At 31.7% G+C, this 144,179-nt stretch overlaps 10 protein-coding genes across 17 annotated transcripts; 3 read left to right on the forward strand and 7 right to left on the reverse strand.

Moving 5' to 3' along the window:
* Window positions 1–6,115: 6,115 nt before the first annotated feature.
* Window positions 6,116–23,442, reverse strand: LOC126665764 (uncharacterized). Of its 2 annotated transcripts, none has more exons than XM_050358662.2 (3): window positions 23,333–23,442; window positions 8,268–8,378; window positions 6,116–6,683 (listed from the first exon to the last, which is right to left on the reverse strand). In XM_050358662.2, the coding sequence occupies exon 3, from the start codon at window positions 6,669–6,671 to the stop codon at window positions 6,282–6,284; it is 390 nt and encodes a 129-aa protein (XP_050214619.1). In that variant the 5' UTR covers window positions 6,672–6,683; window positions 8,268–8,378; window positions 23,333–23,442; the 3' UTR covers window positions 6,116–6,281. The 2 variants fall into 2 exon arrangements, with proteins under 2 accessions (XP_050214619.1, XP_050214621.1); XM_050358664.2 differs by having other exon boundaries at window positions 8,268–8,374; window positions 23,333–23,410.
* Window positions 23,443–23,560: 118 nt separating this feature from the next.
* On the forward strand, window positions 23,561–27,234 carry LOC126665763 (ABC transporter F family member 1). Its single transcript, XM_050358661.2, has 6 exons — window positions 23,561–23,698; window positions 23,790–24,005; window positions 24,655–24,728; window positions 24,824–25,034; window positions 25,126–25,360; window positions 25,725–27,234. The coding sequence occupies exons 2-6, from the start codon at window positions 23,790–23,792 to the stop codon at window positions 26,780–26,782; spliced, it is 1,794 nt and encodes a 597-aa protein (XP_050214618.1). The 5' UTR covers window positions 23,561–23,698; the 3' UTR covers window positions 26,783–27,234.
* Window positions 27,235–42,358: 15,124 nt separating this feature from the next.
* LOC126664860 (SNARE-interacting protein KEULE-like) lies at window positions 42,359–53,130 on the reverse strand. Of its 4 annotated transcripts, XM_050357448.2 has the most exons (22): window positions 52,980–53,125; window positions 52,463–52,565; window positions 52,152–52,210; window positions 50,965–51,046; window positions 50,234–50,312; window positions 49,525–49,575; window positions 49,322–49,418; window positions 49,165–49,197; window positions 48,445–48,570; window positions 48,179–48,370; window positions 48,020–48,103; window positions 47,845–47,943; window positions 47,687–47,763; window positions 46,440–46,533; window positions 45,813–45,938; window positions 45,639–45,734; window positions 45,383–45,499; window positions 45,226–45,303; window positions 43,297–43,451; window positions 43,057–43,147; window positions 42,807–42,896; window positions 42,359–42,574 (listed from the first exon to the last, which is right to left on the reverse strand). In XM_050357448.2, the coding sequence occupies exons 2-22, from the start codon at window positions 52,524–52,526 to the stop codon at window positions 42,536–42,538; spliced, it is 1,929 nt and encodes a 642-aa protein (XP_050213405.1). In that variant the 5' UTR covers window positions 52,527–52,565; window positions 52,980–53,125; the 3' UTR covers window positions 42,359–42,535. The 4 variants fall into 4 exon arrangements, with proteins under 4 accessions (XP_050213405.1, XP_050213406.1, XP_050213408.1 ...); XM_050357449.2 differs by lacking the exon at window positions 52,980–53,125 and having other exon boundaries at window positions 52,463–52,603; XM_050357451.2 differs by lacking the exons at window positions 52,463–52,565; window positions 52,980–53,125 and having other exon boundaries at window positions 50,965–51,033.
* A 3,139-nt stretch (window positions 53,131–56,269) lies between these two features.
* On the reverse strand, window positions 56,270–56,617 carry LOC126674793 (auxin-induced protein X10A). Its single transcript, XM_050369306.1, has one exon. The coding sequence runs from the start codon at window positions 56,615–56,617 to the stop codon at window positions 56,270–56,272; it is 348 nt and encodes a 115-aa protein (XP_050225263.1).
* Window positions 56,618–67,645: 11,028 nt separating this feature from the next.
* On the reverse strand, window positions 67,646–75,171 carry LOC126665306 (dolichol kinase EVAN). 3 transcript variants are annotated; one of them, XM_050358066.2, is made up of 15 exons: window positions 74,768–75,171; window positions 74,458–74,570; window positions 74,069–74,257; window positions 73,866–73,967; window positions 72,708–72,778; window positions 72,539–72,619; window positions 72,219–72,433; window positions 71,618–71,807; window positions 71,442–71,507; window positions 70,982–71,070; window positions 70,771–70,885; window positions 69,757–69,808; window positions 69,549–69,649; window positions 68,278–68,411; window positions 67,646–67,952 (listed from the first exon to the last, which is right to left on the reverse strand). In XM_050358066.2, the coding sequence occupies exons 1-14, from the start codon at window positions 74,968–74,970 to the stop codon at window positions 68,298–68,300; spliced, it is 1,701 nt and encodes a 566-aa protein (XP_050214023.1). In that variant the 5' UTR covers window positions 74,971–75,171; the 3' UTR covers window positions 67,646–67,952; window positions 68,278–68,297. The 3 variants fall into 3 exon arrangements, with proteins under 3 accessions (XP_050214023.1, XP_050214022.1, XP_050214021.1); XM_050358065.2 differs by lacking the exon at window positions 67,646–67,952 and adding an exon at window positions 68,017–68,120; XM_050358064.2 differs by lacking the exon at window positions 67,646–67,952 and having other exon boundaries at window positions 68,184–68,411; window positions 74,768–75,170.
* A 1,805-nt stretch (window positions 75,172–76,976) lies between these two features.
* LOC126680862 (UDP-glycosyltransferase 86A2) lies at window positions 76,977–79,335 on the forward strand. The gene is made up of 2 exons (XM_050376122.2): window positions 76,977–77,553; window positions 78,335–79,335. Exons 1-2 carry the CDS (start codon window positions 77,022–77,024, stop codon window positions 79,273–79,275), a joined length of 1,473 nt encoding a protein of 490 aa, XP_050232079.1. The 5' UTR covers window positions 76,977–77,021; the 3' UTR covers window positions 79,276–79,335.
* Window positions 79,336–81,114: 1,779 nt separating this feature from the next.
* LOC126664256 (ABC transporter G family member 3) lies at window positions 81,115–87,767 on the reverse strand. Of its 2 annotated transcripts, none has more exons than XM_050356558.2 (12): window positions 87,652–87,767; window positions 86,218–86,840; window positions 86,023–86,102; window positions 85,064–85,350; window positions 84,341–84,512; window positions 84,014–84,127; window positions 83,722–83,847; window positions 83,257–83,448; window positions 82,763–82,849; window positions 82,192–82,464; window positions 81,827–81,934; window positions 81,115–81,391 (listed from the first exon to the last, which is right to left on the reverse strand). In XM_050356558.2, the coding sequence occupies exons 2-12, from the start codon at window positions 86,687–86,689 to the stop codon at window positions 81,137–81,139; spliced, it is 2,166 nt and encodes a 721-aa protein (XP_050212515.1). In that variant the 5' UTR covers window positions 86,690–86,840; window positions 87,652–87,767; the 3' UTR covers window positions 81,115–81,136. The 2 variants fall into 2 exon arrangements, with proteins under 2 accessions (XP_050212515.1, XP_050212517.1); XM_050356560.2 differs by lacking the exon at window positions 87,652–87,767 and adding an exon at window positions 87,410–87,591.
* Window positions 87,768–103,291: 15,524 nt separating this feature from the next.
* Window positions 103,292–106,949, forward strand: LOC126678304 (uncharacterized). The gene is made up of 4 exons (XM_050373224.2): window positions 103,292–103,415; window positions 105,311–105,522; window positions 106,136–106,284; window positions 106,641–106,949. The coding sequence occupies exons 1-4, from the start codon at window positions 103,370–103,372 to the stop codon at window positions 106,726–106,728; spliced, it is 495 nt and encodes a 164-aa protein (XP_050229181.1). The 5' UTR covers window positions 103,292–103,369; the 3' UTR covers window positions 106,729–106,949.
* Window positions 106,950–110,885: 3,936 nt separating this feature from the next.
* LOC126665060 (high affinity nitrate transporter 2.6) lies at window positions 110,886–113,752 on the reverse strand. Its single transcript, XM_050357743.2, has 3 exons — window positions 112,871–113,752; window positions 112,048–112,163; window positions 110,886–111,711 (listed from the first exon to the last, which is right to left on the reverse strand). The coding sequence occupies exons 1-3, from the start codon at window positions 113,669–113,671 to the stop codon at window positions 111,036–111,038; spliced, it is 1,593 nt and encodes a 530-aa protein (XP_050213700.1). The 5' UTR covers window positions 113,672–113,752; the 3' UTR covers window positions 110,886–111,035.
* Window positions 113,753–116,925: 3,173 nt separating this feature from the next.
* Window positions 116,926–118,552, reverse strand: LOC126674799 (uncharacterized). The gene is made up of 4 exons (XM_056104934.1): window positions 118,544–118,552; window positions 118,077–118,472; window positions 117,627–117,992; window positions 116,926–117,519 (listed from the first exon to the last, which is right to left on the reverse strand). Exons 1-4 carry the CDS (start codon window positions 118,550–118,552, stop codon window positions 116,926–116,928), a joined length of 1,365 nt encoding a protein of 454 aa, XP_055960909.1.
* Between the last annotated feature and the right edge of the window lie 25,627 nt (window positions 118,553–144,179).

The following is a 144,179-nucleotide window of genomic DNA, read 5'->3' on the forward strand; positions in this document are numbered from 1 at the left end:
GACGACCTACATAGTACAAAACTAGTAATTTGAGTGCTATGAATTCTCCTACACTTCCCATTTAATCCAGTCATGCACACAGTCTAGTGATTCAGTTTTTTTGGCTCTTGGTGCTACCAAACAGTGATGGCCGGAACGGAAACCAGCCAGCCATCCGATTTAATTGATTGTAATATTGGAAATTCATTTCAACCGAATGGAATTATTGGAACCGGTTGAACCGGCTTCTGGATATAAATCATTAAAATTTATTTTTTATATTTTCTAGATTTTTTTTTGATTTAGCATTCTAAATTTAATTATAAGCCTCTAAATTTCGTAAACAACTTTAAAATTGAAAATTTTATACATTCTTGATATATACATAAAGTTGTTCTCAAATGAATTGATGACTTCATATTTCAATATAAGATTCTCCGGGTTCGTCCCGTTCATCTTCTCTGGTGATTTTTTTTTATTTTTTTTATTTTTAGGTTTAATTAGGTTTAAATTTTAATTTAATTAGGTTTACATTTAATTTTAATTGGTTTAATTAAATTTTGATTTATTTAATTGGATTTTAAAGCGTTTAATTAGGATTCAAAGTATTTAATTGTGTTTTAATTATTTTAACAAATATTTTAACTTTAAGTATTTTTTTAATTATTGATATTTAAATGAAGAAGAGGGTGAAAATGGTTAAAAAATTAATAAATATAAAATTGGTAAGTATTTTAAATATTAAGGATGTTTTTGAAATTTTTTCTTACGTGTCACGCCATCATTGGACTGAAGAATCTAACGGCGGTGTAATGTGAGCCATTTTGGACAACTACAGGTGTGAAGCGAGCCAATCTCAACTTTAAGGGTTTATTTAGTTTTTTGATCCGACCCCAAAGGCTAAAGTGAGCCTTTTGCTGACTATAAATATTTAACTTTACTGGTTTGGTTATTAGATCGGTTTTTAAAACATTGTTAAAGAGTAAGAGCAGATATCACAAAGAGCATGAGGTAGGTTTTAGTCCGGATTACTATCAATTCACTTTAGAAAATTTTAAGAGAAGTTGATAAAATTTAGGCCAAATGATCGAAAAAAGTCAAATTTTTCATGAAAGTTTTACAAAAATACAGACCTTTCAATTTTATTCATTTTTATCCTGAAATGCATAATTTCGTTCCAATTATGTCCAGTTATATAATTTTACTCATATGGCACCTACGTGGTGCTGATGTGGCATACCACACATCAGCGCCACATAAGAAAAATTGTGTAATTGGAGAAAATTGAAACGAAATTATATATTTCATGATAAATTGGATAAAATTGAAAAGTTGGATTTTTGTGAAATTTTGATGAAAGGTTTGACCTTTTTTAATTATTTGGTCTAAAATTTATTATAAAGTCAAAGTTAGTGAGAAATTGGACCTAGACTAATGAGAGGTAGAAAATAAACTTAATTATTAGATGAAATCTGGTTCGAATTGAAAAAGAAATTATGATTCTACCATTCTTAAAAAGGACTCATCTTCCTCTTAAAAATTAAAATTTGAGAACCACTAATCTAACTTAATTAAGGTGTAGTTACCTCTTAAATATTTTAATAAAAATGTTAATGGAACGTGTATGACGTTTAATATTACTGTGGATGATTATAATGAGTGACATTAAAATTGATCATGGAGTCAAAATGGTCATTAAAAAATGGTATTGATTGGATTTGAATAAATTTGAGATTGGAAAAAGATACTACATATTGGCTTCATTATTTGAAAGTTTAGAGAATTTTTTAGATACTTGAGATCTTTTTGGACCACTCTCGGAATTTTTTCATCGTTATTAGTATATAATAAAGCATTAGTATGGTAGTGGTTAACCATTAACTCCGTAAAGGCTGCGCAAAAATTAGATTAACTCGAATTTATCAATCTATTCCGATTAATTCTTTTGGTATATATGATTAATTTAACCAATTCAGTAAATAAATTTTTGTGATTCAGTTTATATTAAAAGTTTTTAAAATATAATGAATTGGATATGTTTTAACTCCTTATTTTAATCGGTTTTGTTGAATTAACTGAACTAACCGACTAATTTAATTGATTTTGTTTTATATTTTTAACTAATCTAATCAGTTCAATCAAAAATAATATAATTTAAATAATTTTATTCTAATAAAATAGATTGGTTTTTAACCAAATTAACACTCGTTTTTACCTCTGAATTCAATTACTAGTTTTTTTGGTACACGTGCATGTAGCCCAATTAGCAATACTAGAACTAGGATGTAAGAAATTAAGATAAGACCATATGAGTGGTATGCATATATTATTATTTGGCCTAATTACTTAAAAAAATCCATCTTATAATGTTTTTGTATTTATATTTTAAACTAAAAAAAAAATTTATTCTATTTTAAATTTTCATGTTTCACCTCTACCCAAAAATACTAAATTTTCATGTTCATGTATATAGCCATTTCAATTTCAATCGACATTCTTTATAACCAACCACATAATGATTAAATTTAAGTTTATAGTTGAGTTTATTTGTTATTTTAAGTTAATAATTATATATCATTCTTGTATGCAATATAAGTGACATGCAAGATATTATTTAAATTTTAAACATATAAACACAAGTGGTTTATGAATAAGGAAAGAACATGTGTGGGTAATAATAATATAATAGAAAACTCAAAGAAAATAAAAGAATATTCCTATCAACCTACTTAAAAATGACCCAACAGAGAAGATGTCAACTTTCAATTGAATGAATAATTTGAGGATTTCATTTAGTTTTATTGTAACAGAATTTGGTATGTCTTTTTATAGGTATTAATATTCATTAAAACTAAACTAAAATAAATTGATTAAGTGATTAGATTCCTAATACATGTGATGAAAAGTTATTTTGGATCCTTTTCTTCTTTAAATGTGATGATTGCATGAGCTCAATCCCATGTGAGCGTAGATAAGGTCATAGCCAAAGAAACACTAAAAAGTGGATTTCTAAAGATGAAAAAAGAAGTTAATTTTGTTTGAAAAGTCATTTTCAAAATATCTAAATTCACTTAAGAATGCCCTTTCAATGATCTGCATTTGGTTTAAAAAAATTGAACTAAATTGAGTTTATTAAAATGTCAAAAAAAATAAAATAAACCAAATAACAGTCGCTTCGTTTAGTTTTTCAGTTTGATCTGTTACTGAAACCTAGCTGAAAATATTTTACTTCCAATAATAAACCAAATCAAATTAAAATTAGTAGTTCGATTCGATTATTTCGTTTGGTTCAATTTTTCACAACCGGTAGCCCTTCCCGTTGATTTCTTCGTCATATGAAATTGAATATAAACTTCAGCTCCAATCATTTTCTGACTCCTCATTTGAGGGGTAAAATGAACCAAATTAAACCAATATGTAGGTGTTTTTGTCCAAAATTATGAACTTATCCTCAATTGATATCTTGTACTAAATTAAGGGACTGAAATGAACTATTATTGATTTTTGTGGTACGAGGAAAGAAGTGGAACGTAGTTTAGTGCATTATTGGTGTGAATGATGAATGTTTGAAGGGAAAGGCACAAACTTGTTGGTCATGTAAAGTAAAAATAAAACATTGAGCAAAAGAGAGAAATAATTTTGTTCTGATATGAATGAAGAATCTACTCATTCCATGGTGTATCAATTTTTTGTTATTATTTGGCACAATTTTCAGTCTCTATATCATAACATTCTTTGACCGGACTAACCGATTTTTTATTATTATAATGAGAATAAATTATTATTTATGACGGAAAATTTCATTTTCATATTTATTTTTTAATTATATATGAATAAGGAAAATTTTATTTGTTTTTATTGTCATTTTCATTTTCAGTCGTTATAAAATTGAGTAGACTATACGATTCCCAAGTTCTTTAAAATAATATAAATAAAAAATAGATTATGGGGTTCGTTCGTTCCTATATATATGTATATATGTATGTAGATATATATGTCTTTTCTCATTTGCATAATTTATGTTAAAATCATCTACTATCATTTATCTAGCTCATAATTATAGGAAGCATTATGTGGAAAATATTGTACACGAGAATGTTTAGTAATTTGGAATGGAGCTAGAGGTGTGCTTATGCACCGTATCAAACCATCCAAAACAATAAATCAGTTTGAAAATGACCAATTCAGTTTACTTACAAAAAGATTCAAAATTTTCGGGTTGATATAATTTTTCGATTTTGAAAAACCAAAATTGAAAACATGAACGATGTCAAGAATGTTATCAAGCCAGGAAAATTTGTGTTGATAACTTGGTGAGAATCCAAATGTCATGAGTGATTTATCAAATGATTAGAGAAATAAGAAGGTAGAGGCGCACATCGCTTGGTTTGGTGACTCAGGTCGGTTTTGGTTTAACCGAAATACAAGAATATTTTTTTCAAAGAAACTTAAATATCAAAGTAAAACACTAAATGAAAAATCAACAGATGTTAAATTTAGAAATCAAATGTAAACTACATTATAATATATCATACGTTATGATCATTTGAACACGTAAAGGATAATATTACTAAATTATTTAGATGTAGTTCGATTTTTTTTTAATTTTTTGGTTATTCAAAAGTAAAAACCAAAATAAATCAAATCAAACTAATTATTTCTTTAAAATGTACAATAAAGAAATCAAACCTAATATTTTCGGTTTTCGTTGCGGTTTGATTTTCGCACACCCCTAAAAGAAGGTAGATGAGTCAATAAGCAACTTGGTATTAAAAAGTGTTGGTGTGATGTTAAGTGAAAGAAAAGGCATGTAACAGACAATTTCTTTTTTTTTTTTTTTCCAAAGTTGATTGTCACTTTAATACTACTTTCTATTACAGCAAGGCATAGAAAGAATTTTCCAAAGAGGACATTTATTTTGATTAAGACTAGAGTGATGAGTTTCTTCGTCAATTATAGATAGAAGGCAGTCACAATAATTCAGAAAAGAGGAAAAAATAGTGATCAAATAAGGGTGTGAAGAAACTGAACAAACTCGAATAGTTGAATCGAACCGATAAATTCAGTTTGACTCGGTTTAGTAATAATAAAAAATCTAACTTTTTTTTGGTTCAATTTTTGGCATAAAAAATTCAGCTAAATTTAAGCATAAATTGAACCGCAATAATCTAAACCAAACTGAACAAAGTTAACCGAATTAAAAAGTCTTTAATTCTTTAAAATTTATTTTGTTTGATTTAACAAAAGTAAAACTTCGATTCGGTTCAAACTAAATGCATACACTTTAATAGGTTATGATCTCAAAGATTCTAGTTTACTAAGAATGTGGGAACTCCTTTTAATTTTACTTTGATTGTTAAACAAAAGTAAAATATAAAAATTAAAGTGAATCTCCTTTTATTTTCCAAGCATTTTAATTTATGAGAGCAATAAAAGAAGGAAAAAAAAGATCAAAATAGATAAAAGTCAACTTTATTAGTTGACTCCAAAAAAAAAAGTGAAGGAACATCCTTCCCCACCCTAACTTTCAAAAGAGCTTCATGAGAAAGTATGAAAGCAAAGTCTTGGCTAAAAGAAATTACACATAACAAGTTTTTTTTTTTTCATATGGGTAAACACTTAGAAGCTTCCTTTATTGTTTTGTACCCATTTATGTTTACTATTTCAAAATTGGACCCACCCCTTAATTTCTTCTTTTTATTTGTTGCTCAACACATTCTAATTATAGGAGACAAGTTTGTTTTACATTTTCCTAACAAATTCTCACACATGATCACAAATAGTATTCTAAGAACCGAATTGAACCGGTCAATTCAATTGGTTCGACTGAAATCGGAGGTCAATGTTGTCTGATTCTTCTTTAAAAACCAAAAATATGATTCAACTTCTTTGAGCAAAAAAAAAAAAATCACAAAAATCAAATTTTCTTAACTTGTAAGTATTGAATGATTCTTTACTTACTAGTTACAATGAGATCTATGTAATAGTTTTCAAACCATTTGCTAGGTATTTAAATTTTAAACATGTAGACTTGTTTTAATTTATATACATATACATATATTTTTTTTAAGTAATTGAACCGATTGAATCATAAACTGGGTATCAATTCGGCTTTTATAATGCCGACCACAAGAGAAGAGCATCTAACTGGATCGTGGCAAGAGTATATTCAAGCCTGCAACCCAAAATTTAGTTGGCTTGGCCCTGGGCCTAGTTGCCTAACTATTTCTTAAACATTTGTTCTTGCAAAAACACAAGACATATAGCTTCTTTAATAAACAAAAAAAAAAACAGATAAAAATTTATGGGAATTTTATTCTAGATGTGTTATTATCATCATTATCATCCAAAATAACTTTAACTCCATTGTTTTTAAGAGCATTCACAATAGCCCATACCTTGGTGCGGTTCGTAAAACCTTTTTTCTCAATCTCTTTGTTAGCATCAACATGAATTCCTCTTCCTTGTCCTTGTTCGAGACCCTCCACCTTTAGTCGCATAGCCAACACCTCTCCGACGATTGATGCTGCTTTAGCATTACATGACCGACCACACTCTAAGGAGTTCTTGATAGAATGTTCAACTGTTGATGCTGTTGCGACGATCCTTCCATTGTTTCTGTCTACCACATTTGCTGTAATGTACTTCAGCGATATAAACAATCTCAGTACGTACCTTTTCAAAATCGTCATCTTTTTATTTACCTGCCATTTCATTTAACAGAATTCTTTTATCAGTTAACTCGGTATCATTAGCAGTTGGTAGAGGTGCCGTAACATGCAAGACTTTCATAGATGCTAATCCAACAGATAATGCTAAAGCAGTACTTTGCCAATCAAAGGTAGCTTCAATGCTATCACGGAATGTCCAATCCATATCAACTAATGTTTAGCTTAGTTAATATGCATGATTAATGTGGAGAAATCTACACAACTAAAGTTCGTATGAGGATGATATTGCTCTTATAACATTCAGTCATGGCCACCGAAATCAACAAAGCTATTAACCCCATAACTCTGGATGCTTATCAAACACTTTGAACTATGCAATTTCGTCAACATATTATGTGGAATGCATTAATTAAAAACGACCTACTACAAACAATGCCCCTTCAGTTCCCACCTATGCCAAAATAATTTAAACTTCTTCAGCATCGCTATTTGTGAAACCCACGTTTCACTCTTCACCTTCTATTATTAAATGTTCTAGATGTCCCTCCCCCCTTAACAAACTTGACAAATCCCTTGTATACGATCCCCCAATTCTTTTTCCATTTAACCCTTGTAAGAAAATAGAATCACAACTCATTAGTTCTCTTCAAGTTGGGCTCAAAGCCTTGGAAAAGTTTCAGAAACTCTCATTTCAGAGTGATTGCCCATTACACTCCCATGTAGGAGTGTGCAAACTGTTTTTAAGAGCATTAACAATAAATATAGTTGATCCTTCTAGCAATTACACGTCCCAATAAGAACATCAAAGACCAAAAAGTTTCACTATATGTCAATTTAAAATAACTAGTGAAGTAAAGCGTTCTACAACTGAAATATACTGTATATGCACAAGGACTTAATATATAATTATTTACATATATATAATTAGGAACTTGCACTACATATATAGTGATTGATAGCTTATAAAACCCAAACACAGAAGGATCAAGTGAATTCTAAATTTTAAGAGAGCTACAATTTAATGAATTAACTCAACAAGAAGAAAACAAAATTTGAGTTTTACACCACTCACAAAATCATCATCAAAACCACAATCCTCTAATTTAAGCTCTTTCTTCTTCATTTTTCAATTTTTTTTGATGCCCTTATCATTATTACCTTTTCATTTCAAATCTCTGCCTTCAAAATATTAACCAAAACCCATACCAGCAGTCTATTTATTTCAATCAAAATTTCAATATTTATGGCTACAAAGAATCAAAACAACCAAAATCAAGCTCTTCTTTTAGGCCGTTATGAGATTGGTAAGCTTCTCGGGCAAGGATGCTCGCAATTTTAGAACAAATTAAAGTAGCGATTGAAGTGGTTTAGGCAACTGTCTATTTTGTTATGGAATACGTTCGTGGTGGCAAATTGTTTAATAGAGTTACTAAAGGTAGATTAAAAGAAGAAGTTGCTAGAAAATATTTTCAAAGTCTAAAATAATCATGATCCACCATGGAGAGACTACAAACATGTGAGCCTATGACAAAAAATACCAATTAACATGCTAAGACAATCCGGTCCACTAAAGTAAGTATTAGGCACAAAAGAGTATTTTCTTGAGTAAAAACTTACATTAGAGTTGGTATCAAATTAAAGATCGGTAGTGATATTCTTGTTCTTGAACTGACTGCTTATATCGGCCAAAAACAGCTCACCCTTCTTGGTCCCAGTTGAAGTGACTGCCTGAAACAAAATTGGAACATAATAAAAAACAATCAAAGGCTAAGTTTATTACATAAACAAAATGCAACACCTTAGTTGGCCAATAACATAAAATATTTACAAGAAAAAAGATCAAAAGAAAGAACACACCAGACAGTTAACTACAGTGGCTAACATCATGGAGATACATCATAAAAAGCTAAAATAAAGCAAATGCATTGCCATTTCAATCAAATCGGATCACAAGTAAAAAAATCATGTATAGAAAATAATTTCATAAGGCCTCTTTTTACTGGGGGAATGGATAATGAGTTCATGTATATTTGAACCTCTAAAATATTGAGATGCCCGCAGAAACGCTAGTTGTGATACAAAAATTGCATCTTACATCATTGTTAGAATAATAACTAGTTGTTCAAATTGAAAGTACACAGCTACTAATTAAGCAGTACTTAAGGATGTAAAGAAAGAAAATTCTACATCTAACCTTTTGGTAGCGTGATAGGAGTGAAATACTCCTATCTTTAGGATGTCTTTTCGTATGCTTTTATGTGTTTTCACCCCGTTTTTATATGGAATTGATTAACTTATAGAGGGTGTTTATGTTCAGGGAATCAAGAGCATTACGAAGAGTTTTGAGGCCGAAATAGTGGAAAATGAGCGGAAGCGGAAGTCGAGCGCAAAAGAAGTTAAAGCCGGAAGCGAAAGAAGTCGACTCCCCCTTCTGAGGAGGTGTCTCGAATCGAGACATCCCACTTAAATGGGTGTCTCGAATCGAGACACAAAGATTTGAGAAGCAGAATTATCTGCTTAGTGTGTCTCGAATCGAGACACACTCATAAGTTGAGTGTCTCGATTCGAGACAAGAGAAAAGTAGGATTTCGGTTTTTGCTTGCTTTCTTTCTCTATTGGGCCCAAACATTCTAGATGGGTTGTACTTTTATTCCCTATTATGGGTAGTACTATATAAGGATACATTACTTTCCCTTTTTAGGGTTATGCACTAGATTTTAGACTTGTAGCCCCCATTTCCTATTACTATTCTCAGATTTTTAGATACAATTGTTCTTAGTTTTAATTCCAGATTCTTGTTCTTAACTTTGGTGATTAATGCAAGATTATTATTATTCAAGCTTCATTATTATAGTTATTGTTGAATGTTTTTCTTCTACTTATTAAAGGTAATCTTTCTACATCTTAATAGTATGTTTAATTCTTGTTTAATCATTGCTTTAGTTTTGATAATGGCTAGCTAAACTCCTTGTTTGGGGGTTGTTGATGATTGCCATGATTAGTTGAATAGTTGATTAGGGTAGATTTGTGTTGGGAGTTTGTTGTGATTATTGGGGCTTAATGCTTAGATTAACTTGATCTATTAATCTATGTTTAGAGACTAGTTAATTAGGCGAGAGTCAATTAATTAGACGGACTTAGTTGATCACAAACCTAAAATCTAATCACGCTAGGGCGGTTTAGGGATTAGGTGGTTAGAAGTTAGCTTCGCGATTGGATTAGATTGACATTGTTGACTTCTAATTACGCGAGAGCGATTTAGACGTCAACTTGATAATCTAATCTCAATTAGACCTAATTGCGGACTCGAGAGAGCGGATTAGGCAATCTAGGAAAACTTGACCCGAGCCGATAACACTATTATACCCAATTTTCTAGGATTCGTTAGTGGCATGATTTAACAACCTCTAGACGCTTTTTCCTATTGTTTATTCCCGTTTATTAATTAATTGCTTTAGTTTTTAATTGCTTAAAGTGTGATTTCACTAGTTTTAAATTCCGTAGTCATTACTATAATTCCAATTGATCGTTGCTTTCCGAATTGAATTTCCATTTACATATTCGCTCACTTTAAACCTCTTGTCTTCGTGGGATCGATTCCGTATTTCCGGATTACTACAAGTTAGTATTTTTGCTAACAAGTTTTTGGCGCCGTTGCCGGGGACAAGGTTGCGTTTAATTGATTGAAAGTATTGTGAAATTCGGTCGAGTTAGCGTTATTTTCTGTTTTTTTGGTTTATTGTTATTAATTATCTTTCGTGGTTTACACTCGGTTTTCTTGTTGTTGTTTGTGTAGGGAATTTGATTTTTGTGTATGCACAATACGCGACGAGCAAATCTACCACTAGAACCGTTCCAAGATAACCTCGGTAACTACGAAAGAGGTGTAAGAAGAAGAGCCCGTATACCCGAAGTTATGAACAACGAGGGAAACAATTATGACGAAGAGGGGAGGTTCAATCCTCTAATGGATGGAGGGGAACAACAATATCCACCCGCTCCTCCATTAGGGAATGTGAACCGACCAAGGCAACAAGACCACCCAAGGGATGATCGACCCCAAGCGCACGCACACGTGCCAAACCAACAAAGACAAACTTTGGGTGAGTTTTTCTTGCCGGATGTGGACAATGCAACCTTTGGATGCTTCGCAATGCCGGTTCAAGCGGCAACTTTTGAGATCAAGCCGAGTACCATTCAACTTTTGGAAAATCGTTGTGCCTTCTTTGGGTTGAGTCATGAGGATCCTAATGAGCATATCGCCAAGTTTTTGGGTGTTCTAAACACATTCAAGCTTCATGGGATAACGGCGGACCAAATTAAACTTCGGATGTTTCCTTTTTCCTTGAGGGACAAGGCTAGCATTTGGTTGCATTCTCTACCTAATGAGTCCATTCATAATTGGAGGGAGTTGGCTCAAGCCTTCCTTAACAAATATTTCCCTCATGGCAAGACTACAAAGTTGACTAAAGACATACTTGAGTTTGTCCAATTTGAAGGAGAATCACTTCATGAAGCATGGGAGCGGTTCAAAGATTTACAACGAAGTGTACCCCATCATCGGCTCAATAGAGAGCATGTTATACAAATCTTCTATGATGGGACGAATGTCACTACCCGAGCTACTATCGATGCGGCTTCGGGGGGGTCACTCATGCAAAAGACCTATGAGGAAGCCCTTGAATTGGTGGAGAAATTGGCCGTGGTTAGTAGTACTTGGGGTCCTATGGAAAGAAGAGCGCCACCTACTCAAAAGTCACTCATGACTCTTGATCAAGTGAGGGAGATGGAGTCCATCAAAGCCGCAAATGCTTCGCTTCAAGCTCAAGTGGATGCTCTCAAGAAACAAGTCGCTCCGATGCAAAGAAACGCTCCGGTGGCTTATGTGCAAGTAGGTTGTGAATTTTGTGGTGATTTTGGCCATTCGGGAGGAGAATGCCTAGTTACGGGTCAAGCCTTGAGTGAGCAAGTCAACTACATAGGGGGACAAAGGCAAGCTAATGACCCCTATTCGAACACCTACAACCCCGGATGGAGGAATCATCCAAACTTCGGGTGGAGAAATCAAGAAGGGCAAGGCAATGCTCAAGGGCCTAATCAAGCGGGTCCAAGCTTCCAAGGTGGAAATAGACCTCCCCAACAACAAGGGAATTACCATCACAATCAAGGTCATGGCAACAATGCGGGTGCTAGACCTCAACATCCTCCCGGGTTTCAACCTCAAAGAAACATGGATGAAGGGAATATGCTTGCTAAGTTGATGGATGAGCTTAGAGAGATGAAGCAACTTCAAAAGAATCAAGCCGCCACTAATCAAATGCTTGAGACTCAAATCTCTCAACTTGCTATCAATCTTCAAGGTAGACCACAAGGGGGATTGCCATCTACTACGGAGAACAACCCTAGAGAACATGTTAAGGCGGTAGAGCTCCGAAGCGGGAGAACTCTTGAGAAAGCCAACGGAAAGAGGCAAGTTGTTGAGGAGGATGAGCCTCAAGTGGTAATTGACATAGCAAGTTCAAGTCAAGAGTTGCCAAAGGATTGTGAGGAAGTGGTTGTCGAGGTTGAAGAGCCCTATGTGAGGCCACCACCACCTCCACCGTTTGTACCACCGGTTCCATTCCCAAGCCGGTTGAGGAAAGCTCAAGGGAACGAAAAATTTCACAAGTTTCTTGAGATTTTCAAGAAATTACAAATCAATCTAAGTTTGGCGGATGCACTTCGGGAGATGCCCCAATATGCAAAATTCTTGAAAGACATAATTATGAACAAGCGTAGTTGGGAGCAAGGTGGGACAATACCGCTCACGGAGCATTGTAGTTCAATAATCCAAAGCAATTTACCGACAAAGCTTAAAGATCCAGGGAGTTTTTCTATACCTTGCACCATAGGAAATATGAATGCTATAAATTGTTTGTGTGATCTTGGGGCAAGTATTAACTTGATGCCATTATTTCTTTTTAGGTCTTTATTTGGTGATCAACCGGTAAAGCGCACCTCGATGGTATTGCAACTTGCCGATCACTCTCTCAAAAAGCCGTATGGGATAGTGGAAGACGTACTCGTTAAAGTGGATAAATTCATCTTTCCGGTGGATTTTGTGATCTTAGACTATGCGGTGGATAAAGAATGTCCTATGATTCTCGGTCGCCCTTTTATGAACACCGGGCGTGCTCTCATCGATGTTCACGCCGGCAAGCTCACCTTGAGAATTGATGAGGAAAGTGTGGAGTTTGATATGAAGAGAGTGATGCGGAATGCCATCGAGGAGGAAGATTGCATGAGAATCGATTTGGTTGATGAACTTGTGAGGGATACTCTTGAAGCGAGTATGGAAGAGTTTAATCAAGACGGAGTGACGAAAAATCAACTTCTGGGTTCCCTACATGAGTGTCTCGATTCGAGACACCCAACTAAAGAGAGTGTCTCGATTCGAGACACCAAGAAAAAGGGAGCAGAAGCTCCCTATGATTTTGTCTCGAATCGAGACAGTCCCATAAGTAGACTGTCTCGAATCGAGACAAGAGCAAAAGGAGGGGACCCAAATTTTTCTGAAATTTCGAAAGTCACCTTCCATTCCGATAATCCGAGTGATGAGTATTCCGAGGAGGATGAACCTAAGCCGGAGAATTTGAACAAGAGTAGTGGTGTGACTCCACCATCTTCCGAGGTGCCACCACAAGTTGAGTTGAAGCCACTCCCATCTCATCTCCGGTATACCTTTGTTGGGGAGAATGAGACTTTACCAATAATCATCTCGAACAAGCTTTCTAAGGAACAAGAGAGGAGGGTGGTACAAGTGGTGAAGGAGCATGTATTAGCAATAGGGTGGCAAATCTCCGACATTCGTGGAATAAGTCCTCAAATTGTGATGCATAAGATCAATCTCGAAGATGAGTCAAAGAAGTCGGCTCAAAGGCAACGAAGATTGAATCCGAATATGAAGGAGGTAGTGCACAAAGAAATTGTTAAGCTCCTCGACGCCGGAATAATCTACCCTATTTCGGATAGTGAGTGGGTAAGCCCAATCCAATGTGTCCCTAAGAAGGGCGGTATGACAATGGTGGAGAATGAAAAAGGAGAACAAATATCCACAAGGACGGTAACCGGTTGGCGAGTATGCATCGATTATCGGAAGCTCAACGAGGTGACCCGAAAGGATCACTTTCCGCTACCATTTATCGATCAAATGTTAGAAAGGGTAGCGGGACACAAATTTTACTGCTTCCTTGATGGGTACTCCGGTTACAATCAAATATTAATCCTCCCGGAAGATCAAGAGAAGACGACCTTCACATGCCCCTACGGTACCTTTGCATATCGGCGAATGCCCTTCGGACTATGCAACGCACCCGCCACATTTCAAAGATGTATGACCTCAATCTTTAACGACATGATTGAGGATATTATGGAGGTGTTCATGGACGATTTCTCCGTGTTTGGCGACTCATTCGATGGTTGTTTGGCGAACTTAAGGCGGGTTTTAGCAAGATGTGTTGAGACAAACTTGGTGCTTAATTGGGAAAAGTGCCACTTTATGGTGGATGAAGGCATTGTACTCGGGCATAGGATATCGGAAGCGGGAATCGAAGTGGATAGGGCAAAGACAGAGGTTATTGAAAAATTAGTCGCTCCGACTACGGTCAAAGGAGTTCGGGCATTTTTAGGCCATGCGGGCTTCTACCGGCGATTCATTAAGGACTTTTCATCTATTGCACGGCCCTTGACGAGATTGCTAGTTAAAGATGCGCCGTTTGAATTCACAGAGGAATGTCAAGGTGCTTTTGAGAGACTTAAGGAAGCACTTGTGACCGCGCCAATTATATCGTCTCCGGATTGGAGCTTGCCCTTTGAGCTCATGTGTGATGCGAGTGACCAAGCTTTAGGGTGTGTTTTGGGTCAAAGGAAGGATAAGAAGGTCCACGTGATTTACTACGCGAGCCGGACCATGGCGGGAGCTCAGCTCAATTATACCACAACCGAAAAAGAGATGTTGGCGGTGGTATTTGCGTTAGACAAGTTTCGGCAATATTTGCTCGGATCAAAGGCCATCATTTATACCGATCATGCCGCCTTGAGATATCTTTTTGCTAAGCAAGATGCAAAACCAAGGCTTATTCGATGGATTCTTTTAATGCAAGAGTTTGATGTAGAAATCCGAGACAAAAGAGGAACAGAGAATGTCGTGGCGGATCACCTATCACGGTTAGAAACTCCGGAACCTATTCCAATTGGTGTTGATATTAATGAACGGTTCCCGGATGAAATGTTGATGGTGATCTCGGAAGTGGAGACACCTTGGTATGCGGATATAGCTAATTACTTGTCTTCCAATGTCATGCCTTCGGATCTATCGCACCATCAAAAGAAGAAATTTCTGAGTGATGTGAAACGTTTTTTGTGGGATGAGCCGTATCTTTTCAAGATATGTGGTGATGGGATGATCCGGAGGTGTGTATCTTTGAAGGAAGTGATGCCAATTTTGAGCCATTGTCATGAGGCGGATTACGCCGGGCATTATGGGGCGTCAAGGACCGCGGCTAGAGTGCTAGAAAGTGGGTTCTTTTGGCCTACCCTATTTCGCGATGCCAAGGAGTTTGTGGGGCATTGTGATCGTTGTCAACGAGTAGGGAACATTTCCAAACGAGATGAGATGCCATTGACCTCAATCCAAGAGGTGGAGATCTTTGATGTGTGGGGCATAGATTTCATGGGGCCATTTCCGATGTCTCATGGAAATCTTTTTATCTTGGTTTGTGTGGATTACGTATCGAAATGGGTAGAAGCGGAGGCTTTACCTACAAACGATGCCAAGGTAGTGGTGAAGTTTCTCAAGCGTCTAATTAACCGATTTGGGACTCCAAGGGTTATCATTAGTGATGGGGGGTCACATTTTTGCAACCGGCAATTTGAGGTTTTGATGAAAAAGTACAATGTGTACCACCGAGTTGCTACCCCCTATCACCCCCAAACGAGTGGCCAAGTGGAAGTTTCGAATCGTGAATTGAAGAGAATCTTAGAGAAGACAGTAAATGGGACAAGAAAGGATTGGTCCCTCAAGTTGGATGACGCCTTATGGGCCTACCGCACGGCATTTAAGACACCTCTCGGTATGTCGCCTTATCGAATTGTGTATGGGAAAGGGTGTCACTTGCCGGTTGAATTAGAACACAAAGCCTATTGGGCAATTAAGAAGTTGAACTATGACTTCAAGGCGGCCGGTGAGAAGCGATTGTTGCAACTTAATGAGTTAGATGAATTCCGACTTGATGCTTATGAGAATGCCAAACTTTATAAGGAAAGAACGAAGAAATGGCATGATGCTCACATCTCACCCAAGTCATTTGAAGTTGGAGCTTTTGTGTTGCTTTATAATTCAAGGTTGCGGTTGTTTCCGGGAAAATTAAAATCTCGGTGGAGTGGTCCGTATAAGATCCGGCACGTGGCGGTTCATGGAGCAATAGAATTAGAAAATCAAAAGGGAGAGACGTTCAAGGTCAACGGAAACCGTTGCAAGCCCTACTTGGGACCTTTGACGGGTCAAATAGATGACAAGATCTATCTTGCTCCCCCTTCAACTTAAGTGCCACGGATTGACGGTCGAGCTTTCGACCTTAAACAAGCGCACTTGGGAGGCAATCCCAAGAGGTTTGAATTTTAATGCTTTTAGTTGTTTTCATTTTGCAATTGCCTTAAGTTTTTCATTTTTTTGTTATTGTTTATGATTTGGCGTATTTCATATGTTGTTATGTTCGAGATAATGCGTGGTATGTTCGGTTTTTGGATGTGTAGGAGTTCGGTGGAGCGATTCTTCAAAAAAAAATCAAGGTTCCCTAAGAAAGGAAAAACAGAATAATCTGTTTTCCCTTGTCTCGAATCGAGACAAGCTTCTTAGGAAGTTGTCTCGATTCGAGACAAAAGAAGCAGATTATTCTGCTTCTCTTTTCTTGGTGTCTCGAATCGAGACACCTATTTAACAAGGGTGTCTCGATTCGAGACACTTGACTTAAAGGGGGGACTTTGAAATTTTCTCATTGGCTCTTATTTGCTTCACATGGATTGATGATGTGGCACGATCCTAACCCTTCAAGATTCAAATTTTTGACATGGATCACCAACTTACAACACATCTTGGCCCTTCAATCCATAGCTATGAATTTAGCCATAAAAAGGACTCCATCACTTCATCTTCTCCACAATTCCATACCTAAATTAGAAAACCTCCATATCCAAAAGCTTCTTTCTCTTTCATCAAGCCAAACCTTCAAGAAGCCTTAGCCACCATTCAATCTACCCAAATTCAATTCCAAACACATTTCCGAACACCCTTTACGCCACTCTAGCCATGTCACGAATTACACGATCAAAGAAGACCGTCGCGCAAACTTCGAACCCACCACCACCGGAGGTTGAACCAACGCTAGGAACCTTCCGTTCCAACCGTAAGAAAAGTGCTTCCGGGTCCAACGTTTTCGGAGTTAACACTCCGGGGGCTCTTCGACACCGTTTTGATACGCCTTTTGATATCCGTACCGAGGCGGAAGGGAATAGGTTCAAGAGCCTTAAGAAGAAAGGTATTTCCGTTCCATACAAGATTTGTTGGGAGAGCATGACGAAGTTGAAAATCCATGGGATTGTGAAGCCCTATTTCGATTGGTTGGATTTTACAAAAATGGAGGCTTCTCCACATGAGTATTGTGAGGAACTTACTTATGAGTTCTTCACCACACTCAAACCATCACCAACAAGCGAGACAACTCTCACTTTCCGGCTAGAAGGGAAAGAGCGGGAATACACATTGGCCAACTTGATTGAAGATTTTTCGTTGTGGGATATGGGATTGAAGTTTATACCGGAAGAATTTGATGACAATTTGGTTTGGAATGGGGCATCGGGTAAGGCGGTTTTTGATAGCCACAATGCGAAGCTCAATGAGGTGAGGGATATCGCGGCCATAATCTTGCTCAAATGGTATGCTCACTCTTATGTCGGGCGCCATGAGTCCAACAAGGTAACACGATCGGATTTGCTAATTCTCCGGGTACTCAAGGATGAAACCAACCCGGATGTGCAAGTTAATGTGGGCTATCGATTCATGAAGATTTTGTTAGAAGCTCCGGAGAAAAATAAGAAACTCGGCCATGGTTGGTTTGTGATGCACTTAGCAAGAAAAGACCCCGAGTTTGATGAAAGCAAATACAAGTTGTTACCTCCAAAGATGATCGATGTGGATCATCTCTCGCATGGGGGTTATGCAAGGAAACAACGGGTTGTTGGAAAATACGTACAAGAACATTGGGAAGACACCCATCCCGGCCAACCTTACCCTAGAGCGGGTTGGAGTGAGCCAAGAGAAGAACCCATACCGAGGCGGCCAAAGGAGCAACCTCGAAGAAAAGATAACCATATGGCCGGCACTAGTGCCGAAGGTGGGGAACAATTTGCTAGTGTTCCGGAGGGAGTCCAATGGGAGCAACCGCCCCCATACGATTTCCAAGCGGACCAACGTGCTTTTATGGAGGAGCAAAGAAGGATGTGGAAGAAGATGGAGTATAGGCAAGAAAGGATGCAACATCGCATGAGGAGGCATGAACAAAAGATGCAAGAGTTTTACAACGCTCAAGGCGGTCCGCGTTTCCCGTCTCCTACACCTTCGCCGGAGCCACCCGAGTTCGATTGAACTCGAAGATTTGCTTTCTTCAACTCTAACTCATGCAATTTTCCGTTTTATTTCATTGCCATGGGGACATAGCATAGAAATAGTGTGAGGAGGGGTTGTTGAAAATATGAATGCGTTAGAGTCTCGGTTTTATTGTTTTGTTTTTAATGTTTGCGTGTAGGAGTCTAGGTTGTTTGTTTTATTATGTTGTTTATTTTGAGTCACCTCGCACTAAATCGTTGGCTTGTGTATGTTGAAGCATGATTAGTAACCTTGGTGTATTTGTAAAATGAAAAGTTTGATTCCCGATCAATGAAGTTAGTGAGTGCATTTTTCTAGTTTAAATCAATCAAATGTGAATGTGTTTAATAAGATGCAAGTTGTATGACATGGTTCAATGAAATTCGAGTTAATTCCATGTAAATGGCGTTGTGTTTTGACAAGTTGTAGTGCTTAATACGGATGCATGATGTGTGCTTTTAAATTGACAATTTGTGCCATTTTTGAAAATTTGAGTATGATTGGCATGTTTTCATAGGAATTAAGTTTTTTTTGCATGATACCCTTTTATTGAGTGATTATTGAGCCTAATTGTTGTTGTGAGTGTCAATTGCATGCTAGATTCCTAGAACTTGCTTGGTGTCCGTTCAAAACTATAAAGGTTGAGTGTTAATGACTAGATGAGTATGGCATTTAGGAATACCCCAAATTTTTGAACAAAATCACTTAAAAGCCTACCCTCTACCTTTAGAATCACCATTTTGAGCCTAAGCCCTTCTTTGTCAAAACACAAATTACACAACTCCCTTCAACAACTTACCTCTTAAAACACCCAATTTGATTTGAATGACTTAATGATGAGAAAAAGGCGACACTAGCTTGATGACTAGAAAGAAATGTGAAAGGGTGTAAAGAATAGAATTTGCCTCGAGAAAAAGAAAATCAAAAGAAAGAAAGAATAAAAACAATTTCAAGAAAAAAAAAAAAAAAAAAAAAAAAGAGAAAACAAAAAAATAAAAAGAGGAAAATGAAGAAAAGAAAAGAAAGAAAGGATAAACAAGGGCAATAAATAATAATAATTCAAAAGTTCACAAGTGTTGAAAATCCGAGCTAGGTCGAAAGTATATTAGAAAAGAGTCGTTCAAATCAAGTTTTAGCCAAGTACCCAAATCTACCTACCCCTAACCCATAGCCAAGTTACAACCCTCACAAGTCCATATGATAGTTGTTGATTACCGAACCAAATAGTGGAGTTCGGGACTAAAGGCAAGCCTATGGTGAATAAGCACGATGTGAGTTTAATTGTTTACCCTAAACACTTGTGTGTTGGAGTGATATCTTGTGAGTTTCATTGTGCTTTGCTTGGCTCCTATGAGAATAATGCCATGATTTACCATTTCATTTTGGCCAATGTGTGCATGTCCCGTAGATGATTGTAACTCCGAATTTGCTTAACACAAATGCCTTACCAATAGTATTCTCAATGTCATTGGACTATGTCATTATACTTGCATTCATCGTTGGTTGCATCGCTTACAATTGATAACACTAGAAATTTGTCTTGTGCCTTCATTGGTTGGGAGTTCATGTGTAGTCATGTGTTTACAATCTCCAAGGTTGCTAACTGTTGTGGTTGATAGTGAGATTCATTTCTTGCTTGGGGACAAGCAAGGTTTTAGTGTGAGGAGGTTTGATAGGAGTGAAATACTCCTATCTTTAGGATGTCTTTTCGTATGCTTTTATGTGTTTTCACCCCGTTTTTATATGGAATTGATTAACTTATAGAGGGTGTTTATGTTCAGGGAATCAAGAGCATTACGAAGAGTTTTGAGGCCGAAATAGTGGAAAATGAGCGGAAGCGGAAGTCGAGCGCAAAAGAAGTTAAAGCCGGAAGCGAAAGAAGTCGACTCCCCCTTCTGAGGAGGTGTCTCGAATCGAGACATCCCACTTAAATGGGTGTCTCGAATCGAGACACAAAGATTTGAGAAGCAGAATTATCTGCTTAGTGTGTCTCGAATCGAGACACACTCATAAGTTGAGTGTCTCGATTCGAGACAAGAGAAAAGTAGGATTTCGGTTTTTGCTTGCTTTCTTTCTCTATTGGGCCCAAACATTCTAGATGGGTTGTACTTTTATTCCCTATTATGGGTAGTACTATATAAGGATACATTACTTTCCCTTTTTAGGGTTATGCACTAGATTTTAGACTTGTAGCCCCCATTTCCTATTACTATTCTCAGATTTTTAGATACAATTGTTCTTAGTTTTAATTCCAGATTCTTGTTCTTAACTTTGGTGATTAATGCAAGATTATTATTATTCAAGCTTCATTATTATAGTTATTGTTGAATGTTTTTCTTCTACTTATTAAAGGTAATCTTTCTACATCTTAATAGTATGTTTAATTCTTGTTTAATCATTGCTTTAGTTTTGATAATGGCTAGCTAAACTCCTTGTTTGGGGGTTGTTGATGATTGCCATGATTAGTTGAATAGTTGATTAGGGTAGATTTGTGTTGGGAGTTTGTTGTGATTATTGGGGCTTAATGCTTAGATTAACTTGATCTATTAATCTATGTTTAGAGACTAGTTAATTAGGCGAGAGTCAATTAATTAGACGGACTTAGTTGATCACAAACCTAAAATCTAATCACGCTAGGGCGGTTTAGGGATTAGGTGGTTAGAAGTTAGCTTCGCGATTGGATTAGATTGACATTGTTGACTTCTAATTACGCGAGAGCGATTTAGACGTCAACTTGATAATCTAATCTCAATTAGACCTAATTGCGGACTCGAGAGAGCGGATTAGGCAATCTAGGAAAACTTGACCCGAGCCGATAACACTATTATACCCAATTTTCTAGGATTCGTTAGTGGCATGATTTAACAACCTCTAGACGCTTTTTCCTATTGTTTATTCCCGTTTATTAATTAATTGCTTTAGTTTTTAATTGCTTAAAGTGTGATTTCACTAGTTTTAAATTCCGTAGTCATTACTATAATTCCAATTGATCGTTGCTTTCCGAATTGAATTTCCATTTACATATTCGCTCACTTTAAACCTCTTGTCTTCGTGGGATCGATTCCGTATTTCCGGATTACTACAAGTTAGTATTTTTGCTAACATAGCGGACATCAGTAAGAAATCTAAACAGCTAGAAAAGAAAATAAAAACACATTCGGATATGTCCGATTAGTGATAGCTAATGTAGATCATGAAAAATAACAAACGGAACTCAAACAGTTGGAGTATCGCCTATCTTCATCAAGCTCATGAGATTAGTTTACATGTTTAGATATTTAATGTTGCTATTTTAAGAGATTCCAGAAGACTTAAGAGAGAGAAATATAAAATTACTGGCACCCTATCTAGAATTTATGTCTAGGTGAGTAATTTGCACTACTTCACATTCGACCTTCACAGTATGTGTTAAGAGAGAAACAAATCATGTCAAAGCTCAGTCAATAATCAACTATCAACCACATTAAGCATTTCATTGGTTTGAGAACGCTGGAACTATTAAGACTCCGACAACAACCATGGATGCTAAGCAAAATCTATTGAAATGCATATCATATAATCATAAGGCTTCCTATTCCTCAAAATAGATATAGCTGATCCTTCTAGCAATTACACCTCCTAATAAGAACATTTAAAGACTTAAAAATTTCACTAAATGTCAAATTTGATATAATTAGTGAAGTAAAGCATTCTACAACTGATACATATTGTATATGCATATGGAATGGACATATAATTATTTCCAAATATCTCATTAGGAGCTTGCACTACATACATAGTGAATGAAAGCTTATAAATGCAAAAGGATCAAGTGAATTCTAAATTTTAAGAGAACTACAGTTTAACGAACTAACTCAAACAACAAGAAATCAAAGTTTTAGTTTTATGCCACTCACAAAATTATCATCAAAACCACAGTCCTCTTATTTAAGCTCTTTCTTCTTCTCATTTTTCAAAGAAACAAAATTTTGACGCCCTTACCATTTCAAATCTCCGCCTTCAAAAAATTAACCGAAAGGTCCGAAACCCATACCAGCAATCTATTTATTTCAGTCAAAATTTCGATATCTATGGCTACAAAGAATCGAAACAAACAAAATCAAGCTCTTCTTTTAGGCCATTATGAGATCGGTAAGCTTCTCGGGCATGGAAGCTCGCAATATTAGAACAAATGAAAGTGTAGCGATGAAGTGGTTGAGGCAACGATTTATTTTGTTATGGACTATGTCCGCAATGGCAAATTGTTTAATAAAGTTGCTAAATGTAGATTAAAAGAAGAAGTTGGTAGAAAATATTTTCAGCAATTGATTTCTGCTCTTTCTTTTTGTCATGGTAGAGGTGTTCTCCATCTAAATTTAAAGCATGGAAATTCGCGTCTTGATGAGAATGGTGATCGAAAAGTTTCTGATCAGAAAAAGGGTATGATGCTGGTAAAGTTGATATTTGGTCTTGTGGAAGATTTATAAGGGTGACTATGCCATATACAAAATTCTCTAGTTTTAGAACCTGGATTCCTTTAGATTATCAATTGAAGTAGTTGAGCAGGCAACGTTTAACTATGTCTTGTAAGAAGGTTGTCATTTGGATAAACATTGAATAAAAGAGTCAGGACTAGCTAACCTGAAACTGAACAAAAACAGTCAAGGCTTTCATGTCAGCAAACTCAGATTCTAGATGAATTGAGTCTATGTGTGCTAATCTAGAATTCTATAAATGAGCCTGCCAATTTATGTACTTGTTCTAGCCATTTCTATCCTTCACATTATATAGCTAAATCTCTCTAGCCTTACGCTTCGATTTTACGCCTAGTTCCACCTCTAACCGTAACCATGGACTCCAGTGCCTTCATTTAGCACTCTACTAACGGGAGACTGTCAATAAAACTGGATACATCATAGCGAATGGTACTGCAGGAGCTCACATAGTATAAGACTCTGAAATGGCAGGAAATTTTATCATATTTTATCGTAAAATTGCAACTAAATTAACACTATAAACTTACCAGGAAATCTTTGAGGTAGAGCGAGACTGAGAAAGGCTGTTTCTTTCAGTTTGTAAGTTCGGAAATTTGTATTTGAAAAAAGGGCAAGAAATTAGAATTGATAAATATCACAATTCTGAAAACGACGTCGTTTTCAAGTCTTTGAAGCCAAATTGTGTTAGGATACGCTACTTGTTGTGCAGTGAACACGTGTTGTTATATCTGCCTATAAATACTCAAATCCCACCTGCAAACCAAACCCTCTTCAAAATAACATAACCCTAATCTGTAACCCTTCGATTAAGGTTTTTGTTATTTTTTTTTGTTTAACTGAAAATCCCTAAATATCGTTACAAACCCTAGATCCTCCTTCAGATCGATCTAAAGGTAATTATCAATTTTCGTTTAATTTTTTTTACGGTTAGACGTTGTTCCTTATATGCGCGTGAATTTTGTGATTTTTTTGGAAATATTTTAGATGGTTTCCGACGCTAGCAAGAAGAAGGCAGCCCAGAAGAAGGCGGCTGCAGCTGCGAAAAGAGGCGGCAAATCAGCTGCTGCTTCATCTAAGGCGGCTGGGGTAGATAATAATGGAAGTGTGGACAAGTTATCGAATGGAATTGGAGCTATGCAGATATCAGATCGGAATTGTACGGGTGTTTTATGCTCTCATCCTCTTTCTAGAGACATTCGAGTAAGTTTTATGAATTCTGATTGAAACTTTTTGTTTGTTTTTGGAGAAATTTATTTGATGAATTGAGTACAGATTTGTTTTTTTGTCTAATTTGATAGGCTGAGTTGGTAACTGTGCTAGATTTATTTAATGCAGGAAAGTTCATGTATTTTCTTAATGTTTTTATGCGTTGCGGTACTGTCTTGAATTTGAGAAATAAAATGCTTTGCAGTGTCATTCATGTTTTTATGAACTTCAATTTCCTTTTGCCTAAATAAATAGGACAACTAAGTTGAACCATAAAGCAAGAAGTTCATTATAGGGTGTAGTATTCTTATATTTATAAATATTCTAAAGAAAGGATGTAAATGGGTTTTAGCAGTAGTGTGGATAATTTTGGCATAATGAGTCTCACTATGAGCTTATTGTTGTTAGCACGGTGTACCTACGCGAGCAGCTGGGTTTTCACCAGAACATTCTGACTACTCTTGATGCTGCTCGTATAATTAGTAGAAATTTTGCATTCTGATTATTAGCAATTGGGCACTTCTTGGAGTGAGGTAAATATTTGAGTGATAAGAATTTGTCTACTTGTATCCATATGCAGTTGATAGGTTTTTTTTTTATTGAAATAGTATTGATGAGCAATTAAATCATTTTCTCAATGCAGATTGAGTCTTTATCAGTAACTTTCCATGGACATGATCTCATTGTTGATTCTTTGCTTGAGCTCAACTATGGCAGGTCAGATAATTTTACCTTTTCGACTCTTGATTTTTTTTTTAATTTCATTTTGATGGATTTCCTTTGTTTGTTTGCTAATAAATGTTGTTTTTCAGACGTTATGGATTACTCGGTTTAAATGGATGTGGTAAATCAACACTCTTAACTGCTATTGGTTGCCGTGAACTTCCCATTCCAGACCACATGGATATTTATCATCTTACCAGAGAAATTGAAGCTTCCGACATGTCTTCGCTCGAGGCTGTTATTTGCTGTGATGAGGAGAGGTTGCATTTGGAAAAGGAAGCTGAGATCTTAGCAGCACAGGTATGTAAGCTCAAAACTTCTGTGTTTCAAAGCATGTTGAATGAGAGAGATTATGATGAGCCTAATTTACTTCATTTGGTTTGGGTCACAGGATGATGGAGGTGGAGAGGCTCTTGAACGTATTTATGAACGCTTGGAAGCTTTAGATGCATCCACTGCCGAAAAACGTGCTGCTGAGATCTTGTTTGGTCTTGGTTTTACTAAGCAGATGCAGGAGAAGAAAACTCGTGACTTTTCAGGTGGCTGGAGGATGAGGATTGCCTTAGCTAGGGCGCTATTCATGAAACCCACTATCCTCTTGCTTGATGAACCTACCAATCATCTTGGTGAGTTATGTTGGACCTAAATATTGCATACTGTAAACATTTTTAAGTATGACTGGCATGTTTTTGCTTTATTTTTCAAAATTTACTATTTTTCACTAGCATTAGATTTTATGGTTCATCTAATGTAGGGACATTTTTTATGATTGAATTATTTCCTTTGTCATTATATTTTTCTTTGAAAATTGCATAATGTAAGTACTTTTTCGGTATGGGTAGTCTTGTTAAGACTCAAGAATGGTAATCGCATTTGTATATCCACTTTGAGTCGATATCCAAATTTTTAGGATACTATGAATTGAGTTTCAGTGTGCTTTTGGTTTCTTAAAAGTATGAATTTAATGAAAATTCTTCTTTGTGGCTACAGATCTGGAAGCCTGTGTCTGGCTGGAGGAAACTCTGAAGAATTTTGACCGCATTCTAGTTGTGGTCTCCCACTCTCAAGATTTTTTGAACGGTGTCTGCACAAACATTATACACATGCAAAGCAAGAAAATTAAGATCTATTCTGGGAATTATGATCAATATGTCCAGACCCGTTCTGAGCTGGAAGAGAATCAAATGAAACAGTACAAGTGGGAGCAGGAGCAGATTTCTTCAATGAAGGAGTATATTGCCAGATTTGGTCATGGTTCAGCAAAATTAGCACGTCAAGCTCAGAGCAAAGAGAAAACACTTGCGAAAATGGAGCGGGGTGGGCTTACAGAAAAGGTGTCCAGGGACAAAGTTCTGGTCTTCCGCTTTGTTGATGTTGGGAAACTGCCACCACCAGTGCTTCAGTTTGTTGAAGTTTCATTTGGCTATACTCCTGACCATATTCTCTTCAAAAACCTCGACTTTGGGGTAGATCTGGATTCTAGGGTTGCTCTGGTGGGGCCCAATGGTGCTGGGAAGAGTACTCTGCTGAAGCTCATGACAGGGGAGTTGGTACCTGCTGATGGCATGGTTAGGCGGCACAATCACTTAAGAATTGCTCAATATCATCAGCATTTGGCTGAAAAGCTTGATTTGGAGATGCCGGCCCTGCAGTACATGATGAAAGAGTATCAAGGAAATGAGGAAGAAAAAATGAGAGCAGCAATAGGGAGGTTTGGGTTGACCGGAAAAGCCCAGGTGATGCCCATGAAGAATTTGTCTGATGGGCAGAGGAGCCGGGTAATTTTTGCTTGGTTGGCTTTCAGGCAGCCTCAGATGCTGCTATTGGATGAACCAACAAACCATTTAGATATCGAGACCATTGACTCGCTGGCTGAGGCATTGAATGAATGGGATGGGGGTATGGTTCTTGTGAGCCACGATTTCAGGCTTATAAACCAGGTAGCTCAGGAGATTTGGGTTTGTGAGAATCAATCCGTTACCCGATGGGAGGGTGGTATCATGGACTTCAAGGCACACCTTAAGAGGAAGGCTGGCTTATCTGATTAAGTCAGACTACGGGGTGGATATGAAGATTTTTTATCATCCACTCCCATTAATTCTGGTTGCGTCTCACAGCCCTGAGCTTACAGTACCAAACCAAAGCATAGGGCCGGCGATTACATCATTTTTATGATGCTCGCCTGAGACGACAACAAGGAAGGAAGGATGCTAGGGAAGCAGAGATGGGATAAGAAAGGCTTTGTTATTTCTTTTGCGTTATAGTATCGTGCCCTCTGCTCAGGTACTAGCTGTTATTTTTGCTCTATTTATTTATGTTTGCATTCCTATTATATACTTAGTTACGCAACATAGTAGATGATTTGACGATATTTCTTGAGCTTGACAATATTTCTCGAGGGTAGACGTGTCGTACTGATACGAAACCTCTTGACCGTACTTTTGTTATATTGCAAGTATATGCTGTATCTGAGAATTTTAAGTGATAACCTAAATTTTTATGTAGCGTGTCTGGTTCTTTAATCGCTTCTTCTTTGGTATACTTGCTTCTGTGTTTGTGTGGTCACCGCATGCGTCGACTTGCTAGGTTGGTTGTGCATAAACATCTAATTGATTGAATTACAGAATTTGTTTTTCCACGATTAATCTATCAGGTTTTACTTGAATTTTGGCAAGGTTATGCGATTTGTTTTCAGAAGCATAAAAATTTTATTTGTCGTATTAGAATCAGCCTTATATTTCTCCTTTTAAACAAGTTGGGTTAAACCGCTAGAAATTCCGGACTTTTAGTATCAACACCATTGAAACTGTTACTATGAGCTTCCATCTACTACTACCAGGATTTGGAAGAGACCTTATTATTAATTGGATCTATTAGATCATGAAAAATAAATGAGAACCGCTAATTATTTATATTACCATAAAAACAACCGTTTCTTAACAGACTCCTTAACAAAGGTCGACTCCCAGTATACATGAAATGGATGTGTGGGTAGCTGCAATAGATGCTTGCGTGGCTAGTTTTAATACTGCAGTAGCATGAGGTGTAGTTTGAATGACTTCAACTTGTCAATGGACTTCTAAGTGTTCTAAAAACTGAACTGATAGTATAACGGGCTAGACAGTTGTTTTTTGGTTTTAACTGCTGTTGGAACTGATCGAGTAAAACTTTAAAAGAAAGTAAATGTTGGATACGGTTGATGATCCCGTTTCCAGTTGGATTGGAATTTCGGTCTTTAGGGTCGGTGGAGGGGACACATTTACGCTATTGCTCTTTTTACTTATTTCTAAAATACTAGTTGAAATAAACTAATATATAATTAATTATATTAAAGAAAAAAGTTGTTAAGATAATAACAATTAACATTACTACTACGATGTTCTCTTAAGGAAATTGTTAGTGTTTCATTCTTGTATTTTGGTCCATTCGTAGCAAATAATTATTAAAATATTTCTGTGTAATTTTTATTCCAACTATAAGATAATAGTTAATATTAGATGTTGTTTAAACTTTAAACTACAATTCGGTACTACTATTACTACATAATGCGAATCTCTAGCATGGAAAACAACTGTTAATGATTTATTCTTCGATTTCTGTCAATTCGTATTACAAAATGCAACACGAAAATAAATCCTTCTCATGTCTTTTAAGAATACATACATTCTGCATCTCTCGATACTACTATAAATTAATTTAATAAAGGCATGTTACACTTAACATAAAAAAAACACATACATATTACAAATTTCTATAAAAAAATTATTAATTCTTATTTAATATAATCATAGAAATAGGTACTAGATCATTGGTGAACTTTTAATTTGGACAATATAAAAAATAAATCGCAACGATTGTTATTTATTAAAATAAATGAGTATTAATCGTAAGGAATTTATTTATTATATAAATTGACAAGTCACATTACGAGCCACACGGAATGCGACACTGTATGGTTTTGAAAGTCAATGGTCAACAAATATTTTTTGGTTCTTGATATTTTCAGTTTGGTTTTTTGTTCGGATTTAGAAATTTTTAAGATCCGTGCATAGCCCTAACACTACTCATGTTCCCCCTAATACTACTCATGTTCTATAGTTAGCCGTTTTAACATTTTGTATATTTTTATATTGACCCTTGAAGCATTAGCTAAATTTGAGTAGTTGCTTGACCTTTTTTTATGTTGGGATAATTTGTTCATAAACGCTGATTTAAATTTAATTTTAACAAGTATATTTCAATAATAATTTTTTTTATTTTTAAGAAATCAAGCCTTTTTATTTTTTCTTTTTGTTTACGACTATTTTTTTAAATTTGTCAGTTATTTTATTATTTAAATAAGCAAGGTTATATTTAATCATAAATGAAAAAAATTAAAAAAATTGCCGTTTTTTTACTATAAATATATCTAGTTGGCCATAATAAAACGCTCTAACCGAAAAATAAAATTATTGTTAGTCTTAAAATTTCTTACAATTTCTTATATGTGTGGCATGCCACGTAGGCACCACATAAGTAAAATCGTGTGCTTTTTAGGGTTGGACATTTTTAAAACAAAAATCTGTGTTTTAGGACGAAACAGAGACTTTTCAAAAGTTTGAAATTTTGTGAAATTTTCTTCAAATATTTTGTCTTCTTTTATTATTTGGCCTCAAGAAAGGTCAAATATCTCAAAAATTACCGGACTTTAAACTTTTTTTAGCATTTTGGCGATAAAAAATTGCCAATATTATTTTATATCGCATTTTCAACTTTCAATTGCACCTTAAAACATTAAATTGGTCTCTTTTCATTTGAATAAGATTCAAAATAAATCTTTCTTATTTTTCATATATTCTATACAAACATTAATCTATATCTATCTATCTATACTATATATAAAAGCACGGATGGGGGGGGGGGGGGGGGGGGGTGACAGGCAAATTTACTGAAATATTTTCAATTTACTACAAAATAAAGATTTTATAGTCATTAACTAATTAGTTATTTAATTAATCACTACTGTAATTAAAGTTCTAATTAGAATAGGTAGCTAAATTATCTCCAATTTAGTTTTAGTATGTAAAAAATAACTAAATTGTCTTCAAATTAGTAGGAATATCTATCTTTTAGTAATTGAACTATAAAATTAAAATACTGTATTTGGTCAATATATTATTATTTAAATTTCTATCTTATTATTTTTAAAGATATTATTAATAAAATTAAGTTAATTATTTAATTATGGTTATTATAAAACCAAAAGAAGAAATTAGTATGTAAAAAAATTTAATAACCGAATATATTATATTTACTTTTATAATTTTTTTTAACTAATTTAATATTAATTATAAATAAAAAATTGATATAATTATAATAAATTTATTAATTTGTTCATTGACAAGTTACGTTACGAGCCACGTGCATAGCACGTAATGCGAAACTAGTATTATAAATAGTATAAAGAAACCTCATTTCTCACAAAATTCAAAAAATAATAATAATGTTTTATTAAATATAAATTAATTATTAATAATATTTTTAAATCAAAAACGTCTCTGAATTCGCCGCTGCTCGTCTTCCATGGAAGACGAGTTTCGGCTCATCATCCGTGGAAGAAGATGAACTAGATCTGATTTGTCGCGAGTTCGAGGGCGGCGGCGGGTCGAAGGAGGGCGGCGGTGGAGTCGTTTTTTTAAAAAAAAAAATTAATTAGTTATATATCTAATTAAATTTTGATTTAAAACTTAGTTGAAATTTTTAAAAAGTAAAGCACTTGTTTGAATTTATTCAAATAGAAAAAATATATGATATTATCTTAGTTGTTTTGAATGTTCTCATCTTTAAAGTAGTAAAATCGTTTAAAATTTTCTATATAGAATATAATTGAAAATCGAAAATGTAAAATATAGTACTATTAAAAAAATTATAACGTCGAGATGCTATTGAAAAAAGTTAGTAAATCAGTGATTTTTGGAATATTATGCCTAAAGAGAAGATCTAATAAATAGAATAAAGAGTAATTTTTTTTGCAAAACTTACATTGTGGAATGACATGTTATAAGTTAGTTAGAGTAAATAATAAGTGGTGAATGATACACAAAATAATTATGATGAAAAAAACAATAATAACAAACAATTCAGAATATTATTTTCATATGAATTACCGATACATAATAAATCTAAATCATATCAATCAATTTTAGTTGTTACATGCAACGGCGGATAAATCAAAAGTTACTAACTCATTGTTCCTATCTATTGCTAGCTTATTGATTATAACCCGTTATCCCAAGTCGTCCATACTGTCACGTCTTATAGAACGAAGAGAAGCGACGATTATAATCAAAACACTAAAAACAAGTTATTCACACACCTCATAGCACAAACAAGGTGGCCTGACTCATATTTTATAATTATGTCTTAGTTACCTCTTCCGATTAAATTGCTTAAATCCCCTCCTCACAATTTCATCTAACTTCATACAATTGTTAGCTACTAAATCACAAAAATTAAACTCAATAACGAAGATTCCATATAACAAAAAAAGATATGTAATTTTAGTTTTCAAAATTTAATTCTAGCATCCGTACTCACAATATTTCAAGTCAAGAAATTTGGTTAGACATGATAAATTTAACTAAACAATAATAAAGGTCATGTTATTTTGAAGGTGGTGCCTTTGTTTAGTTCAATTTACCATGTCCAACCAATAATAAAGGTCACAATATTCCAACTCAAGAAATTTTGGTGTAAATAACCCTAAATAATAAACATAATTGAAATGGAATAAAATAAAAATATTAAAATAAAAACTTGAGATTATTCTGAATACAAAGCCTTCAAATTGCTACTTTGAAGGTTTAGATCTCAAAACTAGATCTAAGGACTAAAACAAAATTAACCAAAAGACAAATTGTTTGTAAACTACAAATAATGAAAACTCGATGATTACATAGTCTCTAGTTGAGTTTATTTGTAGGAGAATCCTAATAGCCTATTACAATCAGAGTTCAAGCCGAAATATGAATACGTTTAAAATTAAAATTTTCGGCAATTTCTTTTCGTTAGTCAATTCTGTTGGTGTAGAGCATCTTGCCGCCCGGCAGGATTTGGTTTGCTCGGCAGGAAGCAATCACAGCTTCTCTTCATGCCGAGCAACAACTTCCTGCCTGCCGGCAGGAACAGCTTCCTCGGCAGGAAGTCTTTTGCATCCGCTATCGTTTCATGAGTGCCACGAATTTTTTGATTTTGAACTTTAAATGTCCTGTTTTATTTCAAATACAATATCCTTCAAATCAAACACCTTTTCAAGCATATCATCTTCACAAATCAAGCAAATAACACAACTTGTACCCAAAAAACGTTATATAAAATAGGCGCATTAGTGAACGAAACATTGTGGATCCCTCATTTAATTTTGAGATTATGAACAATACCTATCACTACAGTCTACAATTAATGAAATTTCAAAGACATTTGTCAGTAGTTGAGGCAGTGATCGACCAATCAAATTCTCATATCATACATGTTCATGTTCATGATAACACCAAACAAAAAGTTCTGTGCACTTTTCACTTTTTTTGGCTTTATAGGACCACAAAGTACATCTTCATGATCCTTATTAGGAGCCACGTAGGCACCACATTGACCTCATTAGTTTGTTGCTAATTATTAGGTCAAGATTTATGTAAATAAATTGATGATAGACGGCCATTATTTAAATGTTATTATTGAAAATTTAAATTTGTACAATAGATTAATAATAGAGCATTAATTAAATGTTCATATAGGACCTAAATCTATCTGCATAGTTGTTGCTAAATTGGGGCAAAATTAATGAGCTGTCACCGAGTTATTATTGTATATACAAGACAGACATACGTAGATATTATAGTATATAATTATCTATTTTATAAATTATTTTTATATTTTATAGTTCTGTTCATCTTGTACTTTAACAAATTCTGAATCCGTCGCAATATATAACCACTGATGTATGAAAAACAAATCGAGGCTAGACTGTTGCTAAAGTGATTATTACATACAAATAAAATTTACAAGACAAATATGTCCATCTATTCACAATTTTGGCAGTGTTTGTCTTTATATATCACAATGTTTAAATCTTATCATATATACCATAATGTTTAAATCTATGTTATTCGTGTACATATACATAACAATCTTACATGTTGTATATAACATCGCGTCATATAAGCTTCAAACGCATTGTGGATATATTTAATAGAAATTGAAAATATGATGATATTTATGGCAAAATTTTAAAAATCTATAACTTATATTCATTATACATTAACGTAGAGGATTCCGACAAATATTTGCATGCTAATCTACATTCAAATATTGATTACGAGCAAAATAATAATAACTCAATAAATAAGAAAATGAACAAATTAATGAGTAAACGGCATGTTGTACTAAAAAAATTGAATTTGAAAGTTGTAAGTGTAAAACTACAAAAATAAAGTAAAAAATCAAAAAAATCAACATGTAAACTGTTATAATTCATCATTAAGAATACTAAATATGTTAGTGTAAATTTAATATAAAATTGCCAGAATTAAATTTTTTTAGTTGAGTTTATAATTAGAAGACAAAAACGTTGAAACAAGATTATTTTCATATGAAACTTCAATTTTCACGGTTGTAGCGATTTCAACATAACATTTAAAATTTCACATAAAAAAGCTCAATGTTTCAATTTTTTTTTTTGACATTTTACAACCCAAATTAAGTCATTTAATCAAGTTATTAAAAACTATCAAAACGACATTGTTTAATCGGTGCTATAAAATGCCACAAAATGAAAGGTTAGCTTTTTTTACTCCAAGTCTTAAACGTTGTGTTTAAATCTCTACAAACTGAAAATGTTGGAATTTTATATGAAAATAACCCAAAAATAAAACTTCTTCCATAGATACAAAATAATGTAAATGAACAAAAATTAATGGTCTAAACATAAAAGAAAAATTAAGCTAAAAATATAGAATATCGTGATTATCAAACACCTTAATTTAATATCATAATTTTCAATTGGGATCAAAACTAAAAATATATTAATTAACTGCTTTCATATTCAGAAAGTAGAGTCTCCAAGTGACTTGGGCTGCAAGGAATTTGAAGTGCCCCTTCAATGTCAAAACCATACTCTTCAGCTGCTAATTCCAATAATCTCAAGAAATTAGGGTTTGCTAAGTAACTTAATGGAATTACAAATCTTTTAGGCTCTTCATTACCTTCAACTGCTTTAACTGCAAAATGCCCTTCTTTTACATCTTTAGGCACATCACCAAAATAATTATTAGATGATGATTTTTTCTTCAATGAAAGACTTTTTTGTAGTTTTTTTGCTACAAATTTGAGCTTTACAATTCCATTCATCTTCTTGTAGTTGTTGTTGCTTCCCCTAAATTTATGCATAAAATAAATATTTTGCTTTTGTTTGATTTTCCCATTTTGGAATGTTAAATTTGCTCTTATATAGAGGTTGAAACTTGTTTAAAGTGGATATTTTGGACCCACAAAAAGTATCAACCGTTAGATCATGTAATTTCAATATTTTACTATTTGGACGGTGGGGATTGATTGTAGTAATAGGTAGACCAATGCATGTGCATGAGTCTCTACCATACCATGTTATGTCAATTTTGCTAGTCATTTCTGACTTGCAATTTGATTTTTCTACATTTTGATCATCTTTTAATCATGTTCTTTTCTTTTATATTTTCCATTTCATCATCCTCATCTAATTACTACTATAAAATTTAGTTTTGCATCATGTTTTAAGTTCACAATCACAATAGAATAGAAAAAAAATATTAATAGAATATAAAAGAATTATTATGTCGTAATAAATCGGGACTCTTGTCATTCCAAATCTAATAATCGTTTTTTTTTTTGGATAAATGATGGTTTATTAAGCTCAACCACAAGCAGTGGAAGGCAAAAGATCCAAAAATGGATCAATCAAAAGGAATCAACAAAAGAGTCCAAACATCTAAACACATCGTTTCCGCTATAAGAGAAATGCGGATGAAAAGAAGAATAATAAAAAACCGCCTTGGAAATACAAGAGTAAGCTAGGGACTCATACGAAATCTCTGAATCATTAAAAACTCTGTTATTCCGAGCTTTCCACAACTCCCAAATACCAAAGAACCAAATAAGATGCCAAATATTCTTGAAGGACGGATGAGAGATAGAAGACCAAACGCTGAAAAAAATCTCTATCGACGGAGGCGTAACCCAAGGAATATCACATCTATTCAAAAAATAACACCAAAATTTCCAAGCAAACCCGCAATGACAAATAATATGAATGCTTGATTCCTCCAAATCACACACCAAGCAACCAATAAGATCCGGGTTTAAAATACCCCTTGCTACCAAAGAAGCATTGGAGAAAATTCTATCATGAACTAGAAGCCACGAAAAAAATTGAATGCGGGGCGGAGCTTTCATCTTCCAAATTAAAGGGAATAAATAGTTGCTGGAATTAAATGAAGTGACCTGTTGAATACTGAAGGAGACGTCCCTTGGTCTGAAGGTGGGCTTCCCTTTCCAAAAGAAATAATCCAACCTGCTGTCCCTTAAAGAAAAAGACGAAGCTTCCAAAAGAAGGACATCCAGCTGCTGCAATTCACCTATCCTGAGACGCCGGTTCCAACTGAATTTGGAAGAAGACCACGACTGACCAGGGCTAACCAGCTGCTCTCTAGCTGAAATAGATTTTGTTCTAGACAAGGCAAATAAACCTGGAAATCTAACAGCAAAAGGAGTAGAACCCGTCCAAGAATCAAGCCAAAAGGCAATAAGCGAACCGTCCCCAATTTTAATAGAGACCCCCGCATTAAAAATCGACCAAATTGCATGATTAGAAACACAAATTTTGTAGATACCTTTCCAAATGTGAGAAAGAGAATTAAAATTACAATTCTCAAAATCATGCCAAGAACGAATCGCACAGCTATTAATCACCACATAAAACCAAAGAGAGTTACCTCCAATACGAAGCTTCCAAAGCCATTTACAAAGGAGACTTTGATTTTTAATCCGAAACGGAATCAAATTGAGACCCCCTTGATCAAAAGGAAGACAAACTTTATCCCACGAAATCTTACAAATGCCTTTGCTATCCGGATTACCACACCAAAGAAAACGTTTCATACAGCGATCCAGTGAAGCAATAATTGACTGCGGAATAACCAATGAACCCATAAAATACACTGGAAAGCTATGTAAAACAGCCTTAATCAAAACCAACCTCCCTGCAGGAGAAAGTAAATTACCCTTCCAAAGGGATAATTGATCCTCAAATCTAGAGACAACCGGCTTCCAAAGAGCTGCCTTAACTGGCTTTGTCGAGAGAGGGAGACCCAGATAAGTAATAGGAAATTTCTCAATTGAACAATTGAGAATATCCGAAGCAATAATGAGAGATTCATCATCAACATTAATACCAAGAATTGAACTCTTTTTGTAATTGATAGAAAGACCCGAAACAAGCTCAAAGCACCTCAGAATTCGCAACAAGTTTCTGATCATGTCGAAGTCGTGAGGAATAAACAATAAAGTGTCGTCCGCAAATTGAAGAATAGAGATAGGGTCCTCATATCCATCAATTCTGACACCATCCAGCAAGTTAAGCCTGATAGCCTCGCTAATCAAAGCCTTAAGACCCTCCACGGCAAGAACAAACAGCATAGGAGATAACGGATCACCCTGTCTCACCCCCTTCCCCATAGAAAAATTCTTCGTTGGACTACCGTTGACAAGAACTGAGAGCTGAGAAGAATCAAAAAAAGACGAAATCCAATTCATCCACTTGGAGTCAAAATTCATTCTAGCGAGCATCTTCAGAATAAAATCCCAGGAAATACTGTCAAAAGCCTTTCGAAAATCTAGCTTTATAATAAAAAGCTTCTCCTTCCGCCTAGAAGCAATATGAATAATCTCTGAAGCTAACATATGACAGTCATGAATATTCCTTCCTCTGATAAAACCAAATTGATTATCTGAGATAAGCTGAGGAAGCAAAGGAGAAAGCCTGTTTGCTAACACCTTATAAAACCAAATCGTTTTTTTATTTTTTAAATTTCCTATGCAATTGGATTCGGGAAAGAGCTCTAAGTTATTTTCTTTTTTCATGGGGGTGAATTCTTCTTTAGAGTCAAGCTTCTTTCCTTATAAGTTGAAAATAATATGTCTGTTATATGTTATGGCTGTCTAGGTTTAACCCCCGAGATTTGACGGCGGACTTAAAAATTATCTACAAACAATGGGGCGATTTAGGTGAGACTCAACTTTAACATGTTAATCATTGAGAACGACTTACATCATGTCTTATAGCTTAATTTGCATTATGTTTTTTTTTTGGTTAATGGCCATCTCTAAACATATAATGCATGAAATTGGGATAGAAAATTACACAGTATCGATGTACTAGAAGGGTCAAATCACTAAGGAGAACTATATTTAAATAAATTAGGGCCTTATATATAGTTCTTTTAGTAAAGTTAATATAAAAAACTTATCTCAATCGTATTAATGGTACGTAAAGTACAAACACTTCATATTCATGGCAGGCTAATGTATATAGAATTAAAGTACAAGAATTTAATTGATTAATAAAAATGTAGGAATTTAATTTAAAAAATGAATAAATATAAGAATGCATTTTATCTAAAAAGAAAAATGGTTGATAAGGAACAGTGTAAGAATTGAAAGTGGGGAATGAGACTATAGCTGTCATTCAGATATTTTATGGGCAACATGTACCTAAAAGCTCATACACTAGTACGTATGTATTAAAGGACAACAACACGTTCCATTATTAGGATATAATAATATGTCTACTAGGCCTTTTATATAATGGCCTAATCACTCAAAAACCCCTCACCTTTAAACTTTTTTTCAATTCTATCCCGACGTTGAAAATTTGTCAATTTTACCCACTTTTGAATTTTCTGTTTTCAATTGTACCCCAATATTTAAATTTTTGTTAATTTTTTTACTTAAATGATGAAATCATTCAATTAATTAAGTCTAAACATGAAATTAATTTTTTTTATTCAAAAAAGTACAAATAAGTCCTTTATTTTTAAAAACTAACTAAAAACCATAATCAAATTAACACTAATTTAAATTCTTAATTAATTTAACTAAATTTAAATAAATTTTAAAAATATACAATTAATATATGCGAGACATGTAGAATGTTTTAAACAAATTTTCAAACGCAAAAGACGTTAATTTAATTTTTCAGGGTACAATTGAAACACAAAAATGCAAAATAGGGTAAAATTGACAAATTTGCAACGTCAGGGTATGGTTGAAAAGGGGCTAAAAGGTCGGGGTTTTTTAAGACATTAGGCCTTATATAATTATATACTATTTTTAATTTCATCTAATGATCTTATTTTTTGTAAAAAAATTCAACTTTTAGAGTATCAATTAAAACTTTTAATTCTAATGATTTTTGCTTAATTTTAAAAATTAATAATGGTATTAACTGAGCTTCACATGTATTTTAGTGTTTTTAATGATAAATTAATGAAAGTTATATATCCATCAGTTTTAATTTCTACTTTATTTTTATATTTACACATTAATTTTAATATATTGAATTTTTTTATCATTTAAATAACTTTTTGTAGTTAGATTACAATTATTATCAAGTAACTAGTTTTAATTTTTTTTTTTATATTATCCAAAATTAATTTTAAATTATTTAAACGTTGGCCAATAAATTGATAAAGTTGTGGGTTTAATTTCTTCTTCAAGCGTTCTTTCCATTTTAATTATTAAAAAAATCATAACAATATGTATATTTAATTAATTTGCTTGCACTTTATTCCACTTGTCAAACAAGATGGCCCCATCATTTATAGCCAAAATTGGACCCTAGACAGCCATTTTTTATATACTACCTGCATACCATATAATATATATATTACTATTCATTGATTTGGAGAAGAAGGTTGTTTTTTTTAGAGATGGAGAAGAAGGTTGTTTAAAATTTAAAGGGATAAGATAAAAAATAATCCTAATATTTATTTTGTGACTCATCTGATCTTTAATGTTTTTCGAATCTCAAAAATAATCTTTCATTACCAAAATGGAACAAATATACCCTTCACCGTTAGACGGAGGGTATGTTTGTTCCACTTTTATTAATATTAGGTCATTTTTTAGACTCAAAAATATTAGGGCAACGGCTAATTGTATGCCACATTAGCCGAGTTAACATTCAAACACACTACCGTTAGACGGAAAGTCTATTTGTTACACTTTGATAACTTTAGGTCATTTTTTAGACTCTAAAAATATTAGAGGGCCAGATGAGAGCCGCAGAGTAAATATTAAGGTCATTTTGGACCTTATCCCAAATTTAAATGCACATACCATTTATAGGTTTGCCAATATACATATCTTTAATTGCTTAAACTCTTTTATATAAAGATCAAAAACTTAAGACCCTACTTATATGCGTATTATAAATCCATCAATTGTTACCAATGATGAAAGTATAAACACTCAAGTGGTATAATTAAACACTAAGACGGAATTCTATTAGATCGATGGTGCAATTCCATCTACCGGCGCTCCTCTCCCCGATGATGAAATAAAAATAGAACTTCATTCATTGTTTTGGTAGATTTCAAAAAAAAAAAAATATCGAGTCGAATTTTTTATTTTGAAAAAGAAGTTACTTTTTTATTTATTTTCATGTATTTATCCATCATAATTTACAGTTTGTATTTATTTTCATGTTTTTTTTGTTTCTTCAGCACGTCTCTTATTCTGCCACAAACACGGATGAGAAGGTGGGTACAAATACAGTACTTGATGGCATCAACAATAACATGCAAATTAAAGCATCTTTGAGAAAGTGAGGTACTGTCTATTTATTGCCAAGTCACAAATTTAGTTCATTTTTGTAGACACAATAATTTGAATTCAATAGATAAGAACAATGACATTGCATTGATTACATTACAACATATATATAAACTGAATTCAATAGTCTAGTGGATCAAAATTATGTGTTCCAAAATTTTCTTATGTTCATATATAACTCCTGTAAGCAACAAACTGTAAAAAGCTATATATGTACACATTTTCAGTCCATTACCCAATACTTATATATTTTGCTGAATATAAAATAAATAAAATGTTAAGCACTATCCTGAATAATATTTAGATATAGTCATTCATTGTTAACACATTTGATGTCTATGCTTTAAAAATAAGCTGAATAGGAAAATAAAAATCAAAGGATGAGCACAAAAATAAAATCATTATGTGATCGATTTATTAGGTGATATACAAGTTTGAGAGAAATTTTCAATGACAGAACCTAAACTTTCTTCTCTTATTTAGTGCCTTAATTTCAATTTGTAACTATAATATGCATGAATTATGATTTTATAGCAGTAAAATATCTAACATAAATAAAACCTTATTTTCATCAAAATAGGATTATGTGGTAATGACATGCACATTTTTATAGTATTGGAATCACAATATCCTCCAAATATAGAGCAAAGGCAAAGGTGGCAGTTTTAGAAGACTGAAATTGAAATTTATCAATGCACAAAAAGCACTTGATTTTTTTCATTATTGTAAATGTATTAATAATAATTTTTTTCGTTAATTCCATAAAAAGCTATGTATTGATCCTCGGAATATTAATGATACCTAAAAAGATATCTATGTATATCCTTTCTATCAAAATTTTTACAAAAAAAATAAAATTTATATGCTAATCGCGTGTTTATTTTTTTTAATATCTGTGAAATATTTTTTGATGATTTGAATGGTTTAGCATTATAATTTTTTCTGTTAGGATTAATTTTTATCTCTGAGGTTAGAATTTCTTTTTTCTTTTCTTTTGAAATTTTTTTCATTTGATTTAGGATTATCTTTTTTCTAGCGGAAATATTTTTTTTTTATTTTTCTGTCAGTGAAAAATTTGTCCACACCATAGATCGTACTGGGATGAGCAATTTCCGACTCGTTTGATTATTGTTATTGATTAGTGAATCTTTTTTTTAGTTGTATTTAATTCATATACTTCTTTAACTCCAGACAATTTAATTCAATTTCTTTTATATTTTGAATTTTTTTTTATTATTTCTTTTCGAAATAAAATGTTTTCGATGGCCCAAATTTTTTTTCTTTTAATAAATTTCTAAATAATTTTCTTATTTCTTCTAAAATTGTTAGAACTCAAAAACTTTTTTTTTTATAATTTTTTTTCAATTTTTTTAAAGACAGTCAGTCAAAATATTTTATTATTATAATTAAAATCAATTGATCTCTAAAATTGTTTTTCTTTCATAAATTCATAAAATTATAGAAATTAAATAATATTTTAAATTATATTAAAAATAACACAGGCGTATATATATATATATATATATATATATATATATATATTATCATTTAATAAATATTTTCTCAACCTATTTGTTAAAAATTGTTTGAATTTCTAATATTTTACAAAGTTTACTAAAAGACAAATAAACTCATAAATCAATTTAAATTTTATTTTTAACGATCACATCTCTAGTCAGCTGACATAATTAACCGATAAAGAGTAAAGTAATAAATTTGAGCAGCGTACAAAGATTCTTTTTTTATTAAAACTTAGTTTAACATAGGTTTAAGAGTTCTTCAAGTGTTGAGCACAACAAAAAAAGAGTTCTTTAAGTAATTATCCCAAATAAGAATAAGTGCAAATCATTTATGATATGAAAGTCCAACATGGCAATTTACATGCGAGTAGGTGAGTACATAAATACCTGTGATTTTGTTCATTTTAGAGCTACAATTTACTCCAACAAAATATCTTACAGGAATTGATGGAAATGGATCGTAAAATTAATGTTGTCACAATTTCAAAAACAAGAAGCATGAATTCATACACCAATGAACTCTCATAGTCAAATGAAATGTATGTAATGCGACTAAGGGTGTAAATGTCCCGAGCCTGAATGCTACGCCTGAGTTTGAGCATAGCATGTCGAATGGCCTTAAATTCTCAAGCTCGAGCTCAAACGACATTCGAGTTAGTCGAGCTCGAGCTTTAGACAAGTTCAAAGGGAATAAATATATTTATATCATACTTATACATTTAGTCTTTATTGCCATAAAATATAAAATTCAACCCATTAATTTGATAGACAACTAAAATTAGAGGTATAAATAATTAATATTATAAGAATAAATTATTATTTAAAGTATGTACGAGACTCGTTTAGGCTCACGACGAGTCACATGAGCCTCTTTAATTGATACTCGAGGTCGGCTTGAGTTTAATTTGAGATCGGCTCGAATTTTTCGAGTCGATCTCGAGTAACTCACGTATACGGCCCAACTCATTTATATAACATGGCATCTTCCGGATATTTTCGCTTCTCTGAGATCTCTTGACTCCTCAGAGGCTTTTCAGGTTTTATTGCTATAAAATTTCAAAGTTTGGTTAAGAATTAATAAATGAATTAATTTCTGATTCAGAATATTGCACCTATGAATTGAATTTAGCTTCTAGGCATATGATTATGAAAGTAAAATGTAAGTGTTGCTATTGATCACTTACCTAATCTTAGACCTCAGCAAGCTCTCAACAACCTATATGCATTGCTACCAAAAAACTAAAGCTTGACGCAAGTAAATGCATAAGCACATAAGTAATGAACAAGTGAAATTGCCTTGCACGTAAGCATACACGAATATAGATGGGATCAGAAATCATAGAAGCTTTATTCTCAGTTGCTCATCTCCACAACTAGAGATCATCTAATGAGTTCTTGTGTTGACAGTAACTTTATTTTCTGCGTAAAAAACAATACATTTAGGTAAGGAGGTTCGCCGAGATTGAAGATGAACATTGGTAGAACAGAAAAAAAGGAAAATACGTATATAGTATATGGAGTCTAATTTTATAAACTGTTTAAAATAGGCGGGTCTAACACGGACTTCGACTCAAACCGAGTTTAATGAAAAAATTAATGTAAAAGCCCCGCCCAAGCGGCACAAGAGTGGAGGACAGAGAGAACTACTCACTGTAATAAATTCTGAAGGATCATCAAGACTTGAGGAGCCTATAACCACTTCTCTCTGTAACTTCTTTGTAAGTTTGTGGCACACCCTTAACTGAGGATAATCATGAGAAGAGAAAGAGTACAATGTAAGCTTATCTAAAAGAAAACTACCATTAAAATGGACTTAATACTAACTGTTCATACCTCATTCTCCCCTATACAAAATTTATATATAAGTTATATAAAATTTATGTTTATAAAACTCTTCATACCTCAGATCTAGTAGCTCCACCTACTATAAAAATAAAAATACGCTGCCCCATCTTTTCGGAAACAGTAGAAGTATGCCTGGGTCTTGAATCGCTGTGTTAAGCAGTTCAAGCAAACATGGCACCACATGACACAAAGAACAATAAATAAATTGTTACAGAACAAAATAACAATATTGATATATCTTTTTATAATAACAAAGGGAAAAATTTATAGTTCTGGGATCACGCTCATGTTAATACCTATCATTAGAGAACTGGGACCGTGCCCATGTTGGCGTCCGTCTTGAATGGGTCGATGTAGTTTCGCGTGTCAAATTGTAAGTACTGCATGGCTCGTTTATACACGGATATTCATCCTTCGGTAGCTCTCCTTTACTGAGTTTTTCGATAAGTTCCTGAAAGACAGAAATTTAGCAAGTTTTCTGTAAACATAGACTTGATTTGTACATCAAAATGGCAAAAGTAAATCAAGTAGCTCATATTTTAAAATCATGTCATTAGCTAATCCGTTCATTCTCACAAGCAAACATTCAACTATGCTCCATTTGAATGGCAAGTGCTCCCTTGCCAACAATGCCTCAAGGCACAGTTGATATCCATAATCAAACATACAAGATAGGTGGCAGAGAAGGAAAAATAAATAAACTAATACCACAAAGAACCACCCGCTGAAGTACATGACTGACTGTATGTGCTAACACCAGTGAACAAAATCACATAAGATAACATAGTTTTTTTTCCTTCAAATGCTTCCAAATATTGGAACTTGTTAAGGAGTAAATGTTAAACTTTTGTACATCCCCAACTGCATGAAATTTATTACTAAAAGAATAACTAATGCAAGCAGAAACTAATAGGAAAAAATAAATCAGACTATCAATGGTGTTTAACTTTTCTAACTGTCCAATTTCAGTGTCTGATATTTTTAAAATAGGCAAAAGGTCTGAAAAACTACCCACCTTTCAAATTTTTTTCAATAGCACCCTCACCTTGTAATTTTTTCAATAGCACCTTATTTCGTATTTTTCGATTTCAATAGCACCCTAAATTTTTTAAAAAAAAGGATGATTTTATTATTAGAAGGATTAAATTTTTTAAAACAATTAAATTTAAGGGTCATTTTATACTTTTTTTCTACTTGGACAAATTCAAATAAGTCCCTTAACTTAAAAACCTTTCAAATAAATCCAAAAAAATAAATAAATAATAATTTAATTTAAAATTAAAAAAAAAAACCGAACCCGCTTTGGAGGAAGACGAGCAGCTCGTCTTCTGGTCTTCCATGGAGGAAGACCAGCAGCTCTGGTCTTCCGCCATGGAAGACCAGCAGCTGGTCTTCCATGGGGGAAGACCTGCAGCTCGCTGGTCTTCCTCCATGGAAGACCAGCAAATCTGGTCTTCCTCCATGGAAGATCAGATCTGCTGGTCTTCCATGGGGGAAGACTAGCAGCTCGTTGGTCTTCCTCCATGGAAGACGAGCAGCTCGTCTCCGGATTCGGCTACGGGTCTAATTTAATTAAATATTTATTCATATTTTTTTTATTTTGTGAAGAAGAGGGCGTTTATGTATAATTTAAAACATTGTAGAATATTTAGAACTTATGATATATATGAAGGATTTTTTTTGAATATTAACCAAATGAAAAAAGTTTAATTTGATGCTTTAGGGTGCTATTGAAACCGAAAAATACGAAATAGGGTGCTATTAAAAAAATTACAAGGTGAGGGTGCTATTGAAAAAAAAAAGTGGGTAGTTTTTCAGCCCTTTTCCCTTTAAAATAAGTGTTTGCAAGTTTTTAAAAGTGTAACAAAAAAGTGATATTTTAGCCAGTTTTCAGTTATTAAGCAATCAGCCCCCATATTTATTTAAGTTTCGTCATCACATTTGCAAAAAAAAAAGTGATGGTAGTATATGTGAATGATAAACTTATATATATATAGAATCTAAATTGACAAACTACATTTAAAACCTATGGTGACTTAGTTAGTAGTCCAGTGACTGAAATAAAATGCGGCTAAAAGCACCTGTTTGATATACTTCTAAAAAGTTGACAAACTAATTTAAAAGAAATACAAATTCTGGCACTGGTAAATTTGAAAAGTTCAAACACCATTAGCATTATTTTTCAAAACTAATACATAGAAAACTGATACCTACTCTGATTATACCTCTATCATAGGGTAAAACCGTGATAATTGCCATGATGTTTCTTTAGGACCAGCTCGGTCTTTTCTAGCTGCATGCTTCTGGCAATTGTAAAGAGATATAGTCACATAAGACAAGCATGGGCTTACCAATGATTAAACAGAAGCAACATATATTTACCTTATGACTGTCAAACTTCAGAGAGAAAGGTCCAGTAGAACTTTTCTTAGGCTCTGGATGCCCGAGCAATTTCATATTTTTCACAGCATAAATATCATGTTGTGGTAATCTTGCTAACTGGAAATAATGAGATCAGTGTGAAACAAGATGCTAATAACATTAAGTCGGGAAAGGCATGATTTTTTAACAAATTGACTTCTAACTGAAATAAGAAAATATAGCATAGCAGGAAGAGGAGAAAAAAAGAGAGTCCAACCTTCATTAGATCAAGACCCTCTATAGTATTAAACTTCTCAGGATAAATGGCAGCAAGAATCATCAAGAGGCGCAGCTTATTTTCACGACTTACATTCTGCATAAGCAGTAATCAGACCTTGTAAGTAATTAGAGAACTTCAAATGCTTCTGCTATAATTTCTGGAAATCATTACCTCATTTTTGGTAAAGAAATTAGTTACATCCTTCACTCCTGCATCTCCAAAAACCAAATCCTGCTCCAGTTTCCCTATGTCTCGAAGTCCAAACTCCGTAATGATTCTGCTAATTTTTCCTGCAATCTGCATCCATGGAATGTAGTTTTCATTAAAAGTCGGTCATATAAAATTTATTTCCGTCAGCACATACTCTTTTCCTTCTAATGGTAATGGTTTCATCCAGTGTTTACAAGTGTAGAAAAAATTAATCTTGAGCTTTAATAAAAGTTGAGCTATCCTTAGCACACTGTAATGGTTCAGTCTAGAACAATGCTAGAATTATAGACAAACTTGCACAAAACATACGGTAGGCATAAAATTTGACATAATATAGACCCTCCAGAAAACAAAATTCTGACATTACTTTCTAATAAGAACACAAACACTTGACGCAAGCAATTGCTCGAATTATGCACCAAAAATTTAAAAACCAAGAAAATCATGAGAATCTCCACTAGGCTGCAACTAGAAATAGAATGTTTTGAATAATTATATCTAGGGGATATTAAGAGAGAGGGTTAGCCCATTGTACAAAAGTTACTTTAGCTATATAAAAGCAATGTGTTTTGGCTGAAAGACACCAACCTCTACATGGAGAGAGAGCTTGTCCATTTGTTGGCTATAATCTGGCAACGCTTGTACCATCTCTTGCAAGTTTCGAAGAGAAGGTTCACCATTTCTACAACAAGTAAAAATTCAAATTGAGAATATCATGACAGGTGAGCTTTCTGTCTAAAAAATAGACAACTTAGAAACTGTACATAATATGATAGCTTATCTGCCTGAATTTTTGAGAGAATTTAATACGAATTATAAACATCGCAATTTGATATAGAACAAATCTTACAAGGAAACCTAAGGATACTGGGATGGATAAAGAAATAAATCCGATAGAAACTGCATGCTATATTTACTTCAAACTGCAGTAGTCATTCAACTTGTGTATCTAGGCTATCAGGTAGAAGCCTTGACAGATTATAGACAGCAAACCATCCTATTCCTTAAAGTGCAAAAGAAAAAAATGTAAAAAACTAACCTAATAATACATTATGCAAAAACAACAGGACATCATTTAGGCTATTGTATTTATCTGAGTCATGCACACATACACACACACACACAGAAGGAGACTGTAATAGAAGAGTGTTTATAAAACTTAAGGAAAAAGTAGGTATTAACATCAAATTGATATGAATTATTGGAAGTGGTTTATCAACAGAAAGGATGAAGATGAGAATCATAATTAAAAAATGTTTGTTTCCTCATCCTTAGTTGAAGAATTCATCAACTATTTTATACAGATTGAAACCCTCATCTCCTATTTTACATGAGCTTCAAATTAGAAACATGCTTAAGTGCCATAAACCAGCACCTCTTTAATGGAGCCTCGCTTCAAATGGTTAAGAAGCTTTGGACCCTTTCTTTCTGGATTTAGTGCTCAGACAAGCACCTTTTGTACTTTTAACTGCAGCACTCTTAGCTCCAATTGACTTGAAATAATATAGGATGCAATGTAAGAACAAAATATGCTAACAGGTAATATCTGTAGAAAGCTATAAAACCAGTATGCCACAATACTAATAGCAGACCTATAATAATCACTTATATCAACCTCATACCTAACCTGCTAACTAAGCATACATCAGTTGAAATAGAAAAGGAATAACAGTTCAAAACCATCCACCCTTTCGGATTACCAAATCAGTTCTTGAAAGAACTTTCGTTCCTATTTCAAAATTAACAAAACAGAATATACCACGGTAACCACAAAATAGCATTTTACCAACTATGTTTTAAGTTTATAGAAAAAGCAAAATGTACTTTACACCAACCTTGGAACCTGTTGGATATGCGCAGCTTTATTCTTTGACACAAAGCTGGCCACCTTCTCATGTAACCTTTCACTAGCCTGACAAGGCAGACAAAAGTAAATTAGTGCTCACAGCATATAGATGTTCAGAAAAAATATAGATATATGTGACAAACTTACATCTGCTACATGCGCATGGCGGAGCTCAAGCCATATAGGATCATATTCATCTAAAGAAACCTCTCTTATCTCTGGAAGAGCACCATTTCTTTTAGGAACCTGAACAGTCAAAATCCTTGATTTTCAATAACAAAAAGAGATCTAGAACTTATGCATATATATCTCCGTAACGTACCTCAAGCATGTATTTATTTCCCTCCAAATTTAATAAATCATGGCACAAGGCATCATATGTCCACTCATGTATAACAGGAGCAATCTAGAAAAGCAAAATAAATACATTATACGAAGCCACAATAAGCATATAATAAGTAAATACGCAACATAAGCTTACCTGATCTACAGATCTGTCCAGGATAAGCAGCTCACATGTTTCTGTCTGAGGAAAGTTTTTAAGCCTTTTTTTATAGTGAATTATACGGTCCCAAACTCTTGCAGCAAGTTTTGTAGGGATAAGATCATGAAGAGGTGTCGTTGTGGCTACATCCAAGAACTTGGCAGCACGATAGTGAATAGAAGGCAATTCCTGAAATAAGAAACATGGAGACCTAATAAAAATATCAAAACCATGTAAACCATGATACAATATACTTTTAATACCTTTAAAGAGGCAAAAACGGTAGCAATGCGAGTAGCCATCAGATTTAAACATGCATCACCTTTGCAAGAATCCTCATCATCTCCAAAAAGCTCCTCCAAAGCAGTTATATTGTCAGTCACAAAACCCTATACGGAGAATGTCAAATTTGAAATTAAACAACCCAAAAAAAATCTATAAGAAGGAAATCACTAACATCAATGGAAAACCTGAAAAAGGTAAGATTTGTAAGAGAATAAACCGTTCTAGTACTATAAAATAAGAGCAGAAGGTTGGTAGTAAAAAAGGGATGTCTTCATACAGGGAAAAAGTACAGGAGAGTACTAAAGGAGAAAAAGAACAAAGCAGTGAAGTTATGAACTCTTAAAAAACAATGAAAAGAAAAAGTATAAAAAAGATTTTCTGAAATCAGTTTCATTACCATGTATAGACATAAAATTATTCCATATGAAAAGAGAATGAAAAGACAGCAACGGATTTTCAAAGCCTAAATGATAAAAGCTACTTGGTGTATAGAGTAAAAAGACTGGAAGGTAGAAAATATCATTGATAACATGATGCTTCCTTAAATTGCTCCAAAATCAAACAGAACCACGCAAAAACAATGGATATATATCATATAATCGATTAATAATAGATTTGTTCCATAGAAAATAGTCCAATTTATCATTGGCTATATGAAGCATACAATATTTAACTAAGACTGAGGTAGTGTCACTTACCTGGCTGTCTATAACAGAATATTCCAAATTCATCTGTCTCACCCAAAACAGAAAATCACTATCAATCATAACTTTTCTAGTAATCATAAAGCGAAAAATGTATCAAGAAACTGGATAATGAATTGTTCCAGAAATTTAATTACATTAAAAAATATACCTCTCTCAGCACTACTATTCCAGGCCGTTCACATGCATTTCCCTTAATAAGAGTTAATAAATCTTCTGAAATAGGTGAGCTGAAGAAGACAAATGCCCTGCATCCATGCAGAAAAGATATAAAAAAAAGTCAAGAACCATCATTTTGTAGGATTTAAAGGAATACACATTCTTTAATTAACTAATGGCAATGTTGTGCCATACCTTTTGTATAAAGGTGACATCTTGTCCATGTCTGACAAACACCTGATAACACTGCAAACGAACACAATTTGAAGAACAGAAAACAGGTACATACATAAGTACATATGCATCAATATATTTATATATGTATGAAGAGAGAGAGATGCTACTAGTTGATTGAGTTTATCTGAAGCAACTCAAACTTTGTAGTTTTATGAAAAAAATTGCTAAACAGATTAAGGCATCATACATATACATCCTACAATGTATTTGAATATTTATTTCCTACAACCTTTACATGAACAAATACGAATTCCAATTGTTACAACAGAAAACTATATATCTCAACTACTTCAAAAGTATCATCGATTTATTCATTGTTCATGTAAAATTAAGAGCATTGCTTCAGTGTATTCAGGCATTCCAAAATTACTGAAAATCAATTATTTTCTTCATTTAGAGAGAAAGTGAATGTGCATAATCCTTTTCAACCCTAGAACAAAACTAACAAACATAATTTGGGCAATATTAAGCACTTTTCACTTTTTATTTATCCAGCGTTTTTTTTTTTTTACAAAAGAGAAGAAATCAAATATGACATTGAACATAACCAGAAGCTTAAAAAGTGAACAAGAATCATGAGAAAAGTGTGTCCCATGGTAACCGTAATATGATATAGATAGAAACACACAAAAAAGTACTTATAGTCGGCCAATGGAAAGTATGTTACTTCTCTTTTGTAGGTTGAATGAAGTAAATAGCACTCAGGAAGGGCATCGGCTGCCTTCTTCTGGATATATGTTCTACCACTACAAAAGACAGAAAAGAAGAAACAGAAGATTTAGTAAATTCTGAGAGACATTAATATAAATCTGAAAGCTCCATTTCCTGCTGTATAACTTTTTCACTGCCTCATCTAAACTATAAGAATTATATGAGAAAAGTGTGCTCAATTACATGCATATAACAGCAAACAATCAGGAAAAGTTTTTCAATTTTTTCTTTTTGTATGATTGCTGAAAGTAGCAAAATCCAGGTACTAAAATCATTAAGTATAACAAGAAACAGAAAAATTAAAAGCTTAAGTGATTGAGCATATTCCAAATGCATGATAATATGAATTCAATTTACTCAAGAAAGAGAAAACAATATACAAGCATGATTGCTGAATTTTTTACAAATATCATTCTACTCTGCAACATAAAAAGTTATAAACATCTCTTAAAAAAATATTCAAAAGAGATCTTCTAAGATTAGTCGCAAAACACCTCTTCGAATTGGTAACTTGTAATGACTTTGAGCAAGCAAAAATACAAATAAGACGACTCCAAATATTTTCCACCAAATTAAAATATTAAAAGCTTTCTTCCTTGGTAACGGAAAACATATTGAAAGGAAATTCTGCAAGAACATAGCAGAAGCAGGTCAAAATTTTCAAAATCAACAATTACTAATTCTTACATGAAACTCCTTCCTGTGTGAGATCACCCATCTTGAACACATTGGAAATGATCTTCAGAGTAACCTTATCTGTGATGAGTACCTATCCATAAGAAATTCAAGAATATAAACGTTCTAGAAGACATTATCCAAGCCCAAGGTACGAGCACCGTGTGCGAGTAGAAGAGACAGCAGGATAATAGCTAATCATGCAAACAATCATAATGGAGATTCTCATGAAAATAACAATGATGAACCACTGAACACCAAATGGACTAGAACTAAAGTTACATTATCAGATATGTACATATATAAAACAACTCCAGCAACAACCCTGGAAGCCCCCTCACTCGTCAAGATGAAAAAGAAAAGGACTAAGAGAAGTGAAAAGCACAACTAAAGTAAGAGACCTTTCTTTATATGTTCTTGGTGGAAATGCGTCATAGAGGGTGAAATAATTCCACTAAAAGCCATGATATCTAATAAATGTCATCTAAACAGCCTACCTACCCAACTTTACCCCTGTTTTATCCACATAATTAATCAACTCGCGTTACAGTGGCATGCATTTGATGTCCAATACAATTTACATACAAAAATAAATATTTAAGAGTCATAGATGAGTAACCATATGAAAAACATAGAAAAAAACAAAAAGATAAGAAAATGGAGGAGCATATCCAATTCAAAACCACACCAGTTATTAAAATCTTATACCAAACAAACAAGAGGAGGAAATTAAATAAATAAACTAGCATATCAATCATTTACATATTCAGGTGATGAACCAAAATAAACATTTGCAAAATGGCCAAACTCCAAAGTTTCAGAGAACAAAAATGCAAAATGACTCTATTTAACTATATGATGAACCAAAAGAAAATTTTGAAAATTGGCCAGAATCCAGAGCTTCGGAGCACAAAAAAGCAAACTGACTCTATGTAACCAATTTCAAAAACACTTATAAAAGCTAATTAACAAAAACACTTCTACAGTACATGGAAAGAAATATAAATCAAAAACTCTATAAACAGTTACACCATTCAAATTAATCATGAAAAGTTGATGGAAGATTTTCATCAACATGCAGACCATTTGAAATGTTTTTTCCTCAAGAAAATAAAAATTCTCCTAAATTTCCAGGATGAGAAGAGAGTAGCAAAACAAAAACAAAACAGAGTCAGTAAAAATACTACAGCCAACAATACCTTCCAAGTTGATTGATTGTCCTCCATTTTGGCGAATCGAAGCATTTCATGTAATAAACCTAAAACAAATCAACAAAGCTAAATTAGCAAGAGCAATTCCAAAAAGAAAAAAACACATGATGATCGGCAAACCAGCATGGATATGCCTACATTCTATCTTCTAACAGTATCAAACGAAAGAAACATAACAACACAGCAAATTTGAGAGGGTCTACTGAGCATAGAAATGGAAGCAAATTGCAATTAAAATTGAAATGAAGTGAAAAACAAATGCATTGTAATTCAGAGAGAAAGATAGAGAGCGAACTAACGTTGACGAGTGATTTGTCTAAAATTCTTGTACATGCTGCCATCATCGGAATCAAAGATCGTCATCCCGCGAGCTGAGTTTGAATGCTGTCTGTGATTATGAAACTGGAAGAAACACAAGGACCAATATTAAACGTTTGAGTGTTGGTATGTGTTAAACCCAAAATATAACTTAACGATCCAAACAACTCCTCAAGTATTTTAAAAAGAGCACATAAGTCCTTTTAATTTTTGTTTTTGCCACTTAGACCCTTCACGTATTTAAAGAGGTACAAATAAGCCCCAAGTTAGACTCCGTTAGAAAAGAACCGTTAACTTGATTAAGTGTAAATTACTGATTAACATCTTCTTTCAGCCATCAAACCCAGATAAGGAAGAAGCAAAGTTGACAAATTCAGACAATAGAAAGAAGAGAGTCACATTTTTCTCTTAAGCATTTGATCGAACAGTTAGCACACGTTGTAAATTCATGAGATTTTCAGCAGCAGAAGGAAAACAACTAAAGAGCAGCAAACTTACACAAAGAGAGACCAACTTTCTTTTCCTTTTCCAATTTGTAAGTTTCAAATTCTGATCTCCGGCGGCGGGGGGCGCCGGTGTAGTGTAATAACGTCGTTTGTGGATAGAAATTCAAACTTTGTTTTTGCTTTTACAATAATGCCTATTCTCTCAGTTTAATATACAAATGCAGAAAATGCATTCTCTCAGACTTCTAGTTATAGTACGTAGCTATGCATTTTGCTAAATATTCCTCTTAATTTATTTATTTATTTGAAAATTATTCCTCTTAATTAAGTATTAGTAATTAACACTTGACATTCTCTCATTGGTTAATTAAAATTCCACCCTCATAGCAACTCTTCTATTCTTTTCCTTATACAAAGATGGTAATGTATTAATTTATGAATAATAAGTTTCAATTTAGATCAATAAATGCTTAATCTTATTGCTATACAAATGAATGAATGATATCTTCAAATTTAAAACTCCTACTACAATATTTTCGCTTTTTAATTGCGATAAACGTTCCAAAAAAAATAATAGATTAAGTTTATTAAGGTAACAGTAAACATATATTTGGAGCTATAAATGTTAATATTTTTTAGAATATTCATCTCTTACTAATGATCATTGATTGTGTTCGATTTTAGTTAATTTTATATTTTTAATTTTATACAATTCAACTATATTTTATATAATTCTATATTTTTATATTTCTATAAATCTATATACTTTTAAATCATTAAAACTTAAATAAATTAAAACATTAATTTACTATCTCTTTGGACACTCAACATATAAATCTTATTTAAAAAAAAAACTATTTTCAAACATAATAATAAATGAAAAAGTAAAACAAAACGGTGGCTATACAAACTGCCAAATTTTTTTGAGTTTTGAACTTAAAAAATATGAAGGCTTAATGAACAAAAAAAAGCCAAACTTTTCATGAAAGTTTCAAAAAAGTCCAAACCTTTCAATTTTATCTAATTTGTCCTGAAATACATGATTTTGTTTCAATTATGTCCAATTATATAATTTTTCTTATGTGGCGCTGATGTGTAGCATGCCACATCAGCGTCATGTAAGCACCACATGAGCACAATTACATAATTGGATATAATTGAAACGAAAACACGTGTTTTAAGATAAATTGGATAAAAAAAATTGAAAGGTTTGTACTTTTATGAAACTTGTATGAAAGGTTTGACCTTTTTTGGTCATCTGGTCAATTTCAAAAGGTTTTATTTGAAGATTGTTGAAAATATTATGGTTATTTTTACACTTTTTTCCCAACACATTTAACACCGTCAACTGTTGTATTTAACAGAAGGTTTTTTTGTTTGATTAAAAAATAACGAGGATTTTTTTGTTTAATTTTCAAACAACGAGGGTTATTTGGTGCCAAAAAAAGTTTAATTAAGGGTTTATCTCTATTTTTAGGAAAACTTTAAGGTTTTTTTTACATCTTTCGCCGATATAATATGAAAGGTTTAGATATATAGTGTCACGTTTTTCAAATTGTGTCTAAATAAAAAAAATGAGAATAGGGAATATTTTATGATAATAATCCTAAAATTAACGAAGGAACTCATAATAGATATCAAATGATATTTATTCTTTCCTGATTTTATGAGATGAGTGGTCATTCTATTGTTGCCAAAAATAGATTTGCTCAAACAGAAATGAAATGAAGAAAAATAAATAGAGAAATGAGTTTAAGTTTTTGAATGGATTGAGATTCCCTCAAGTTTATTTTGAACTTGAGAGGGTCATGTTCACGATCTACGCCATTCATTACAAAATGAACGGTGTAGATCAAAAATGCACAATTTTAATTAAATTAATCTACACCGTTCATTTTATAATGAACGGTGTAGATCGTGAACATAACCCTCTCAATTTCATTTGAACTTGAGGGAATCTCAATCTTTTTTGAATACATCAAAATTTTAATAATTTTGAATTTAAAACTCAAATTCGAAGCTGAACTTGTTAAAAAGAAAATATCAATCTAAATTTAATTTTTTTTATTTCAAAATAGATAATATGAAAATTCAAATTATAATACAAACAAATTTTTTTCAATAAAACTGATCAGCCATTTATGGATTTAGGTTAGAGCTTCGGATATTTCCATTCTCAACTGATTTCGGTCAATAATTAATTCACCAATCAATCACAATTAGATCCACCAAGTATAATTATCTCCTTCCAATTATATAAATGTATAGAAAAATAGAATATTTTTTTTGATGAAAAAAAATATTCTACAATATAAATGCATCTCATTTAAAGGTTTACAATATGCATTATTTAGTTAGTAAAGTTTGATTTGACGATTACCAGCATATGAAATAAAAATATAAAAACTATAATAGGAAACTTAACCTATTCAAACTTGTAGGAACTTTCTTTTCTTAGTTACTGAACTTTAGATTTCTTACATTGTGTATCCTCGTTTTATTTTTTAGATTTTAATAAGCCAGCTTGCATTTTCTAAAAACGGAAGATTATATTAACAATTCCCGCCGTTAATTGCTTATGTGGCAACAAAAAAATTGAATGCCACATTATTTCCTCACATAAGTGATAATTCATTTGAATTAATAGAGTAATAACCTAAGAAATAGGTACGAAAATTTCGACAAAATTGCGTTTTCCGTTTCGGAAACCAAAAACTCTTGGACACCCGTACGAAACGTTTTGAGCCGTTTCCGTAAATAATAAAAATTAAAAATTTGTAAACAAATTTAAAATTATTACCTACAAATAAAAAATATCTAACTAGTTAACGATAAATTTTACATTCGCATTGCCCACAATACATCAAATATACTTATTTGTGTTGAATTATATTATATTTTTTTATATATTTATAAATTTTTAAATATTTAGTATATTAAAATGAATTATTTTGTTAATTATCATAAATATTTAAATAATATTTTTATAAATATATCCCTACATTTTTGTTATTTACACGTTTCCCCCACGTTTCGTATCCTTCATTTTGAAAAACTTTCGTTTCTCCGTGTCTGTTTCGTATCGTTTCCGTTTCCCGTTTCCGTTTCTGTGCTACTTAGGTAATAACCTTCCGTTGTTGGAAAAGGAAAAGTTTGGATTATTAAAATATAAAAAATAGAACGATAATAATTAAAGTGTAAAAAATCTATAGTTTACTGACTGCAGATTTTTTTCACCCCGACTTTATATCCAAGTAATTAGAGATATATTATGTTCAAATTTGAAAGATTCAAGTTCGAACTTTCTAATCTTCCGATTGTTAAATAAAAAAGTAATAAAACCTAAACTCGAAGACCCCATATTTGCGAATGCCATTGAGCCAATATCTTCTGAAACTCACTTGGCTTACAAGGAACTGTAACTATACCATCACAGTCAAAATCATATTCTTCAGCTGCTTTTTCCAAAAGATTCAAGAAAATAGGATGATTCAGTAACCCTAATGGAACAACAAATCTTCTGCTTTCTTCTCTATCCGTAGCTATAATTGCGAGATGTCCTTCTTCAACATCAACTGGGACAAATTCATTATAACAGTAAGAATCTGATGACGATCTTTTACCAGATACAACACTCTTTTGCACCATTCTTACTGCTGCATTAAATATACCGTTCTTCTTTTGCTCCATTTCTGATGGTATATTTAGGGTTGATGTTTCTTTAGGTTTTGATTGTGTTTCTGTATATTTTGGGTTGAAGCTTTCAATTTATATTGGATTCTTGGTGATGACAGATAGAGATTGTAGGGTTTGCATGGAGATTGTAGGGTTTGCATGGAGTTAAATTGACAAGGACGTAGAGGGAAAGATGAGGATCGGAAGAGAACAACGTTGAACATACTATTTAACATAGCTAGGAGACCATTGCATGTGACCAAATCGCTCAACGTATCTCTTTCATTAATTTTCTCAAAAAGTTACTTCTAAATTCTAATATATATATATATATATATATACTTGTTAAATATCTTCTTTTATTGACATAAGTAATTTGCAATTTGATCTAAAGCTTCTAATTTGTGCTTCTTGTAATTTTAGAGTTGTAAACGCAGATAAGACAAGTTATGCTAAATTTAAGTTCGAATGGTCTTAAATTTATACTCAAATGAACTTAAATTTTCAAATTAAATTTGAAGTCGAACAATATTCATACTATTCGAACTCGAATAAGTTTAAGTTTAAATTTAAGGCAAAATGTTTTTATCTATTCACAATTATGATACATTTGTCAAATATGCCATAATTTTTAAATTTTACCAGCAGATTGATTCATTTTTTTCGATATTTGTTAAACATATACTCACAACTTATTTAGAGATAGCAATGACGTATTAAATGTCTACGAGTACAAAATTTATCATATTTTGCATATACAACATTGTACCATGTCAGCTAAAAACTAAGCATGAATATATTTGGCAACGCTTGAAAATATGATGGACAAAAATGATAACATTTTAAAATTATTATATATCTAACAAACGAGACATAGTTGAAGATAGATAATAATATTTTACCTAAGTTTAATAAAAATAATAATTATAAAAACATTATCATATGTGATATATTTAAATTGTTTTTCCGTCATAATATAGAATTCAACCAATTAAAATGATATACCTCTAAAATTAAGCTGTATAAAAATCAATATAATAACAAATAAATTATTATTTTTATATGTGTGTAAGAGACTTATTTATGATCATTTAGGGTCACAAGTTTCACGAGCTATTTTATCTAATATTCGAGCTAGGTTCAAGATTAAATTTGATCAGAGTTCGTGGAATCAAACTTTTAAGATCAATTTTTTAAAAATCAATCAAGAGTAGTGCATCTCATTTACACTCTTATATCGGCCTTTTCAATTTATTTCATTCTTTTCACTATCTTATTTCTAATGAGATATATATATATATATATACCATGATTTTCTACTTTGAAAAGTGACACATGACAGTACTATGTAATAAAATTTATACATTATAAGAGATATAAATGTTTATACATTTTAATTTAATAATTGACATATATTTTAAATATTTTATATTTAATAAATAAAAATTTAATATATGTTACACTATTTAAATTTTGCTATTGAATGTATATAACTGATATGTATGTGAGAATTATATATATAAAGTCTTTACGTAAACTGATAAAATTAGTTTTGTGTTTTTCTTTTCACAAATTGATTGATTGAGAAGTATGCGGCCTATAAAAAAATTGAATCTTTTAGGAAAAATTAATTAGAGCAGCCGTGACATTATTTTTAAATCTGATAGTCATACCACGTCAACTCTTCATTAAATTCATATTTATTACTTCCTTCGGTTTATAATATTCGTCGCATTTGAGAAATTTTGTTGGTTCATAATATTTGTCACTTTAGTATATCTAGAGAGCATTAATTGCTATTTTTTAAAGTTTGCCTCCAACTAATTTATTGAATGAATACAATAATACTAATCATAAATATTAACAAGTTTCAAGATAGGGATAACTTGGTAAATATGTCTATAAATTAAGACATATTAATTACTTTCTTAATTCTTGTGTTAAAGCCAAATGCGATAAATATTATGGATCATAGAGAATATACAATCTCCACAATAATTAGACTTTAAAAAGTAAACTAATAAAGTTCCACATTTTTATTTATTACATTAAATATAATTTAAAAAAAAAAAACAAAACAAGTAAAAAAGAGGAGTGGGTCTTTTATTGAATGGTTAGTATATACCAACCACTTAATAAGTATTGAGCATTCACAATGAAAAGTGTTCAATACCAACCGCTTTAAACACTCCCCATTATGGAATTCTTTTATGGTCTTAATCCTATTTGGGCTCGTTCCAAATACGAACGTTTACCATGATCTAAGTATAATTGTAACTATGATGAAATTAATAAGAGTTAATTGCAAGTTAATATACAATTTTTATCCTGAATTGCAATTACAACATAAACTTTAAATCTTGACAATTATCTTACCATTTTTTATTTAGAAAAACACTAACCTCACGCACATACGCATATTATTTATAACAAATTAATAATAAATATTAAATTTTGATTCTAAAATAATTTATTAGTTTATTGTATACAGTCGACCCTCTAATAATTAGTATACATGGTGGATCAAAAATTTATTAATTATTAAAATTATTAATTTATTGAATTTATATAGAAAAAATTATAAAATATATTTTAGAGCATCTACATTTATAGACTTGATATTACTATTATATTGTAAAAAAATTAACTAAATACACTTCACAATTATTCATTTCAAAAGAAATAATTTTCTATTTAGTCCATTTGATATTAAATCAAAAAATAATTAAAAAGATGTATTCATAAAATAACATAACTTCAAATATCTTTTTGTATTCGAGATGTTTCACTTGTTTTTACTTATTCATTTGATAACTTTTTTTGAATTTTTTTTAAATGAACAAGAAAATCATAATTTGATGATATTTCAGCTTCCACCTTACAAATCAAGGTTAGTATCGCGCTAAATAAATCATCAATTATTATACAATTTTTTTAAAATCTCTCTAATAATTAATATTTATATAAAATATATTTTAAATTTTATTAATTATTAAATAATAGAATTATTAATTATCCGATATGGAACGAAGTTGGTTCCCTTAATTTTCTATTAATTATTAAAATTATTAATTTATTGTATTAATTATTAGAGGGTTTACTGAGAGTATATAATATGACTATAAATAGTTAGTATTTTATTTTGGATAGATCTCTAGTCGACGGTGGCAAGCAATTGGCCGCCCGCTTCCTTTTCCTTTCCGATTGGTAGGAAACTAATGTGTTGCTAACCAGAGAATACGAGTGTCGTGGCAACTTAAAATAAGCTTTGCCTTTCTTTTTCTATTTTTTTCTTGTCGGCAAAATATAAGCAGAACTGCTAGATTCATCATAGATTTGTCTTTTTTTTTTTAATCAAAAAAACTTTCAAGTAACCTTATTATAAAAAGGCTTAATTTCTTAAAAAACCCCCACCTTGCATTTTTTTTTCGTTTATACCCTGACCTTGTAAAAACACCATTTGTACCCAATTTTGGGTTTTTATGTTTCATCCCTACCCAAAAGCATTAAATTGTACTCTTTTCATTTAGAAAAGAGTTAAAACATACTTTTTTTCTATTTTTAAAAATACAAATAAATCCTTAAACTTAAAAAATGATCAAATATATCCAAATAATTAATTAATTTTTTTAATTATATAAAATAATAAAAAAATTAAAAAAATTATTATTATTTTTAATTTTAATTTTTTTGTTAGAAACATTTTTAAAAAAAACTAAAAAAATTAAAAAAATAAACAAAAAATTCGGAATTATTTTAAAAAAAAATTAAAAAAAATTATTATTATTTTTAATTTTTTGAAGAAGATGGTATTTTTGTACTATTAATAACTTTAATATCTAATTAGTATATAAGTTAAAAATGAAGGATTGTTTTAAACTCTTTTTCAAATGAAAAGAGTACAATTTAATGCTTTTGGGTAGAGATGAAACATAAAAACTCAAAATTGGGTACAAATGGTGTTTTTACAAGGTCAGGGTATAAACGAAAAAAAAATGGAAGGTGGGGTCTTTTTAAGGAATTAAGCCTTATAAAAAAAAAATTCATTAACCCAATAAAAATTACATTTTTATTCATGAACCGTTTCGGTCATTTATTTATTTATTTATTCATTCTATTATGGGATAATAACAAAATTATGCTAAAAAATCACTTAATTTATACAAATATATACTAAATAAAAAAAAATTAATTTTACCTAAAATATAGAAACTTTATACATTTTACATACTTGTTTATACTATAAAAAAATATGTTTTTAATACATATTTGATACGTTGTCAATACATCTCTGATACGGTACGTAAAAAGTGAAAACCTATTACGTAATTTTATTAGCTTTTCTGAAAGTACATAATTTTTGTAATTATTTTTCTATTTTTTGAATTTTTCTGTAACTTTTCCTTTTATTATGTGTTGATTCATTTTTTTTTGATTTTTTTTTAAATAAACTCGGTCCACCACATCATCTGTGTACTGAGCCAATTATTTTAGACCATATTATTACATATATTAAAAAGTTAACAAATAAAATGACATTAATTTCATTATTTAATGACACGAAAAAATTGACTCTGTCCACAAATAATGTAGTGATTAAATCTATCCAAAAAAATTATAATTTATAGTATAACGATATGTAAAAATTAAATTTCTTCTTTTTATTTTACATTTATATTAATTATCTAATTATTTAATCAAATTTATACACGGTTATGAGCGGAGCGAGGTTCAGAGGCCGCTCGCCCAAGGCTTATGGCTGACTTCTCGATTGGGAAATGGTTTGAAAAATGGAGTCGCCGCCTAGTTTAACTAGGAACTGCCTTTTAACCGACGAGATAACCTTACTCGCCCCTGGTAAGGTTATCATGCATCAAACCAAAGATTAGGGTTCATGGACCTCCCCGAGACTCTTGTGCTTGACTTATCTGTTATCGGCTTTATTTACTGGACATATTCGTTTTATTCTCATCTCAACAATATATACAGTTAACGGGATATGAAATCTGTAAATAAACATGTATGAAAGCAGTAAACATGTTTGATGCGCATATGACTCGATCTGGACTGGCATTTGAGGCAGGTAGCAGGTACTACTAAACATACATCTAACTTTAGAGGTTTTTAGCAAATAGTCATAAGTCTGGCTGGTCTGGATTGATTACATGCACAAACCCTAAATCGGATGTAAACGTTTGATTGATTTATTTTGTTTAGGTGATCTTGAATGACTTATACAACCGTTACTATTTTTCGTGGTAGTCATAAAATGTCTAAGTGACTTGGCTGGAATTATATTATTCGGCTAATTTTATGTGACTAGTCCTTTAACCTGTTTAATATTTAATTTGGTATGCTTTTAGAAATCGATAAATATTGCAAACTGGCCCATGTACAGTTGGTATACATGTAAGGTTGTAGATACTTTTAGACCTCGTTGACTTTTTGAGTGTCTGGCACTCGCACGAGTTTTGACCATCGGTCTGGTCGGAATGGGCTCTCGGTCAGATAACGAGAGTTGTGTGTCTCATCGATCCGGTTCTACTGGTTTGATTCAAATTTGATTCCGAGTTTGGATCCCGGAATCGGATCTGGAAGTTGCTGGTTTACTGGGCCTCAGACTCGTGGGCTCGGTTTGTACACTATGTTACATTACTGGACTTCTGTGTCTGTTTCACATCGATTCTTTCCCGTTCCATTACAAAATATTAATCTACACTTAATTATCTACATATGGATTCAAACCAGGCCTGATTCCAAGCCCGAACGAGCCCGAAAACGCGTTTGGAAGTTTGGATCGAGTTTGGAAGGATCTGGAAGCGATTCTGGAAGGCTGAGAAATGGATGAGCATGGCGCCAACTCAAAAGGTATAAAAAAGAATCAAACATTCTAAATATGACAGTAAGGAGTGTTGGAGGTGATTTACAGCATCACAACTATCAAAATGCAGTAGTTATTGAATTAAACATATTATAGCAAATAGGCTTGTAATTAACCTAAACATGCGTTCTAAGTAATTATAGTGTTTGGATTTCTGGAATTAAACATACAAAACATATTAATTCAACTATTACAATGCTTTCTAGTCAGTTTTCATGGCAATCATGGCAATATTATTAAAACCAGCAGTTATGGCAAAAGCATTATTTAAGCAATTTGGAGTAAAATAGCCTAAACATGCACTCTAAAAACATGAAATCTAGCAATTCTAAACAAACATGGCAAAAAGTGATGGGAAGAATATTAGAGTCCTCAGAGGTACCGGTCTGAGTCCTTGACTCGTTTGCTGGCGAGAAGTGCGATTTATGTGTGGTGTGTGTGTGTAACGATTCGGCTATGGCTTTTAGGGGGGAGGTCGAATTGTAGCTTCTAGGGTTTGTGTATTTTTGGTCCGACCTTTGGCTAGGCTGATTAACAGTAGTATTTATAGGGCTAAATTTAGGGTTAGGGTTTGCTAGAGTCCTAGGTGATTAAAAACGTGTGAAGTGAGGTTTTAAGTATTTGGATTGAGTTAAACTTCATTTAATTAATTAAATCCCGTATTAAAACTTGATGGTTAAGCAAAGGGTGTCTAAAAGTTGATTTTGGTGCCCGAAAGTGTTAAAAAATGCTCCTAGTCCCCTAAGGATTTGGGTATGGTCAATATTAGCCCGTAAAACTTGTAAATTGGCCCATAAACTTTTAAAATATTGCAATTACTCCAATTTTTAGACTTAGACTACAATTTCTTTGGATTTTTATAAATTATTTATGCCTAATTACGTTTTGATCCTCCAAGTTTACAGCTATGCGCAAATTTCGCTCGCTTAGATTCCAACAAGCAAATCAATAGCTTGTCACCCAGACAAATTTCTCTGAAAATCATCATTGTACGCTTCAGTCCCTTATCACTTTTTACCTGTCCGGAAAATAGGTGTCTACAACGGTGCTGATGTGTCACTCATTCATTGGTTAAAAATGACTTACACCTCAGCAAATTGCACCAATGAATGAATGCCACGTCAACACCGTGTATGAATTTGGAAAAAAAATAAAAGTTGGTGTATTCTTATGAGAAGTTTTAAAGAACGTGATTAAATTGAGAAAACATATAAAGTTGGTGAATTTTTATGACATTACCCCCTCTATTATTTGGTTAAGTTACAATTTGGTATTTATAGTTTATTTTTTATTTAATTAAAAACTTTATTTGATTAAAAAATTAAGCATAAATAAATATTAGGCCTAATCACTCAAAAACCCCTCACCTTTAAACTTTTTTCAATTCCACCCCGACGTTGAAAATTTGTCAATTTTACCCACTTTTGAATTTTCCGTTTTCAATTGTACCCCAATATTTTAATTTTTGTTAATTTCTTTACTTAAATGATGAAATCATTCAATTAATTAAGTCTAAACATGAAATAAAATTCTTTTTTATTCAAAAAAGTACAAATAAGTCCTTTATTTTTAAAAACTAACTAAAAACCATAATCAAATTAACGCTAATTTAAATTCTTAATTAATTTAACTAAATTTAAATAAATTTTAAAAATATACAATCAATATATGCGAGACATGGAGAATGTTTTAAACAAATTTTCAAACGCAAAAGACGTTAATTTAATTTTTCAGGGTACAATTGAAACACAAAAATGCAAAATAGGGTAAAATTGACAAATTTTCAACGTCAGGGTATGATTGAAAAGGGGCTAAAAGGTCGGGGTTTTTTTAAGACATTAGGCCTAAATATTATACTATTATACTATTATGGATAATTTGACACATCAATATTAAGATACTTTAATCATATATTTTTATTAAAATATAAAAATTAAAATATAAAAACATCACATGAATAATTTTAAGAGACGATAATAGATGAACTGGTTGAAAGAGAAGCATATGCTCATTTTTTGAACACCACTACTTTTTTTGAATATGATTCAAAAAATTTGGTAGATGCAATCAACAATAAGATTCAAATTCCTTGGATTAATGATTGTTTTTAGCATATTTTTAGAGAAAGAAACATGTTGGCAGATGCGCTTTTAAAGTTTGATCATCAGATTAGTTGTGTACGAATGTTCTCAATCTCTGAATTACCCGATGTTGTTACATCTTTTTATATTTCAAGATAAATGCGGTTTACATTTTTATAGGCATTAATTGTTGTTTGAGTTTTCTTTGAGGAGTTTTATGACTCTTTTTTTTCTTGTAACCATGGTTTTTCTCCGCCATAAGTGAGGCTTTTCAATAAATATCGTGGTACTGCCCACGTTTCCAAAAAAAAAAAGGATAAAAATGCTTATGTTGAACTTCGTAATGCATTAATAGAGCATTTATGGATGCAATATTGTATTTGTGATAGTAATTGTGTATTAGGTAATTTTAGCTTTTTATTGTCTTAATTTAAATAAATTAATCTAATATTTAGTTTTAGTAGTTTTATTATATATCAAGTTTTAAATAAGATATGTTTTTATAATAAAAAAAATTAAAAAGTTAATATTATATCTGTTAATTGGATGAATATGCAAAAATAAATAGATTTATGGGAATAATCGGTAAAAAAATTGAATAAAAAATTAAAGTTAAAAATAATTAAAATATTGAAAGGAAAATACTTTTTGGTGTTAGATTTAATGATTATTATCGGAGTTGTTAGTATATTTGATGATTTTCATCAAATTAAGATATGATGATTTATTTTTTGATGTTTGTTATTGGAAGCAACTCATGTATATTATTTTACAGGGAAAGACTCCTTATTTAAAAAAAAATTATTGTATGCAACCGTTGCAGCGTGTCATTCATATAACAAATCAATAACGCATTAATAATGTGAAAAAATTAATAATAAAAAAATTAAGTAATAATTAAAAGATTATATAGTGGATCTAAAAGAACCTCATTTATACTATGTTAAATAATTAAGCCGTAAATTTGTTATTTTTATGGGACGGGAAAAGACAAGAGAGTGTGTGAATTTTGGATTTACACCTGATTGGCAAGGAAAGAATATTATTTATATTATACTCTATTATTTTATAACTAAAAAAATTCAACGGTCGAATTTTTATGAGTGATGAGTCGCCATGAAATATCTCTTTAAAAATTCTTTGTGGGCTCTAGAAAAAGTGAAAACATAAGGGGAAAAAGTGAAAAGAGAAATATAGGGAGAGAAGCATTAAAAACATCCAAAAATAACAAACAAATTGTCGAATTGCCCCCACAAAATGCAAAGGTGGTACTTGAATGATATTTAAGTTTTGGCACTAGAATGTTATTTCTATTGTCATTATCATCATGTCGGTAATATTTGATAATTTGAAAATTATTTCAAAATATCAAGTTATTATTTTCAATTAAATTTTCAATTAATTAATCTTCCATATTTTCTTATTATTTTTATTTCAGCTTAAATTATTTGTATAATATTTTTTTATTAGTATCTAAATTTTGATTTATTATGTATTTCTTATAAATTATGAGAAATAAATTAAATTACTGAAGTTGCACTATAAATTAACATATTGAACTTGAAAATATCAGTAAGACTGTAAGAGTATAAATACTAAAATTATAAAGATACAATAACTAGTTCTAGTCAATAAAGGTTTGTCGAACAAAAGGTTAAAAAAGCAGCCATAAATATCTATATTGATATGAAACTATTTTTAGAGAACCATTAAAGTTTCAATAGTCGACATTAGTCATAAAATCTGACACTCTGGCTAATATATGAGCTACCAAATTTCCCGGTGATCTCTTAATGCAAACTATGAAACTATCAATAAATTATGAAAATAAGCTCCTATAATCTTAAATAGTATCATGTCTATGAACGATCTTCAGTCTACATAAGGGCTGCTTCGATTAGCAGAAAAATCACATTCAAATGTAATGTTCTTGCTCAAATATCTTTTTAACCAAGACAAAAATTGTTTGAGACAGAGAGCTTAAGCTACAAGCAGGTTCAAAAGGCCATTAATCCATTTTTTTTCTAAAATATTGTAAGAGGAATTGATCTCACGACCTTAACAAAGTTTAACATTTAAGCTTGTCAGCCGCAAGAGGCCGCCAAATATATTTTTATTTCTACTGCTTTTAGTATATTCCAACAGTCAAGTCAGTTCTAATTTTAATTTTCTGCTTTTTACATACCCCTACAACCTCGCATTAATTTGGAGTGGTGATACTATAGTATTGCAATTTGCCATTAATAAGTTAGGCCTTTTTTTCTATTTAAAAATATATTTTTTTCAGTTCTTAAAGAATTTAATTCACATTTATACTCCATGTTTACTCTTTTTATGACTCAATTTAATTTATTTTATAATATTTTTTTCTAGTATAATAATTTTAACCTATGATATGAACATTAAAATCAATTGTTATAAATCACGAATTTTAATTAATCAACTTTATCAATTAATAAAATATGTTTTAATAAATTATTTATCATTTATTATTAATGAATAACGATAAACATATACTTATTTGATTAATGTAAAATAAATTTAAATTATAAAATAGTATAAATATGTACTATCGTGATATATAAATCATACTAATATTAGTGATATAAATTAGAGATGGCCTAGCTCCTTATCTTATAGCAAAGGTTAAAATGTCTAATCAGTTATCATTTGCGTTTTTTCATAAGCAAAGAGACCGGATGAGTTCCATCAGGTCTTCACATTCCCAACATCAGAATTCCTATCCACTAACCACATGCTTCTTGTCTCTCTGAAATACATAAACCTAACCAACCATTTTTAATTTGATTCAATTTTGGTATTTCGGTTAGTTCGATTCAGTGCACCCCCCTAAATTAGAAGACAAAATTCCTATATACCAACCACGTCTTGTCTCTCCAAAATAAATAAACCGAACCAACAATGTTCGGTTCAATTCGATTGGTTTCTCGGTTAGTTCGGTTCATATGATATCTACCAACCACATACTAGTTCTTGACTCTCTAACAAACATCAGGTCTCTCTAACAAATAATTAATAATTGGTATATAATGAATTTAATTCATATTAAAAAAAATTGCATCTTCACAATTACTATTTGATTCATTTAAATAAATTTATTAAACATGTCGATGGTATTATCTCAGAAAAACCACTGAACATCTCAATCTACCCGATACTCGATGATGTACAATGAACAAATCACTACTATTTCAAAACAAATTACAATATTTTGAGTTTAGACGAATACAACACAGTATGAAATAACAAACAAAAATTGCCTACTGCATGATTCATCATCCTACGGGTGGGCATCCAACAGCCCGTCCTCACAAGATCAAAAAGAAAATTACATGGACTTTGTCCATTATGTCACTCGTGGACAGAGCTAATAAATAAAATTACAATACATTATTAAATTTATATCAGTTATGTGTTATTAATAATTAAACTTTTCAAATATTTAATGATGTGTTATAATCTCAAAACATATAGTTTTACAACAAGAAACAACATGGTATACCGTACCTAAGACTGATACAAAGAGCATCTAAACCTACAAAGTATAAACTATAAAGAATGAGCATACAACAAAATATTCTTAATCTACAAGAATAAGTTAGTTTGTACCTATAATATGTTGCTCAAAGAAATTAAAAAACATGATTTTTGGATTTTCATTTAGAATTATTTATTTAGGCTGTTAAAATTACCTTGTATTGTGGTGGAGGATTTATAAACATAGAAGACTGTAGAAAACGAGTGGTATAAAAGCATTATCAAGTTGTGCTGTATATGCCTCCAATAAACCACTCACAATCACTGCTAGGAGAAGTGAGACCCAGTGCTGCGAAAAATATCACCCGAAACATCAAAATGTGCATTGACAATCCAATAATGCATAAACATAAGAGTTTAATATTGAACCACGTAAGAAGATTTTTACAAGTCTATTTCTTTATCAAGAAGAAGACAAATATTAACATTCCGAACACGGAGCACACACAAAATAACTGAAGATTGAACCGTGTGATTAAAGCTTAAAAGCATACTCATCTAAACAAGAACATGTGTATTCAGAAGATTCATGTATTTTGTGCAGGCAAAGTGTAGCATTACACAGAAAATACCAAATAAATTTGAGTTAACCATTTTGCACTGGTGGTTTAAGCTGAAAATTAATTGAACCGGTTGAATCCGATTCCGAACTATTACTAGTGGCATCAGAGCCGACTTGGGTGCTAATGTGCTGAGCTGGACCTGGAGGAGAAGGATCCCAGTGAACCACAACACTCGAGGTTTAGACTTAAGGCTAGTCGGGATGAGAATATCGCGAATTTAAGGGGAAGTAAATCTAACATTCCCGTGAAAATACCAAATTAATTTAGATCAAGGCTAGTCCGGACAATTACCCAAAGAAAGCATTTCTCACTAACTAATTTGGTAAGGAAATGAGTAGTAACTGAGTTTTAATTAAACATGAAATAGCATGGGCTTCTACAACACAATTAGGGGTGTGCATTCGGTTAAACCAAACCGAACGAACCGAAATTTTGGAATTTTTTTCAAACCGAACCAAACCTATCGGTTTTTTGGTTTGGTTAGATTTTTTTGGTTCGGTTTGCATGTAAAACTGACTGAAATTTTGTTATTCCCCGAACCAAACCGAACCGAACCGACCAATCAAAATTATTCTACAATTTCAAACCGGACCAAACCAAATTTTTCGGTTCAGTTCGGAATTTCGGTTTCGGTTGGTTTTTTCACACCCCTAAATGCAATGGCAATTCAAATAATCTATAAAATATTGGTCAATATTGATGAGATCTATTAACGAAAACAATAGGGCGATTCATAGGCTAGAGCTTCCAAGTTAGATCCAATGGACGATAAGCTGATCATTTTGGAAAACTAGAACTATTTGCATACAAGCATGATTTTATTTGTGTTCCAAGGAGAGAGACAGAGATAGAGGGTGACAGACCTGGGTAAAAATGTATCCGGCAGAAGCTAGAATTGGCAGCAAAACAGAGCATGCAGCCAGGACAGATGTTATACCAGCTGCAGTGCCTTCAATTGTTTTCTCTAGCAAATTTATAATTAATAACATGTTAGGAAAAAGAAACCCAACATTATCCAACCAAATATAAATCCTCAATTCCTTCTAATCCTCAAGTTTTTTTACTACTTACTCCCACTTTTGCTCCATCTGAGGACACCGTATTTGTACCCAACCATTGATGCCTTCACATAAGAGCAAAGCCATAGTTAATATTTAGAAGATACAAAAATGATATGGAAGGAAACACAATGGCTGAATAACTGTAAATTTCACCGGGTATCAAAACTCATATAGTGAGGTACATTTTAAAACTACGATTTCATTCGTTGAGCTGTAGAGATCTCTTGCCGACTGACTACATGCATCCCACATACAAAATTCACTATTCTATATCAACATATAGACATACGATTAAGAACTACATCCCTTATCAGAATACCAACATTAAATTCTACTAAATTGAGACAGCAAAGAATTGAAGGTTAATATCAGAAAAACTAGAGAAGCAGTGTCAATCCACAGGAAAATACTTCTAGCTACAACTTTTTTTCTTATTATGTGTCTCAAACTCTAATACACTCTAGGAATCCAGAAAATATGCAAATTCAAACATGGTTCATTCGAATAACTTTGAGGATTACAGCCATCAGGCAGGCTGGTCGGGAGGTTTCCATGACATAAGCATCAAGCAAAGTCCAATAGACAGTAAAGTTTTCTCAAAATGCTAAACATAAAGTCACAAGCAAGTGTTCAGAAATGCTTATAAAAAGCTCTTCATCATCCAATCATGAAAAGGTGCTGCATATCATGAACTACTAATCCATATCCTAATGAGGCTTAACATTATAAAAGTTGATGTTTAAGAATTTAAATTCCTTATAACACATTTCTTAAGGCTAATCTGGCAAGAAAAGCTATTTACATATTGTAATAAGTGATTGAACCTAATTTTATTAGAGATGGAGATCCGTCCTATTCCTATCTATGCAACTTTAAATTTATTTTAGGCATGAAAATGCAGTCACATGTACGCTTGACATATAGTTTGAAAACTTCATTAATAAAAAACTAGATTGAAATACAATAAAATGCATGTGTGCACAAATATGTCGATAGTAACCAACATAGCGACAAACGAGCTCACCATTGTATCCCCAATTCCAAGGCTCAAAATTCCAGCAAAAGGAGCAAGAGGCCTGTCATTGTACCCAGAAGACATCCAAATAGGGAGTGCACATCCCAATAACAGTGAAAAGTGGCTAAACAATGTGATTGCAAATAAAAGATGCACCAGTTAGTCATTTATATCAAACATATGCACAACAGCTAATTGGAAAGTAAATGACAAGACATGCCTGACAATAAGAAGATCAGAGTCACGATGGTCAGTGAATGCGTTCATAAATTGATGTATGAGTTGTCCCAAAGGCCAAATTCTCCATACCTGGCTACAAAATATATGGTTACTGAAATACAGGAGAGGGAAAGAAAATATTAGAATAATGCATATCATGCATTTATTCTTTACATACTTTCCAAATATGTAAATAAAATGACATAAGTCAACTAAGACTTCCAATCTTCAATGAAAATGGTTTTAAATCATAAAAATGAAATCACTTTTGGTATAATCCTTATAAGTTATAGGAGTGTCAGGAATTCTTAAAAATAAGTCTATTTTCAGAATTCTTATACACCGCATTTAGCACTGAGAAGCTTCAGTTTAGTCAATTAAGAAACAATATAAAATTTCTTCTCACATTTTCAGTCGATGGCATAAAATATGTGTGCAAGTTCCATAATTGATGTACTTACTCGGATGATTTCTAAGGTCAAGAAAACTGCCAAGGCTGCACCAAGAGCAAGGTCAAGAAACTTTGGCTGAAAACAGATTAAATGTCAGGAGAGTAGCTAATGAAGACAGAAGAATGATAAAAACACACACAATCAAAAAGACAATCTGAAATAATGCTTTGCAGCTACAATATTACCTGAAAGATAACAGCGGGCAGGAACATTAAAACAGCCATCAGATGGTAATATTTTCGAAGAAGAATTCTCTCAATCTTACTACTCTTTGATATGCTGTAAAACCTCAGAACAGAGACGTATATCACAGACACCCAGTAAATACATAATGAAAGTCTTTTTAGCGGTTCCGAAAAGACATAGGTTATCACCCTGTTAAAATAATATATATATTATCAAAAACATTATGGTAAGTTACATAAGACAGGATTACAAAATAATTCACCTCAAAATAAAGTGCATCTGAACAAAGCAGGAAAAAAGCTTGTAATGTAACTATGTAAGTGCTAATTGAACTGTTAATCAACTCGCAAGCCTATGAGGAGTAGTCTATACGCCAATTATAACAGAAACATGTCTGAATTTAGACACATGCAGCAACAATCTTAACCATCAAGAGAAAGAAAAGCACATAGGAATAATGTTGTGAAATTAAACAATGCATGATCTCAATGTTGAAGAAATATTAATAAACACTTCATTTCAGTAAACTTTCACTTTCACATAACATCACAATCAAAATCAAACAACTCAAGGTTGAACAATGGAGAAAGAAAATAATACCATAAAAATGGATGCACTTGAAAATTCTGAACAAACTGCATCCATGAAGGAACAATTAAAACCATGATAAGACCGAGAGAAGCAAAAAATAGAAGTGCTTTTCCTCTCTCACTACATGCCCCTGCTCCAAAGTTTGTTCCGCAATAAAAGCACTCCCACATATGGAGAACAAATTTGAAGATAACCGGGAAGAGAAGAAGGCCAAGAAGTAGGCCCTGCATGAACCAGAGCGACCTATATCATTTAGCTATTTCATTCATAAGTAATTTCTCAAATAATGATTATCTTCTTTAAAAGTTTCACCAATTGAGAGATCAAACCTGAATTACAGTACTAATCTCACTTCTTCTGATTTCCGATTCTACAAGGACTGCCTTTGATGAAACCCAGTATCCATCAAACTGTTCAAACAATATTCATCACCATTTAACATAGAAAACCCTGGTGTAATCCAGTGTAAATAATAAAACATCATGTGAAGGCACTAGCCTTTGCAGTGGTACAGGCCAACATGTCACCGAAATAGATAACGAGACCTATAGTGACCATAAATGCTTCCCCTGAAATAAACAGAGCAGGAGCAATTACTCAAAAGAACAGGAGAAACCTTTGATGAAATATAGAGAAAACTTTAGAATCAAAACATCTAAAAATATAGAAACGCAAGGTAAGGTCATAAGCACTAAAATTAACTTCAGCAATTAATCGCTTAAGAAATGCATATTGATAAACCGACTACATTGCATAACATTTGCTGATAAAATGCCTCGTATTTTGCACCACAGAAATGAGCTAATCAGGCTAGAATCTTATAATAAAGCTGTGAATTATCTTAAATGCGGTCATATGAAATTAGTTAAAAGTCACACATTCACCACAGTTCATAACTACCTACATTTTTAGGCTTGCAATGGATGCATCGTGGTAGCAACAAGAATGATATAAGTTACTGGAGGTCCAATACAAAACCAAATTACAGAACTCAAAACTCAAATGGCATAATATATATAGATATTCACTACAAGTGTTGTCTGGCATATATGGTGTTACAGAATTATAGTTGAAACTCTATAACTTAATGTCCTTGAGACCACCAAAATTTATTAATTAAAAACAATCAATTAACCGATAAATTAAAAATTATTAATTTATATATTAATTAATAATTTATTAATTATTACTTTATTAATTTATAGATAAATTTATAATCAAGTAACTACTTTCTAAATGAAATACCCAATTTACAGAGCACCATTCAATCTCTCACTTTATTTATTATGCTTCATTGTTGTATATTGTTCAATGTACTATTTTATCAATTCAAAGTGACATTGATTTCAACAAAAGACAATTAAGTCATTTCTTAAGAAGTCTTCATAAATCATTCATGTATTATGTAATATATAAGAACTTATTAATTTATATTTTACATGAGGTCTATATGAGTAATCAAAAATGTTTTATCTTATACTTTTTAGCGAATTATTAATTTGTCACGTTATCCTCGAGTCGTGACCGACCAAAAATATATCTAACAGAGATTATTAAATAATAATGATGAAACTAAGACTATCTTTTAAAGGAGCTAAGATAACCAACTATCAAAAAATGGAAATCAAAATGATGTTAGTGTATCACTAACCATACCTATGGAAGCACATGAGGGAAAGGTATCAAGTAGATGCTGCACTAGCTTCACTGCTACGAATCCATGAACGATCACCCACAGCAACTCTGCAGTTTGCATACCTGTAGAATACATCAGAATAACACAATAAACAGGAATTGAATTAGCAGGTAGCAAGACAAACCCCTTCACATGCACACTAGTTGCAGGATGGTAGACTTACCAGAACCGGACAAAATAAGAATTGTTGCACATAGAACGATGCAACTTAAGCTAAAAATAACATCCCATGCTTTATGTTGGGCATGGTGCACACTGCCATTTGAATGCCACATGATCCAGCAGAGAAAGATAAGTACACTGAAGCAGCTAGCAGAAGTCGCCCAGTATTGCATTGACAAATAATTAAGCTCTGAACATTACAGTTAATCACATTATCATCAAATCATTTAAAAAAGAAGCTCAGGACATACATAGATAGACAGTTGAACGCCACATATAGAGACACGTGAGCTGAATTATGGCAAAATCAGGCAGACTAATCAACAATATAAATAGAGTAAGAGATTGCTACTTTCTAATTAATAATGAACACAATTAAGCAACAATTACCTTCAAATTCAATCTGATGTAATGAGAATGCTCTTGAAAGTTGTATCAATTTCGAAAGCATAACAGCCGGTAATGTAACTGCACCTAAAAAGATCCCCGACGAAGCACCAGGTCTAAAAACAGTACAAACAGATTAATGTAGCAAACTAACGAATTAATCACTTGTTGAATACTAAATTAAAAGCGATAATAAATTAATTAAACCTAAATTACCATAAAATTGTTACAACCCTAGGGAAAAATTAAACTTCATAGAAGCAAAGCATAACAGTAAATAAATAATAACTTGAGAGAGTTCGTCGTTTTTCACCTAGTTTTGAATTGAGAAAGAGAAGAAGAGGAGGACTCGGCGCGTAATTCTACGCAAAGAGATAAGAGAGATACTGCGGATAAAACGACGCCGTGGAGGAGGAGAGAGACAGGGAGAGAGAAGAAGATGCAACCGATGAATAGCATAACCACGGCTCTCTCGCCGTTGAGCAACCGCGACGGCGAGAGGGAGGAGCCGATCATCGCGCGGCGGTTAATTTAATTTTCTCTTTGAGAAATTCTTGAAAGGGAAATTAAGAGAAAGGATTGAGTTACAGATGAAAAGGAAATGGTGAGCCGTTTGTTTTCGCGGGAAGAAAGCTGGCTGTTGGCATTGAAGCGCGTGATGATGATTTTTGACTCTTTGATTTTTCTGTTAGGTTGCTAACTCAGACGATGGCGGTCCCATCACTAGCACGTGGTTTACCCAATCAAAAGACGCCCAATCAGCCTTAGCGATTTGACGACGAGGATACTTAATAAACGAAAAATTATTACATTATCAGGTCATTCTGGACTGAGAGTATAACACATTATTAAAATGCTGATATTATTATAATTTTATTTATTATCTTTTATATTTTTAATAGTGATATTACAATAGTGTTTATTTTAATGACATATTATAATGTGATTGACTCAGTTCACATATAACGTGATAGACTAACTCTATATCATAATTTCTCCTTCTATTTTTATATTTTCCATTTTTGACTTGTTTAGGACAATTTTAACAATTTTGACTCTTTTTTAATTTTAATTGTAGCGGTTTGTAAAAATTGAAGTCCCATTAGATTTAGATTTATTCCCACTTTAATTTCAATAATTAAATAGCTACAATTAAAATTAAAATCTAAAAAATTGGCTAAAATTGACGCTTTTAAAAGTTTAGACTAAAAAAAATTGTATATTTTAATTATCAAATCGATCATTATAACTGGTCAGAATCTTAAATAATTTAATGGTAATCAATTCACTCCTTGGCATAAAAAAACACATATTTATAAAATTAAAAAAAAAGTTATGTAAAAGTTTAACAATAATATTATATATTTTTAAAAACAAATCACTATAAAACTACTATATTTAATGCCTATATAATCGAATTGCAAAAATTGATAGTCCATGTATTTAATTGTCAAAGTTTTGAAAGTTTGAGTTAAAATTATAAAACACGTTAAAATTTATGTATTTTAAAGCAATTAAACTTTAATTAAAACTCAATTAGAATCTCTAAATTTGTTTGTCCCGTGGTGTGATGTGAGGCGGCCGGATAGAGATGATGCCTCAATCCGATAAGTCCTAAACATGACCATGTTGGTGAAGTCACTATATATACAAAACCAAGAAACTGGCTCTTCACATTCAATATTGAATCAAAGTATAGCTGCATCTGCTGCCTGATTCTTATTTTGGCATCTTTTGGTTTGCCTTCGTTTAGATATATATTCCTTCAAATGTTTATCCACATTGGCAGGCAAATTTTTCATTTTTAACAAAAACATCTTTTAATTTTTTTATTTTTCAAAAAAATATAGTTATTTTTATGGATTTCGCCGCTCAAAAAAGAATTTATATGATTCCGTCCCCTCATTTCACAAAAGCTAGTTCTACCCCTGCATATTGGTATGAAATATTCTATTAAATTTACATCTTCGCTCATTATCACGAAAATAAGAGACGAAAAGAACCATGATATCAAATGTATCATATTTTAAAAGTTCTGTTATATTTATTATTTTTTCGACAATTATCAAATATATCTACAGTTAATTTTGATTATAACGTGATATTACATACGCCATGTACAATTACTTTTATACACATAGATGTCTATAATAATCGATCTCCAAAATGATTGCGCGCGGATAAATTTAGCAAATGTCAAAAAGATGATTATATATATAGTAGCATTTTAAAATTATTAATTATTATATTTTAGATATATAATTAAAATTTTAGATAGATAAATTTATTTTCTCTTATTTTATTAATTGTCTCATTTTTATTTTCTCAGAATTTCTTCGACCATTATCTTTTCTACTACATATCTATATTCACGTTTCAATCAAATATCAATTACCTAAATCAAGAAACTCCAAAAGTTTCCCCTTACCACCCATCAAAAAATAAATACCCGTAAACAAGGCAAAATCAGTCATCAAGCTAGGTCAAATTAGCATGTTCATATGAAATCATAATATAAATAAAAATAAATAACCTCATATTCTATCACAACTTTTATTACAACAACAATGGAAGACAAAACACTCAACACTAAACCTCACGCAATCTTCATCCCATACCCACTTCAAGGCCATTTAATCCCATCCGCCCATCTAGCCATGAAGCTTGCATCACAAGGTTTCACCATCACCTTCATCAACACCTACGCAATCCACCACCAAACCTCTAAGGCAGCCCAAACAAAAACCGGGGCCGGACCCGACATGTTCGCTAAGGCCCGTGAATCGGGCCTCGACATCCGGTATAAGACCGTGTCCGACGGGTTACCGGTGGCATTCGATAGGTCATTGAACCATGATCAGTTTATGGCAGCTTTGTTGCATGTTTTTTCAGCTCATGTTGAGGAGGCCGTGGCTGAAATTGTTTCTTCGGGTGAAGATGTGCATTGTTTGATTGCTGATACATTTTTTGTTTGGCCTTCAAAAATTGCATATAAATTTGGATTGCTGCATATTTCATTTTGGACAGAACCTGCTTTGGTGTTTACTTTGTATTATCATGTGGATCTTCTCAGGTTAAATTGTCATTTTGCTTGTCAAGGTATGTAGTCCAACTTTTTTTCTTTAATATTCAATTTACAAAATTTGGGTTAAAATCAATAAATAGCACAAAATATTTGCTCCATATTTCAATTTGGTATCAAAATTTAAATTTCCTATTAAAATGATGCCGCAAGTTTAATTTTTATTTCAGGTGAAATATATCAAAAAATTTCAGTCAAAAAACTAGTCTATATAGTAATCTGTGGTAGTATACTCTTATATTGTTATATAAGGTGTTACGTTAGATGACATTAGATGACGATGACAACCAATGATGGCATGATATTAATTCTAAGGAAAACGATAGGGTACCATTTTCTAAATTTAAAATAAAATAAAATTGGTACCACCTTAATATGAATTAAAGTTTTTTATATCAAATTGGAATGTAAGGCATAAATTTGGTACCACTCAAGTATTTAATCCACAAAAACCTATATGATATTATATTTTTTGTTTCATTGCTATTATCCTCATGATTCTGATTTTATGGTTTGGTAATATATATCTTTTCTGGCAAAAAAAAATGTATGAAAAGTTTTGTCCCTTAAATTTTGAAAAAATTACTATTTTTCGTAATATTTATTTTTTTTTAACTGAAAAATCTTGTTTGTAAGGAACTTCAGTTATATAAAACCTAAAAATCAAGGGAAAGTTTGTGATTTTTTAAAGTTGAGGAAAACTGAATTAAATTTGAGATCTAACTAGCACGCTTTTGTTAGATTACTTCGAATTTTAAAAATTATTTGCTAATAAGATTTGATAAATTTTATGATCAGATTGTCGTGAAGACACTATAGATTACATACCAGGAGTAAAAGGAATTGAACCAAAGGACACAATGTCATATCTTCAAGAAACAGAAACAACTTCAGTTTGTCATCAAATTATTTTTAACTCCTTCAATGATACTAAAAAGGCTGATTTTGTAATTTGCAATTCGGTTCAAGAACTCGAACCGACCACCATTTCAGCTCTACAACACAAAATCCCATTCTATGCAATCGGACCAACTTTCTTTGTTGACTTTAGCCAAAACACTCTAGCCACGAGCCTATGGTCCGAGTCCGATTGCAACCGATGGCTCGATGACCAGCCCGACCGCTCGGTCCTTTACGTTTCATTTGGTAGCTATGCTCATATTACCAAACATGACCTAACCGAGATAGCAAATGGGCTTGCCCAAAGCAAAGTGAGCTTTCTTTGGGTACTTCGGCCCGATATCGTGAGCTCGGACGATCTTAATCCGTTACCCCAGGAATTTTTAGAAGAGGTTTCTGACCGTTCGATCATCGTACCTTGGTGCAGTCAACATAATGTGTTGACTCATCGGGCAATCGGAGGGTTCTTAACTCATTGCGGATGGAATTCTACATTGGAAAGTATATGGTGTGAAGTACCATTATTGTGTTTCCCTCTTTATACTGATCAATTCACTAATAGAAAATTAGTGGTTGATGATTGGAAAATTGGGATTAATATGACTAATAGAAAATTGATTTTTAAAGAGGATGTTTCAAGAAATATTGACCGTTTGATGTGTGGAAAATCAAGAGATGCGATTAGGGATAGAATCAAGGGTGTTAAGAAAATATTGGAAAATGCAGTGTCGCCCAGTGGATCATCAAAGCAAAATATGGCTCAGTTTATCAAGGATTTGAAGGACAAGATTGAAAAAAAAAAAACTCAAAGTAAGAAATCAATTTGTAATGGAACTTAATTAGTTTAGTGTAAGTTTTTTTTCTATGCCTGTAAATGAGAAAAATTAATTACTTTAGTGTAAGTTTTTATTTAACACTTGTAATTAAGAATTTTTTTTATATAAATATCTTATTTTAGTCTTAATTTATTAACAAATAAGTCCCTGTTTTAGATCTGTCATAATAATTAAGATCGTATTCAATAAAAAAAATTGAGTTACTTTTAATATTAAATATCAAACACCAGTAGTCTTATTGCAATTTGGATTGATCAAAGAATGAAAAAATTTAATTTATTAAGAAATGTTTTTCAAAATAAATAGTCTTTGTACATACCAGTCAAATTAGTTGACTGAACCAACTCAGCCTTAAACCGTGAATCAATCATCCATCCAATTTGACTACCGGTTTCATTTTTAAAAATAATAAATTTTATTAAGAATTAAATATAATTTTTTATATAGTAATTTTTAATAGAAGAAATTAATAAGAAAATTAACAATAGTATGAGATATTTATAAGTTCAAGGGTCACGTGAAATTATTTTTGACGAATAAAAATACATAAAACATTAATATTTCCAATTATTAAAATTTATTATAATACATAATAAAATGCCCATTGCTCATAAATAAAAATAATTTTATTGGAAAGAATTGTTTCAAAATATAAACTATTGTTTTTAATTATTAAATGCTAAAAATTTAAAAATAAAGGGAGATTTAGGTATTTACTGCAAAAATAAAAATATTTGCACATTTTACCTCAACACGGAAAAGTTGCAAAAAATACCTCACGTTTTTTTTCTCCAGATTTATGTTTTTACTCTGGCTTAAAAAATATTTATGATTTTACTCTGTTATCATCTGATTATCATAAATCCCTCTGTAGTTATATTTTCGCGTACGTTATCATCCAATTATCATAGTCTTATCATATTTCATTATCATCTAGTTGTCTTACTGCAGTATTACGATAACGACATGATAATATACTGATACTTACATGATAATCAGACACTGTTTTATCATTAACATAATCATATATATTATCATAACATTATCATCTTGGTACCATAAATATTATCATCTCGGTATCATATGATAATGTTACGATAACGATATGATAATCAAACATTATTTTCTGCAGATTTTTTTTCCTGCAATGTTATGATAACTACATGATAATACAGTGATACTCATATGGTAATCAGAGGATGTTTTTCTCTAAAAACTTATTTTTTCCACCTTAACCGAAGCAAAACAGACTGAAAAAATTAAAATAAAAACTTCAAAAACCAACCAAACCAAATAAGTCAGTAATTCAGTTGGTTCGGTTAAAACTGAAAGAAATATACAAATAGTTGTAAAAAATCAAAGAAGCAAATTTTTTGGTTTAGTTGGGTTAATTTTGGATAATTCAAATCTCAAGCCGAACTGATAACCAAAAAATTTAACTCTCTAACAGCAGAACCGACCGACCCTAACTTTATCATCAAACCAAGTCATTGGTCCGATTGGTTCGGTCCGTCAGAAATTTTACTCACTCCCACATATATCTATATTGCACGAAAACAGAAATATTAAAACGGGAAGAGGTAACACATAGAAATCTAAAAGTTTAAGAAGCATTTTCGAAAATAGAAACAAACTCAACTTAGAACCAAATGTTTCTGTGCAGCATAGTTAGATATCTTAAGATTCCCATAAGAAGTTCAAGCAAATGGTAGGTGCACTGAATAGACCAAGCTAGGCAGACCAAATGGCTCGAGTTGAGTTTGTATGCATTTCTATATTTCATCGCGTAAAACAAGGTCAGAACAAAAAGGCGATTAACCCCAGCATTAACAGAAATGAAACTAGCTAGCAATGCAACTTTAATTTATCTCGAACTGTTTGTTTCCTTACTACACCGACAAAACTTGAGTATTGATTCGTTTTTTCCAACATGAAAATGCAGTACAATTAATAGTAGTATACGGTACCCAATTGCCATGAGAAACAATACCAATAGATTCTCCCATTTTGAATTACTGTCTGAAGAGATATCGTATGCACTTCGCAGTGCCTGAAACCCGGAAATAGTTCTTACTCCCACCGCAAATGAAGTCCCTACATACTCATTCTCCAAAAGTCCCTATAATCAGACCACAAAATAAAATAAAATTAAACATCTTATTTGGATGGTAAAACCATAAAAGTTGGCCAAATGCACTGACATGTAAAGTAAAGGATGTGCTCAACTCTGCTATCTAAGGGTGGCATATTGATAACCTAACATGTAGTACGAAAATGAAAATACTGAAATGGAAAATGCCAAAACAAAGATCGGAAAAATGATATTTTACAAGAAAATGTTACAAATATAGATTTCTGGAGTTTCAAAAGTGTATCCGAAACAGAAATAAAATGTCCAAGTAGGATTCAAAAAGTTCACGTGCCACATAGATAATAACAGACAAGTGAAAGACTTGGCCAGAGAGAACATTAAATTAGGAAGAAAATTCGACATTCAGCAGGTCACAAGGAGAAAACGCACAGAAAAAATAATCGAATTTGACGCGATACTTACCTGGATAGAATAAGTATGAAATGCAATATATGATACTGGATATGTCCACACTGGTCCCGGCAAAGCATTTCGAATTCTAAAATACCCGGCAGAAAGCATCATGACCACCTGAAACGTAGCAAACCCTCATAATCAGAACTGGGAATGCTATGTCATTATTTCGTGTCAAACTAATAAACAATCAAGTATGGTTGGTGAAACTTTGATCACACAAATTGTATGATCAAATTAGATTATATGCATGCGACTGTGCGTGCTCATTAGTGTTCATGATTAAGTAAAATATTTTCTCTAACTGTTCTTAAAAGAAACCGAAGACCCGAAAAGTTAACCTCCAAAGCAATAATGTATGTCGTAGAACTTACATGTATGGATACCAACGTCAAAATACTCCAGAAAACATGTTGCCACAGGGAACCAATAAGCAGCATTAGTCCTTCATTTACTAGGAGAGAGATGAAGAAATTCAAAACAAAGTACATCAACAAGCTGAAATCATCTCTCAGGCCTATCAGAAAGTAGAAGACGAGACTTGATGAAATGGAGATGAGGAAAAGGAAAGGAATGCTGGAGAGAAGCTGGCCAAGTAAAAAGACTAATGCTCCTGAATGCCTATTTGACTCTTCACTGGCATATATCTGCAAATTAAGTGATCAAATTAACCACCATAAACATAAAAGCATTTAAAAAGAGCCCAAAAAGAACAGGGGTCTCTCAAATACATTTCAATGAGTTTCAATTTGGTACTATGATAGTAAAGCACATCTACAATTATTCAACAGATGATACATAATTATATACATTTATCACTCAACAAAAAATAAATGACAATATTATAATAATCTCTTATCTTTAATCTCCCATTAATTCATACATAATAAGCACACATTTTCAATGTTTCTAGAGTGCAAATCAATTAAAAATAGCAATATATACCTTGATTTCCTTCAGAAGTGACGGTACTCCTGCAATTCCTAGAAGCGAAGTAAATGATACAAATACGAATATTGCTGCTACCCTCGTCTGCAATGTGAAGGTGCAAAAAGAAAGAATCAATTCATGAGGATTGTTGGTGAAACGGGATATGTAGGCAACAAGTCAAGACAGTATATATGTGAAAACAAAAAATCATTTAACAAGCAGGGATGAACCAACAGCTGATACCAAACTACTCCTAAGTTTTTACTGCAGTAAGACATTGAAGACGAGAAAAGATGAGGAAATTCTACATTGAAGCATTTTAAAAGAATTGGTAGCAAAAGTTTACTTAGAAAATACAGCTTCACTTCTGGAGTCGATGCATTATAATTTATTTATTTTAAATTATGATGTGAACTCCAAAAGCTTTGTCCTTTTCTAAACTTTTTGCTTTAAGTATCTTATAGACAGAAATCAGATATATTATTTGCAGATTTATCCAAGGAATTTACCACTACTGAAGACAGAGAATGTCCTAGGCCGGAAAAGACGGTGCCAATACAGAGTGTAAGAAGCATGCAAAGAATAAGTCGAAGCCAATAGTATTTCCATTCCCTTGACATGATCAACAATGATCTCCAAGTCAAAACTGCAATCCTCGTAGCACAGCTAGCTTTTCCCTTGCTTCTAAGATTCGGACCCTCCTACAAAAGTGACCACATCCAACAAAAGTTTATTAAAGACTACAAATGGCATGCTTAACAGTCCTTTACTTGACTAAATGCACAGAAGAGCACAAACATTAGATCAATGTCGGTACATAGGTATTACAATTGTGTTGGTGGCCTTTGAGACTTAAATTTTCTCCAGAATAAAAGACTATCTGAGGAATTCAAACTATTTTGCATCTATAATGAAACCTTGTTGTAGGTACATACATGCTAAATAAAAATAGACTACAGACTTCACTACCACACCTTTTCTGTGAGTCGCAATATCATTGTTTCAACTGTAGCAGCATCTGCAGACGATTTAAATGTTGCTTCTAGAGTACGTATGGCAACAGCAGTGTCCATATTCACTGATGAGAAATCTCCATCATCCTGGCACCATAAATAACAATTACATTCACATGCCAAACATTTTACCCACACTAATACGATGTTTTACGTTTTATCATACAGACAAAAACAACATTTGACATGTTCCCCATTCCATTCAACCACTTAGCCATAAAAAGATACCATATAGCTGCAATAGTAAACCTACCTGCCAATTTTTACACATTGCAATTATCCTGTCGAAGTCTGTGTTTATTGCACGTAAGAAGTGATCAGAAGGACTTTGCATGATAGGACAAGGAAATCCAGCATTTGAGAAGTGCTGCATCAAAAGGACTTTGTCATTTAGCATCTATTCCAATGGTCTTAGAAATATGCCAAATTTCTTCTCTAAACAAGCAAGTGAAGAGTGTATGGCCTTGAGTTATATTTTAGTGATTTATCAAAAAAAAAAAAAAGAGGCCTTTGCTAGCTTTAAAAAGGAGTTCCTTTGCTCAAGGCTAGAACAAGGGATATAGAATTCTAAAAATCTTACCTGCAAACAAGCTAAAGTTTCCCCAAAAAATAATGTATTTCCATTGGAAAGCAGACAGATTCTATCAAAAAGACCAAATACTTCTGTACTGCTCTGGTAAATGGTAAAGATAAGAGTGCAGCCAGTGCTAGCAAGCTTCCTTAGTGTAACCATCATCAAAAGAGCAGAGACACTGGCCAGAAAAAGTTTGAATGTTAGCTATAATGAGGAAATAACATTAATAATCTAATACTAGGTAAGAAAAGGACCCAAAAAAGTACGTTTACGAAGGGACTCCATTTTACTCATTGATAGAAAACCAAAATTACCGGTAACCAGATCCTAATGTAAACTGACTTGGTCGTTTTTCTCAGACTAAACATAAGAGTCAATAAAATTGTCTTTGCCTAATGAATACTTTGAGTTGTGCTGCCAAGTACTTTATCCAAGTTGTTACAAGCTTATGGTGAATTAGTTAATGCACAGATATAATCCAGATTCAATTTTCAAATTACATCCCCACCACATGTATATTTGAAATGACCCAGAAAATAAACTCCACATTTTTCTAACGACGGGGGCAAGCTAGTTATTTCGGGCCCTCAACCATTAGTAGAACTTAAAAGTCGGCAATGCAGTTAACCAAACACTCGTACAGCTATACAAAGAATGTCATGCATAACAGATGCATGGAAATACCCTCTGAAGCAAAAATAAGCCTGGAAAGGAGAAGAATATGATAACCTGTCAAGATGATAAAGGGGCTCATCTATAAATAAGATATGGGGCCTCATCACTAACTCCCGAGCAATACTAAGACGCCTTCTCTCACCCCTAGGAAGGCCTTTCATGTAACAATGGCCACCAATCAGTTTGTTTGCATAATCACTCAAGGACATGGCATGGATTGCATCCTCCACCACACTCTTCTTCTTGCAGAAGAAACCTGGGAGTTGAAGTAGTGCAGAGTAGTATAGATATTCTCGAACTGTGAGGGACCCAATTAGAGTTGTTTCCCTTTCAACGAAACCCTACAGCATAGGAAGATAAGTGAAAGTCACAAAAACAAACTTCATTTCAAAACAGACTAATTAAATTTATGTCCACAAACTCGCTTATACTATTATTTTTCTGAAGACAACCTCCTACCGTGACAGAAATCAATTTCCAATATATAACAACTAACAATACCGAGGAATTGTTTTGTACATGAGCCAAATTCTACTCTGTTTAAGGGATGAATGCGATCTACGCTTTAAAAAATAACTCAGTGGCACATAGTCTAGGATGGGCAATCATAAGGGAGAATGTCTATGATGATTCTGTAGCAATGTAATAACTAGAGAAGCCAAAAGAATGAAATATTTAAAATTTTCAAGATGGGCCACCTACAATGCAAGGCTTTAGTTGGCCAACATGCACTGGATTAAACTTGACCGTATCATCAAAATACTTCAACCAGCTTTTGGTGCAAGAAACAAACTAATATCAGCTCCTTTTGAACAAGAGTGCATTACAAGATAAATACCAAGTTTTTAAAGCAAGTGAGGACATTTCTATCTAACATAACAAGACAAAATTAATCATGGGAGTGAAATGGCTGAAGGTGTATATAGCACTGGAGGAAATCCAGATTAAAGAAAACAAAATTATTGATATATAACAGAATAAAAATCTTCTTGAAACAAATAATAATAACTTACATATGACCCATAGGGCAACTGTGATTTTGTGCCATTCACAAAGACTTCGCCATATATTTTGGCTGAATGATGCGATTTTCCTGAAACACAGAGACTTGTTTATCAATTCCAAACACCCAGACACAATACAAATCATATATAATCATTTACATATAATGTTAAATTACTGATCACAGTGAGTAGCATGTTATAAACCTGAAATAGCCCTAAGCAATGTGGATTTCCCTGATTTTGCAGGACCCATGATTACTGTCATTGTCCCTGGTAAAGCATATCCATTTGAGCTCTTGACAACTTTATCAGAGTATTTTCTTTTACCCTGGATAGTAACAGTCAAGTCTTTCCACACAACGGAAGCTCCTGCAATCTTTCTTGCAACGGCTGCACTCTCTGGTAACGGTGGGGACGGCAATGACCCACTATTGAGCTTTGATAGCGACGGGGAGGCTGGCGTGGCAGCAACATTGATCGAGTCACCTCCTTCATCCACCCTAACATCTATATCTGTATCCTCCCACTCTGGTGAATCCTCAAATGAGATTGGTTGTCGAAGTGAACCAGGCTTCCGCAAGTAGAAAAAGTTACTTGAAGGCACACGGCTCGCAGGACTACTGGCTGAAGATGAAGAAGACCTATAATTATCTGATTGTGAATGTATCTCTTCCATCTTAGACTAACCGAACTTTTTGACGCCTTAGACTGACAAATAGCAGTTGACAAACAATTAACCTTCTTTTCTAACTTAATGACATTGACATGGTATATACGCTATGCAATCTTGATTTCTCCTTCGTGGATCATCCATGAGAAATCACAACCTGCATCATAAGTGAAGGGAACTCCCAAATAAGAAAGCATACACTCAAGTTCTTCAATTGTTGTGCACAGCTGCACACTAACAGGCAACAAACATAGAAAACATAAAAATAAATGTTAACAAAGTTGAATATTATTACACTATTATGAGTTAAATTAGTGAGAAACAATGAGACATTCATTACAATTACTAGACATTTCATTTTCATCGGAGCTTCTTCAACAAATCATAGACATGACTAAATCAAACAACATAAAAGAAATGATTACATTCATGTTTTCTTACCTTCAAATTCTCTGGTTTTCTCAGTAACCAACCAAATAGTAAAGGTGACTAACTTTTATATCCCTTAATCCCTTAACTTTCAATTACAGCACAATAACAACAAAAGTAAATACATGAAGACAAAAAACTGAAAGAAAACCCCAAAACTCAGCCTCAGCTAAATTCAAACAGCACAACAGTAATCAAAGATCAAATCAACAACAGAAAACAAGTTTACCAATTTACCAACTTTTTCAAAACTCAAAAACAATTCACTCAACTAACAAAACAAAACACTCCAGATACCTGATGCCCTGTTTGGCAACCGAGAAAATGGAAGAGAAGTTAAAAAAGAATGAAACTTTACGAACCAACAAACAGAAAGAACTCAAATTCAGCTTCACATTTCATTCTTCAAAACCAAAAAAGAAAAAACAAACCCAACTACACATTTGCTTTACTTTTTCTTTTCTTTCTTGGTTTCTCTCCATCAGTGACTAAAACCAACCAAACCCACCAAGTAGAACAAAAGATGGGAAGAGACAAACCTGGATCTGTAATTGAAGCGCTCAGTGAGTGAAGTGGGAATGTGAAAAGAGTTAAAACAAGTGGGAAAATGAAACAGAGAGACACAGAGATTGAAACTTTATTGATGGATACTCTCCTGACCCGCTTATTACGGGTCTTTACCATCTTTTGCTTTATCTATTTTTTTTAACTCTTTTATATTTTTTATTATTAGTATTAAATACTTATTTTATCTTTTTGAAAGATTTTAAATTAATTCGTTGTATTTTCTTTTTTCTTTTACTTTTCCAATAGTTTGGTGTAATGATGTTTTTGCCTTTCCAATGTTACACTTTGAGAGTGAAACGCATCAAAAAATTGCAAAATTATCTTCTTTTTTCTAATAACAAAAAAATACGCTATTACTTTTTAATGAAAATAAAGTAAAATTTTAAAAATTATATTTATGCTTTAACAATATAACAATTTTCATTTTATTTTAATTTTATTTTATTTATAAAATACTGCAATTAAAAAAAACATCGTCAGAGTTCAATGATCGGTCGCCATAATCTGACCGGAATTTTTTTAACCGGCAATAGTCAACAGTAGTCAACAACAATCAACATGTGGTCAACATGTGCTACGTGCATTATTAACCAGTGGATTATTAATTTTTGTTGAATTTTATAAACATATTGTGTTTAAGTATTTTAGGTATATTTTAAGTGTTTTTTTATCTTTAATGTATTTTTAATATTTTTTAAATATATTTTTGGTATTTAATTGGTTGTTTTTTTAGATATTATTGGGTATTTTTTATGAATGTTGTAGCATTTTTTTGGTTATTTTTTTCTGGTTTTTGTAAATATTTTTTTCTATTATCTTGAGAAATTTTGAATTACTACCTACCAATACTTTGAAAAAAAATTCCGAATAGTTTTGAAAATTTTCCAATAAAAAATCATATGGATTAACTAATTATGTAGTGTTCAATTAGTACTATTTTAATATTCTTATTACCTTTATTTAACATTTGATTATCCAAAAAAAAAATCTTCTGTATTTAGGTATTTTTATGTATGTTTTAGTACTTTTTTGGTGTTTTTTTCTCCGGTTGTGTAAATATTGTTTTCTAATATTTTAAGAAAATTTGAATTAATGTCAGTATTTTGTAAAAAAAGAATTTCAAGATAATTTTGAAAATCCTATTAAAAGAAATTCTTATGCATTTACTAATTATGTAGAGTTAAATTAGTACTCCTACTATTTTAATATTTTATTATTTTTATTTAATATTTGATTGTTCAAAAAACTTTTCTTCTGTATTATATTTACAGAATTTATCAGATATTTACTGAAGTTTTTACTTTCAAAATAATCTTATTTTTAAACCTTTATAAAAAAAATCTAAACAACTCAAAAAATAATGTTTTGTGTTTTTAGGTCATGTAATCTTTTCTGTAACATATATTGATTTATTCTAACTCCCGCTAACCCCCGCTAATAACTAACCCTAAAATAGATCTACCTCTAATAAAAAAAACATATATTGATTTATTCTATAAATAAGCCAAACTATATACTCTTTACTACTTATATCATTTCTTAAATAATAACACTGTTTTCTTTTTCATACCAACCATTTTGATATCTATATTGAATATATAAATGAAAAATAGGTGTTATTGGCTGATCGATCGTTATGTGGGACTCATAAAATGAGATAAAGAAATCATAAAAATGTGAAAATTATTTATTTATATTGTGTTGCTTTATTACTATTTTGTTTACGACCACAGGCGGATCCACAATGGAGCAAGCTGCGTCAGTCAGGGGCGGATCTTTGGGGTCGAGATGGGTCGGCCAACCTTCTTGCCGGACAAAGTTAAAAAAAATACAAATATTTGTGTAGGTCCCTTCAACCCGGGTTTCTTTTTTTGTAATCGCCCCTAAAAGTGCTAGTTACCACAGTTTTAGTGTATTTACTGCCATTTGATTTTTTCTAAATAGCGAACGCGGAAATTTTGACCCTTTTGATTGGAGTCCTGATTCCGTCTCCGGTGGAAGCCATCCCAGCTGACCGCTAGAATGTCTTAGGAAACCGGATGTTTCACTACCACTTTTTTATTGTCATCATCCGTCCCATTTTTGGTTTTCTTCACAAAAACTCCACCTAATCAAAACCTCTGGTTCTTTCATTGTTCATGAGAGATAATAGTTTTTGAATAATTCTGGAGCTACAACATTATTGTTACTGTTAATTACAAATTGATAGCTACGTATTAATTATATTTAAAAATAAAATAAAAAAAAATGATTTCAATAATTTAGCAAACGATTAATATACTTTTTTTGGCGGGCAATGATTGCACGAAAACATCGGTTGGGCTAAAATGCCGCGTGGGTCATAAATTGAAATTCTCTGTTTGCGACCCAAAATAGTATTGACATAAAAAAGAGGCAAATTATTGATATTCCAAATCACTCAATACCAAAAATATTTTTCCATAAAAGAAAAAATCAAATGATTTTGAGTGATTGCAAGAAAGTACTATCCAGTAGGGCATGTAAATGGTAAATCTGTTGCATGAGGGAGATGCATTATATAAAGTCACTATTGTGACCATAATTTAGATTGATTTTTATAATTTTATTTTGTGTAAATTCATAATTGCATTTTTCATTTATTAGGAAAATTTATTGAATAACATGGGTTACTTTGAGTCCAAGAAGACTATAATTTTTTATCAAAAAAAAGACTATAAATTGATAAAGGAAGAATGAATAGTGCATTGGACATGCAATTCTTAGATCATATAAGGAGATCTACAACTCACATAAAACTGCAATGAAAGATAATTAAAATTATAACAGTAATGTTTATTAGAAACTTATTTATTATATTATTTCTTATTATTATTATCTTAGAACTATGATTATTTGTTATTAATTATTATGAATTTTAATGAGATTGAAATATTAAACTATACAACTAACATGATTCTTATTAATGTAATGCAATTTTGAATAATTAAATCTTAATTCAGATCACAAAAGGTAAAATATTAAACTAACAATGAATTAAATAAATAAAATGTAAATTTCTATTAAAAAAATAATTATATATTAAAACAATAAATTTTAATTGAGAATATAAATAATTATAAAAAGATCATTCTAATTAAATGCCGTAGTTGGAAGATACTAGTAGTGTATATACATTATTGTTAATAGTATTAGTGGCATAATTATAGAAGAAGCTTCTCAAAATTGCCAAATCATGGTTTGCAAACTTTATAAACAATGATTTTGTCTTCCTTGCTATTCAAGGCAAATAATAACCCTACATGCCTTGTTTTAAAAAACTAGTTTTTTTGGCCACATGCTACGCACGTTAATGATATCTATATGACCCGTTATTTAAAATTATAATTGTATATATTTTTGTAATAATATATTATTATTTAAATTTTATTAGACTTGTGTTTTTTTATTTGTTTGTTTAATTATTTTATAGAATTTTAATTTCTTTTATTGGAAATGTTAAAAAGTTAGAATTAAGCAATAGATTTAATTTTTGATAATGTTGTTATTAAAAAATGATAATATGATTGAAGCAAAATTATATTATTTTTCATAGTAAATAACTAATAAATATCAAAAAATATCAAAACTTTAACATAAATATTATAATATGATTATTTAATGTTAATGAAACTCATCAAATTCTTTTATATATAGTAATATATCTGTGCAATTTCTTTTAGAATTAGAAATTTAACACATAATGATAGTTGTTGCACAATTCTTTTTAGGATTAGGAATTTAATACATAATGGTAGCTACTGCGATAATTATTTTTAATATGTTTTCTTTATGGATTAGGAATGTCATCTTTCTATTTATTAAGCACAAATATTCTTATATGTCACAATTAGAAATATTAACTTGGATAGAATATGTAGAGGGTATTTTTGTCCGTGAATGGAAGTGTTCCCCCCGTAAATACACTTTTATATTTGTTATAGATTATAGTAATAAATGTAAATTAATAATATGATGACACATAATAATTTCAACACTAAACAATAATGTTTTATTTATATGTTTCTTACTTCAATTTTTTTTTTCAAGTGAGTGTTGGCCTGATGGCCACACTCATGTTTGCGTCTTCAAAGGAAGTGGGTTCGACTGAGTTCGACCCATCCTTCTAGTTCGACCCATCCCTCTGCCAGCTAGTGAGCTGATAATGAATTTTAAAAATTAGGTGTAACATCTAATTTAATGTAATTCTATCTTTGTCAAAAAAAACTTCAACTTTTATAACTGATTTTTTTTTATATTTTACCAATTATATTTATAAATCTATTGTTATTATATATTCATTTGATTAAAATTTATAACATTATTTATATTTAAAAATAAATAAATAAAATAGTTCAAACACTCATGTTTATGATTTTACTAATATTAACAAATTTAAAACCAATCTTCTATATTATTTATGTGTTTGATCAAGTGATGTTCCGATACTGATTATATGATACATATTAGGGTTAATTACATATAAAATCATCACCTTTACACGAAATTGTAAAAATAACACGACCTTTAAAACGTGGCAATTCAGGGCACCACCTTTCATTTCTTTTCAAAAATAACACGGGCACATTTTTAGTGGCATTTTTGCTGACGTGGCGTGACACGTGGCACTCTCATCGGGTGTCCAAGTCAGCAAAATTTTATCAAAAAACGTGTCCATGTTGTTTTTGAAAAGAAATGAAAGGTGATGCCCTGAATTGACACGTTTTAAAGGTCGTGTTATTTTTGAAAATTCGTGTAAAGGTGATGATTTTATATGTAATTAACCCTACATATTAATATGACTCATTTTCTAGACTTTCAAACAATTCATCATATGTGAAATTTTATATTTAAGATAATATTCTTATATTGATATTAAGTTTAATGTTTTAGTATGAAATATAATTGGTAAAAGTAACCTATTTTTGTCTTGTGTATTAGTATTTTACAATACCATAAATAAATATATATTTTCTCAAAAAAACAAAAATTATTAATTTTTTTCGTCAAAGGTAGCAGATTACATTGAGGCAATATATAGATATTGTAAGACGAAATGCTTATTACATCTTGTTATGTAATCATTCCAACAAGGGAAATATGATTCTCTAAGCAAGCAAAATCATATAAGGATTTTAACACCGACTACTCCTATACATGCTCAAGAAAAGAGGGAGTAAGAGAGGTTGAATTGAGCTTACAATAAATAACCACAACCATATTAAAATTAGCTTGACAATAAGAAATATTATAAAACTAAATTTAGCAAAGTATAAGCTAATAACTCCTGTAAAATAAAGATGCTGAAAATTAAAGAGATTGAGAGTTATAGTGTTTCAGCAATTGTTTACATTCATTCCCCAAAATATCACCATCTTGAAAATTTCACTACTTGTTTCTATTTCGCGCTAGAAATAAAAGTCTTGAAAATACAACTCTAAAATCTACCTTGTTCAGTATGATTTTCCTATCTCTGGTTTTCTCAAAATTCAGAAACTCTACAGCCAGTAAACTCGTTAGATTGTTCCTCTGCTGCTAAAAAAAAACCCACCAATACATATAAGTTAATAAGTATTATGAATTTAAGAAGACGCCAACGAATGGAAGCTTATAAAAATAGTGGATTCGTTTGCTTGAAGACAATTATGTAAAATAAATTTGGAATAGACTGGTCACTAATTCTAAGAAGCATGAATTATTTTGCTTACCGTTTCATGATTAGTTTATTGTAAATATTTTAGGAGAGTTCAATTGCATAAACTATGACAATGTGTTTTTGGAGTAACGGTTTTAAGACTTTTGATGTGGAGAAACTGACCAGTATTTGGTGATATTCATATTTGTACGAAGATTTTTCAGGAAATCACAAATCAAGTCGGGTACATCATGAAAGCTCAAGAAAATAAGGCAATTTTTAATGGATATTATGAGCTCAAACATGATGTATTTAGCACGTTTGAAACGACAGGGAAAAACGGAAAAAATAGCGGAAAACGGCAAAATTATGCCGAAAAAGGCCCATTTGCGACGGAATTTAAACTTTAGCGACGGATTATTCCGTCGCTAAATGTACTAGGCTTGAGACAAAAGGGCACATTTAGCGACATATATTATCCGTCGCTAAAGTACACATTTAGCGACGGAAGGTGTGCCTGTCTTGAGACAAAAAATGCACATTTAGCGACGGAAATTTACGTGGCTAAATGTGCCAAAGCCGTCGCCAAAAGTCTCCATTTTTGTCTCCTTTGGGGACTTTTCGGCGACATATTTGGCAAATTTAACGACGAAATTGTCCGTCGCTAAATTTGCCACGGATCACAAAACGCGTCGTAACGCGTTTTGCGACTAGAAAACTTGCGATGGACTGTGTCCGTCGTAAATCTGTCGATAACAATGTTTAGCGACGAAATATTGGGCTTTAGCGACGGAAAAATCCGTCGCAAACGTCCTGTTTTCTTGTAGTGATAGAAAACTCCTCCCCTTCATCGAATAAAAAAAATCAACTATGATGGCACGTTCAACTCTACCAGAAATACCACGAAGGGCAGAGAGTTGGCTAGGGATAGTGTAGATCAATAACTATAAAAAATTTCGATGACAATTGCCAAAGACACATTCAAAGCCGGCCTTAGATGAAATGAGGCTCTAGGCGGGTTGTTTTGACATTTTTTTCAAATATACGCTTGCTTTATCTTTTTTATATAAAAAAAATGACATTTCACTCTTTTTTCTTATAAAATTACGCTTTTAGTAGATCATTGGTAGACTTATTAATCGTTAGTAGATTTTTAGTGAATTTTTGATATATTTTTAAAAATCATATTTTTTTAAACAATTAAAAAAATATATCTATTTATCGATAAAAGAATATAAAATATATTTTTAATAAGTAAATAAATAAAGAGATCATCTCTATATGGTTAAAAATATATAAACTATAGAGTATTTTTATTGGCACACTGATTATAAATAGTTTCAATTAATATTTAAAATAAAAATTACAACACCTATTTTTAAAAGAACCAATGATCATTTTATATTTTAAATGGCTTAATATTTTTAATAAAATTTTATAGGAATATGGGGGCCTTTTTAATTTAACATACTAATTACTTAAATATATAATTAATTTTTATATAAAATTTCCAACACCTTATCACTAAAAAAAATCCAATAAACATATAAATAATTTATATATTTTTTTTTAGAGAACCCCATCTAAAATGGGGCCCTTAAAAACTTGAGGCCCTAGGGCCTGGACACATTTATCAATGTTGAGTTCTGTCGAGTTTTGCATGCTCTTCTTTCAGGGAGAAAGTTGGGTTACGAAGAGTTACTATTAAGATAAATACTAGAATTATGGTAGATAAATTAATAGCTCCTCTCCGACTGGTCAGAACTTGAATATTCTAATGGTAATATATTTTCTTATGGCGAAAAAGTGAGAAGTTAAAATTGTATGTATATATCGTGAAGCTGATTTTGCGATAGATCACGTAGCTTCATTTAATGATGATTGTATGATTGAATATCTTGAGTATATTGTTTCCCCTCCGTGACTTGTGCATGATATGTATACTGTCTCATACTGTAGGGATACTTTAATATGACTGTTTCAAGGCATTTGACTTCTTTTCATAAAAAATTAATAAAGAGTATGATACATACCTAATAAAAATAAGAGTTGATTGTAAAAATAATCATATACTTTAGCGTATTTGTAATTATAACACGAGTTTTAAAACTCAGTAAAATCATACATCATATTTTTCAACCAAAACATCAATCTATTTTTTATTGAAAAAATACTAACATGGACAAAATAATATACAATAACGTTAGCGTTTTTCTGATGAAAAATAAATTGATGTTCCAATTTTTCAGAAAACAAAAACTGATGACTGATTCTATCAAGTTTTAAAGTTCATATTTTATTTGTAAATCACGCTAAAAATTTTGATTTAATTTTCATTTAACTCTAAAAATAATGATAAAAAAGTACCTCTCTCTAAACTCTTTTCAATCTCTGCTCTTTACATTTTTTACTCTTTCAATAAAAAAATGTCACGTGCTGTGTCAGTATGCCAGACGCGTCAGCATGGCAACTTCTTCAGCTCGTCACTGCATCAGCAGTAATATGTTAATGCGTGAGGAATACATATATGATACATCTCAGACACATCACGAATACATTTTATAAACAATTTAATTTAAATACTTTCTTTTTCAACTATATATTTCATTTTTGAGATGTCTATAAGATGTATTTGAACTATATCTGAAATATGATTTTCTTATATGAAATATATAATCAAATTGTAATAAGTGTGAAGTTATAATACATGTTAGATACATTTTTCATATATAATTTATACGTTTTATAAACTTATGATACATAAATGTTGACTTAAAATAAGTTATTAGTATCTTTTCATATACATGTAAATGATGTGTATGATATGTCTTTTTACATGTATTTGCACTATTTTTGAAATTCGATGTTTTAAGTATAATAATCAATTTTGTAAATGTTATTTTTTGTAAAAAAAAAGTGTCAAACTATGATACGTGTTACATTTTTTTTATATATATAATTTATACGTGTTATGGTTATGTGACATATATATTTTGACTTGAGAGTGTTATAGGTATCTTTCAAAGATAAATAAATGATACATATATAAATATCGTGTCTGGGTGTGTGTGTGTTAAAATGATATTCAAATTGTTAGATCTACCTCAATGCTAACACATTCTGATACGCGATGAATTGATGCAAGGATGAGGCACGTTGACGCGCACGGCGGATGCTAGGCTGACACGAATCGACGTGTCATTAGCATATAATTGTAAACTTTTTGTATATTTTGGCAGAGATGTAAGTTATGGGGTTTTTATATATTTTTATAAAAATAAGACTTTTTTTAATATATTTATTCTTCTTTTTAAACTTTTCAGTTTAAAATACACGTCTTTCTTTAGAAAAGCCTATTAACAAAGGCCCAAAATTTTAGACAATATAAAAACATTTAATAAAAAAGAAAATAAAGACACATATTTTATTTTTAAAAATAATATAATTTTCTATTTTAATAAAAAAAAATACCTCACCCTTTTAATATCTTTATTATTTGTTTTTACTATAACACCTATTTATATTACAATTAGACCTACTTTTTGTTATTGTTTTATTTTAATCATATTTTTCTTATTCTAACATTCTTTATTATTTTTCTTTTTTCCTCTTTCTCTCTTTTTCTCTTTTTCTCTCTTTTTTCTCCATTAGTTCTTCTTCTTCTTTTTCTTCTTCTTCGTTATCTTTTTTTCGTCATTTTTTCATTTTATTTCTTCTCTTTTTTTCATCGTTAATTCATCGCTCTACTGTTATTCCGCCGTCGCTGTAATACGATTAATTTTAACTTTCATATCTAAATAAATTATTCTTGAATTTTTTCAATTTTAAATCTAAAAATCTGCACTAAAAATGAATTTATGCACAAAATAAAAAAAAACATCGTCCAATTATCATATGAGTATCATTGCATTATCATATTAGTATTATAATAGTGCAGAGAAAAATGATTTTTTCATTAAAAAAAATGTCTGGTTATCTTATGAATATCACTATATTATCATATCAGTATCATAATATTATATGATTATGATAAAATTATGATAATACGATGATATGATAAAATAATAGTATGATAATATTATGATAAAGTTTTTATGATAATAAAATGATAAGCTTATGATAATATGATATCTCCATGGGAAATACAAAAAATTATAATAATAAGATCATATTGTGAAGATAATAAAATGATAAGGTTTTATGATAATAAAATGATAATAATACGATAATATGATATCTACATGAAAAATAATTGCAGAATAATTATGATAACGAGATGATAATGTGATACCTACATGATAATGTAGTAAAATTGTAATTATTTTAAAACCGAGAGTAAAAATATAAATCTGAAAAAAGCGTGAAGTATTTTCTAAAACTTTTCATTTTTGAGATAAAAAAAATAATTATTTTCACCTTTTGAGGTAAATACGTAAAGAACCCTTAATAAAATGAACCTAAGAGCAAACAACCCACAAACTCATTGATGAATACTGGATTTCCATGGAACACGTCACTATCAAATGTTTTAATGCAAACTTTTGATAATCAGAGATTCAATCTCTTACAAACTTAAATTATTTTTCTAATTAAAATTTGAAATATACCAAAAACACTTTTATTTTCTTCATAAGACAAATGATAGTTTCCCGGAATTAAAACGAGAATTACATTTCGTCGCATCCCTTTTTATCCATAACACGCAAAAATATCACTCAAAGTGTATATATAATCTATGCAAAATAGAGCAAAACTTGCATTACAAATTTCTCCAAAATTATGGAAGACATACATATAAATCTTGCATATGTATCCCTCCAATCCAATTCATCTTCCATCAACTTCTAATCTTGACTTAATGAATTAATCAAGTGACGATGATTGCTCACATTAAGGCTTTTTAGAGGGAGCCTTATTGGTAGGGTTAGAGCACGAACCAAGTGGCTCATTGTTGACAAATCTACTAGGAGCAGAAGAATGTTTAAACCCCTTTGGCAAGCAACCTTTCACTTCTTTCCCACCAAAAACAGGTAACTTGTGATTGAAGTTAGGTCTTATTTTCGCAAAATCTCCACCTTCTTCTTCACCCATTGGCCTCATGGTGCTCGGTACACTTGAAGGAATGTACCGTCCGCCCATTGTAGTACAACATAACTCTAGAAAACAAATCACCATAACGACAAAGAAAATTCTGAAACTCATTCTTTTGAATATATTTTTGGGTAGTGAATTTGTTTGGAAACTAATGAAAATGTGAGATTGTTTAGATAGTGAAGGTTTTAAGTAAGAAAAGAGTAATTTAAATAGGCTCGTGAATTTGCAGAAGAAAGCAGATTTGGGTAATTACTTTGATGGTGTGGTGATTGTGAGTTGCTGAGGTGGGTTCTCTTCTCTTTCTTCTCCGTGGTTGGGTGAATATGCCCGTGAGTTCTTCTCAATTAATGCCTTCCTATTTGATCTTTTTTTCCTTTCAAATTTCATGATTTGCATACAAATATGAAATAGACTAATTAATTCACTCAAAAGCATCCTATTATTTTTATTTATAGCATACTTTTTTGAGAACATTAATTTTAATTTAATTTTAATTGTAGCCAACTAGTAGGGATGACAATGGGGAGGGGATTTCCCATTCCCCGTGGGGATCCGCCCCTAATGGGGCGGGGAATCCCCACCAATTACCCCCATGGGTACGGGGATGGGAAAAAATCATTCCCCAACCATGAAGATGGGGAGGGGACGGGGAGTATAGTCCCCACCCCATGGGGATCCCCATCCCCGTCCCCATGGGGATCCGATTTATATTTATGTATATTTATATTATATTATAAGTTTTAGTATGTTATTTATAATTTTAAATAATTTAACATAATTTTTTTTATTAGTTTCTATTTAGTTATAAATATATAATATTATAAAAGGTAATGGTATTTTCTATAATGATTTTTTTTAATTATCTTATGAAAATAATAAAATTATTTATAAATTATATTTAATTGTACGGGGAACGGGGATCCCCATGGGAAAGGGGAATCCATGGAGATGGGGACGGGGATGATTTTATCCCCATTAATTAAATGGGGATGGGGATTCCCCATAGACGCGGGGATGGGGATGGGGATGGCTTCCCCGTCCCCACCCCTCCCCATTGCCATCCCTACCAACTAGTCGTATTTACAAATAATAAATAAATTATTTTCTTCATTTATAACCATATCTAACTCTAAAATAAAAATCAAAAGATACTTTTTGAAATTAGGCTACAGTTGATGAAATTCAAAAGTTCAATTAAGGTTGACTTTAAAGAAAAAAAGTGATTAGCTACAACTGAAATATACTTATATAAATAAATCAGAATGGACATTTTTGAATGGTTGGACCATAAATAAAAATTAATACTTTTAAGTGATTAGGTGAGATTAATAATTTAAATATATTTAACCAAATTTAATTAATCATTTCTTTTTTTCTTATGGGCCATCACCATATGAGGACGATGGCCCTTATGGACCATCTTCTTGAGATGGCGATGGCCCATAAATGAGGACGATGACCCTTTAAAAAAAATTAAAAAATTTTAAAAACGAAAAAATTAAAAACCGATTAATTATTAGAGGTTACCATCCTCTATTTTTAGGTGATTTTGATATTTTTATTATAAATTCGCTCGGTTATTTGTCGGGTTTTTAGTTGAGTTGAGAGGATTGAGTTTTTTTTTAACTGAAAATGGCTTAGAGATATTTTGGTAAAAAGTTGGGCGGTGGGTAGTAATTTAGGGCGGAGAATAGTAAAACCCATAATAAATTGTCTCATTAATTGTTGGAACTTCGTTTGCTCCAAATTTTCAAGCGCATGGATCTAACAAAATGAATAGACATTACTCCAATTCATAGGATTTCAGCTAAGGATATAAGAAGTTCTTATTGCTAGGTGATCAAACTCTCAAACATATATGAAATTTTTGTATATATGTTTGTTGGCTCTTCATATACGTATTTGATATTACAACGAGAAGGATAATAAATTGCCATAAATAAGAGATATTCAATGTATGTGCGTGCAACCAGAAATTTTGACGAGCGAAGGTTTTTATTTCCCCTACAATACATAAAGAAGACAATATTAATAAATGCCATTCATGCAGAAAAAAGGTTCACTTCAATACAACATTATATATGTTTCAGAAAATGGGCCAACGACTTTGTTGGAGATTTTCTTTAAGAACATGGCATTCAATTTTTTTTCTCCATCTTCACTACGTGATTCTCTTTATTATTTTGCATGCTCTCCAATTTTATGCCATTTCCAAAATCTTAAAGTGTTTTATACATTTGATAAATTAAGAGAGTTATAGAGATATAGTATGTTTTTCTGTAAGGTATAATGATTGAAAATATCCAAAACTTTGCGATTTTTAATTATATATTTAATTACAAAAGTTAAGTGTATTTATTTTAGTCTGATTTGAAGATTTTATTTTAAATATTGTCTAATTATAAAATTGAGTGAAGAGAGTGTGTTTTTATTGACATGTTTGGACCCGCTTTACCCAAATATTTCATCATTTGAGTTCTTATTTTAAGTCATAAGATTTTTAGAAAGCAAAAATAAAATATATTTTTTAATACTCTATATCATTTTTATTTTAAACTTTGACATTATTAGAGCATCTCCACTCTAGTGCCAAATCACCTCACAATGCTATAATTTAGCATTTAGTATAAAAAATACATCTCCATTGCACTTCTATTTCATGTGCTAAATTTAGCATATGCTAAACTTTGTGCCAAATTTGTTAGAAAATTTAGCATATGCCAAATTTTATTATATGTAAATTATTTACAGATTTGCCATCAATAATGATAATCACTTGTAAAATTATAAATTTAGCATTTAATTTAGCATTTTGCAATAGAGTGAATTTTAATAACATGTGCTATATGTAGCATTTTATTTTATTTTGTGCTAAAAATAGCATAAAAAATACAACATGCAATGGAGATGCTCTTAATGTATCATGATATGGCAGTTATATAAGTAAAAACACATAATATGAGATCGACATAAGTAAAAAAAATACATGTTTCATCTCAATTTTTGCAATTGAACTATAATTGAAATAAAATTCTTCAAACTAGATTGAAACAAATAAAATTAACATTTTAATTAACTTTGATAAAAGTTGGTAAAAAAATTGAATTTTCTAAATATGAAGCCTTTATATAACTACTATACTCAATTTGGTAAGTATTTTTCTACAACAAATGCACATAAATGAAACTTGAAAGAAACCAACTTGCATAAAGAGTCATAAATCTAAATTGTCCCCTTGTTAGCTGGCAATATTGCTGCCCAATTTTATTGTTATCTAACGAGCATAACTGTAGATTTATGCCATTTGGCACTATACCCTTTAAATAGAGGTGTAAATGAGCCGAGCCGAGCCCGAGTTAGGCCAAGTTCGAACTCGAATGAGTTTTATAGGCTCGAGCTCAACCAGACTTAAACTTTTAAACTCGAGTTTAAATTCAAACAATATTTAAGCTACTTGACCTCGAATTAGAACTCAACTTGATTTTAATAAAAATAAACATAATCAAATTTAATGTATTCTAATTTTTTATTATTACAATTTAATTAATTTATATGATAAATAATTAAATTTAGACTAAAATAATTAATTGTTTTTCATTATATAGCATGCAATTTAATCAATTTATATGATAAATAATTAAATTTAATCAATTCATTATATAGTATGGAATTAATAATTCATATTTTAAAGTTGTCAAATTTATATTAAAACACACCGAAATTTATACTCCATTCATGCCAAAATAACTGCCACTTTATCATTTTTATACAATTTAACAAAATAAATATTCTTAACTTTTAGTATAAGTTTACTATGACTATTTTATTTTTTTGTGATACTGATAATAAACAACGAACTTCACAAAGGACCATATTAGAAAATTAATTTTAAAATTTATTAAAAATGAGCAAATATTTAGGATAAAAAAGAAAGGAAAAGTAAACGATTATATTGGAAAATAAGAAGTTTCAGATATTTCCACTAATATATTTATTGAAAAATTGCTTAGTATATTAATTATAAAAAGTTATTAATTTATATTATAATATTGTCAAATTGTGTTTTTTTTATCAAAGGCAGACTATATATTAAAAATTTAAACCAGAATTACAACTTAAATCGTCAAAATACATCGTAGATCAAAATTACAAACAAAAAAAAATTCATAATTCTATGTCATAACAAGATACAAAAGTTTATTTTACCCTGCGAACTCGGCACGAAAAATCATTTAAGATTAAGTTTATAATTTTGAAAAAACATCATGAACTTGACAATTTGACCCATTTTACTCTTTTATATTAAAATTGTCAAATAAATTTATATATTTACACTAAGTATTTTTTAATAATTTATATGGAAGGGTAAAATGAGCAAAAATGCCAAATTCATAGAGGTAAAATTGGACCTTTGCCGGTCACAACAAGTCGCATAGTTTAATGGGTGGCAATTCTGAAATTGTTTCCACCATAAAGAAGCGTTATGAAAAATAATCGAATAAAGGGTCAACGCGCCCCCCTAAACTTATAACACGAGGTCATCTAGCCTAATTTATACTTTTTTGAGCAACTAACCCCAAAATTCTTCATTTTTGGATCAAATAACCCCATAATTTATATTTTTATTTTAAAAAACAGATTTAGGATAATTATATCGCAACAGTTAAGGAAGTATCTAATTACTTTTTTGCATCGCTCACCTTCGATTTGTATTTTACGCGTTTTGAAAATACAATTATGGGGTTACTTGATCCGAAAATGAAGAGTTTTGGAGTTATTTGCTCAAAAAAGTATAAAGTGGATTAAATGACCCTCTGACACAAGTTTAGGGGGCGCGTTGACTTTGTTCAAAAATAATCCAACCAAGCAGCCAAGATAAGACATAAAAACAAGAGTTGCTGAAGCCTAATAACACTACACAAGAGTTGCTGAAATTGTTTACTATGGAGCTTGCAGTACCCACCTTATCATTTCCCTCTTTTAATAAAAGTAAGTTAATTACATAATCTCTAATCTCCTTTTTCTTATTAAATCTTTAATGAATTTTGAATTAGTTCAAGTTGTTGCACATCTATCTACATTAATTTCCATCATTTTAATCAACTATGGCTTCATACTTCTAGTTGTTGGAAAGCAAATGCATATTAAAGATTGGAGCTTTTGGGGATTTAGTTGATGGGTATTGTTTATATTTGGTGAAACCACTCCATTCATACTGATTTTTATGAAGGTTGGTCTTGGTTATCATGATCATTTTTAACTTCAAATAAAGATGGTTACTTTGTGTTTTTGGTTTATCATATCCATTAAGAGTTTTTGAATAAGGGCCCTTCTATAATTAGATGGGAGGAATTAATGTGCTGATGTTTTTCTTGCTGTGTTTGTTTATACAAAGTGAATTCTTGGTGAAGCATTATGTTTTTAGAATTAGTTGCATAATATGTATATACTTATTGTGATTTGGGTTATTTGTTGGGGGTGGTGTGGTGGAGAAAATTATGCAACGTGGAGTAATTGCTTTGGTAAGGGTTATGTAATTCACGAACAGATGAGTAAAAGGATTGATTTAAAACACTTTTCTAAATTGTTTTGTTCTTAAGTTGGTTCAGCATTGATGTAGATTATGAATGAACAAGATAAGGATTAATTGGTGTCCGTTCCGAGCTACCGAAATTAAGGCCTTTTGGTTTCTAGGTCTATGCTGGATTGAACCTCCGAACAACCGCTTGCGAGTTTTTAATGTGCATTATAATGAATGTTGATGGGACTGCGAGCGGTTTTTTTAATGAAATGGACTAGTGTTGAGGTTTCTTCAATTGTAGAAACTTTTTTTATAGTCTCATTCATTGTTGAACTCATCCTTGGGAACAGATTAGACTGTCTAATCTGTTTTGTCATCTGTTAATTATGATGCATTAGAAATTCGGTTGATTGAATTTTCTTGCACCAACAGTCTTTTTGCAGCTACATCAAAAGGTTTCTTATACTCTATGCAGATCACGAAATAACAATTTTCTTACAGTTAATATAACAAATTCTTGTGCTTTTCGTTGCACTAAAAATGAGATCTGATTTGATCATATTCTTTTGTTAGGTATTACATCAGGGTTTTCTTTAAATTGTATAGACTATGCGAAGGATGGTAACTCATTATGAAAAAGTACACATAAATATATATGTATTTTTGAATCTCGTTGAATTTTTCCGTTGTCTCTTGAATTCTTAAAGCATTTCTGATAGACCGTAATTGTAGAGTAATGAATTGAGCTACTAGATTGCTGTGCCATATAACTTTTATTCAGTACTCATTTCATGTATTTTAGCGAACTACCCATTCATTTACCATGAGAATTCCTTGACGAAAAATATATGCTGGAGACGGAGACATGATTTGATCTGAATTAATGTATTTGGGTGGATGAGTTTGAATGTGCACCAAAGGTTGAGTACTAATCAGGTTGTCTAGTTCTCAATGAAACGTTCACTTAGAACATCTTACACATGTGTCTGGTGTATCAATCATTGCTTGTGGTACTGAATATGTCCTCCTGATTTTTTTGTATCCTTGGTTAGTTACTATGGAGTAGTCCGAAATTTTCCATCATAGACTTTTTCACGGCAACAATGTTATTAGCAATTCAGATTCTTTATGTTCGAATTTAAGTAAATACTGCAGTTTTCTATCATTTTGACATTTACGTTGTAGTTGGTGTACTATGATTTTCAAATTGGTTGTAGTAACTTAATGACTCCTCTCAAGCTCCATTTGACGTTGAATCATGTTTGTTTCACCGTTTCATGAATACCCCCGTCCTTATTGTATATTATTTCTTATTCCCAAACTTGTTAATGTTGAAATTATCTTACTGTTGATGTTTTTGAAGCTATTAGGGTGTCAAAGCCTGAAGTTCATACCATACTCGATCCCACTGCTTGGTCTTCAGTCGACTTAAAGTTACAAAAACAGAAGAGAAAACAATCCACAGCACTCTCTGCTCTAGCAGAATCAGCTGCTTCTGTGGCTATTGCAGCTGCAGTTGTCGGTGCTGCAGCGACAATTCTTGTTAGAAGAACCAAATCTACTGAAACAGCTGAGGTATGTACTTAACCTGAAAATACATATGAAAACTTTTACCTGAGAAAGTACAGAAAAGGAATCGATGCTTGGAATATGCAAATGCCAGTTGCCAAATGCAGTGTGCTTACTTTTTATACGATGTCACAAAATATTAGGAAGATAGATTTTGTCATAACTTATATTGCAAGGAAATTTCTCGATTCCTATGTTTCTCCTTTTCGTTTCTATATTTGAAAATGCTTATGAAACCCCGAAACCCTATATTCATTATCTATTCTTGTAAATATGTCATTTTTGCCATTTTCTTTTCAGTGTTTTTACTTCAGTGTTTCTGTTTCCTCGCTTCTGTGCTACGTTGGTCATAACCAATGAGCTGCAAAATAAGGGATCAGCTTTTTACAATCTAAATACAGTCAAATTGTCAATTTTTTTTGTCATAGCAGTTCCTATTTTTATCATTAAGCATTGTATTGAAATTCTAATTTCAACATGAAATTGGTCCAATTTGCTTTCTTCTGCAACATGAATTTGTATAACTCAGCCTTCCGTTTCGCTTGTTTGTATATATATATAGACTTCAGGCATGGGTAAATGCATTGACTATATAAGTAGCAGTCTTGCCATTATGCAGATTCAGTTGAAAACATGTGAAGACTGTGATGGTTCTGGTATATGTTCTGAATGTAGAGGCGAAGGATTCGTGTTGAAGAAACTGTCGGATGAAAATGCCGACAGATTAAGGTTGAACGCGAAGAATATGGCCACTCGATACACAGCAGCGTAACTTTCAAGCTTCCCTCTCTCTCTCTTGCACAGACCCTCACACTTAGGGGTGAGCATTTGTCAGTTCGGTCACTGAACGAACGGCTCACCCCGAAACTGGTTGATTTAAAAAAAATATAAAGCCGAACCAAATCAAACCCAAATATTTGGTTTGGCTTGGTTAAAACCAATCGATTACCACAATAATAAATCTGTTCCTCTGCCTATTCTGTTAAGCCAAAATTGTAATAGTCAAACCAATCAAACTGAATTTTATTCGGTTTGATTCAGTAGGTTGATTCAATTTTGATCGAAAACTGCATAATCATACCTTATATTAAATTTGGACTGAACTAATGAATACATAATTTCAGGCTTCCGAAGAAGTGGAGTTACTGTACGAAGTGCTCGTCGTCTCGATCCTGTACAACGTGCGACGGCCGTGGAAAGTTAAGCTGCTAGTTTTGCTGTAATCATTTCTTTATTAGTCCTTCTCACTGCTACATTTACGAGGGACTGCATGAGCTTGCAGTTGAAGGTGAGTTTTTTCTTATCCTTTAGTTAAATGGGAAATGCTGTATATAACTTCTGTAAATGATACATTTCATAGCAATATTGCTTGAGTTTAATGATTTATGTACTGCTTTATCTCAATCAAACATGTTCTTTCTCCTGTTCTTTTATTCTATTTTTTTTTCTTTTACTGGTGTAAACATTGTCTTAATAATAAACAAAGAATTAGCTAAGCAAATTTGCTGTTGATTCAAGCCATCTTATGCATAGATTTTGAGTCCATTAACTAGCAAATCTAACAAAAGTCAACTTAGATCAGGGATTATGCGATCCTCATAACAAAAACAAGTTTAGTCTTTTAATTAGGATTAAATACTTGAGTCGTACTTAAATTTTACCATATCTCTCAAATTGACATTTATTAATAAATTTATATATTTTATTAGTGATTTTTAGTTTTTGTTTTAGGTGAAAATATTTCAATATTTTGAAATAGTAGTTGTCATGCTAGAAGCAATTTCAACAAATTGACAACATGCATGTCCTCCAGGTTACTTCCATTGCATCTCGAGGTCACGGGTTTGATCCGGACCTCAGTAGCCAGTTGTTTCGGCTTTAAAAAATAACATAGGTTTAACGATAATACTAACAACTAACTCTGCTAACTCCCGCTAACCCCACTAACCATATCTCTGATAACAAAACAAAAAAAAACAAATTAACAACTTGGCGAGTGACAACATATTTGAGCAAAGGGTCAACGAGGCCCTCAAAGTCTCGAGATCAAATAAGCACATTTTAACTTTTTGGGTCAATTAGATCCAAAACTTTTATTCTCATGGTCAAATAAGTCCATTTTAACTTTTGGATCAATTAGACCAAATACTCTCTCGATTTAGGTCAAATAACTCCAAAATTATACACCTCAAAATGTGGACTTATTTGACCCTGAAATGCAAATTTGGGGCCCTGGTTGACCCAAAAGTTAAAATGGACTTATTTGATTCCGAAAATACAAATTTTGGATCTAATTGCCCCAAAAAATTAAAATGAACTTATTTGATCCCGAGATTTGTTCCAACATATTTCAAGAATATGTTTTAGTCGGTTGCCAATGCCACTCATCTTAATTTTATCGGAAAGTGTTGAGGTATATTTTTCTGGAATTGCAATTTTAAAGCGATGTAATTGAAATTTAGAAACGAATTCGACATATACCAACTCTGCATTTACTTTAAATCGACTCCATAATAGCTCTATTTGAGCTCGTTCGTTAGTCTAAATGAACGAGTTTGAGTTCAAGCTCTAATTGATATTCATTTATTTAAACGAATGATCAAGCTTAAGCTTAGCGGTGTTCGATTCATTTATGTTCACAAACTCGTATATATGAGCTCGCAAGCTACCTTGAAAAGAGTCGTGTATGAGCTCGATTTAGAACTTGTGAACTTACTCATATATAAGTAGGATGGCGTAACTTTAATTAATACTACAACGTTTTTAATTAATTGACTTATTGTGGTTCGTGTTCGTTTGCTTAAACGCTAAACGAGCTCAAGCTCGATTCTTTTAGCACATAAATGAATGAGTTTGAATTAGGCTCGTTTAGCATCTAAATGAACGAACACGAGCTGAGAGCCGAATATGAACATTGCAAAAGTTAAATGAATCGGGTTCAAGCTCAGTATTCAAAACTTGAACCTAATTCGAGCTGAACATGAACACCTCTTATTTATATAGCAAGCTGAATATAACAATTTTGAAGTTCGGATCAGCTCGATTCTTTTGTAGTCCCAAATTCAAATACAATATATATTATTTCAATTAACAATATATATACGAATTGCAGACCGCATGGTAAAGAGTCCATTACTAACAATGATAAAAGTTGAATTAAATTAGGTACTTCATGAAGTTTCTTTGAATCTTCGTAAACAATTTTAATTTTTTAAAGTAATTGCTTGTTTCAATTTCAAAAATCATATATTTTGTTAGCATTGTCAAGCAAGTCATATACAATATATTATTCAATTGATATAACATTATAATATAGGAATTGCAGACAACATGATAATTTTTTTATATTTTCCACACATTTCAAAGATTGTTTACCGTACACTTGTAAGGCCAAGGTCCCTTTCTTTTACCAAATTACGAAGTACAAATTGATATTGACTCTTGATGATTGCGAATTTTGTGGAAGTCTATATCAATATATACAAATATAGATTGTGTGTAATAATTATTTTTCAATTTTTCTTGGTTAGTCACACAAAAGTCACTTTCCAAGAGAAGGATTGCCTAACTATATATTACAAGGCTAGTAATTGGGCAAGACATCTTAACGCATATAACGCTATTACATAAACAATTTACAGCTATGTAGCCCAAACATTTATATGGAAAAACAAGATTAACAATATCGCCGAGAATTCTTTATGTGTCTAGGTCGATTATAGGTTTGGTTTGCTTCTCCACGTTAGTGTTCTGGATCCCTGACAAAAAAGAAAGAAAATAAAGACACCCGAAATCAAAAAGAAAGAAGAGAAATTTGACCATGTTTTCCGAGGGAGGCTGCTTTCTCTCAGGCCATCCGTCGGGGTTTTATGTTAAAAATGAAGTTTTATATTCGAAATATCAAGTTTTTGACGTGTTTTTGAAATAAAAAAACGTCTATTAAATGAAGGATTCGTTCTACTTAGATTTACATTAATCATGATGAATAATAGATACTGTGCTACTATTACTATTTTAGATCCACTATAGTATAATTACTATTACAATTTTAGATCCACTATAGTATAATTTCGGGCTTAATATATCATTTAATTCCTAAACTATTCCATTTTGTTCTTTCCGACCTCTAAATTAATTTCGTGTTCTATTGGATTGATCTTAATTTTTTTTTGTTCTATTTAACCCTCATTTGAAATGTGCACACAACGCGCACTAACATGGATAAAATTGCTGACATGGCTTTGTTGACATGGGGTTAAACAGAACAAACAAAAAATAGTTAAGAGGTGTAATGAAACACTAAAATAGTTTAGTAGTCATAGTGAACAAACGAGTAAAATTTAGGGGTAAAAAAATATATTAAGCCTAACTATATCTTTTTATTTAAAATAAAAAATGATGTATTTTATATATTATTTGAAAAAATCATTTAAGGCTTAATTATTTTAAAAATCATGAAAACAAAAAAAATTGGAAATTGCAAAAAATTAAAAGTTGGTATATTAAATTTTTAAAATTGGAAATTCGTGAAACACACTAAAAATCATAATTTTTTAAACAATTAAGTCTTTATTTAATATCATCACATTATAGTAAATTTATATATTTTATAAGATCGTCAAAAATAGACAAACTCTCTTTATCATTATTGAAATGTAAACAAATATTTAAATGTATAAGAAGTTATATCATGTAATTATTTGATTAAATTTTAATATTTTTATTTTTCTATTTTTTTATTTCTATTGTCGTTAAGAATTTATAAAAATATTATTAAAATTTAAAATAAATTTATTTTTTTAAAAAATTATATGTCATCGTACATAAATTAATTTATATGCTTCTAATCATTCATTCTAGACATAAAATGGTTGAAAATTAAATAATTATATTTTCGTGGTAGTTAAATGGGTAAACATTAAAAATTTAAAGGTGTAGTAGGAGAATAAAATAGTTCAGGGGTCAAATAGAATAAAATAATATAGTTCAGAAGTTAAATAGAACAATTTATACATTTTATTTCTCCTTCACGCGCTTCAAAGCGTTTGAAAATACACGCTTTTGTCACGCTGGACAAAAAAAGTCAGATCGTCAAAAAAGTTTTAGTTGAGGGGTTAAATAGAATAGAAAAAAAAGTTAAGAAGCACAATATAATACATAATTAGTTTAGGGATTTCAGAGAATAAAAGAGTATAATTTAGAGGTGAAATGATGTATTAAGTCATAATTTTAATCTGCTATTTTCGCTCCCGCTGTAATAGGTCTTTGATTGTTAGCACAATAATTTTACTTAATTTTGTGAAATTGGAAACTCTTATACATGGTTTGTAACTTTATAAATTTTATAGATTTATAAAAAACTTTAGCGATAAAACAAGGAAAATAATATCATAAATTAACAAAATTTGCAATAATACATAGATTATTAATATTCAACATATATACATGCACACGTAGTACTATATAAAATAAGATACTGCCTTAATTAATTTATTCCACACATGAAAATTGATAGTTTACTAAACATTATTGATTGGGGTAGCATTTGGAGGAGTAGCTGCCGGAGCAAGAGCACTCTTTCTACCTCTTTCGGATCGGCTATTTTCGGCGAATTTCATGCTTCCTTCATGCATACCCTTTTGCATCTCCTCCTCGCTCCACTCCGCCTCGTAATAGGACTTTTCAGAGTTCTTTTCCGGGCTTTTCGATGCTGGAAGGAACATACTTCCCCATTGCGGAAAATGAATTAATGATACCGAAAGAGTACAAATAACCGCCAACATACCCATAAGAGATAAACCTGTTGCTGTAGAAAATCTTGAGCTCGAAAAAAACACTAACTGATTCAACCCGGAACCAAAATTGCCTCCTGCACCGGTTAGACCGGATAATATGCCTAAAGATCGACGCGAAACAAATGGAACTATTCCATAAGTGGCTCCACAGGCGGCTTGAATACCCATTGATGATAGAAGCATTGCAAGAATTGCTATAGGAAGTGAATTTGCTCGGCCGAGCCATATGCAAAAAACGGCTCCGAATGTTTGGAGGAACCATAGGGTCCATAATCTGCCTCTCATGCCAAAACGTCGAGCTGTTAGATCGGATGCGTAGCCACCGAATGGTCTAGCGAAGATGTTGGTTAGCCCAAAAGTTGCTGCTATAACTCCTGCTGTGTGGAGCTTCAGGTTGAACCTGAATTGATTGTGTCAATTTAGTAATATTTTTACAACGTATAAGTATTCTTGATACTAAAATTATATTTATAATTTTGGTAATTACTGGTATTAAAATTTTAATTCGTATCAAATTGGTATTAATTTTTTTTATTTTAATTTCAAGTGTAAATATTTTATATTTTTCAGATTGATATATAAAGTTACAATATAAGACATCATGTCAGATGACAACTGATCTAGCATAAGAAAAAATATTTAGTATCACCAAATTTTTTAACCAGTAACATCTTAACCGTTCAACTATTTGCATAGTTTATATCAGAAAAGGAAGAAAATAAATGAATAAACAAACCTGTCATAGAAATATTCAGTGATGATGTTGGTGGTAGTCAATTGGATACCCATAGAAAACCCATAAAGCAGGAAAAATATCCATGTTCTGTAGTTTGTGATGGCATACTTCATGACCTGCATCCAGGAATTTAACAATTAATTGTAACCCAATCAAAATTATTATCATTTCCAGAACTGTAAAGTTTCAATTTCGATGGTAAAAAGTGCGAGTGGTACCAAACTTTTATGTTACATTTCAATTTGGTACAAAACTTTAATATTTAATAAAGAGGTAATACAAATTTAATTATTATCTCCAAATAATACTTCAAAATTTTGCATGTCAAAATAAGTAATGTAACAATGATGACATCATATTCTAAAAATTTGATGTTATATGAGGCGCAATAGTACTGGATCCAATTTTTTTTCATAAGATGGATAATAATATAAATTTATATATGTATATTCTAATAATTTTATATATTAAGGTGTACAAAATAAAAAATACAAGATGGCTGAAAAATATACTATCAATTCCAAAATATAGGTCCGCTCATGGTTAGACGTTACATAATGACGAACTAATATAACAACAGATGTGGCAGCATATTTTAAGAACATATATCATATGGTTGTCATATTAGATCGAAAAATGATGAGATATCATCGATTCGTCTAAAATAAAATTAAAAGATTAGTACTAATTTGATAGTTATTGAAGCATCTGTACCAACTTGAAACATAAGATATAAAATTTAGTACCGATTGGACTTTTAACCCGAGTTCAGATCTTGTAAGAGTTAAATAAGGATTGATAGAAAAGTAATCAAATGACATACCTTGGTGAAGTTATCTTTAGCAACATGACCTTTTTTCTGCAAAACACTAAGGTTCCCATCAGGCAGATCTTGTCCGAGAATCAAAACCAAAATCCCCATAACAACATGAAAACACCCGGGAATGAAAAAGGCAATTCTCCAAGCAGTAAACGGCGTCGCACCACATAATTTTATTACATGAAACACTAACGGCATCAAAAGCTGAGTTACACCACCGCCCATATCACCCCATCCACCGGCACAACCGTTTACAAGCCCAATGATCTTACCGTTAAACATCATCGTCGTCCAATACTGACATGAAACAAACGTAGCCAAACAAAACCCTATCATGAACCTAACAACTAAATACCCTTGTGCATCCGACACAAATGCCATGCAAAAAACTGCTGGTGCAGACAACATTAAGAGAAACGAAGTTCCGTATCTTGGTCCGATCAGGTCACAGATTGCACCCATGGCCAGTCTGGATAATATACTGCCGGAAACGGAGGCTACACCGGCGTTGCCGATGTCGGATTTGGTTAGGTTGAGATTGTCTCTGATGATCGGGACGAGTGGTGCGGCGGCGAAAGTTGAGATGAAGCTGATGAAAAATGAGGCCCATGATAAATGGAATGCTCTCATGTGGGGATTTGCGAACGATGTTGGTTTGAAGATTTTGGCTCTGTGCTCTGAATCTACTGGTAATGCAAAATTGGTAGGAGCTTCAGTTTCAGTTGACTGAACTGAAAAAGCAAAGGTTTGTTCTCTGCCGGTGACTCCATGCATGGAGGTTCCTAAAGAACCGTCTTGACTCATCTTTTAGGGGAAACTAATATATATGATCAAGAAGGAATTGGGAAGGTTTTTTTTAACGAGAATGTGAAGAAAATTTGATGTTTGATAAAGAGAAGGTGGTGGAGTATTTATAGAGTTCTGTGGCTCCATTTGGGAAATGGTATATCCAATGGGTATATCCATATTATAAATGGGAAATGGGAAATGGTATCATCCACTTGGGAAATGGTAATATCCAACCGTTCAACCGGTATTTCACGGTTTAACTAGTTTACGGTTCAACTATCAGTTCACAGTTTAACAGATTCAACCAGTTATATAATAAATAAATATACACACATGCGCATATATAACACGTCGATATATATATTTTAAATTTAAATACATATATAAATTTTAACTAACAAATGGATTGAAAAACTAGCAAATGAATCGCATTATAACTAATAAATAAAGAACCGAGAGGTTTTTACAATTTAGTTGGTTCTAAAAAAATTTATTTTTACATTTTTTTCAAATTTAAAGAGATTGAACTATATTTCTGATTTTAAGAGAAAATAGAACGGAACTAATTTCTTGTTTGTGGTCGAACCGGTTGAACCGATTGATTCGGTTCAGTTCTTTAAACACATGCACTTTAGATTTAATAAATATACTCATATGGCATCAATTTTATTTTGAAGGATTCATATGGCATCAATTTTATTTTGAAGGATTCATATGGCATCAATTAAAGGTATTATTTTTAAATATAAATCTACCATTTGCACCCTTTGGGATTTAAATTTGGTCCATGATATTTCATTCAATCAAGTATAAAAAATGTGACATTTATAGTAGGAATATCAATTTGTACTTATACATACACACTAAACCTTCAATTCTATTTGAAATTTTCTTCAAATTAGCTCATTTAGTGTCGGTTGGACTGCCTGAAGAATACATGTACTAATTATAATTTTTGTTTAGCATTTCCAATTGATTTGGAGCTGTCATAATAAGGACTTAACTACATGATTATAATATAAAATTATATGTCTTAAAAGTATATACTTGGCATATTAATTAGTATACTTTTACAAAAATATAGATAATCAAAATAATCTATTAAGTTATCTTTGAATTAATTAGTTTTTTTTTTTTGATAAGATTTGAATTAATTAGTTATACTCCATGTACTTATCAATAATTATTTAAATAAACTGAAATTGCGGGAACTGCTTATTTTGCTTGTGCATCGAAAGAGACCAAAAAACTTAATTGCTTGCAATTTCAGCAATTAGGAAGCAAATCTCATCTTTGATTTCATTTCAAGTAAATCATTGAAAGTTGAATTTACTTAATTTAGGATAATTTGACCTTCTTATAGTTTTAAGACCTAATCACTCAAAAGCCCTCCACCTTTAAACTTTCTTCAATTGTACTCTAATGTTGGAAAACTTTCTCAAAACCCTCCCACCTTTAAATTTCATTCTACACCCTGACGTAAGAATATCCTCTCAAAATCCCCCCCCACCTTTAGATTGTTTTTCAATTGTTATCCTAAATTAAAAAAATTTATGGTTTTCATTTTAAAAAGTTATTGGATATAATTTTAGGAAGAATAATTTTTTACATTATTAATAATATTAGTGTTTAATTAGAATATAGATTAAAAATGAAATATTATTTTAATTTTTTTTAATGTGAAAAGAGGTCAATTTAATATTTTGAGGTACAATTGAAAAAGAATCTACAGGTGGAGTATTTTTCAATGATTAAGTTTAATTAGGAATGTAATATCTCCTCTTATATATATTTTTTTTGCCAAAGATAGACCTATTCTACTTGTTAGCGGGAGTTAATTGTGATTATATATATTTCTTTTTAAATCAGCTCACTGGCTGCTGAGGCCTGGGTCGAACCCAGAACCTCAGAAGAATGTCTTATATCTAATATTTAATAAAATAACAATACTACTAATTAATTTTTTTTCTTCTATAAGTTATCTTCTTTTAGAGTTATATAATTAATAATTCTATTATTCAATAATTAATTATTTTTTTATAAAACATCTTTATAGTTATTATTTATTAAAGAAAATTATAAAAAAATAAAAGCTAATTTACTAGATAAAATATTTTTAAATTCAACTTGTGATACAAATTTATTATAAGTTATTTTATACTATAATTTTATTTGCAGTCACTTTTTATTTGAAAAAGGAGTGTGATAGTATTCTTTCAGTTTATTAATTTTAAAAGGTAAAATGGTATTTTTAATATATAGTCTTAACCATTTACAACCGCCTACTTTTAATATATAGTCTTAACCATTTTTAATATATAGGCGGGACCAATATATATATTATAAAAGTATAGAGGTTAATATGTTATTTTACAAAGTTGGGGGCCAAGCTCCCAATAAGAATGGAGAAGATCATATGAAGCTTTGGTGTTGAAGTCAAATATATATAAGCTTGAAGATTAAAATATGTAATTGGATTAGTAATAAAGACATCTTGAAGCTGTGAGTTAGACTGTACCATTAAACTATTAATTAACCAAATCAAATTAATCTCATAAATCTAAATTAACAGTTATAGTTTTTTTTTGATGAATGAATAGTTATAGCTAATAAAAGAAATGAGTATGGCAACTTTAGTTATAAATGTTAGTAAACTGATTTTTGATTAACGATAAAAAACGGCTTTTGATTAATTTGGGGTTTTTGACGGATCTGTGCCTACGGACTTTTAAAAATTCCATTTTAGTGCCTGTGTGGAAATTAATTCCACATTTGTGCCTGGGTCCACGTCATCCGCGATTTAATATTGCGGATGACTTGGCAATCCGCGATATTAAATCGCGGATGATGTTAATTACTCAATTCTGAGTAATTAACCGAATTAGATGCAATCCGCGATATCTCTCCCCAATGATTGGGGAGACAGTAATCTGTCTCCCCAATCATTGGAGAGAGACAATGATTGGGTATTATTTACCCAATCATTTTATTTTTATTTTTTTTAAAAAAATTACTATAAAATCACTAAAATTGTTTTAGTTAGCGTTTTTGAATAAATTCCGTATTTTAGATTTTTTGTTAAAATTCTAATAAAATATAAAAACCGTTTTTTAGTTAGCATTGTATATTATTTTTTCTGTTTTTACTAGTTTATACAAAAATTACAATTTGCATAAACAATATGAAATGATGAACGATATAATAATACGGAATAGTCGATAAAATAAAGTAGGATTACAAAATTTAAATTGTCTACAAAAACAACAAAATCATAAATAATCTCGATATCTAGTGTTCTTCTCCAGTTGAGTCCTCATATCGTACCTCATATCTTGCCTGCGGCGCAGACTGCTCTCAGTAAGATCGCGATACTGTCTATCACCCGATCTGTCACCTGGCGCGCCCTCGCTCTCGTGATCATCGTCTAGGGATAGCTCCTGATCATCTGCAGCCGGTGCAGTAGTCGGTGCCTCCTGTGACTGCGGAAGGAGGCTGAAGGACGGACCCGAAAACTGAATACTACCGGACTGTAACGCCTCGAAAGAGCCCCCCTCCCCGAGACCTGGACTGTTCAACCAAGCCTCTGATAGAGAAAAAAACATCTGCGACGGATCCGCGACCGGGGTGGAATGGGAGGGACGCGAATGTGACGCTGACGGTTGATCGAACCAAGAAAACACGGGCCGGTAACCCTGATCAGAGGGGGTAGAAGGTTGACCATGCTGAGGTGCCTGAAATGGGGGTGGTGTAGCCTGTCGATACTGAGCCGGCTCTGTCAAAGGAGTGGTATACGGCGTTTGTTCAGAGGAGTAAAAGAACGGCCCGGATGACGGTGGTACCGGAAACGATGAGGTCGGAGGGACCTGTAATAAAGAATAAAATTAAAAATATAAGAATCAACATTTATTAACTTGTATTTTAAAATAAAGTGAAACTATTATGCAAAATAACATAATAAAGTACGCAATACCTGCGAGTGCTGCTGAAACTGTGAACCGTCACCCTGAAACTGAGTAGGCCCGCAATAGTTCTGTCGTGTCTGCGAGCTCTCTCCTGCATCGTAATGATAGTACACAGGGGGCGGTATAGGCTGATCTGGCCGCTGGCGAGGCTGGCGTGGTGTAGGCCGTTGTCTACGACGACCGTGAATGGAATCCAAGTCAACCGTCAAAGGAGTGAGAGGAGGCAGTACAAATGCCGGGACTGCTGGCTCAGGCGGTGGAAGAGTGACATCCCGACGATCCTCCATGTACGCCATTTGTGAACTGCGTGCAGCGGACCCAATTATGGAGTCACGGCTAGATCTCCGGACGTGGACCATCTCCGCCAAATCACGCTATACAAGGGAAAACAGTAATCGGTAAATATATAGAAAGTGGAAAATGTAATTGTAAATTTGTAAAAAAAAAAAGTTACGTACACTCGAACCGTCAGCTGCACCCTGCCAGGTAATCCACCTCCGGGTGTGTCTCCGATACCACTCCATGTACTGGGAATGGTAGTGTGGTGGACGCTCAAAACGGTAACCGCCAACGACATGTGACTCCCTGTGGAGCCAAATCAGTACGTAATACCCGAGGATCTCCATGTAGTTGTTGCTGCTCTTGTAAAGGAGGGAATGGAGGCGGTGATCTTGCACTGGGGCCAGAGGGATAGGCTGAATAAGCCCAAACTGCTGCAATACTCTATCTGGCTGGTGCCACTCCACAATGTTGTAGTAAATCAAGGGTACCCGAGCATGCCAAACTTCTGAACCCGCAAGGTACTGGGAGGGTATGGATCTGAGGAGATCGTCGGTGTATGGCTGCCAAACAATCTGCACAGAAAGAATTAGGTCAAAACATAAACTAAATTAAAATGAAAAGCAACACAAATTACATAAATTACAACCAACATGAAATTGAAAAGTTAAACATTACAACTAATTCTAATTTCCTGGGTTCCTAGCAGCATTAATACAAACTTGTGCCTGGCGGCCGAAACTAGAACATCTACTACACCAAAGAGAACTTGGATCTTCTCTATACTCCTGATCCATCTCGTTCCTGAAGCGACGATTAACCGGTCGCCCCCTCTGTCTTTCCCATTGAAGATTTGGAACGAAAGAAGGCATGTTAGGGATCCTCCAGCACTCGCGGTCACGCAATGGAATGAAAGGGGTGTCCCAACATTGGATTGCATTCTTCGTTTCATAGTGCCAGCTGACGTAGTCGTGAGGGTTTAATTTCTCCTTTGCACACAGGGCAATCGCATGAGAGCAAGGCAACTTCAGCTGCTGGAACTTACCGCACGTGCATTTTTTTTGACTAAGGTTGACAGTATGTGTGTTTCCTCCTCTTCCGGTCCTGTGGTTCGTCCCAGTGACCACTTGGGCTGTCATGGTGGTACGGTCATATGTCTGACTGGTATGATGACGGGCCTTCGCAACCCGTTTCTTCAATATGTGGTCCAGGATTGGAGTGTATTGAACCCCCTTAGCAATCAACTGTGAATAGGTCGTCCTACGCCTTACGAACATGTTGACAAGCTTTTTAATTAAAGTCTCAAGCATTGATGAAATTGGAAGCCCCCTAATGTTCCTTAGGGTCGCATTGACCGACTCGGCATAATTTGTTGTCATCACGTTGTGGCGCTGTCCTCGATGGTCGTGGGCCCTTGACCATTTTTCTTTCGGTCGATGCTCGTCGGTTAACCATGCATAACCTTCTGGGCTTTTTATCCTCATGACTTCCATATATCTTTTGTATTTTTTCTTCTGATATGCCCGACCTACGCATTATTTGACATCAATGTAAATGCACATTAAAATATTATCAAACTACAATCTTATGTTCGAAAAAATACCTGCTTTCTCCATCAATTTTTTCAACGACTTGTCCCTAATGTGAGTATTGAAATTACTGGCCAAGTGCCTTATGCAGAATTTGTGCGGAACATCAGCCCATTCAGGACGCCTCAGAACTGCTAAAATGCCAGCATGGCGATCAGAAATAATGGAAACCTTCCGTCCAAGAATGACCTGTTCCCGTAAATGCTCGAGAAAATATTCGTAACTTTCAGTACTTTCTGATTCCACAATTGCTAACGCTACTGGCATTATATGGCTGTTTCCATCTATCGCTGACGCTATCAACATCGTCATCTTGTATCTCCCATACAAATGGGTCCCATCGACAAACAGAACAGGTTTGCAGAATCGAAATCCAGCAACCATCGGAAAAAAAGTCCAAAACATTCTAACGAACGTTCTAATATTCGGCTGAAGCATCCCGTTAATGTAAACATCATCGCCTACGCCAAATAATATAGAAAGTTTTAGAGTTAGAATATAAAATGTTTAATTCACCGTTAAACATGATTACATACCTTCCGCATGCCAGAATGAGCCCGGATTTACGTGAACCATATTATGCATTATGTCATTGATACATCCGAAGGATTCATGCCAGTCCCCGTAAACAGAAGCAATTGCCTTCTCCTTTGCATACCACATTCTTTTATATGGAGGTCTCACTCTATGTTCATCCCAAATGCCAGCAATAAGGGTATTAACGCGTATGTCACGCTGCTCCATCACTTCCCTCCGCACGTATTTCACAATTTCTCGTGCCCCAAAATTTCTATGATTAGCATTTGGCACCAGCTCATTGCACGTATGCGGCCCGATATATTTTGTGCATGTCCACGTATGAGTTGCTTGAAGCAGAGTTGCATGCAGCCACCATTTGCAAATAGGATTATACCTACATGCAAACACAACAGTATAGTTGGTTGTCCGACGACTTTTGTGCTCCCTCCCATTCTCAACAGAATAAGCAGTAGCGCATGCCTGAACAGAAGCACGATTTGGGAAGATCATCCCAATTTGGAACTCCATCCCAGGATTCCACATAAGGTTCTCATCAGATTCTGGTGCCACATCAAAATCATCCAAATTGACATGGTTAAAACCTTCTGGGAGTTGCGATTGGTACACTGTGTCTTCTCCAGAATCATGATCATTGCAATCCTCTTGCTCTTCTGCCTCTTCCTCGCAACCAAAAAAATCCTCTTCATCATCTTCATCTTCATCACTCCCTATCTCCGACCCACTCGATTCACTCAGAACCAACTGATCCACAGAGACATCGTGACAAACGACAGTACGATACTCGACGTAAAATTCTAAAGTATCAAGCCCTCAGTACCGCATCGTCTCTCTCAAAATTCCAAAAATATGCTCGTTGTTTTCTACTGAGTACAACGAGTAGGAGACAATACGACCACTTTCAATTTTTGGAAGCCGAAAGTAGATTTTTGTAATCTCCACTTCCGAGTCCGTAGCGACTGCCCTTATACAAATATTTCTCAATTCTTCAAAATTCATCCTATCAATAATTGGCATATCCACCCGACGGCCGCCCTGGTATTCTACTCCAGCCGGAGAGCTTACCATACGACCATTGCACCATATCACAAACGATAGGTTCATAGTCGTTATTGCTACAAATTTTATCAAAATAAATATACATCCAACTTATTTTAGCATTTTTTCAAATTCATTAAATAAAGTCTATTTTTTTAGCAATATTTTTTTTTCATTTTTCATAGTGTAAACTATTTGTTGTCATTTTTCACAATTATTACTATTTTTAAAAAAAATTAATATTTCACTAAATTAATATTTCTCAATAAACTATAATAACACCTACATTTTTGCTAACAATGACTAATTGAAAAATATAACATATTATACTAAAACCTCGTATTTTTTTAACGTACAATTACTTAATAAATAGTAATTAAAAACCTAACATTTAAGTTATATTAATCTATTTTTTTCTAATTTAATATAACAATAAAAAATGAAAAGTAAATTTACCTCTTGTAGTCCTCCTCCAATAGTGCCAAAATAATAAAACTCTTCAAAAATAAATTTTTAATCGAACCGCTATAAAAATAAAATCCGCTCTAAACCGCCGCTTGAGACATTATAATTGAGAGAGATTTGTTTGGTGTGAGAAAAATGAGGGCTGTGAGCCCCCATTTTATAGAATGCAATCCGCGATTTAATATCGCGGATTGCATTCAATTGTTGACCGTTGGAAGCTGTGCTTCCAACGGTCAACAGATTCCCTGCCAATGGCAGGGAATCTGTAAATGCCATCCGCGAAATTAATTCGCGGATGGCATTTAAGTTAGGTTAATCCACAGATTAACCTAACTTAACATCATCCGCGATTTAATATCGCGGATTGCCATGTCATCCGCAATATTAAATCGCGGATGACGTGGACCCAGGTACAAATGTGGAATTAATTTCCACACAGGCACTAAAATGGAATTTTTAAAAGCCCGTAGGCACAGATCCGTCAAAAACCCATTAATTTGTTTGTGGTTTTAGATGTTTAATAACCAAATCTATTTTCCTTATAGCTATAACTTATACTATATCATTTTTGTAGGCTAAACTATATTTTAAATTCAAATTTTTACGTTTTTTTATCAAGTACAATCAATTTTTTTAATTTTTATAATTATATCCAATTTGAAATTTTTTCTTTTGCAATTATGTCAAAATTTTTAATTTTATTTTTTTAAATTGAAACCTTTGCAATTTTTATCAATTGCGGCCAAACGTTCTTAGTACTATTTTTAGAAGTTAGACAGTATTTTTAATTTTTTTTATCGTAATTGATAAAGAACACCAAAGTTTGGATTTAAGAATAAAAATTTAAAGTTCCGGAGATAATTGCAAAAAAAGCTTTCAAAATTGGGTATAAGGTAAAAATTAAAAAATTTGGTTCGTAATTGAAAAAAAATACAAAGGTTTGAATTTAAAAAATAGTTAGGTCTTTTTTTAATTGGCGTTGCATTGCATTTTTACATAAATACTAAATATGTAGCCTCTAACATATTTGATTATATGATTATAATAAATAATAGTAAACATAGTTTTAAAATTTACCGTTGTAATACCTTTTATCAAATAAATTAGATCAGAAAGACTAATTTAATTTAATGTTTAAAAATTTAATTTTTAATAACACTACTGGAATTTAAGAGATTTTAATTAAACTATTAATATAAATACACTGCCTCTCTTTCGATCATAATAATAGACTTATTCTTTTTCATCCTATCTTAAATAAGTCACTTTTTATATTATAATATATATTTATTAGTTTCTTATTATATTTTTACTTATTTTATATTGATATCAAAGAAATATTAAAAATTTAGAGAGTCGTTTAATATTAATTAGGAATATCAATACTAAAAATAAATTAATAAAATACATTTTCTAAAATAAAATTAATTATAAATAAATTATTTTGGAAAGGAAGAAGTAATATATTATGAATAAAAATAATATACATATATTTATTGAAATTACAAAATTAGTATTAAAAATTGGCCAGTTCAAACCTAAATCAAAAATTCAATTCAAATTTATTGGTTTCATTTCAGTATCTGTTGGTTTCATTTCACTTATTTTTTCAATCGTTCATGACAATTAAATTAATCAAACCAACCCATTTGTATTTACCATAAAAAGAGAGTTTGAGAAGTCAAACACCAATACTTTTGGAACAATTAATTTCTATATAATTATAGATAAAAACAAGTTGACGTTATAAGTTACTCATGTTTATGTATTAATGAAGATTCCTAATCATTTAATTACTATTGTGGAGAAATTCTTAGGTAGACTCGGTCTACCACGTCATCCGTATACCAAACCTATCACATGATGACACGTCATTAAAATGATGGCAATCTTGTAATATTACTATTTAAAGGTGTAAATAAGTAAAAAACGAATTTACAAGATTGCCATCATTTTAATGACGTGTCATCATGTGATAGGTTAGTCTACGGATGACGTGGTAGACCGAGTCTACCTAAGAATTTCTCTACTATTGTGATTGTTTGATGAGTCATATTCATATAATAGTAGTAATATATTATAGCTAAGGAAGGTTCATCGTGCCTTTCCAAAATATCACATGGATTATCCTTATGGTACGGTCTGATAAAGCATCAATGCTATGGATTATTATTATAATTATTAGCCCTAATTACTTAAAAACCACCCATCTTATAATTTTTTTCATTTATACCATGACGTAGGAAAATTTTCAGTTGTACCCTATTTTCGATTTTTATGTTTCATCTCTACCCTAATTAGTTAAATTGACCTATTTTTTTAAAAAAGAGTTTAAATTAGTCCTTTCTTTTTAACCTATATTCTGATAAAATGTTAATATTAATCATTTATGTATCTTGTTTTTAATATTTTCATCCTTAAATTAATTAAATTATCAAATTTTTTAATTTTGGGATACAAATGAAACATAAAAATTGAAAATAGGGTACAATTGAAAAAAAATTTAGGTCATGGTATAAATGAAAAAAAGTTACAAGGTGGGTGATTTTTAAATAATTAAGCCTTATCATTAAAGTCTTTCACTTGATGTTTATCAATTTATATAGGACAAAAATTAATTATTTAGGATGAAAAATAGCCATTTCTGTTATATAACCTAAAATTGGAGAAGTAGCCTAATAATTGGCAATGAGATTAGCTAGATTTGGACTCACTTACTTACCCTTTGTTTAAGAAAAGGATATCTCTTTAATTTCTTGGCAAATTAGATTAGCTATATTTGGACTCACTTACTTACCCTAATTGCAAGCATGGGCGGATCTAAGGGGCACCCTCAGCCGCCTCTTTTGTTCGTTACTCAGGATGATCTTGATTGTTAGACCGCCTTATAAATTTAAAATCTAAATTACATAATTGTCTAAATATACTAATACAATCATTAATAAATTAAATAGCGGCTTTTTAGTTAGGCTTAAGATTATTAATGATACACTTAATGGAAAAAAAATAATAGTTAAATTGATGGCCAAACTTGCAACAAAAAAAGGTGGTTAGTAAAAGCGAGATTTGTTTTTTTTAAGGATGTTTTTCATCAAGACGGGCAAAAATAATGGCATTTGATAAGATCTAAACTAGCTATACGGTTCGTCAGAAGTCATAATTTAATCATATATGTTGGAGTTTATCCTATATTAAAGAATTATGAAATCAATTGAAAATCAATTAAATTTAATTAAAAATAATTAGATAAAATTGCAAGGTAGTTATTAAATTACAATAAATTTATAAATTTTGAAAGTTTTGATAAAATTTATAAAAATGTCCGATTTCTTTTGGCCTTTTAAGCCATAATCTTATTACACTCCATTCATTCAAATGGACAAAATGCTCATTTGGTGAATTTTTTTGTGTGTCTCTAACCACTTAAAGAAAAAAAAGCATACAACTTGCACAATAATAATCATCACTTTAGATTATCATATATGCTCAAATTTTCTCATAAATACATAAAAAATTAAAATTAAATTGGAATAAATATTCAAAACCACAAATCTAATATGAATTCAACAATCAATTAAATGAAATTCCCAAATCTCAACACCATAAAATAGCAAACACATCTTAATTGCTTGATGAACTACAAATTTGACTTCGCAAGATCTGGTGTACTCCTCCTATTAATTAATTAATATAGAGATGGAAGAAATTAAATAACTAAAAAGAAAGAAAAAGAACATGTTATTATGTATATAAAAAAATAGAGGAGTATTTATATGATCTAATTAGTTTGCTTGACTAAACTTAATTAAACATTGCCTCTCAAGGTGATAAGGACTGGTGATGTTGGATGTATCTGTAAACCTAATTATAATAGGAGTATTGTTAAATTATTACGTTTTAAATTTCTTATTTCTATTTTCTTAAATAATTAAGAAAAACAGTGACAGTCACGATGGTTATTGTCAACTTAAATTAGCAAAAGAACAGCATGAGCCACAGCCGTACATGTTGGTACGAGTTGACTTACATCCCTACCTCACAACCTTACCTAATTTATATAGTAAACTTTTTGCATTATAATTTATATATTGCTAGATCTTTTTATACATTGCTAGGATTTTTTAATGAAAAGTTAGAGTTTTAAGATAAATATTAAATCGATGATACAAATATTTAAAAATTAAATTTAATCGAACAATTGATCCTACTTGAAGTAAAACAACTCAAAAAAATATAAATTTAAAATGGAATTTTGATGGCGTAAAAATACAGTGAATTTAAAGGCTGAAAATTTTCTAACACCTTTATATTCTTAGAACTTTCATCTTTAACGTGTTCCGTAATAAAATTACTTTCATAATACAACAATAACATTAATTCATCAAGAAGTTTGAAAAACGAAGATCGAACAAATGTTAAACAATTTTGATCCAGTACAGGTTCGACATACTGAAACATAAAATTATATCATCAAAAGACATCAAACATGCAAATGTCCAACGGAACAATTAATAAATTATAGGGATTTTTTTCTTATACGTCCAACCCTCCTAGCCGGAATTTTTTTAATAAAAATACATAATATAGGGATTTGTTTTCTTATAGAGACGGTTTTAATCGCCCATACAGTGTTAGGCACGGTTTTTTTCCTTGTAGGGGCGGTTAAAATCGCACCCTACAAGTACAAATTACCACATTTATACCGTGTTTACTGTCATTTGAGATTTTTCTAAATAACCGAATGCAAAAATTTCGACCCTCCTAAGTTGGAGTCTTGATTCTGCCCTGTTTTTTGGTTGCATATAATTGATGTGAGTTATAAAATTACTGAACCGAACTTGTTAAAAAAATTATTCATGGTATTTTTAACAAGTATACTATAATTTTTGGATATATAAGTTCATTTTCTAAAAATAAAAAAATATGAATGAAATATTTTATACATCTTTTTATAATTAAGAATTCAAATAAAATATAGCCGTAATTATTAGGCTTAATGAAAAAAAAAAACTTAAACCTTTACGACTTGTTTCAATTTTATCCAAACCTTTTAATTTTTACAATAATATCTAAATTATATTATTTTGTTGCAATAATATCCAAATTGCACTTTTTATGTGAATTTTTTTGAGTTTTTTTGCCATTTCTTGGAACTTTTACTATATTATTATGCATCAAAAATTAATAATAGCATAATATTTTAATTGAAAACAACAAGTTTAGCCATCAATTTAACTATTATTGCTACAAAAAATACAATTTGGATATTATTGCAACAAAAAAATGCAATTTGGATTTTATTGCAAAAATTAAAATGTTTGGATATAATTACAACAAGTCGTAAAACTTTGGATTTTTTTTACTATTAGGCCTAATTATTAATATAGTGATAAAATTGTTATACTAAAAAATATATGAAGATTTTAATTAAAAATTTAACCGTCTCTTCCATTTAAAATAATAGAAAGAAAAAAAATCACAACCTTTTGGTAAAGTACAGGTTTATTATACTCCTATTTGACTTACAAAAAGAAAAAGAAAAAGAAAAATAAACATGATGTAAATAATTTTGAGTTAGAGTAATAATATCACAAGTACAATGCCGTACCAAATTGACTCAATCACACTGACCTCACAATCGATCAATATGTCGCTATGGTTATGGCGTTCTTCTTCATTTTAATATGATCAATGACGGTGAATAATTACCTAATTTCTCTCTTTTTAAACGATTTGAGGTTCTGTTGCACTTGGTTCCTGATACCACTTGCTCCTTAATATGAACACAGACAGACTCCGTGTGTAATGCCATGTCAGCAAGTACGGGCGGAACCACCCTTGAGTTAGGATAGACTCCAACCCGGCCTGTAATTGGAATTATTTTAGAAATAGAGGTAAATAATAAAAATTAGATGCAGGTTTGTAGTGAAATTAGGATTAAACGCAGGTTAAGTACGGACTGACGGAAAATTAAAGGTGAATTACAAGTTGAGCTTGGGTTGGAAAAAAAATTATTCTAGATCCGCCAACATTAGCAAGCCTTGGCATTTTGTTTTGTTTTGATCACACATTGAGCGTGTGATTCCATGTCAACAAACGGTTAATTTTTTTTTAAAAAAGACTGTTATTTTTCTATTTTTGTATAACTAGATTTTTCTCATAAACTTTATGAGCTTGGGACTTACCATTTATCATTTAGTCCCGTTAAAAATACAATTCAATCAAATAATAACTCCCACTTAGATTATTATTTTATGATAACTTTTAATAGACCTGCTTCGGTCTAAATTCTTATTATTTGCTCTTAATCCTGATGTCTTTGATTTAATTCTCGCACTTATGTCTCGTTGCACCTTACTTGGTACTCTTAAAAGTACGGGGTATTAAAGTTGGACTGTCAAATTCTTGTAAAACGATTCCAGATCTTCTTGTTGCTCCTTGTGCTATGGGCGTTCGCGGTGTTGTCCTCTATGGATCCTCCTTGTCCACCCTGCAGCGGGCCTTTTTCTCTGGCCGTTTGTCCTGGGGTGTCTTTGTTAATGTTCGTCATCTCAGGATCCGACCAGTAAGACTTTTTCTGGGAGTTGAGTTCCCACAGATGGCGCCAAATGATGGATCTGAATGTATGACGTGCGTCAGTGACGAAGCCAGCCCCAAAATTGAGGTAGGGCACACAGTTAATTTAAAAAAAATAAAATACCATATCGTGAAAAAAATATACTAAAAAATGTAATAATTTATTTTTTTAACTTAAAATAAAATAAAAAGTAAAAAACACGTTAAATTTACTATATTTGAAAATAACTAGAAAATTAAGGATGTGTTTTTCAATAGAAAAATGTTGAAGAGTTTAGAATTAAAACTTAATTTGAATAATGAGCGTGCAATATGAATAATTCGACTTTGATATACACTTTTTATTTTTTAATAATTCCTTCGGTCTGTAATATTACTCGCATTTGAGAAATATTTTTAGTTCGTAGTATATATTATTTTAAAATATTAAAAATAGCATTTTTCTATATTTATTCCTTATTAATTTATTTATAGAATATAATCATAAAAATAAAAATAATTATTATAAATATCAATAAGTTTTAAAATAGAGTTAAATGTACTATTATTTTAGAACGGAAGGAATAATAATTTATTTTTTATTAAACTGGATACAATAAACATTATATATAAAGATAAATTATTATAAGCTCATGTAAATTACATAGATTTTACTCTATAATAATAGTTAACGAAGAGAATGAATTTTCTTTATTAAGTCCAAAGTATCCAGTTCAAAGTTAAAAAGCATAAGTTAATCCATTAATTAGGTTAGTGGTAGTTTTAAGTAATAATGTTTTTTCAAGATGAGGCCAAATCAGATTAGTAATAGTGTAAGTAATATTTCTTTTGCAAGGTGAGGTAGGGCCCAGGCCCTGCCTGGCCCTACCTTGCCTCCGTCTCTGACGTGCGTCTTGGGTTCTGCAAGGTGGACAATAGAAAAATGATAGGTTATGGCGGGTCTGAGACTCCGTGACCACTCCGAAGCTCTAGCCAGTTGGCTGTGTCAATAAGAAGAGTATATATTAATTCGGATTTGTCGTATCTTTGAACGCATGGACTCGTGTGCTATTTATAGTGTTTCCAGCATATTCGTCTTCTCTTAGTGGATGTGGGATTTCCTTATGGTATTTTACTACCTCATTTATGCTTATTGCATTAATAATTTTTTTAGTTTTATTTAAAAAATTTCTTAAACCGGTTAATTCGGTCATTAAACCGGTTGAATCGAAAACTGATGGCCTCACCGGTTCGGCCACCTATTCAGTTATCGGTTCAGTTTTTAAAATATTGCATCAAACATTAAAAATAGTTTTCATGAATTCCCAAAATAAATTGGTATCCTCCGATTAGTAATTTAGCAAAAACTGAATTAATTTTCAAATGTCTATGTTTCTATCTTAATCTGATGCAGCTTTGTTTAATTATTTTATTAGGAGGTTTTCTATCCTATCCAATCATTTTTAGCTCATGTAATAAATAATATTTTTTCTCTTAATTTTCGTTCAATTTAGACTTAACCCGAACTTATATAGAAAGAAGCCATTTTGACATTATTTTAGCAAATTTTTTTTTTAATTTTAGCCGGTTATTCAAACATTAAAAAGACAATTTTTTTTAAATTTTTTTCATTTATAACTAAATTTTTTAATTTCATAAATTGTATCATAATTTTATAATCATATTTCGATTGGAAAAAATATATTTAGTCATAATATAAAAAATCAAAAAAGTTTTTTATATATATACAAATGTTCCTAGTTGGCTCCAACAGAAATGTACTCATCTTAATATTTTTTAAAGTTGGGCCATAAGTTAAAAAATTTAAAAAATTTAGATACTTTTTAGTGATTAAGACTTGAATTTACTGATTTTTTAATATTATTTCCAAAAAAAATTGTTTAGTGTACAACAAAATCAGTAAGAATGAAACTAAAACCACGTATCCGGGATATTAATTGAGTGATCATGTACATGCCAACAATTTATACGAAATACAATAACAAAATCAGTAAAGTTTAACAGAGTATACGCTTCTCTGCTCATCAAGCATGCTCAACTCTAATTATACAAAATTTCATCCTCCTGCTTGTGTTTTAATTCCAGCTCAGAGACAGCTCATAGCCAGCTAATAGACAGCTCGTAACCAGCTCATCAAATCCATGGGTACTTCATTGTGTGTTCAACATGATATTAGAAACGGTTTTCAACTGTGTATAAATAGAATAGTAGCTGTAAATTTACTCATTGATTTGTAATTTTTACAATCCAATTCAATATAAATTTTGTTCTTTGAGTTTGTTTTCTGATATGGTATCAGAGCGGGTCCGAGCCCGGGAGATGGCGTTGCCACCGGTGTTTCCGCTACGATTTCAGTTTCTTCTCCGGTTAACTGATTTGGATGTACAGTCCCAGCAATTCTGTGGTTTTGATTTCAGTATATTCTCCGTTGTATCGATCTGGATGTCCAGGCCCAGCGATCTGGTTTGAATTTCAGTTTACGAGCATTGCTATCAGTGTCTCGAGTTTCAATTTCAAGTTTCGTTTCAGTTCATCGCTATCAGTACTGAAAATTCAAGCTCTCTATTGAAAGGTTGCTATCAACGATTTCAATTTCAGATTTCAGTTCAACGCAATATGTTGTTCATCACTATCGGTGGATTTAAGGTTCAGTTTCAGTTTCAGTTTATCGCACTCAGCAAATGAGAAGTTTGATTCATATTTCAGTTGCATATTATCTTCATTGTTCTGTGATTTCAAGTTCAACATCGATTTCATTTCTTCGTTATCATGAACTGAAAGTTTCAGGTTCATTTCAAAATTTCTATCAATTCATAGATATTGATTTCAATTTTTGATTTCAGTAAATCCACTATCTGCTCTAATTTTGTTTGTTAAGCAGATTTAGTTCAACTTCTCACAATTGATTTTTGACTCAATTTTGTTCATCAGTGTTGTTTTTAGCTCACATTTGATTCAAATTTCAATCTCTATAGACTTTGTTCTTGTTTTCTGATTCATTCTTGTTGATTTCAGGATCAATTTCTATCATTTGACTTCCGATTCCAGTTTATAATTAATCATTTGATTCAGATCTTCATGTTCATATACTCTTTTGTTTTCATTCTTTTCTCATATTCTTCCACTTTTTGAGAGTTTGATTTCATTTTGATTTTCGTTTTCATTTCATTCAGATTTATGATCAAGTTCTTGTTCTTTGTGTTGTGTTACTTCTAAGATTTGTTTGAATCTTAATTTTTGAGAGGATCGGTTCTTTTATTTGGGGAGACAATGGATCTTAAGTTGAGCACATTTTGTGTTTGATAAAATTACTCAGCAAAATCAACTTCTTCTGTTTTGGAGTTGTTGAGTTAAACTCGTACACCAAGCTTATGGTTGAATTATTGCATTATCCCATTACTGGATTCTAGGAGCTTTGGTTGTACATTAAGGGAGAGAGTAGTAAACATTTTCTTCATGAAGAGTTACAAATTAGGCTTGCTATTTGTTGCATATGGAGCAGAATTAGCAGAATTTTGAATTCCAAAAATAAGTAAGCTCTTCAATGATGCTCATTATACTTGTTTGATAAAACTCCTCAATGAGTTTTTCCTAGAGCATTAATTCATATGGTGCTCATCTTGGCTTAGTAATGGTGATATGAGGAGGGCTTGGAACATATTATAGTCAATACATATGAGTTCTTAGTATATTACAGAAGAAATCTTATACTTGTGTATTGGCAATACGTTGGCCATTTGACATTGAACAAATATCTTGCTGTCTATAATGTTCAAGAAGCAGAAATTACAAGATTGTGGCATTATGGTTCTGAGTTACTTCAAGGCTTCGTAGCAGCTGATCCAATACTGCAATCTACAATGTTTATAGTTGGAATGTCATATAAGCTCTACCTGCAACTCTGATGCACCAAGGCTGCTGAAGGCTTTTCTTTTTCAAGCTGCAGCATATCCGTTTTCTTTTTTTGACTGCTGCGATATTGAGGTTTTATTGCAAACATTATCTTTGTTGAAATGCTTCTCTGCTACATCAAGCATGCTCAACTCTTACCAAGCTCGGCATATTTGACACCTATGCCCAGCTTGGGGGGGGGGGGGGGTAATAGTGTAGACACTTCTCTGCTCATCAAGCATGCTCAACTCTGATTATACAAAATTTCATCCTCCTGCTTGTGCTTTAATTCCAGCTCAGAGACCGCTCATAGCCAGCTAATAGACAACTCGTAGCCAGCTCATCAAATCCATGGGTGCTTCATTGTGTGTTCAACATGATATTAGAAACGGTTTTCAGCTGTGTATAAATAGAGTAGTAGCTGTAAATTTATTTTTTAATTTGTAATTTTTACAATTCAATTTAATATAAATTTTGTTCTCTGAGTTTGTTTTCTGATAACGTTTTTTTTTTATGAATAAATCAGTAAAGTTATGTGGAGTGTATATATTATGTATTAATTAAGATGACATTTTTTTCAATGGGATTTATTATAAACTGAAAATGAAAATTGAAAAAAAAACATTTTTGCAAGTAGCTAGCACATGGCTGTACTTACATGCATGCAAATCTCTAATTTGTTTAATTTAAGTCAATATATATCTGCATTATATTAAATTGCTAGTTGTGTTATTATTATTATTATTATTGAAAAGTTGTCAAGAAATTAGGTGATACTTATCTGATAGCCTATCAACTTTAAATTTCTTCAACTATAGACGTTCTTATCACATGGCAACTTGCCCATGTTCTGTCTTAATTAATACAGTAAATATATTTTAATCTATAAGATTTAAAAACTAGGTCTTATGTGAATGTTTCTCATGTGGTCATGAGTTTTACTATTTATCTTAAGAAAAACTAATTATTCTTAAAAAAAACTAATTATTTAATCTGAGTTTATTATTAATAATTAATGATAAATAAGAAAAATAACAAGGTAGAAAGTATTTATTAAATTTTATTTTTAAACGATATATTAATAATTATTATATATTTTATTTTATTGAATTTCATAGAATTTTGTGATGTTTATTTGTAAATAAATATAGTTTTATTTATTAATTAATTTATTTATATATAAATAAATTTAATTTAATTTAATTAATTTAAAGATTTATTAAATCACTTATTTTTTTAATCGTTGCATTGATAAAATTTGATAGAATAAATTATTAGTGAATATATTTATAAATAAAATAAATTTTAGAGTGGTATTGAATTAAATAAATAATACAAATATTTATTATAATTTCAATAATTAAGTAAACTATTAATTTTTTTTCTGACTTTAAGTATTTGCTAGTTTAAAATAAAATTTGTTTAATTTATTTATTTTGAAATATATGAAATATTATTAAGTCATATCATAAGCAATTACAGATGTTGAGAATACAGTTTTGCTGCCTGACATACAACATAATGCTTGAATGCTAGTTTAAGTATTTGCTAGTTTAAAATAAAATTTGTTTAATTTATTTATTTTGAAATATATGAAATATTATTAAGTCATATCATAAGCAATTACAGATGTTGAGAATACAGTTTTGCTGCCTGACATACAACATAATGCTTGAATAAGAGCATGGCGCAACATTATTTGCAAATCGTTTAACAAATTTTCAAATTAAACTACATAACAATCTTGTTAGAATTGTACAATTAAGCTCTTTTAAATTTTTAAAAAGAGAAACAAAATAAATTTTTGTAAGAGAAGAAAATATAATTTTCTATAAAAAAACAAAATTTTATCAAGGAAGATAAAATAAAACATTTATTGTTGAAACATCAATTTTTATTGTTAAAACATCCAAATTTAATGTTGACCTCATGATATAATCTTTAGTATTGATATACACTCTCATAAGGTGGAGATAATTTATTTTATTATGATTGAAAAATTAACGATAAAGAAATATTAAATAAAAATAGATGATAAAATTAAATTGGCTATCAACAATATTAAGAAAAGTAATTTTTTATTATTGATGATAAAAAAGAAAAAGATAAAAAAAAGCTTAATCACCAAAAACCCCTCCACCTTTCAATTGCACCTTAATGTTGTAATTTTGTCCAATTCACCAAAATTCACACCTTTGGTTTCCAATTACACCCTTAAAATCAAATTGGACTCTTTTTCACTCGGAAAAAATTTATAAAAACTCTTATAAAGTATTTGTTTGAACTCTTTTCCACATAAAAAATTAAAAATGAATGATTTATTTCAACTTTTTCAAAGTGGAGAAGAGACCAATTTAATACTTGAGGGTGGAAATGAAACTCAAAGGTGCGAATTTGGGTAAATTGGATGAAATTGTAACGTCGGGATGCAACTGAAAAGAGGATAAAAAGTGGAGGGTTTTTTAGTGATTAAGCCAAAAGAAAATTCTATTCAGTTGAATTTTTTTGAAAACATAAAGAATGAAAAGTAGGTTTTTTATGGGCTCGACTCTATTTATTGTGTAATTTCCGTAGCTTTCTTTACATCTAAGGTACGATTGTTATAGAATATTTCTATCATTTAGATTAAATGTTGATTGAAGATACAAAAGGGAAACCAATCAAAAAATATTATTAAATTTAAGATTAATTTTATATAAAATTACCACCTTTTTATATGCAATTGTTTTCTCATTTTAATCACGTTTTCTGAAAGGTGTCATACAAATTTACCACCTTTCAGTTTTTTTCACAAATCTATCATCGATGTGAAAATTCGGTGTATTTTTGTTGACTCGACAACCGGAATCGACAAAAAAAGAGGAAGAAAAATATATTTTTTATTTTAATTAGGACATTAGTTAGATTAGAACATTTATTTAAGAGAAGAAAGACATCGGATTTTCTCATCGTTGATAAATTTGAAAACAAAAAATGAAAGATGGTAAATTTATATGACACCTTTTAAAGAACGTGATTAGAATGAAAAAACGTGTAAAAATTGGCGATTTTATATAAAATTAACTATTAAATTTATTACATAGTTGTTGAACTAATATGCATTTCCTAAAGGCTAAATCCCTAAAAGAGGAATTCCATCTGGGCTTTAGATTGGGTCTAGAAAAGACTCTAACACAATCATGGGTCGATCCATACTATCTCTAGCTCAAAGCAATTGAATCCATTTCTTCAACAATTTAAATGTAATACACCAATATTTTGGTGCAAAGTGCAAAGTGCAAACACAATATTCTTTAGAAAATTTAAAAGAGCATTTGTTAATAATACAACTCTCTTTTAAACTTTATTTTTAAAAAATGTTTCAAATTTAAAACTTGGTATTCTTACTCTCGTATTTTATTATTTTTATTCCTGATCTATATTAACTTTTTTTAATTTGTAAATTTACTTTTTTTTAATTAAGCATCTGTATGTTTTTCTCTTTATTAAATACATATGCTTTTTCCCTCTTTCTTTTTTTTCTTTCTCTTTCTCTTCCGCTTTTTTATTTTTTTAATCCATCTAGTGAATTTTTTTTATTAAATTCTCTATAATTTTTTTGTAATTCTTTTAATATTTTGATTCATCACAAAAAATAAAAATAACAAGTCGAATCGCCGTTAAACAATCCGATCGCATATGCGTCAAAGCAACTGAGACAGTGATATTTCTGGACATCGCCACTGATACGCATATTTTATATAGGATTTTTCCAAGTATTTGATATAGAATTATTGCATATTTTTGAGGATATTATGCTTGGAAAGATGTTTATTTTGTAGGTTTATGCGTATGGAGTGAAGCGTAGCAATTTGGAGCAAATTGGAGAAAAGCTGGAAAAGTGCCTAGTTCTTCAAAAGTGCCTAGTTCCTAGGAACCAGGCACTATTGAGGAACTGGCCCGGATTACTTTCTGCGAATCCTTTGTGGACAATTCCTCAAAAGTGCCGAGTTCCTAGGAACCAGGTACTATTGAGAAACTGGCCCGGATTACCTACGAATCTAAAAACGTGAAAATCCTTTTTCTACGCGGATTTGGATCCGATTTCAACTACAACTCTTGCAACACATCAAGGACTCTTCCACTATATAAAGACATCTCAAGATCATGTATTTTATCTAGTTTTTCATTATTTTCATTCTACAAACAATTTGTCTTAGGTTAATTTTCTTTTAGTCCTTAGTTTATATTCAAGACTTAATTCTTCGAAGCTTTGATTCGGAGACTTGTATTCCGAATAATTCCAGGTTTTTAATTCAAGTATTTTCTTTCATATTATTTAATTATGTTTATTATTTTTGAGTTATTGATTTCTTCAATTATGTCTAGCTAAATTTATTAAATCTAGGATATTGTGAGTAGTATGGGTTTAATTCAAATCTGAAATTTAATATTCTATCTTTCTTTATTCTTGCAATTCTTATTATTGGGATTAATGCTTGTAATTACTTGATCACCAATTACATGATTGAAAATCGATTTGTGAGTAAACGTCATTAAAGCAAGTTGGTTGGAAAAGATAATAAGAACGTAGTTATAAAACATGAGTCCGTCCACTATGTTTGCGTTGCGTGGCATGTGTGAATAACTTTTCTTAATGCTTTGTTTATGATTGTCGGGTTATTTTCTATTGTCCTCTAAGCCGTGACAGTAAGGACGATTCGGGGTAATCGGGTTATAAACGATAGGTTAACATCGTCTACGAAATAGGGGGTTAACGAGGTTAGATCTATTCGCCATTGCAAAGAATAATTAAAGTTAGAATTGATAGATATTAGAATAAAGATTTGAAGGATTTCCCATATAAAAACAATATTCTAGGTTTGCTTTTTATCATCGTATTTCCTTATTTTATTTTCAGTTTTAGTTTAATTAATTAAAAATCAAATCAATCAAATTCGTTAGTTCAAATAATAATTAGTTAACTATTTTGGTACTAGATTCAATTCCTCGTGGGTTCGACTTTTACTTATCATTATATTACTTGATTTATCGATATCGTACACTTGCGATTTTGTGTATCAGCCACCACCGTATCCGTTTGTTTTGGATATTCTTCTTTTTCTTCTTTCTATTTTTTTATCTGTTAATTGTCAATTATTATTGAAAAATTTATTCCTTTTGAAAAAAAAATTGATGGATTCACTCTTTTTCGTGATAATTTTTTAATATATTACTTTAAATTGTTTTAGTATTGTTTTTGCAAATATCAACACTTTTTCTGGCAATTTTGATAGAATTGTCATTTTCTTCATAAATGATGCTTTTGACATGGTTTAGAAATATTTTTCTCCACTGATAAAATATTTATTGTTATAAATATAGAATATTTGGCAAACAGTAGAAAAATCAATTAAATATTGAATAAATTAATTTTCAATTAAAATACATCTTTAATTTTTGAAATTTAATTTAAATTTCTCTTATATAATATTTTGTTTTTTCCATCAACTTCTCTACTAAATCATTAGATTATAGAAGAATAAGTAATTTTTATAATTTTTTTATCAATCCAGATATAATTTTTTCTTCTTCACAAAATTAAAACCATTTCAAATATTGAAAACATTTCATTTTTTCTATTCTGATGTTCCTTTATGTTGAGAATTAACCCAACTTGTAGAAATCCGGAAGTCGGATGTCGATCCCACGGAGAGTGTGTTAGGAGCAATTGATGAGAATGAAATTTGGTTACGATTCAATTCGTCTAGCAAAAATACGAATGGTTGAATTTTCACGTAAAATAACTTGCAAACAACTATTAATTAAACACGCTACTTAACTAAAAACAATTAATCAACAATCAACTAATTAACACGCGATTTAAACAAAAGGGTAAAGCGTTTAGAGGTTGCTAGTCATGCCAAAGTCATATCTAAGTAGTTTGGGTTAAGGTAATGGGAACTTAGGTCGGGTCAAGCTATTCTACGGAACCAATTCCGCTCTCTCGAGCCGGAATTGAAAGAGTCGAAACTTGATTAACAATCCCGAAATCTAATCCACTCTCGTGCTCATAGATTTCAAGAGAGTTAATAAAGCCAACTAGTCAAGCAAACTCCACAACCAAAATAGCCCTAGATCATGCTAATGCATCTAGGTCTAAAGCATGTACTCCCCTAGGTATAGTCTAATTAGTTAACTCTCGTCCTCCTAATTAAACCACATAGCAAAGAATAAGAGGCCAACCTATTCTAAGTATTAAGCTCAAGAAGCACAACAACCAACATCACCCATAAACCCTCACCCTAATCACCTATCTAATCAATCATGGCAATCATAACAACCCCCAAACAAGGGGTTTAGCTACTAATCATCATCATGGCATAACTAATTAAGCAATAGTAAAGATTAGGCATAGAGTAAAGAATAAATACCTTGGAGTAATAATTGAACTTAAAACACATGAACAAGATAATGAAGCTTGAATTAAAAGATCAATACTTGTATTTAATAAGTTTCCCAATATAGCAAAATCTGGAAAAATAATTGAAGAACACCAAGAACTATATAGATTCTATCCTAAAATAGAGAGCAAAAGGAATGAATTTGATTGATTCAAAATTGTTGTCTACAAAAGTGAATGATTCTTAACCTCTAATATAAAGTGTCTTATATAGTCTGGATAAAAAGGGGAATAAAAACACCCTAGTACAAGAGATGTTGGGCTAAAAAGGGAAGTGGGCCACTTTAAGCTCTTTCTTCAAACAAATTTCGTCTTCAGCTTTTTTCCCATGTCTTGGTCGAGAAGCTCATTTAAGTTGAGCTTCTCGATCGAGAAGCTCCTTTGATGACCCTTCGTGCAAAATGTCCTTCATGTCTTGGTCGAGACATGTGTTAAATTACACATGTTTCTTTTGCTTCTCAGCTTCTCTTTCGCTCATGAACTTCTCTTCCAAGACATGCTTTAAAAACTTGATTTCTCTTTAACTCTTTGCTTTAGCTTCCGACTTTGATATTTCTTTAATTCTTCACTCTTTTTAGCCCAAATAGTTCCGCAAACACTCCAAATCACCTGAAACGCCAACACACATAATAAGGTATCGAAACACCTAAAAACACATGTCAAAACGCAATAAAGCGATGCGAAAACTATCTAAATACTAGGAGTATTCTACTCTTATCACTTTACATATGCAAACTTATGCATATCCACCTACTTTTTCAAATTTGAGTTTTCTAAATTTATCTGAAATTCTATATTTGTTTCCTTTGTATTATAATCCTAATATAGGTTGTGGTGATACTCAATGGAGTCTGCCTTCTGATCTGGTGAGTAAATCTGCAAAACAGAGTAGAAGCTAACCGGACAGTGGTAGTCCGATTAACTCTCCGATGCTCAAGTCAATATAGGTTTGAGCAGCGTTTTGTGTATATGAATGTAATTATATTTTCAGGCATTTCTCAAACTGTTTATATAGTAGTTGAGAGAATACCTAGTTGACTTTAAATAAGAAAGTGATTCCTATTTAGTAGGATCATGCTTGAATAGGAAAGAGATTTCTTATTTGAGAGGAAGTCTTATTCAGAAATATCTTCCTGAATAAGCTTATCTTCCTAAATTGGAGTTTGTATCTGGATAGGAAAGAGATCCCGTATATTCGGTTTTCAAGATAAAATTCTTCATATATGTCGTATATTTAGGCTTCCGGAAAATCGTTTTGGCGACGCGCTTTTTTCGAGTCCTCAGAGATGTTGGTCGTTATGGGGATTCAGACGAATCTCCCATTGATCTTCAACCTTTGTGAATCTCATGGATTCGGGTGTTGATATTATCAGACTTTCGCCTTTTGGGCGAGTGTTAGGAGTCTCCCATGAGGTATATCCTATGCGACTTGATTCTGTTATACTTATGATGGAATTCAATTTCCATCATTAGCCCCCCCCCTCCCCGCGCAAGTGAGCTAAAACCTTGATATTTATGCCTGGTTAGTTTTAGCTATATTTGAAGCGAGTCGTTTTATCTTTTGGCGAATCGTTTTAATTTTCCGTTTGGGTTTTGAACTTTTTTTATTTGACGTATGTCAAATATGTGTTTTAGATAAGGGACACTTTAATTGCACGGCTTGTTAGTGTTTATGGAATTTCTATAAGTAGACTCAATTTCTTCGTTTTTCATTTTCCATTCTTTTCCTCTTGCGTTTGCTTTCTTTTCCAATTCTACAGTTGTAATCTTTATTGTCTTCTGTTCTTATTTGATTTTCAAGTACATTGAGTTTTAATTGTATTTCTCAGCGGAATTTGATGTTCTTCTGTAATTTTTCCTTTTCCTTTTACTTTTTCCTTTTCTAGATTGTGTTCATTGTTTTCTCTCTTTTTTCTTCGTTTTGATCCTGTTTGTCTTTTGAAATTCCTCTTTTTCTTGTTTAGTGTTTTTTCCCGCCTTTAGATGGCAGATAGGAGGGCGAAAACCGAGTTTGCCTCTATGGCTCTTAGCGAATCCAATCTGGATCAGGAAGAGATTTTGGATATCTCTTATAGATATGGTTTTCCTTCTGAGTATAGGGTTAGACAACCCGATTATCGAATGCGAGCATCAGGTACCCAGATTAGCCTAGGGAGGCGGTTATATTCGAAGAGCAGCTTTCCGCTGTTCTTCGGTTTCCTTTGTACCCATTCCTTATTGAGTTTTGCAGTAGTTTAAATATAGTTGTATGGGAGCTTCCTCCTAGGACTATCCATGTCATCGTTGCCTTTGTAGAGGCATGTAGGCTTCGGGGGAAGTCCCCTTCTTTAAATGTCTTTCATCATTTTGTTTCTTTAAAAAAATGTGACGGGTGTTTTGTTTTTGCTTTTGGTAGGAAAGATCGCTCTGTTAAATTCCTGCCTTGTTTAGAGAATGGGTGGAGGTAGAGATTCTTTGTAGTTATTCATGATTTTGCTTTTCCCCGTTTACCGAAAGGTTTTTCGGTTAAGTTAGTTAGTAATTATCCTTCCCCTTTGAGCTTGTCAGAGTCTATTCTTGCTTTTGATTTGTCTTTTCATAGTATTTTTCAATGGCCTTTATTGCCAGTTTTAGTATATAGTCACGTCCGATGTCGGTGGTCTTCTTTGGACGACCCTTCAGGGGGTCTGGCTGATCTTTCGTATGAATTCGTTGAAGGTATTATTCGGGAAGTTATTATTTTGTAGGATGTCTTCTTCTTATGATGATCTGCTTTCCGGTTTTGAAGTAGATATGAATGTTCCAATGGGCGAAGTTGCTTTAGTTCCTATTGGGGCAATTCATCCCATGGTGTTGGATGACGTTGAAGTTGTAGCGATAGACGATGATGCCGATGCCGAAGTCATAGAGGTACCTTCCCCCCAGGACTGATGGCTCCTATGGAGGCAGCAGGGGTTGTAGTCGTTGATGCTGAGATGGTTGTAGACGATGTTCCAGATTCTTTAAAAGGTCTTCTTCCTTCTGCTGAGTCGTTTGGAGAACTTGCTAATGATGCGTCTCAATCTCAAAAAGCCGCCGACTTGATGAGGAATCATCCTCTCTGAAGGGACTCATGCTGAGAGCTTCGAACCTGCTCCTAAGTTAGCTGATTGGGTTAAGAGACATGAGTTTCCAAGTCTGCTGAACCCCCCTATTTTAGACAAGTACATCAAAAGCTTGGCGATTGCTCAGGATATCGACTGGTTTAATTCGAAAGTCGGGACCGACTTGTTAGACCTAACTTGCTTTCATGGCTTCTCGGTATGTTTTTCTTGTGCTTCTTCCTTTCTATTATTCGTATTTTTTCTTATTCCCTTTTTTGCTTGTTTTTCGTAGGCCATTAAGGCTGTTTTGGTCTTGAATGATCGCCACCAGTTCACCGAGGGTGAGGCTCAACGACTGGCTACTTTGTTAGCTGATTCTGAGTCTAAAAGGGCGAAGTTGAAAATTTCTCTAGAGGAGCATGATTCGCTTCTTTTGAAGCTGAAAGCTCAAATGCCGTTATGATCGCTATGTGGGGGGTAATGTAGAAGGGAACTGCAGATTTGACTCGTGAAATCGAGGATCTTATTTGAAAAAGTTTAGGCCTCACTTGGTTGGGGGTAAATAGGCTAGCGAAGTTGTACTTTAGGAAAAGTAGCAATTTTTTTACTTGGTTCAATTTATACATTTTACTTCCTGTAAAGTTAGATGTTTGACTTCCCTTTGACTAGGGAAGTAACTTCCCTAACAACACCCAAGGAAGTAGAACTTTCCTATCACTTCTGTTGAATTTTCCTAATTTAACCTTAACGCTTTTTTTCTTTCTAAAATGCTTATAATTTTTTTATTTACTTCAAAAATATATCTATATTATTTTATAATTATTATTTATAATAAAATTAAATATTTTTATCGACAATTTTTATATTATGTAAAATTAAACTAAAAAGTATAATTTTTAAATTTTGATATTTAAAAACTCTCTCAAATAGTACTTGAATCGTTACATAAGAGTTACTAAGCAAAAATTAAATTATTTATTATTCGATTTAAAAAAATAAATTATTTGTTTCACAATATAAAAATTATCAAAGAACATTTATGTCTTTTAAATAAAAATATAGTATATTATATTAATATCAATTTCGTACTTCCCGGGAAGTAAAAATCGAAATAAGTAACATTTATCAAACTTTATGGGAAGTTAACTTCCAACAAACTATACTTCCTATTAATTAGGAATATTTTATTTTATTTATGAAAAATATAAATCGAAAATATCAAATAATATTTATTAAAATTTATTAGAAGTAGTTTATTTTAATTAAAATCGTAATTGATTAAATAATAATTAAAAAAGAATTATTAAATAAGATAGTCCATTTTAGTTAGTACTCTAGCAATTATCTTGACATAATATTGTAAGTAGTTTATTTAAGTTAGTACTCTAACTCTAATAATTATCTCAATAGATTTCTAAATAATAATTATCTCAATAGATTTCTAAATAATAATTATATTTAATAAATTAAAAAGAAATTAGCGTAAATGTGCCTGCCCCGTCTCTCCATCTGTGCTTTTTTATATAACTAGTGTCGTTTTACGTGTTTCACACGTGGCTCGTAGTGTGACTCGTCAAATTATCAAATTAAATTTGAAATAGTAGTTGATTTGGAATAGTTTTTTTTAATTAGAAAATATATCATAGATTGGATAGAATTATTAGTTTCATTATAAATATATATTAGCAGCAATATAAAAAGGTTTGTTTTTATCTGTAATCTTTCATATAGTATATATATATAAATGTATTAGATTGGAATTGTGAAGCACAATAATAGGTGGAATAATAGTCATGACAAATATTGTATAGTTTGCTGGCGAATTTGGTTAATCACTATCTATTACTATAATTTTCGTTTAATAGGGATGTGTAAGTAATATATAAGTCTAGTTTTCTTATTCTAATCAGATACTTCTTTAATAACAGTAGTTGAATAAATATTCTGATTAATTAATTAATAAATTGCTATAGTACCGTAATTTAAACAGTCAATTAGTAAAAATACAGTAAGGGTTTTTAAGTAAATTTGCCTCACCCTATCTGTGCTTTTATATATAGTATAGATATAAATATAGATACGAATAAATGTTATTTATTAAAAATGAATAATGTATTATTATAAAAATTAAAATTAAAATATAAATTAAATTTATATAGATTAGAATCTTTTTTTATAAATTGAAACTCATTAAAAGTATTAACACAAGAAAAATAGTTTCAAAAACATATAATTAAATAAAATATTTTTGAAAAAATATTTTTTTAAAGTGAATATTTTATTAAAAGGTTGTATTCTCAATTATATAGATATATAATTATGGATAATTATTAAAAATCCCTTTGAAATAAGATCAAAATAATTAAACCTCCCCTTACATTATAAAAATATAAAAGTTTTTTTATTGAAATTCGATCAAATTTAATAATACCATTTTCATCAGCTAACTACATAAACTAAGTTGAAAAATAAAATTATCTAAGATAATATTTAATTTGATCAAATATTAAAAAATACATTTTATATTTTTTAAATGTCAGAGAAGACTTAATAACTTTGTCTTTTTTTTTCTTGAGACTTTTAATAACTATACCTATAAATGAATAACGTGCTCCTTTGTAAAGAATGGTAGTTTGTAGAATGTTGAGATGGAAAGGATAAGCATTGAAGCTGTACAGCCTT

Source organism: Mercurialis annua, linkage group LG1-X, assembly GCF_937616625.2.
Source record: "Mercurialis annua linkage group LG1-X, ddMerAnnu1.2, whole genome shotgun sequence".
Taxonomy (NCBI): Eukaryota; Viridiplantae; Streptophyta; class Magnoliopsida; order Malpighiales; family Euphorbiaceae; genus Mercurialis; species Mercurialis annua.

What these genes read in the sequence shown, in the direction of transcription:
- LOC126665763 (XM_050358661.2), top strand. Translation starts at nt 23,790, where the DNA reads ATGGTTTCCGACGCTAGCAAGAAGAAGGCAGCCCAGAAGAAGGCGGCT. An exon ending in CTGAGATCTTAGCAGCACAG is followed by an intron (nt 25,035 to 25,125) that starts GTATGTAAGCTC and finishes TTTGGGTCACAG; the next exon opens with GATGATGGAGGTGGAGAGGC. An exon ending in TGAACCTACCAATCATCTTG is followed by an intron (nt 25,361 to 25,724) that starts GTGAGTTATGTT and finishes TTGTGGCTACAG; the next exon opens with ATCTGGAAGCCTGTGTCTGG.
- LOC126664256 (XM_050356558.2), bottom strand. Translation starts at nt 86,689, where the DNA reads ATGGAAGAGATACATTCACAATCAGATAATTATAGGTCTTCTTCATCT. An exon ending in ATTGCTTAGGGCTATTTCAG is followed by an intron (nt 86,103 to 86,217) that starts GTTTATAACATG and finishes TCTGTGTTTCAG; the next exon opens with GAAAATCGCATCATTCAGCC. An exon ending in AAACTTTAGCTTGTTTGCAG is followed by an intron (nt 84,128 to 84,340) that starts GTAAGATTTTTA and finishes CTTTTGATGCAG; the next exon opens with CACTTCTCAAATGCTGGATT.
- LOC126680862 (XM_050376122.2), top strand. Translation starts at nt 77,022, where the DNA reads ATGGAAGACAAAACACTCAACACTAAACCTCACGCAATCTTCATCCCA. An exon ending in TTGTCATTTTGCTTGTCAAG is followed by an intron (nt 77,554 to 78,334) that starts GTATGTAGTCCA and finishes TTTTATGATCAG; the next exon opens with ATTGTCGTGAAGACACTATA.
- LOC126664860 (XM_050357448.2), bottom strand. Translation starts at nt 52,526, where the DNA reads ATGACGATCTTTGATTCCGATGATGGCAGCATGTACAAGAATTTTAGA. An exon ending in ACAATCAATCAACTTGGAAG is followed by an intron (nt 51,047 to 52,151) that starts GTATTGTTGGCT and finishes TCTTATGGATAG; the next exon opens with GTACTCATCACAGATAAGGT. An exon ending in ATGTCACCTTTATACAAAAG is followed by an intron (nt 49,419 to 49,524) that starts GTATGGCACAAC and finishes GCATGGATGCAG; the next exon opens with GGCATTTGTCTTCTTCAGCT.
- LOC126665764 (XM_050358662.2), bottom strand. Translation starts at nt 6,671, where the DNA reads ATGACGATTTTGAAAAGGTACGTACTGAGATTGTTTATATCGCTGAAG.
- LOC126678304 (XM_050373224.2), top strand. Translation starts at nt 103,370, where the DNA reads ATGGAGCTTGCAGTACCCACCTTATCATTTCCCTCTTTTAATAAAA. An exon ending in ATTTCCCTCTTTTAATAAAA is followed by an intron (nt 103,416 to 105,310) that starts GTAAGTTAATTA and finishes ATGTTTTTGAAG; the next exon opens with CTATTAGGGTGTCAAAGCCT. An exon ending in AATCTACTGAAACAGCTGAG is followed by an intron (nt 105,523 to 106,135) that starts GTATGTACTTAA and finishes GCCATTATGCAG; the next exon opens with ATTCAGTTGAAAACATGTGA.
- LOC126674799 (XM_056104934.1), bottom strand. An exon ending in GTGCAGCTGACGGTTCGAGT is followed by an intron (nt 117,993 to 118,076) that starts GTACGTAACTTT and finishes TCCCTTGTATAG; the next exon opens with CGTGATTTGGCGGAGATGGT. An exon ending in AGTTTCAGCAGCACTCGCAG is followed by an intron (nt 117,520 to 117,626) that starts GTATTGCGTACT and finishes TCTTTATTACAG; the next exon opens with GTCCCTCCGACCTCATCGTT.
- LOC126665060 (XM_050357743.2), bottom strand. Translation starts at nt 113,671, where the DNA reads ATGAGTCAAGACGGTTCTTTAGGAACCTCCATGCATGGAGTCACCGGC. An exon ending in CTAAAGATAACTTCACCAAG is followed by an intron (nt 112,164 to 112,870) that starts GTATGTCATTTG and finishes TCCTGGATGCAG; the next exon opens with GTCATGAAGTATGCCATCAC. An exon ending in ACTGAATATTTCTATGACAG is followed by an intron (nt 111,712 to 112,047) that starts GTTTGTTTATTC and finishes CAATCAATTCAG; the next exon opens with GTTCAACCTGAAGCTCCACA.
- LOC126665306 (XM_050358066.2), bottom strand. Translation starts at nt 74,970, where the DNA reads ATGATCGGCTCCTCCCTCTCGCCGTCGCGGTTGCTCAACGGCGAGAGA. An exon ending in TGACCTTAGAAATCATCCGA is followed by an intron (nt 71,071 to 71,441) that starts GTAAGTACATCA and finishes TTTTGTAGCCAG; the next exon opens with GTATGGAGAATTTGGCCTTT. An exon ending in TCTGATCTTCTTATTGTCAG is followed by an intron (nt 70,886 to 70,981) that starts GCATGTCTTGTC and finishes CACATTGTTTAG; the next exon opens with CCACTTTTCACTGTTATTGG.
- LOC126674793 (XM_050369306.1), bottom strand. Translation starts at nt 56,617, where the DNA reads ATGGAGCAAAAGAAGAACGGTATATTTAATGCAGCAGTAAGAATGGTG.